Source organism: Monodelphis domestica, chromosome 2 (assembly GCF_027887165.1).
Source record: "Monodelphis domestica isolate mMonDom1 chromosome 2, mMonDom1.pri, whole genome shotgun sequence".
In the NCBI taxonomy this organism is placed as follows: domain Eukaryota; kingdom Metazoa; phylum Chordata; class Mammalia; order Didelphimorphia; family Didelphidae; genus Monodelphis; species Monodelphis domestica.
Genome location: NC_077228.1, coordinates 506,617,711 through 506,761,366, shown reverse-complemented (window position 1 = coordinate 506,761,366; position 143,656 = coordinate 506,617,711). Strand labels below are relative to the sequence as shown.

Genomic DNA, 143,656 nt, shown 5'->3' with positions numbered 1-143,656 from the left:
TGACTATTCTTCACTGCACTACCCAGAAATCTCTCACAACTCCTGTAACTTCCCTGGGCCTCAGTTTCCTCATCTGTAAAATGAGGAGGCTGGACTAGAGGGTCTCTGAGGTCTTTTCTAGTTCTGCATTAATGATCCAAATAAATTTAGGGTTTTGTCCACTCTACTCAACTCAGAACAACAAATGTTGCTGACATTCCAATGACTAAAGCCTAAGCCTCACCCTAAGAGTCTCAAGAGCCTTTGGGTCCTGGGAGTACTTGGCAGATATTGGTTGTCCATCTGTCCACTGGAATGTGTGTGCCTGGGGAAGTGGAGTAGAAATCTTTTCTTTAGGATGCCTTTCCTTAGGAGGTGAAGCTCCTCTCTCACTCTCTACCAGGCCATCTCCTTTTGGCCCCATTTGGAACTCCTGGCTCTGCCAGGCACTCTAGAGGAATTTAGTGAGGTGATGGGGTGGTTATGTTTAAGGATGCCCATTCATTTTGTGAATGGCAGATCACTTCCTCTTTCTGGAAGCCTCCAGGCTGGGCTTTCCCCTACCTGAATCTTTTAATCCTGCCAAATGCCAGTAACCTGGGCAAACAGAAATGGGTGTGGGGAGCACAAGGCAGGCTGTTGGAAGAGTCACTAAGTGATCTCTCAGTTCTATTCCAGCTTTAATAGTCTGTGATCTAATTTGGGACAGATGATAAAACAGTAAAGATCGAGGAATAATTAACTGTTCCCACACTCCCAACCTCCATGGACTTGGGCGAAATGAGAACTAGTTTTCAATTCTATCTTTAAAACTTATTTTTTCAATTTTTTTGATTAATAAATATTAAATTTTTTCTCTTCCATCTTCCCCCTCTTTTCTCAAAAGGCAAAACAACTCCCTTGTAAGGGATGAGCAGAGTCAAGCAAAGCAAATCCCCATATTAGCTACATCCAGAAAACGTGTTTCATTTGGTGTGTGGAGTCCACCATGTTCTCCGTGGGGAGGTGGATTACGTGCTTTGCCTTGAGTCCATTGGAATTGATCATTCAATTCAGTTTTAATTAATGGAGTCTTTGTTAAGTGCCTATGAAATGCATGGCTCTGATAGGTGCTGTACATACAAAGATAACATGGGGGAAATCCTCATCTTACATTCTACTGAGAGGACACAATGTCTACACAGATGCAGAATATAAGAGAATTGGAAGGGCAGAAGGCACTAACAACCAGGAGAATCCAGAAAGGCTCTAAGCTATTCTGAAGGCTTTCCATAAAAGGGGGCACTCTTGAGTTGGAGGAAAGCTTAGGATTCTAAGGGGCAGGTCTTGGTCTTCTGCATTGGAACCAATAATTAGTATCTATTCTAAGACAAAAGGTAAGGGCTAAAAGGAAAAAAGGATAAAAAGAGAGATGATGTGAAGTTGAACCAACACCCAGAGGTAAGGAGGAAAAAAATTCTAGTTGTAGAAGACAGTTTAGGCAAAGGTGTGGGGATTGAGTTTGGGAAAAAAGCAAGTAAGCTAATGTCGTTGAATCTGAAAGAGGATGAAGGAGAATAATGTGAAATAAGTCTGAAAAGGTAGGCTGTTGATTGGTTCTGAAAGGCTGTAAATGCCACACTAAAGACTTTTAATTTTATCCTGGCAGTACTAGGGAGTGACTGAAGACTCTGGAGCTCCTGTTTATAATGGTGCTTTAGTGTTGAGGTCCTTTGTCACAGTTGGGGAATGGGGCTAGGGACCTCCACTCTTCTCCCAATTCCACAATTCCAGTTCCCTTTGTGGAGATTGAAGATACCCTATAAAAAAGGGAAATAAAATCAAGGGATGGGTAGAATGACTTTTAGGAAAGATGGTCCTAGAAAAATAGTCATTTTTTTAGTCATGACCTCCTTTGAGATTTTCTCAGCAAAGATACTGGAGTAATTTGACATTTCCTTCTCTAGCTTAATTTATAGATGAGGAAACTAAGGCAAACAGGGTTAAATCATTTATCCATAGTCACATAGCTAATAAGTGTCTGAGACTGGATTTGAACTCATGAAGATTAGCCTTCCTCATTCTAGTGTCCTATCCACTGTGTCACCTAGATGGCCTCTAGAAAAATAGAGGGAGAGCTAATGGAGTTAAGGATACCTTCAGATTACTAGGCATGGAATGGACTAGATTTCCAAAGAAAAGGAAGGATCAGGATCTCAAGTGCCATCTTATATGAAAGTATCCTAGACTCTTAGAACATCATGCTGGCTTCCAGATATCTTATTTTAGGGGAATTGATGAGGCAGAGTTTGTCTATGGGTCGACAATTAGAGTGAAGAATAATAGATTGAGCACTAAAAGGATCATTAAAAGTTATCCATCAAATATTCATAGCTGCGCTCTTTGTGGTGGCCAAAAACTGGAAAGCGAGGGGATGCCCATCAATTGGGGAATGGCTGAGCAAATTGTGGTATATGTTGGTGATGGAATACTATTGTGCTAAAAGGAATAATAAAGTGGAGGAGTTCCATGGAGACTGGAACAACCTCCAGGAAGTGATGCAGAGCGAGAGGAGCAGAACCAGGAGAACATTGTACACAGAGACTGATACACTGTGGTATAATCAAATGTAATGGACTTCTCCATTAGGGGCGGTGTAATGGCCCGGAACAATCTGCAGGGATCTAGGAGAAAAAACACTATGCATAAGCAAAGGATAAACTATGGGAGTGGAAACACCGAGGAAAAGCAACTGCCTGAATACAGAGGTTGAGGGGACATGACAGAGGAGAGACTCTAAACGAAACTCTAATGCAAATATTGACAACATAGAAATGGGTTCGAATCAAGAACACATGTGACACCCAGTGGAATCATGCGTCGGCTATGGGGGGTGGGGGGGAGGAAAAGAAAATGATCTTTGTCTTTAATGAATAATGCTTGGAAATGATCAAATAAAATATTATTAAAAAAAAAGTTAAAAAAAGTTATCCATCCCCTCATTTGGCAAAGGAGGAAACAGACCTAGAAAAGTAACTTTTCATGGTCACAATAGAAAGCAAATAGTAGATCTGGGATTTGAACTCAGGTCCTTTCACCCTCCAGTCCAGTAACTTTTACATCCCATATTGTTTCCCATGTCTCATGAAGAATGATTAATGCAGTGGGGAGGAGTAGTTAATTACTGGGATGACAAATTTGGGATCCCAAAGGATCTTGATAGGCTAGGTGGTGAGCCTGAAATTGACATGGTGAATTAGGAATAAATGGAACATCCATCATTTAGGCTAAATGAATAAAACCCATAATTCCACTATGAAGGAGATCATCTCAAAGGTCATCTGAAAAAGAGCTAAGAAAATGTCTAAAATGGCAATCCATTGATCCCACTGACAGCCATTTACTGAAGGGTGTCAAAGAGGCAGGATGGGCCACTCTTGGAGCCAGGAAAATTTGAGCTTAACTTCTGCCTCTGACTATATGACCCTAGGCTAATTTCTAAGCCTCTTGGTGCCCTAGAAAACTCTTAAGTCATAAATTGCCCAAGTTGCCTCAGAAGAGTTATCCAGCTGCATTGAAAGACATTGACAAAGGGACTTTCCTCACCAGGGTGTTAGTACACTAGTAAAATCATAGGTCTAGAGAGAAGAAAGAGGGGAAGAAAGAGAAAGAAGAGGAAGAAGAAGTGAGGAGGAGGAGGAGAAGGAGGAGGCAAAGTAGAAACAAAGGAGATGCCTTTGGATTGGGAAATGATACTTCAATTTGGTAGTGCATCTGGATGGCACAGTGGTTAGAGGGCAGGAACTGGAGTCAGGAAGACCTGAGTTCTGTTATGATTAAAATTATTTTGAAAGAATGCTTTTGGGTAAGAAAATCAGTTTATTGATTAGTCTAGCATTTTAACCAATAAAGTGATGTGTCACTAGCCCTCTTGATGACCCAATCCTGATGGACCTCAAGGAAGATTTATAAATATTTCTCTTTTTGTCTATATTATATAATAAAACATCATATAACATACATTTGTATAAATAAAATTTTACAAATAAAACTTTAAGGGATCATTATTCAACCTCTCCCTTGAACATCCCAAGATATCTCTAATTGGTAAATAGCTAATTAAGAGGTATTCTGTCAAACTTTGAGCCCTTCCCCAAATAGGCAGGTATTTGTTATGTTTTCATGTAAGCAAGAAGAGACTCCTCATCTCTCTTTTCTATTAAGCAAAGTTAAAAGGGAAGACATTTCTTGGGATTCCTAAGGACAAAGAAAATGCAAAAAGCAAAAGACTGGATAGAATTTTTAATACAGAATCCAGACACAGAAATTCTTACTGATGCTTAAATAGAGATTAATATAGTATGCAAAATATACATTCTCAAAGTTCAAATCTTGTCTTAGAAACTTACCAGCTGTTTGACCCAGGGCAAGTCATTTAACCCTGTTTGCCTCAATTTCTTCATATATAAAATGAACTGGAAAGGAAATGGCAACCAAATGGAGTCATGAAGAGTTGGACATAACCAAAATGACTGAACAACAACAACTTAAACGTAATAGAATACTATTGGTCTTGTGAGAAGTGATGGACATAAAAAGTCCAGAGAATCATAAGAAAACTTATATGAACTGATTCAAAGAGAAGTAAACAGAAATATAATATACATATTGAGACAGGTGGCATAGTAGATTGGGAACTCAAGGAGGTATCAGGAAGACCTGAATTGAAATCCTGCCACAGTTATGTAACCTTGGGCAAATTGTTCAATTTTTCTAAGCCTGTTTCCTCTGCTGTAAAGATGATCATAATAATATCTACCTTGAAGGGTTGTTGGGATAATCTAATAAGTTAATATTATGAAAAATACTTTGCAAACTTTGTTATAAAATATGCATTATATGAATGTTAGCCATTGTTACGACAAAGTAAATTGATTAAACAGAAAAAGGAAGCTGAATCCATTGTACTTATATCCAAACTTGCCTTGGAAAAGAAGATGAGAAAATATGTCCTATTCTCTTCTTCACAATGGGGGCGGCCTACAGGGGGTCTACAGGAGTAGAACATTGTACATGTTGTTGGACTCAGTTGATATGTGGACTAATTTTGCTGAAATGGTTTTGTTTATTTCTTCTTATTCTTTGTTACAAGGGATTGTTTGTTGGGTAGGGAAGGTAGGAGAAATTTATTCAGAAATGAAATGATATAAAAGAAAAGATACCAATAAAATTAATATACTGTTAAAAAGGGAGAGAAAAAGGTCATACAGGGTTAAAAAAATCTTTACTTTCTGTATTGGAATCATTACTGTATATTGGCTCTATGGAAGAAGAGCAATAAGGAGGACTGGACAATGGGGGTTAAGTGACTTGCCCAGGGTCACACAGCTAGAAAGTGTCTGAGGCCAGATTTGAATCTAGGATCTCCCATCTCTAGGCCTGACTCTCAAACTACCGAGCCACCTAGCTACCCCCAATTTAGGGTTTTTTAATGGATTATCTCCTGTGGGTCAGGATGAGAAGAAATTTAAATGTGAAATAGATCCTAGAGTCATTCAATAAGCATTATTAGATACCTACTATGTGCTGGGCATTGTGCTAAGCACTGATGATACATAGAAAGGGGAAAAAAGCAATCCTTCACCTTAAGAAGCTTAAAATCTAAGCGGGGAGATAGTATTTGGACAACTATGGGAAGAGATCACAAGTTCTCAGGTAAATTAATATGTGAAGATAGGATTAATTCTCCCCTTGTCTATTTTTTAGCTAATCAGGTCAAGAACTTAAAGTACCCCTACTTACCATTAACTATGAGAGTTCACAAGTCATTTACTAGAGTAAGCTCACACCTCCAAAGGCCACTGCTCACCCCCTTGGGCAGTGCTAGGCAAATTGAAAGACTGCCATTGTTTTTTGTGAAGAAGGGGGTGTGATAGGAAGTGACATGGAAAAAGAAGCATAAAAGAAGAGACCAGCATGGTCTAGCATTTATTCCCTTCCTGGCATTTGGAGAGAGTGGTTCAAGAGATTCCTTTCCTGGCTTGAAGGAGACTTTTTCCCTGGATCCTGTGTTGGCTTGCTGGGTGAGTAACTGACTTTGGAGGAGGCTGCATTGGTGGAATCCTGACTGAAGACACCACTAAGACTTCTGGCTGAGGATTACCAGGAAATCCATGTGGAGCCAAAGTCTTGGGGAAGCCCGCCAGGGCTGAGCTGAACTTCATAGGAGAAAGGATGGTAGGCTTGTTATGAATCTATCTCTTTATCTACATTTACACTTTCACTCTTCCCTCCTCTTTGTAAATAAAAACTGCTAAAAGTAATTTTTTACTTAAGCTCTAATATTTTAAAATCAGCAGCCACAATATTACTTTATAACTCTCATATTGAGCATAAATCCTAAATTTAAACCTAACAAATACAAGATATATGTTTAAAATACTCCATAGTTTGGTGGAATGGGACACTAAAAATGAGGGAAACAAGTGAAGACTTCTAAAATAAGGTGGCACTTGAGCTGAGTCTTGAAATGAGCTAGTTTCAAGAGGCAGAAATGAGGAGAGAGGAGTGCTCCAGATAATGATATATAGCTTATGTAAAGGTATGGAAACTAGAGATGGAATATCTCAAACAGAATAGCAAGAAAGCCAGTTTGGCTGGGGTTTAGAATTCAAGAGGAGTGATGTGTAATCAGCTTGGAAACAGATTGAAGCTAGATTGTGAAGGATTTTAAATGCCAAGCAGAGAAGTTTACATTTGTTTCTAGAGACAATAAGGAGCCAGTGAAGGTTTTAGAACAAAGGAGTGATATCATCAGATCCTCACTTTATGAGTAATATTTGGGCAGCTATGTGGAGATTGGACTGGAGAGGAGAATGACTGACTACAGGGAGACCAAGAAAGCAAATGGCTCAGATTACAACTGAATTAATAATTAGAACTGCCATGAAGATGGAATGGAAAATGAATTCCTTATCCTTGGAGGTGTCAAAAGTGAGGATTCATTCATTCAGTTGGGAGCTGGACTAGATAATCTGTAAATTTCATTCAATTCAATTTCATTCATTCCATGGAACATTTATTAAGCTCCTATTATGTGCAGGGCTCTGACCTTTGATGTTGGGCCCTAAAGATGCAAAGATAGTGCCTGTCTTCAGGGAGCTTACATTCTATAATATACAGAGATAAGTAAATATAAGACAATTTGAGGAGAGAGAAAGAACTATAATATAACTATAATAAAGGGGTTCAGAGAAGGCTTCTTAGGAAGTGATACTTGAGGAAGACCCAGAATATGAGAGGCAGCTGTGGGCAGGGAGGACATTTCAAGTGCAGAGAACACTGTGTGCACAGTTTAGGGCTAGACTAGCTTAGCTGGAGGGCAGAATGTGTAAGGAGGTGGCGGGGAATAATGAGAAATAAGACTAGGAAAAAAAGGGTTAGAGTGAAGTGGTGAAAGAACTTAAATATCAAGCTACAGACTTTGGTCATTTTTAGTTCTGTGATGTTATCACTGACAATGGGAGTGTTTAGCAAGAAGTGGGGCTGGGGATCAAAGGAAGAATTACAAAAACCAGTCTTCCAGTATGTGAATGGTTGGCATAGACAAGTTCTACTTATTTCCTTAAGTTACCAATGATCTCTCTTTAAAGTTGTTTTCTTTTTTTTATTTACATGTAAAAACAAATGTTAACACAAAATCAAATGACTCTTAATGGTTAAATCCATGATCTTTTCTTAATCTTTATTCTTCTTTACTTTTTGGTAGCCTTTGACACCCTTGACCACCCCCTTTTCCTGAATTCTCTCTCTTATCTGTGTTTTGGGATGTGACTCTTACTTGGTTCTCCTATTACCTGCTGGATCCCTCTTTCTCAGTCTCCTTCCTTGGACCAACATTCATGTCTATATGGGTATCTCCTGGGCCTTCTTCTCTTCTTTCTCTTTACTCTTTTTTTTTTTTTTGAATCCTTTCAATGCTTACAGCCTCAGTAATCATCTTTATGTAGATGTCTTCCAGAGCTATATATCAAACCCTCATCTTCCAGATGGTGACACACAGTCGGATGAGTCGCTTATTGAGCTTGTCTATTAGTGTGTGGTGTCTGTCTATCTTTCAATCTATTTATGTTTTTCTATATCTCTATATCTCTAACTGATTTCATACTCTATTATTTCTATCATCTGTATCTATCTAGTTATTTCTGTCTATATCTCTATATCTGATTTCATAATCTATTATCTATATCATCTATCTAGATATTTCTATATATCCATATCTGATTTCATATCTTTTATATCCTGTGTCATCTATATCTGCCTTTTTTTACTGACCAACTACCTACCTATCTATCCATCTACCATCTATCTATCTATCTATCGAGCTATTGAGCTATCTATCGAGCTATCTATCTAGCCATCATCTATTAATCATCTGTCTCTTTCTGTCTATATCTTTACCTGACTTTATGTATCTCTATATTATCTATTTATATCTATTTGCCTATCTGTCTGTCTAACTAATCATTGTATGTATCTGTCATCTAGTTATCTTTTTCTATATCTATATATCTCTACCTGACTTTATATCTCTTAGCTTTTCCTATCATCTATATATTTCCTGTTTATCTCTATTTATCTGTTTCTTTCTCTATTTTTATTTGACTTTATATATCTATTTATAGCTATCCATGTGCCTATATATGTATGTGTGTATATATATATATATATATATATATATATATCTTTCTATCTTTGGGGAAGTATATGGTTAGGTAGATCAGATTGGGATATGTTAAAAATAAGGAATTATGCAGGAGAATGAGGCTATAGCAGTGATGGTGAACCTTTGGCATGCATGCCAAAAATGGCACTTAGTGCTTTCTCTGTGGGCATATATATTACCCTCCACCCCTGCCCAGTTTCAATACTAGAAAGGCAGAGGAACTTGGGCAGAATTGCCCCCTTCCCCTTCTCCATCATGCCTGATATGATTTTTTCACATCACTTGTTCCTCTGCCCACCAGCCCAATGGGAGCTCTTTCTCCCTCCCATGTGTGGAGTAAGAAAGGGGGTGGGGTGTGTTTGGCACTCAGTGGAGGCTCAGGGCAAGGCATGGGGTCTCTAAAATGTTTGCCATTACTACTCTAGATGATGTCACCAAAAGTTGGCTCCATAAAGAAGATGGGCCATGCACATAATAATAGTGACAGGCAACCAAAGAAGGATAATAATAGTTAACATTTTATAACACTTTAAGGTTTTCAAAGTGCTTTACCTTTGTTTTCTCATTTGATCCAAACAACAATCCTATGAGATAGGTACTATTATTATGCCCAATTTACAGATTAGGGACCTGAGGCACAGAGACATTAAGTAACTTGGCCAAAGTCACATAGCTAGTCAATGTCTAAAGTAAAATTAAAACTCAGGTAGGTCTTTCTCATTCCAAATTTAGCACTCAGGTTACCAGGCCACTTAACTGCCTCATGAAAGTCAGTTCTGATGTGCCATTAATATCCTTTGCTGTTAGGAGAATGGAAGAAAATCCCTTCCCGTACTGAATGACCTTGCTGTGGGGAGACTATGAGAGGTCATGAGCAACATTCAGAAAGGATAGGAACCAACAGGAATACATAGTTTGTGATCTATTCTGTTGGAGGGAACTCTCATGCTAAGGAGATCACAGCTCACCCGGAACACTGGCATATTTTTCTTGAACTCTGGTCCTTTATCACCAACCATCTTTTGGGTCTCTTCAACTGGATGACTCATAATTATAGGTTATTCAGTAGAGTTGGCAGAATTGAAGAGTTGGAAGGGACCCCAGAAGCCATTGAGTGTAATTCCCTCATATGTATAAATGGAGATATTGAACCCTAGACTTCAATCCCCAGAAGTCCTTGGTATTTCCCAGAATTCCCTATAATCTCACCTGAGTCTCCATGTAGGTGAGATCACAATTGCTATTTAACTGGCAGTAACACCTACCACGATCTCTTCTCTTTCATTGCAATGATGTAGCAAGTGTTGTGTGTTGTGGTAAGCTAAGTGCTAGGATTCTGAATGGGCTAATCAGCCATGGACATGTGGTTTTTATTTTGTATCCTTGATTTCTAATAATCCTTAATAAACCTTAAAAAATATAATATTTTTATTAGTAGAAATATAAATTAATTTTTACACATTTTACAAATGAAAACATTGAAGGACGGAGAAATGAAGTGACTTGCCCAGGGGCATGTGCTAGTAAATGTCTAAAGTGGGATTTGACTCCAAGTCCAATGCCATATGCACCCAGCTAGGATACCTTTGGGCAGGTCTCCTCAGACACAACATATATAAATAGAACTCATGATCCTCACCACTCCCCTTCCTTCACCCTTCAATTAAACTTTCTGTTTTCTATTGAGGAAATAATATTCTTCCAGTAATCTGTTTTTGTAACCTCAAATTATCCTTGGTTCTTCCCTTTCCCTCATATCCTCTAGCTCAGCCTGTGCCAATTCGTATCAATTCTGTTTCTCCAACATCTCTTGCATCTCTCCTTTTCTTTCCACTTATGCAACCATCACCCTAGCTCAGGCTCTCATTGCTTCTCACCTGGACTATGACAAGAATCTCCTGATTAGACGCTCAGATTCTTGTCTCTTCCTTCTCTAACCCATTCTTCACAGGAGACATATTAGATTTCTAAAGGATCAGTTTAATTATTTCACTCCTTACAAATTTCTCAGCTTGGTATTTAAAGGCCTCCAGGGTATTTTCTCCAGGCTTAATGCCTTCACTCATTCTCCATTTCAGGCAAACTGGTCTACTCACTTTTCTCAAATCTCAGCATTCCATCTCCTATCTTTTTGGCTTTGCACAAGTTGTATCCCAGAATGACAGGCCCTGCTTGTGAAGTCACATTCTGCCTGAGTGGAGGGAGCTATGGCTCCTCATTGACTGAGACCTAGCTGAACTAAGTGAGATGCTGTGAAGACACTTTAGAGAAGGAGGTAGAAAGGGGCAGTTGGGAGGAGCATTGTGGACTTTTCAATGGCTGCGGGAGATCTTCCTAGAGATGCAGACTTGTGGGGAGGCTGCCCTCTACCCCCCACCAACATGTCCCTTGCCTTCTCATGTTGTCCTCCTTCATTCTCCTTCCTCTAATCTTACAAATGTATCTCATTCTCAGCCAAAGGACTCCTTTAGCAATCAATCAACATTTGTGAAGCCCTTACTGTATGCCAGGCACTGGGCTAAGAGATAAAAAAGAGAGACAAAAGATAGTTCTTGCAAACAAGTATGCCCAAAGCAGGCCATAGACAGGATACATGGGAAATCATAAATTGAGGGAAGACATCAGAAGTAAGAAGAGTTGGGGATTCACTCATTTACTCATTCTTCTCTTTTAATCTTTCTACTTTTCTCATTTCCATTCACTACTTGCTTGAATAAAAAGATTTTCATTAGCTCTTCTTGATTTTCTTTTGTTTAACCAGCATCTGGTGGGAAGGAGCTAAGCTGGTGGCAGTAAGCTAAGTGTTAGCCTTCACTAACCCTAACCACTAGACTATAGGTATGGGAGATGCATAGAATTAGATCCTGATGGAGATATTTTTCTCCCTTTTTATCTCTTGGAGATTGAAGGGATCATCTAGCCATGGTGGTCATCCTGGACCCTGCTTGTTCCCTCCTTGCTAGGCTATTGGCAGAGTAGGCATGACCACCTCCTTACTCCTCTCAAAAGCAGAAATCAAAAGCCTCCCTTTGAGAAGGAATGGCTGTAGATCCAAATGAGACATGTCCCACATGGGCCTCCCATGTATTTACATCATCCAGTGGCCAACCACCCACACTCTGCATATACTTCTCTGTTTAAAAGTTGGATCTCACCAGTAGAATATAAGCTCTTTGAGGGTAGATACTCTTTCATCTTCATCCCTTTATTCCAAGAACCTAGCATGGGGCCTGGCACAGAGGACATGCTTAATAAATTGTTATTGAATTATATTGGAAAGGACCATTAAAACTATCTAGTTTAACTCCCTCACTTGATGGAAAACAAACAAAACAAACAAACAAAACTGACGTCAGAATGGGACCATGCTTTTTGTTCAGTATCAATCAGCTAGCAAGCAACAGTGTCTGGACTTTTGATGTTTTTCTGGCCATAGAAAGCATTTCCTTTTGTGAGAGCAACCTATCTATTTGCCCAAAAGATTTCCTACTGACAGGTTATAAACCGGAACCTCTTAGAACACATCCTTCTCTGACTTCAGGGGGAGAAATGTATTACTAATCATTTCAGTAATGAGGTTGGCCTTTGTGGTCACACGACTGGAGCAGAGAAAAGTAACCGAGGATTTCAGAGAGGCTGAGAAGGAGGACCTTTAAACCTAGAAGGGAGGATGAGTTGCCAAAAGACCCTTCCCTCATTGTTGATGACAACCAGGATGTTAACAGACTTTTCTCCCCTTGAATGATCAAAGTAACCTGGGTCAGGAACAATGGGAACTCAGGAGACACCAAGTGGCACTGCCAGGGTGTTATGCTCCCTTTCTCTAGTTTTAATCCCTACCCCATCCCACTTCTAACCTATCATTCACACAACCACCAGCAAAAGTCCTCTAAAAGCTCAGCTCTGATTATGTCCCTTTCCTGCTCAAAACCACCTTCTTTTGCTCCCCAAAACTTACGGATGAAAAATGGGAAGCAGGCAAAGCTTTCCACCACAGAGGGCTAGCTGTCTTCTGACTCTTATCTCTCATTATTCCTTCTAGTGGACTTACGTCAAGGTGGGACTCTAGCCACTTTAATAGAGATTGTGCCACTTAAGGGATGACAGGATTTAGAATGAGAAGGGACCTTAAGAAAGCAGCTAGTCCAGGGGCTCTTAATATTTTGTGTGTGTCTTGGCAGTGAGATAAAGCTCATGGACTCCTTTTCTGAGCCATGTTTTTAAATACATAAAATGAACAGGATTAAGGAGGAAACAGATTGGGTTGAAATGCAATTATTCAGGGTAGCTAGGTAGCACAGTAAATAGAAAGAGTGATATGGGAGTTGGAAGGACCTAGATTCAATTCTGGCCTCAGATCCTGCCTAGCCCTTGTCTCTCTTCTGTCTTAGAATGGATACTAATATAAAAAGTTAAGGGTTAAAAAGAAAAAGGAAGTGCAATTATTCAGGTTTTTTTGTCTGTGGGTCCCACATTAAGAACTCTCCTATCCTTTGTAAAAATTAAAATTAGATCTCAATAATGAAAATATTATATTTTAAGGGCTTTATTAATGATCATTAGAAATCAAGGAATAAAGAGTATAAAAAATAAAGACCATGTGCCCATGGCTAATCAGCCATTTCAAAACCCCTCCATGATTACCATCCTTGCCTTCAAGCCCAAGAGGCAGGACCCTCCCTGTCCGGGCCTAATACAGTTCCTTTTTAGGAAAACAGATTTCCAATTATACTACCCCCCCCCCCAAGATCCGGTGGAAGACTGGTCTCTCCAATGGATCTTGTAAACATAACCAACTTTGAAATTACAATAATTTGAGGATAAGAGGAAAAGAGAACAAAACCAATGATTGCTAGGTGCATTGAAAAAAGCCAGTTTGGGGGCAGTCCCCTTTGGCATAAGAATATACATACAAAACAAATGCATCCAATCCAACACAGTTCAAATCACCACGTCCCAAAGTTCACTCTGGATCTTCTGGTGCAGTGTGTGGTCTGTGGAGGTATCTTCATGGCACCTTCTCCAAACAGTTCACTTTCTGGATTTGAAAAGGGAGTATGTTTCTTATCCTAAAATTACTCTCAAAAGAATTTAAACTTTGCAATTAATAATAATAATAATAATACATTCCCTCCTGAAGAAGGTGCTGAAAAACACAGGGATCATTTAGGAATGCATGGCTGAGTTATGCGGTATGTGAATCAATTGGCAAGAGAAATCAAAAACATCAAAAAAATCCAAATAAAAGAGAAAATAATTTGTGGTTGAAATATAGACCATCAAAGTCTTCTGTGTAAAAATTCTAAGTAAAGGAAAAACAAACCTACAGCAGGTCCTTGAATCAGGGTCCAATTAAAGTGATTTAATCAATTATGCATTTACCTAACCAACAGCCAGGACTACAGAAAGTTTTACCACACAATGAAAGGCAGAATAGGAACTAGATTATAAGAACCAAGTAGGAGCCAAATTTGAGATACTTGGTAGAATGTGGGACAAGGAAGACCTGCCTTTGACATATGTCAAAACAGCCATAACCTCAAACCCCAAACAAGTCCAAGTCCTCTTGTCTTGGCTCAAAATTCCATCAATCCCATTGGAATTTGTTGGTCTCTTTGACCTTGTGCTTGATTGGCACTATCCTCTTTCTGTATTTCCTTCTCCTGGAATCAGGCAAAATCATTAAGGAAAGTCCTGTAATTTTTTTAAACAATCAATGGCATCATTGTTATACTCTAAAGCTTTTTGGGTATTCATTAATATTAACAAATGTATTTTAAACTTATATTATTGCAACATTAAAAAAAATTAAAGAAAAATCTTCTCAATACTGTTGACATGTGTTTCAAATACAAAAAGGAGAGAAAGAAATAAAACTCAGATACTATATTGCACATGCAAGGAAAAACAATAATTAAAAAGAGTTTTAAAAATAAAAAATAAATAGCTTACAATCAGTGATACACTGTGTCAGTCAAGGAGAGGTAGAATACAAAGGTTTCTCACCAAAAAATGAGATCCATTTCCTTTTTAACTTAACCGTTGTGTGAGTACAAATGATTTTCAGAATAAAACAGTAATATAGTAGGTAATGCACAGTCAAAGAAGTACCAAAGTCCCCAAAATTCACAATAGCCCAGTTAATTACAATAGCAAACAAACCCACTATCATATTTCATATAAGTTGCCGTATGACAAAAAAAAAACCAAAAAACAAAACAAAACTATGAACTGATGGATATTTGTCACAATTTTTACAGGTGTAACAAATCTTTCAACCTTGGCAAATATATTTTTAAACAAAGTAAAACTTATTTGGGTCTAGTACACCACCAAGAAATCTAGATTGTTCTGGTGGAAGTAAATTAAACTGAAGAGTTTTGCAGGAGCTCTTTTTGCCTTCCTGCTTCATAGAAACATTTGGTAGGAACATTTCTTTGTTTCTCTACCTTTAATACAACATTCTTTATAATATAAATATTTTAAAAAGTCATCCATTCAGAAACCACTAATTAAAATTATTTCTAAAGATCCCTTAGAATTATCATTTAAATTCTTAGCTCATTAAATTTTTCAAAGGTTGTTAGCCAGGTTGAGTCCATCCATCATCTATATGACAATTAACAAATGCAAAATGGAAAAAAAAAGCTGTTTATGGGCTTTTATGATATTTTCTTCAGTAGTCATAGGGGAAAGGTAACAATATATCTAATACTTAAAACACAGTAGTTAAACTGATTCAGTGTAACAGAATAGTATTGAATACATTAATATATGAACTTAAATAACAAAATTAAATCTTAAAGCAGATAATTAACAAAATACAATAAAATACAGAGACTTTCATAAAACAATGGAGTCTGAAAAGGCTTAAAATTTTGACCTCCAGTATCTTAAAAGTTCCTTTATCTGTTCAGATTCCTTTTGTCAGAACTGTGGTATTTCCCATAGTGAGGGAGAACATGGGGTTGAGGAATCTCAGACTGAATGAATCTTAGAGACTGGGCAGACCCAAATGGCAAAGAGTTGTAGGGAGATGAATTTCTCCCCTGAATCTCAGGCAAGATAAATAAAAGGATCAGTGCACTCATGAATGGTAGAAGCTGTTTGAAATAGGCACAGTTCTGGTCTTTCAAAGAGTACACCATACTTGTAATTAATTTTCTGTTTGGAAGAGTAACTTCCTCCCTTTCCCTTCTCTCCTGAGGTAAAACTCTAGGGAGCAGTTTGTTTCCCCTGCCACATGGACAGGGAGTTAGGAGTCTAATTGTTGCCTAAGGAAAATACACCCTGGTTTTTACCAGCTGTGCAGAGAGCAGCTCCAAGTTTGTGAGTTCTGAAGATACAGTGACAGCTACCAGCATGGCGGGTGGGGCTGGGGAGCTGGAGCAGGAGGATGAGCGATCAGGATCAAGAAAATCAGGAGTAGGAGCAGGAGCAGCAGGAGCAGGAGCAGCAGGAGCAGGAGCAGCAGCAGCAGCAATGCCAGAGGCAGCATCGAGGAACTGAGGAACATGGACTAAAGCAGATGGGTGAGAGAAGTGGCTAATCTCTTCTCAGCCAAGAATCCCCTGGCTAAAAATAGCACAGCCAGTAGGGAGGGCAACCAGAGAAAAGGTGGGGACAGCAGAAGTAAAGTAGCAGCTCTAAAAAGAGTTTGGAGTTCTCTTGGGGTTTGCAAGGGTGGGGTGGGTAAAAAGCTTTGGCAGGAGAAACATGGCTTAAAATTTTATCTGGGCTATCTTGAAAAGATTGAGAGGTTCTTTTCCAACTAGTGGTTACCATTAATGTAAAAATTAAAATTAGATCTCAATAATGAAAATATATTTTAAGGGATTTATTAATGATCATTAGAAATCAAGGAATAAAGAGGATAAAAAATAAAGACCATGTGCCCATGGCTAATCAGCCATTTCAACCCCAACCACAATTGCCATCCTTGCCTTCAAGTCCAAGAGGTGGGACCCTCCACATCCCAGCCTAATATCCCCTGTCTACAGGAAGTATGTAACAACAGGAAGTCAATGGGATCCTGGGAAATGTAGTTCTTTTTTTTAGGGTAAGATTTTCAATTATACATTTGGAGTTTGCAAGGGGTGGGGGTGGGGTGTGAAAAACAAAGCATTGGTTTTACTTTCTCTCTCTTCTATTTCCCTCTTATCTCTAACTATTATAGTTTCCTCTTAGAAGGTGAAATATTGTATACCCCTGTAGTTAGAAAATTTTGGGGGGTACAAGATGACTGTTAAATGATCAATGGGGAGACTGGTCTCCCAATGATCATCAGGGGGGATTTTGAAGAGTAAAATTATACACCTTTCAATTAATATCAATCAATAAACATTTATTAAGCATTGTTAACATTAAAATTCTCTAGAGACTGTCTTAATTTATATGCATTTATTAAATAATTTCATTTTATTTGTTTTTTTTAAACCCTTACCTTCCACCTTAGAATCAATATTGGTTCCAAGGCAGAAGAGTGGTAAGGGCTTGGTAATGGGGGTTAAATGTCTTGCCCACACAGCTAGCAAATGTCTGAGGCCAGATTTGAACCTAGTACCTCCCATCTCTAGGTCTGGCTCTCAGTCCACTGAGCTATCCAGCTACCCCTATTAAATAATTTTAAAAAGCAGGTCAGAGAAAGAAAAGACACCAGCTACATGTGACTGGCTGTTCCCTTTGCAAGCTTCTTCCCCTACCCAAAGCTTGCCCATACTGGCATTCTCCTAGTCATACTATGGGCATGCCAGTGCTCTCTTAGCCACCTCCTCTCTCTGTGATTCTGAGACCAAAGAGCCTACTTCATTTCCCTAGTCCAATTTGATTGTCCTTGTGATGTCATTTTTCTGAGCCCCTCTGGTTTGGTGGACTCTGACCTCAGTCTGGATCAGAGGCAGGTCATCTGGGTGTCTAAGGGATGCCAAGGAGTCACATGTCCCTCCCTCCAGAGTCTGTGAACAAGTCTCTCACTAAAAAAGGGTGCAGAGGGGCAGCTGGGTGGCTCAGTGGATTGAGAGCAGGCTTGAAGATGGGAGGTCCTGGGTTCAAATTTGGCCTCAGACACTTGCTAGCTATGTGACCCTGGACAAGTCACTTAGCCCCTATTGCCCAGCCTGTACTGCTCTTCTGCCTTGGAGCCAAGACACAGTATTAATTCTAAGATGGAAGGTAAGGATTAAAAAAAAATAGAGGCCACAGCACCTACTATGTTCCAGGCACTATGTTAAGTGCTTCAGATTCAGAAAGAGGGAAACCCTCCCTGCCCTTAAAGATATCACACAGTTGTAATTCAACACAAATGTATTATAGAGGACTAGGACCACTGGGATGAGGGCTACTCATCCACCTTTCACCTGGCCCTTCCCTATGGTTCCAAGAATGTGTAGCATGCACTGGGGCCATGTTCTCTCAGTAGCCAGACTAAACCAAGTTGAAGATAACCAATAGGCAAGTTGGGGGGGGTCTACCCCAAGCATGTCAAGACTTTGCCTAGCAGAACAGTCAGATGAGAACAATATGTTCCGATGGCCATTATGCAGGCACTGGGGAGAGCTTAGAGGCTGGTTAGACATCAAAGACCAAAGCCATCCATGGCATCCTGGGGGCCATCTCCAGTTATCCTGACTTTGGTCCTTCCACTGAACTTGGAGGACTCTGGAGGAGAGGGGCCAAAGACTTTGTGCAGCTCTGCCTCACCTTAAATCGAACTCATGCATCAATCAAGACATGACCCTGTGAGGCCACCAATTCTCTTCAGAGATGTGGGAGGTACAGTAACAACAACAGAAACCAGAGGTCACCATTAGATGTTGGAGGAGATACAAAGTTCAAATAAATTCATAAATGCTACCCAAGACTCAAGGAAGTGAAGAAAGTCATTGTCAGGTGGGGGTGAGAGGCAAAGTTTGGTGGAAGAGGGGACAGTTGAGTTAAGCCTCAAAGGATGGGGAGAAACTTAGCAGGTGGCTTAGTGGAATGGAGCCTTAGTGGATGATGGAATGCTGGACTGGGAGTCAGGAAATTCCACCAGAAACATTTTCTAGCTCACCTCTCAACCTCATGCATAAAATAAAGGATTAGGAGCAAGATCTAACTTTTTTATTATATTTTCTTGCATGTGCAATATACTATTTCAGTTTTTTATTTTTTCTCTCCTTTTTATATTTGAAGCACATGTCACCAGTATTAAGTTTTCTTTAACTTTTTGATTTTGCAGTAATATAAGTTTAAAATATATTTACTATAATGTCAATGCATGCTCCAAAAGCTTGAGACTACAAAAATGATGCCACTAATTGTTTTAAACAATTATGGGACTTTGCTTAATGATTCTGTCTGATTCCAGGACAAGATATACAAAAGAGCCATTGCACAGGGCCAAAGATAAACCAATCCAAGACGGATTGATGCACTTCTAAGCCAATACAAAGGACTTGAACCTAGTGTGAAGACTCAAGGTTTCAATGATTAACATATGTTAAGACATAGGCCTTCCTTGTATCCACACTCACTCTGAAAATACTTACAGACGAGTATCCCAAACTTGGATCCAAACTTGGCTTCTATAATCTAGTCCCTTTTCTGTCTTTCATAGTGTGGCAACTTTCTATAGTCCTGGCTACTGACTGGGTAAATGCATCATTGCTTAGATCATTTTAATTGGGACCTGATTCAAGGACCTGTTATAGATTTATTTTTCCATTACTTGGAATTTTTACACGTAAGACTTTGATAGTCTATATTTTCATCCAGAAATTTTCTTTTTTATTTGGATTTTTCTGATGTCTTTTTAATTTCTCTTGCCAATTGATTCATATACCTCATAACTCAGCCATGCATCCCTAAGTGATCCTGTGTTTTTCAATTACCCTCTTCATGGGGAAATGTAAAAAATATTACTATTTTAAATTGCAAAGTTTAAATTTCTTTTAAGAAGAATTTTAGGTTAAGAAAGATGCTACCTCTCCAAATCCAGAAACTGAATTGTTTGGAGAAGACACCATGAAGATGCCTCCAGACCATAAACTGCATGAGAAAGATCAAGAATGAACTTTGGGTGTGGAGTTTGAAAGCAATTATTTTATATGTATACTCTTATACCAAAGGAGACTTTCCCCTAACTGGCTTTTTGTCAATGCATCTAGCAATTATTGGTTTTGTTCTTTTTTCCTCTTATCCTCAAATTATTGTAATCTTTAAGTTGATTATGTTTTCATGATCCTTTTGGGGAAACTTTTCCCAAAGGATCAAATGGAGAAATGTAAAAATGGAGATTTGAACCCCCAGACTTCAATCCCCAGAAGTCCTTGCTAGTTCCCAGATTGCTCTCTAATCTCCCTGAATCTCACCTGAGTGCGAGAATACAATTTGTATTTAAACTGACTCTGCCTACTTGCTCTCTCTCTTGGCTTCAGCTTCTAGGGACAGGCGGCTCTCTACCTAGCTGGCAAAATGTAGGCTGCACGTGCTTTCTTATTCTGTATTTTCTTTATTTCTTAATCTTTAATAAGTCTCATAAAAATATAATACTGTTAGCAGAGAAACTAAATTTTAATCATAACAGGAGGGAGGAGGGAAGAGAAGAATATAAATCATGTGACCATGGTAAAATAATCTTAATTAATTAAAATAAATAATCTTTAAGACAGGGAAATAAATAAACAAACAAATAAATAAATAAATATATCATGGGAAAAAAAACCTAAGCATGCATATAAATCGATAAATAAGTAGATAGTTTGATAAATAGATATATAAATATAGATAAATATATAAATAGATTAATATGTATATATACATATATGTTATCTATCTAAGAACTGTATAGGACTGAGCGACTTAACAATACCAACAAGTAGTCTGGAGAGACTATAATGTAGATTGTAGAGATGGGTGGTATATCCTTTATAAAAATTCCTTATACCCAGCCAAGAAGCAGATAAATATCACTCAGACATTTTCAAGCAGCCAACAAGCACTTATTAAAAGCTCAATAGTGCCAGAGTTAATGCTGGGAATTTAAAGAAAGACCAACACTGTCTCTATCCTTAGGAACTCACATTCTTTACATTCATACAGAGGCTTTTGTTGTTGTTTAGTCGATTCAATCCTGTCTCCTTGGGATCCCAATTTGGATTTTTCTTGGCAAAAAATACTGAAGTGGAGTATTTTTTGCCATTTCCTTCTCCAGTTCATTTTACAGATGGGGAAACTGAGGCAAACAGGAATTAAGTGACTTGTCAAGGGTTGCACAGCTAGTTTATAAGGACAGATCCAGGCCCTGCATTCTCTCCCCTGTGCCATCTGTAATGGGTGAGATAGGGTTAAATAAATAGCCAAGCATAAGATGCCTACGTTTTGATTAGCAATGGAGAGACTGTCATCTTCCCTTTTCCCAGGGAATGAGGGGGCCTGGACAGAACTTTGGTGGAGTCGCTCTGGTGGTCTCTTCATCATATACAAATGAGAAGTCACATTTGTAAGTATGGCTATTTACTAATGAACCTGAAAACTCCTTTGGGGTTAAGACTAAGCAAGAATGCCATAAACCTTTGGCCAGGAACACTCTTACCCCAAACCACCAATCCAAAGTCCTGCAAGGATGTGAAACTATAGTCCAGTCTACCAGGAAGCTGGTGGCACTGTGGATGGAGCCCTGGGCCTGCTGTCAATCATTCAGTCAATAAATATTTATTAAGTGGCTACTACTATGTGCCAGGCAGTGTGTAAGGGATACAAAAGAAAATCAAAAGACTGGCCTTTCTCTCAGGAGCTCCTAATCTAATGAAGAGGCAACATGTAAAGGAGCTGTATAGAGGATAAATAGGAAATAATGAACAGAGGTAGGCATTAGAATTAAGAGGGATTGTAGATTATGAAATTTTAGGTGGGATCCAAAAGAAGATGGGAAAAAATTGAAAAGGGGGGAAAAAAGGAAGGTGGGAGGCAGGGATTAGGTGGGAGATCATAGAGGATCGGCTGGGTTGTATGAAGTATAGGGAGACTGCACGAGTAGAGGGGAGCTAAGTTATGAAGGAAGGGCTTTGAATACCAAACAGAAGGTTTTGCATTTGATCTTGGAGGTGATAGGGAGCCATTGGTAATCAGGTTTGATATTCAGGTTTGGAATGGAATTTTATAGGTAGGGAAAAGCAAATTAAGTAGCTAGGTGAGCACAATGGAAAGTTCTGAGCCTGGAATCAGAAAGACTCATCTTCCTGAGTTCAGATCTGGCCTTTGACACTAACTAGCTGTGTGACCCTGGCCAAGTCACCTAAACCTCTTTGCCTCAGTTTCCTCCTCCATAAAATGAGCTGGAGAAGGAAATGGTGAACCCCTCCAGTATCTCTGCCAAGAAAAGCCCAAAAGGGGCCGTGAAGAGTCAGACATAAGACAACAACAAAAAACAGAGAGAAGAAAGTGGGATATGCGTACACTTATGGGGTAAAACTTGAATGACTAGTCTGAATTAACAAAATTTTTTAAAAAGTTATTGTTAGTGGAGGACAGCTAAATGACTCAGTGATTTGAATGCCAGTCCTAGAGAAGGGAGGTCTTGGATTCAAATGTGGCCTCAGAGTTGAGTTATGTGATCCTGGGCAAGTCACTTAGCCCCAGTCACCTAGTACTTAACTGCTCTTCTGCCTTGGAACTGATATGCAGTATTGATTCCAAGATGAAAGATAAAGGTTTAAGAAAAAGTTGTTAGTAATCAGCTAAGAATGATGAAATATACCTTCCTTTATGCAGACCAGAATCTTACATAATTGTCAGGTGACATCACTGGATTAGATGCGTGTTTTTAATGAAATGTTTTCTTCCTCAGGAAAGGTGTGATGGTGGAAAGTGTGTCCAGGGTGAAATGCCAGTGATGAAAAGACAAAAGGCAGCAGTACAACATCTATCTTTTTGATGAATGGGGCAGGACACAATAAGCTTATTTCCTTTTCTTTACTTCCTTGTCCTGATGTGAAAGCCTACAATATTTAACTAGTCTCCATACCCTTTTTTTTTTTAACCCTTATACTGATTCCAAGGCAGAAGAGCTAGGCAATGGAGATTAAGTGACATAGCAATTTGAAGTATCTGCGGTCTTACTTGAACCCAAGACCTCCCATCTGTAGCCTGACTTTCAATACACTGAGCCACCTTGCTGCCTCCTAGTCTCCACACTTTTGGTCATGTTTTACCTTGACCCTTTCCCTGTTGTAACCTTCTTCCCACAATCCCTTTAACTTTTAAGTTGGGGAGGGATGCCTGCCCAGCATCTGTCCTTTCTACTGCAGGCTCTGGGCCAGGTAATCAAATTAACATTCTCATTGTTTTTTGAAAGAGCCATTTTGGAGTCAAGCTCCATTCATCATTCCTGAGACGTCCCAGAACAAAATTCCCTTCTCTATAGGCTGAGGGGTGAAGGAAATGGTAAATCGCTCCAATATCTCCACCAGGAAAAACTCAGATGGGATCACAGACAGGACACAACTGAGATGACTGAAAACTACAACAATATTCTGCATCTTCCTAAGGTAAGTTCCTCAAAAATGGTTCACTTTTGTCTTTTTACCCCCAATGTTTAGGCCAATTTTGGTCCCATAGAAAGCATTTGATATATACATTTTCATTTGTTCAGGAATTCCTTTTTTTTTTAAATTTGAAAATGTTTAATTAATTAATTAATTTAGAATATTTTCCCCATGATTACATGATTCATGTTCTTTCCCTTCCCTCCTCTCACCCCACTCCCATAGCCAATATGCAATTCCACTGGGTTTTACATGTATCATTGATCAAGACCTATTTCCATATTATTGATATTGGCACTAGGGTAATCATTTAGAGTCTACATCCCCAATCATATCCCCATCAACACGTGTGATCAAGCAGGTGTTTTTCTTCTGTGTTTCTGCTCCCACAGTTCTTCCTCTGAATACGGATGATGTTCTTTCTCATAAGTCCCTGAGAATTGTCCTTTTGCATTGTTGCTAGTAGAGAAGTCCATTACATTTGATTGTGCCACAGTGTATCCGTCTCTGTGTATGTTGTTCTCCTGGTTCTGCTTCTTTCACTCTGCATCCATTCCTGGAGGTCGTTCCAGTTCACATGGAATTCCTCCAGTTCATTATGTGACAGAGGGTTTGCACTTTAGGAAGAGTGCCAGGCTGAAGAGTTGGTGGAGCTGCTCACCTCGATGGGGGAGGGGTCCCAGGAGGTCTGGAATGTTGAGAAACCAGAAGATTCTGGCTGGGATTTTCAGTTAGATCTCTCTCAACCTTGAGAAACCTAGGAGGAGGTCTGATCAAACCTTTCTCCTGGGGATTATTCACCTTCCCTTTCCTGGTGACTGGACATTCCCCCCCCCCCACCCCCCTCCCCATCAATTCCCAACTGAAGAGACATCTGAAGAAGAGATTTGAACCTCTTTCAAAACTTTACCTCACAGCTCCTGGTGCCCTGAGTTTGAACTGTGGCCAAGGGGCCAAAGACCAGAGCCAGTCAACCTGACTATCTCAGGGGGCCCAGGCTGCCAAGGCCTGAGTTCCCCCAAACTCCTGGAGGGAGGGAAAGGGGTAGTTAGAGAAGGGACACCTTCCTCACTTTCCTCTCCAATTCCCTTCTTGCAAGCCATTTTCTTTGGGTTACCCTAGTTGACTTAATTTATATTAAAGTTGTTATCCTTTCCCAAAGTGACTCAAGTGTGAGTGGGACAGCTTGGGGGGTGGGGTGGGGAGAATAATCTCCCTGAGAAGAAACCTTTAGGCTCTGGTAGTGGAGGAGGACAAGAGCCAGTCTGTGGGAGCAGCCATAGCTGAGGAGGGAAGACTGAAGGGGAAAATTAATCAACTCCCCTCTCATCTCTCTGAGCCAATCTTAAACATCAGTTGCCTCTCCTGGATCCTGCTTTCAAGGGAAATATCTATTCCTCCTTTATCTTCTTTACCACCAACCAATCCCTCCATTACAATTATTCCTTTGAGCACAATAGTACTCCATCACCAACAGATACCACAATTTGTTCATCCATTCCCCAATTGAAGGGCATCCCCTCATTTTCCAATTTTTTGCCTCCTCAAAGAGCGCAGCTATGAATATTCTTGTACAAGTCTTTAGGAATTCCTTTTTTGAGAGGGAGGATCAGAGAATATTGTATGTGTCCAGTTTATCTAGATCTAAGCAAACAATTTGATAAGGTATTTCAGGCTCTTGTGGAAACAAAATAATATGGATGCCACAAAAGAATAGTAGGTAGGGTCAGAAATGGCCAAATGTCGGAACCCCAAGTCTAGTCAGTCATTAGGAGTCCAATGTCAACTTGGAGGGAAGTCTCTAATGAATTGCTCAGGGCCCCATCCTTGTACCCTTGCTGCCCAACATTTTTACCAATGACTTGGAACAAGCACTAGATGACATTCTTGATCCAATTAGCACCAGAGGGGCAGCTAGGCTGCACAATGGATATAGCCAAGCCTGGAGTTTGGAGGACCTGGGTTTGGGTCTGCCCTTGCTTTGTGACCCAGGATAAGTCACTTATTAACCCTGATTGCCTAGCTGATGGTAAAATTAAAATTTGCTGTAGACTATATCTTAATTTATAATTATTTATTAAATAATAAAAAGCAGGCCAGAGAAAGAAAAGGCATGAACCACATGTGGCTGGCTGTGGTGTCATCACCTCCTCAGCTAGATCTCAGGTGTATGGGGAGCTTTCCTAGGCCCTGTTGGGGTTCCTCTAGTCAGTAGTTATCTCCCCTTGAGCCAGGGGCATGGTCACACTATGGGTGTGCCAGCTCTCTCCTAGCCACCTTCTCTCACAATCCCTTTAACTTTTAAGTTGGGGAGGGATGCCTGCCCAGCATCTGTCCTTTCTACTGCAGGCTCTGGGCCAGGTAATCAAATTAACATTCTCATTGCTTCTTGAAAGAGCCATTTTGGAGTCAAGCTCCATTTTCAGGGAAAAGAGCAGCTCTTCTTTTAGAGCCTTGTCCCTCTTTGGCTCCTCATGATGTCACTTTTCTGATCTGGCAGACTGTGACCTCAGTCTGGGTCAGGGGCTGGTCTTTCAGATGCCAGAGGTCACCACATGGTCCTTAGAATTGCCACATAGCATGAGTACAGCATCTCCCAGAATTGCAGGGAGAATTCCACCCATCACCTCAGAGAGATATGGTCCAAAGGTTCAGAAGGAAGACCCCTTGCTTTAAAATCCAAAGTTGTGTGCTACTAATAGTAATCAATGCATTGACCCAGGACAATTCGGAGAGACTCGTGAGAAAGAATGCTATGCACATTCAGAGAAAGAACTGTGGGAGCGGATAGTCAGAAGGAAACACGTGACTTATCACTTGTTTATATGAGTATGTGATTTGGGGTTTGGGTTTTAAAGGTTATTCTATTACAAAAATGAATAATAAGGAAGTAGATTTTGAATGATAATACATGTATAGCCCAGGGGAAATGCTTGTCAGCTACAAGAGGGGAGGAGGGAAAAGGGGAGGGAGACAATATCAATCTTGTAGCCATGGAAAAATATTTCTTAAAAATGTATATCAAAGTAAAAAATAAAATAAAATCCAAAGTTGTCTTGACAGACTAGTGTTAAAATTTTACTCTCCTCTTCTGTCTTAGAATTGATACTAAGCAGAAGGTAAGGGTTTAAACAAAATGGACACAAAGCAGAGAGGAAGAACTAATGTGTTGGATGACACAGCCAAGATCTCAAAACACCTTGACAAGCTAGAGCCATGTTGGTGAACCTATGGCTCACATGCTGGAGGGTGGCTCCCCTCCCCCTCTCCATGCATGCCTGAGGACATTTCTCATTTCACCCATTCACCCCCACTGGGGTAAGGTGGGGGGCTCACATCCAATGTGAGGGTTGAAGTTTGGGTGCTTGGTCTCTAAAAGGTTCACCATCATTGAGCCAGAACATTGACCTGAGTCTAATCTAACAGAATTTAAGAGGGGTAAATGTCAAGTCTTGAACTGAGGTTTAAAAAGCCAATTTCAGGGGGCAGCTGGGTACCTCAGTGGATTGAGATCCAGGCCTAGAGACAGGAGGTCCTGGGTTAAAATCTGGCCTCAGACACTTCTCAGCTTGGTGACCCTGGGCAAGTCACTTAACCCCCATTGCCTAGCCCTTACCACTCTTCTGCCTTGGAACCAATATACAGTATTGATTCTAAGATGGAAGGTAAGGGTTTAAAAACAAAAGCCAATTTCACAAGTATAATATGGCAGAAATATGTCAACATTGTGGTTTATCTGGAAATTAAAAGGCAAATAAAGCAACCTTGAGGTTTTAATGGATTATAATGTCCTTATGAGTCAACAGAATGATGTGGCAATGAAGATGAGTCAATTTTAATAATAGTTCCTGCTTATATAGTCCTTTTAACATTTGCAATTAAGTAGTATCATTAGTAGCATCTAATTTATAAGTAGAATCTCATTAGATTCTCACAACAACCCTGAGTGCTATTATTATCCTCATTTTACAGATCTGGAAACCAAGGCAGAGGGAGATAAGCGTCTTGCCTAGGGCCATAAAACTAGCATATCTCTACTAAGGCACTTGATCACTGCTCCTTAGCTGCCCATCTTTTGGGGACTGCACTGAGAGGCAGAGTGTCCAGAATCTGAGAAGTTAAGTGTCCTTTGGTTCAGATCAGTCTGCTCAGGTCAGAACACATCTGGGTATCCCATTTGGGGTCTGGGAGTGCTGGGGCTCACATTTTAAGGAAGAAATGAAACTAGGGAATGAAATGAGGAGGGCAACTAGAATGGGGATTGTGGGGTCCGAGGGTTGTGGTATGCAAGAATTCTTTGGAAAAAAACCTAGAAATGTTTAATCTGAAAAAGATAAGACTTAGTGGGGGAGGATAGCTCTGCAGGACTGGGGCTTATGGCTGATTGATTAAAGGCTTGTTGACTGATTGATTAAAGGCTTGTTATGTGGAAATGGATTGAGCCTTGTTTTGCAATGAGTGGAAATGGAAAAGGGGTTAATTTAGGCTTGCTATAAGGACAATCTTCTAACAATTAGAGCCATGCAGAATGGAATGGGCTGCTTGAGATAGTGCATCTCCCAGGAGAGGCTTTAGATACACTGTATGAGATACACTTATCAGGTTTCTTATAGATGAAATTTCTTTGAGTAATAGGAAGAGATGTAACTAGGGTGGAGAAATTGGGACTTTGACTCAAGGTATTAAAATTTAGAGAGTTTTAATATCCTGGAAACAAGCTTAGCACTGGCTTCAGTTATTTTTCAGTTGTGTCTGACTTTTGATGACCCTATTTGGGGTTTTCTTGGCAGATATTGGAGTGATTTGCCATTTCCTCTTACAGCTCATTTTACAGATGAGAAAACTGAGGCAAATATGGTTAAGTGGCTTGCTTAGGGTCAATAGTAGTAGCAATAGTAGCAGTCGTCTCTCAGTAGCCGAGGATGACATAACTAGTAAATGTCTGAGGCCAGATTTGAACTCAGAAAGTTGGGTATTCCATTCTATCTACTGTACTACCTAGTACCTGCACACTAGGAATAATTAATAAAAATGGAAAACTACTTTCTCCCCCCATCTCAGTTGTATCCCAGGTAGCTTTACTTCCTACCTCTGCATCTCTGCCTCCGTCATCCTCTCTGTCAGTGTCCCTCTCCTCCCTTATTTCTGTTTGTCTGAGTTCTACTCATCCTTCAAAGTTGAAAACAAATTCCACCCATTTCTTCAGGAAGACTTTCTTGATTATTCTGGCTCTGGGAAATGTCTTCCTTTCTTTGACTTCCTGTCTGCCTCAGTCAGTCTTTTATTCTCTCTTTCCTTCCTTCAGCAAAGACTTATCTATTAGCACCAGCTGGGTTCAAAGGATACTAAGAGAAACAGAGCTTGCTTGACTTGACAAGAAACTTGTTTCTTGCCCTTAAGGACTTCAGGATCCAATATAGGAGATAAGATATGTATTCAGTTAATGATGGTACAAAGTAGAATGTCTTTAGTGATAGAGGAGCTCCTAGCCAAGTGTCCTCAGGGTTCAGATGATGGAGAAATGATCATTCCATCTCGGAGAACAGGGGGAAGCTTCAAAAGGAGCTGGTTTTGCAGTTGGACCTCTGAATCCAGGAACAACACTGTCATTGACATTTCTGCCCACCTTTAATGTATGCAGAACATACAGAACATTTTTTAAAAAATCCTTACCTTTTCTCTCAGAACTGATACTAAATATGGGCAGAAGAAGGCAATGGGGGTCAAGTGACTTGCCCAGGGTCACACAGATAAGAAGTGTCTGAATCCAAATTTGAACCCAGTATCTCCCATCTCTGGGTCTGGCTCTCAAACCAGTGAGCCACCCAGTTGCCCCCTAATCTCTATTTTTAAAAAATGCATAATTATAGGCATTAGCCTCCTAACTTACTTCCCAGACATGCTGGTACACCTGGACATGCATAGACCACCTGGGGATGGATGAATTAACCTCTTCCCTTCCCACAACACCAAGTTGGGACTGCTGAGAGCAAGAAAGCTGTGATGCAGACCTGGGGTAGCATAGGGTAACTGGGCCTCAGCTGTGGTTCCTTTGATCATACAGAGAATATAAAAGCAGATTTGAGGACTTTGGCAGAGAGCTCATGATACTCCAGGGAACCTCTTTCTTGGCTAACTGCTTTTAATTTCCTTTTCCTACACTTTTCTCTGAACTGTTTTTAACCACCTAAGTCAGGAGGATCTGAGTTCAAATCCTGTATGACCTTGGGTAAATCATTTATTTGCCTACATGTGTGCCTCACTGCCAGCATACATTTTATGTATTATGATACTGTATGCATTTTTTGGAGAATGAGTTCCAGATATATAAGGAAAGGGAAGAAGGATTAAAAAAAATGGATACTGTTACTTAGGCTATCTAAGTAAATGCCTTTGCTTTGAGCTAATTATGTCTCCTGGATAATTATTAAAGGTAAGTTCACTGGTAGGGGCTTGTGAGCTATGGTTTAAGAAGGACAGATCCATAAAATACATTTGTATCTGTATTCGGTCTGCTACCCATGATTCATGGGTAAACTGCAATGTAAATGAGATGCTAATGACATGTTACACACCCCCAGGGAACCCCAGGTGACTTTTGCTCTTTTCTGCACAGTCTCTAAGGAGGGCAGTGAGTGTAAAAATGGAGCATTGTTTGAACCTAGTCCTGTGGGACTGGGAACCCAAACTCCCTTGACCAAGGACTTGGGTTATGTGATATAAGGAATTTTCTCATAATTGTAAATCTAAGCAAACCAAATTTATTATCTGAAAGGTGGCCCCGTACTAAGCAGTTAGTTATTGTTTCCATGTCCTTTTGATTGTTTGCAGCTACTTGGCAGGGTCTGAGGGACATTTCAGTCCACGACTAGACTACTAGCAAACTCTGCCATGGACTCCAGTGCTTGGACCCTGGTCGTCTCCCAGTCTTTCCAAAGTGACAAGGTCATAGCCTCATCTGTTCCAACATTCATTCTTCTCTAGGCTCCACTCCTGACATTCCTCCTACATTTTATAACTCCACAGAAACTATCCTGGGTTCAAATGTGGCATCAATCACTTCCTAGCTGTGCAAGTCACTTAACCTCCAGTTGCCTGACTCTTACCACTCTTCTGCCTTGAAACCAATTACTTAGCATTAATTCTAAAACAGAAAATAAGGGTTTAAAAAAGTATTAATGACAGCAGATACAAGAGGAGCTGGATTAAAATCTGAGCTCAGACACATCTTAGCTGTGTGACCCTGGGCAAGTCACTTAATCCCCACTGCCTAGCCTTCATCATTTAAAGCAGAATCCATAGCTCCATTCATATTTAATTTCCTTTTTTTTCAACTAAGCTAAATGTATAAGGGACTTGCAGTTTCAGTTATGTGCATCCTCTTTTACTTTGTATATGGAAATACCTATTTTATTTGGTTTTATAACATTTGGAATAAAAAAGTTAATAAAAATTTTAATCCCTTCCCAACTCCTTTATTGTGATTACATTTTAAACTGATTAAAATTTTTAAAAAGGCTTACCTTAACCAGGAGAATATTGTACACAGAGACGGATACACTGTGGCACAATCGAATGTAATAGACTTCTCTACTAGCAGCAATGCAATGATCCAGGACAATTCTGAGGGACTTATGAGGAAGAGCACTATCCACATCCAAAGAAAGAACTGGGGAAGCGGAAATGCAGAAGAAAAACAACTGCTTGATCACATGGATCGATGGGGATATGATCACCCTAGTGCCAATATCAATAATATGGAAATAGGTCTTGATCAATGACACATGTAAAACCTAGTGGAATTGCTCATTGGCTAGAGGGGAGGAGAGGGGAAGAGGGGAGGGAAAAAACATAAATCATGGAACCATGGAAAAATGTTCTTAATTAATTAAATAAAATTTTAAAAATGCTTACCTTCCATCTTATAATCAATATTCTGTATTGGTTCTGAGGTAGAAGAATGGTAAGGGCTAGACAATGGGGGTTAAGTGACTTACCCAGGGTCACTCAGCTAGGAAGTATCTGAGCTAGGAAGTATCAGATTTGAACTCAGAGCCTCCCATCTCTAGGGCTGGCTTTCTATCCACTGAACCACCCAGCTGCCACCAACCAGTTCATTTTTGTCTGTATCTTTGGTGCTTAGCCCAGTGCCTAACACATAGAAAATACTTAATAAATCCTTATTAAAGCTGAATCTTTTAAAGAAAGTCTCAATTAAAATACAGTCATTTATAGGAAGCCTCTCCCAATGCCTCTTAATTCTATTGCTTTTTCTCTACTAATTATTTCATTTTTATTTTATCTATAGATTGTGTGTGTGTTTGTGAGAAAATGCTTTATCTTCTTAGAACTTATACTAAGCATCAGTTCCAAGGCAGAAGAGCAATGAGGGCTAGACAGTTAGGGTTATGTGACTTTCCCAAGGTCACACAGCTAGGAAGTGTGTGAGACCATATTTGAACCCAGGATCTCCCAATTCCAGGCTGGCACTCTACTCAATGAGCCACCTAGCTGCTCCCACTCCCTCACTACTTCATAGAACTGGGAGCCATTCATTTTGCTGACCTGCCCGTTTTCTTCTCTCTTTCTGTTCTTATGACTCTTTGAGTAGAAAGACATTAATTAAAAAAAAATAATGCCTGCCGACTTAAAGTCATGATTCCAAATCTGGTGCTTCTATCTCGTTTCATGTCTTGAAGTTTGGGTAAAGATTTGGCCAGGCAGAGGGAATAGCAAAGTACATTTCAGTCAGATAGAATGGCATGAGAAAGGACAAAACCTAAAATGATTGCCCAGTAGTTCAGCATAAAGTTCATGCTGCAAAGTATTATTTTGGCACAAAAGAGACAGCCAGTGTGGTCCACTGAACAATGGGCACATGCATGCAAAGAATGTGGTCTAGGTGTGCTCGCACATCTCTGCATGCATTATCATTGTGCCTTAAGAAAGGGAAAGACATGGGGGCAGCTGGGTAGCTCAGTGGATTGAGAGCCAGACCTAGAGACGGGAGGTCCTGGGTTCAAATTTGGACTCAGACACTTCCCAGCTGTGTGACCCTGGGCAAGTCACTTCACCCGCATTGCCTATCCTTTATCACTCTTCTGCCTTGGAACCAATAAACAGTACTGATTCCAAGATGGAAGGTGAGGGTTGTTGTTGTTTTTTAAGAAGGGAATAAATCAATAGAAACACAACCCCAAGAAAAATGCTGCCATATTAGCTCTACGTTCTGTGTATCCCTATGCCTAGGAGACTCTTGTCTGAACATGGGTTCAGATCCTGGTTCTGTCATTGAATTATGTGACCTTTTCCTCACTTTTCCTCTTTGGCTCTCAGTTTCCATATCTGTAAAATGAGAAGGTTTAGAAGACTGCCCCCAGCTCTAAGCCCTGGCTGATGCTGTCTTGCACTTTTATTTATTTTTCTGGATAAACGTTGTCTCCCCAACTTGATCGGAAATATTTTCAGTGCAGGGTTCGAACCTTCTACCTTCCTTACTAAGCCTGCTCCCACTGGCATGTCACTTTTTCACTCTCTCCTCCTCATACAATCTACATAAACTGTCAAAATAATCTGCTGCACAGATTTGGTCATATCAGTTCTCTGGAAGTGTTTAATGATGTATAAGATCATAGCTCAAGAGCTGGAAGGAATTTAGAGTCCATCTAGTCCAATAGCCTTGCTTTTCAGATAAGAATATTTTGAGGTGCAGAGAAATGAAATAATTTGCCCAATGTTACAGAAGTGATAAGCAACAGAATCAGGATTTGAACCCAGGTCTTTTGACTCCAAATCCATCCTGCTTTCCATTGTACCATCTAGCATTTATCCAGACTGCTCTGATATTTTGAATAATCTATGATAAATATTAATATTGAGAATGAATATGCTGAAAATGAGAATGAATAATCTATGATGAATATGAATAATGAGAGTCTTCCCTGCAAGGTGCATTTGGCAACCCATCCATCCATAAGTCTTCTACATATGGTTTCTTTCCCCAAATTTTCTGAAGAGTTTTCTCTAGAGCTCTTAAGATTTCATGGTTTTGGAGAAGCTAGGTGCTTAATGGTTAGAGAACCAGACCTGGGGATGGTAGGTCCTGGGTTAAAATCTGACTTCCTAGCTGTGAGACCCTGGGCAAGTCACTTAACTCCAATTGCCTAGTCCTTACTGCTTTTTGGCCTTGGATCTGATTGATACTTAGTATTGATTCTAAGACAGAAGGTAAGAGATTTTAATTAAGGGGGGAAAAAAAGATTTTATGGGCCCCAATGGAGCTGTCTTGTTATATGATCAAACTTTTCTGGTCATACCTCTCTCTCATTTTTTTTTTAAACCCTCACCTTCCATCTCAGAATCAATCCTGTATATTGGTTCCAAGGCAGAAGAGTGGTAAGGGCTAGGCAATGGGGGTCAAGTGACTTGCCCAGGGTCACACAGCTGGGAAGTGTCTGAGGCCAGATTTGAATCCAGGAAATCCCCTCTACAGACCGTTCCCTCCTGTGCAATCTTTTATGACACTTCTCTCATATAGATTTATTTTTTTAAAAAAAGTCTAATTTGTATTACTAATATATTATTCACATTTTTTCTTTAAGAATTTTTTCCAGATTATATCAATATAATTTTTAATAATTACTTTCTGATGTTTTCTGATCCATGTTCTTTCCCTCTTTCCCACCCCTTCCCCTCCCCAAGATGGCAGGTAGCATGACATAGGTTGTACATGTGTTATCATATGATACATATTTCCATGTTTGTCATGTTGTGAGACAAGACATATATCATTTACACTAGAGAAAAATTCATGAAGGGGATCAAGTGAAGAATGGCATGCTTCAATCTGCCTTCAGACTCTGTCAGTTTCTTCTATGGCAGTGGAGAGTCTTTTTCATGGTAGGTCCCTTAGAGCTGTCCTGGATCCTGGCATGGTTGATAATAGTTAAGTACCCCATGCAGACCTTTACTGGTAATATATTCTATTTCCGTCTATTCCCACCCATCATGAGCTTCTCCATTGTCCTTGGGATGATTTGCAACTTTTAATTCTTCAGAGACCATGGTATCCCATTACTTGTATCCATATAACAGGAGTGGAGGAATCTTGATGTTAAAAAGATGACCCTTCGATCAGGGAGCAGTTTGGGCTCATCCCCTCTTTAGATCTGACTCTCAATCCACAGAGCCACTCAGCTGCTCTCTAATTAATTTTTAAGAGAATATAATCATGGTGGTTTCAATGTCACTGTTATTGATCTTTACAGATACTTTCTATTTCTTGTCTGTATTCATTCCAATTTCATCCTTAAGTGCCTTTGGAATGACCTGATTTAGTTGGATATCTTGCCACCCTCTTTATTAAATTGCTTTTCCATTCCTTCTTCCTATTTTATGAAATGATACTTCTCATAATCTTCCACCATTCTCCTCCATAAGATCAATAAACAAGATTATATTCTATGTTGCTTATGATCTTGGGTGCGATTTCTTTTGGTGTGCAAGGAGATAAAGTGTTTGATGACTTGGGTAGCTACTAGACTCTCTAGTCTACTGGGGTATAATGACTGGAAAACCTCTTCTAATAAGGACTGACTGACAAGTCCTGTCATAGTTACCCCATCTAGTCAACAACAACAATAGTAATAGTCAGCGTTTATGCAGTGCTTTAAGATATACAGAGCTCTTTACAAATTTCACCTCATTTGATCCTCTCAACAACACTTTGAGGTAGATGCAATTATTATTCCTGTTTTATAGTTGAGCAACCTGAAACAAATAGAGGTGAAGTGACTTTCCCAGGGCCATCCAGCTAGTAAGTTTCTGAGACTGGATTTGGACTCAGGTCTTCCTAATTCCAGCTTCAGACCTTTATCCATTGTATCACTTAACTGTCAAATTAAAATTTCTCAGAGCATGCTAGACTAAGTTTCTTCTAATTTTAATGTCTATAACAGTTTATAAGATTCCAGTCCTTTGTCCCAGACAACTCTCTGACTTAGGGTTGGAAATTCACAAGATCAGCCTATCTAGTTTTCTCTTTGAAAATGAATTTTACACAGAGTAAGAGCTTAGAATAAGAGGGAAGTTCATTGTACCTTTGTAAAAAAATTTAACTTTTACCAGTTAAAAATATTGTCTACTACTCCTCCACTGAAGAAAGAAAAAGAACAAAACCTTTATTAAAAATATGTAGAGTCAAGTAAAACACATTCTCACATTGAAGACTATTGTTCCTTACCCACCTGGCCTTATTAGGTAAATCTATCAGGATCAAAATCTCCCAGCTTTGGACCTCTCTTTCTCTCTTTTTTTTTTTGGCTAATGGAACATCTTACTGTCTCCCTACAGATAAATGGGTCTGAAGCTTTTGTATAGCTTTTAATAAATCTCCAATTTCTCATTTCTGAATAATATACATATATATATATATATATATACATATATATATATTTTAAACCCTTACCTTCCATCTTGGAGTTAATACTGTGTATTGGTTCCAAGGCAGAAGAGTGGTAAGGGCTAGGCAACGGGGGTCAAGTGACTTGCCCAGGGTCACACAGTCACACAGGTCACACAGGGAAGTGTCTGAGGCCAGATTTGAACCTAGGACCTCCCATCTCTAGGCTTGGCTCTCAACCCACTGAGCTACCCAGCTGCCCCCATAATGTCTTCTTTTTGTAAAAAAAAAAAATATTTTTTTAAACCCTTACCTGTTGTTTTAGAATTAATACTGTGTATTGGTTCTAAGGCAGAAGAGCAGTAAGGGCTGTAAAGATTAAAATTTAGGGGAGACTGAGGCAGGTAGAAATTAGTTTCTCTCTGCAAGGAGTATTATATTTTTTAGAGGTTTATTAAAGGTTAAAGATCAAAGAAAATACAGAATAAGAAAAAACACGTGCCTAGGCCAGAGGCCTAGGCAAGATAACCTCACATCATGGAAGAGATGCGTCTGCTCCAAAACGGAAGTCCAAAAGAGAGCTCAAAAGCCTTTGCAATCAGGTTAAATCCCTTCTTGATCTTGGCCCAGGTGAGATTACAAGGCATTCTGGGGAAGTGGAGCAAAGGCTTGTGGGATTGAAGTCCTGGATTCCAATCCATTTTTACATCCCCCATTTGATCGTTGTTGGGGGGCAAAATTTCCCCAAAAAGGATCATGAGAACATAATCAATTTAAACATTACAGTAAATTGAGGATAAGAAGAAAAAAAAAGAATAAAACCAATAATTGCTGAACACATTGACAAAAAGCCAGTTAGGGGGCAGTCCCCTTTGGCATGAAAGTATACATACAAATAAATGTTCAATCAACCACACCCAAAGTTCAATTTTTGTGCAACTTGTGGTCTGGAGGCTTCTTCATGGTGGCTTCTCCAACAGTTTAGTTTCTGGATTCAGAGAGGTGGCATCTTCTTTACCTAAAATTCTTCTCAAAAGGAATTTAAACTTTACAATTTAAATGATATTTTTTACATTCCCCCTTTAAAAGGGTGATTGACAAATACAGGATCACTTAGGGATGCATGGCTGAGGTATGAGGTATATGAATCAATTGGCAAGAGATATTAAAAGGATATCAGAAAAATCCAAATAAAAAAAGAAAAAACTCTGGATGAAAATATAGACTATCAAAGTCTTATGTGTAAAAATTCCAAGTAAAGAAAAATAAATCTATAACAGGTCCTTCAATCAGGGTCCAATCAAAATGATCTAAGCAATGATGCATTTACCCAGTCAGTAGCCAGGACTACAGAAAGGTACCACACTATGAGAGGCAGAAAAGAAAGGGACCAGATTATAGAAGCCAAGTAGGAGCCAAGTTTGCGGATACTCGTCTGTGAGTATCTTCAGAGTGAGTGTGGACACAAGGAAGGCCTACATCTTAACATAAGTCAAGTGTCGCAACCCCAAGTCTCACACTAGGTTCAAAACCTTTGTATTGGCCTAGAAGAGCATCAATCCATCCTGGATTGGCTTTTCTTTGGCTCTGTGCAATGGCTCTTGTGTGTATCTCTTGTCCTGGAATCAGACAGAATCATTAAGCAAAGTCCCATAATTTATTTAAATAATTAGTGGCATCATTTTTATAGTCACAAGCTTTTTAGGGCATGCATTAGCAAATGTATCTTAAACTTGTAGTACTGAAAAATCAAAAGGTTAAAGAAAATCTTAATGCTGGTGACATGTCCTTCAAATATAAAAAAGAGAGAAAAAAATAAAAAAAACTGAAAAAGTATATTGCACATGCAAGAAAAATATAATAATAAAAGAGCTTTAAAATTCAAAAATATAGCTTATAATCATTGACACTCTGTGTCAGCTAAGAAAATATAGAATACAAGGCTTTCTCACCAAAAATGAGATCCATTCCCTCTTAATATCTGGCCATGCTCACTGTGAGTAGAAGGCAAATGAATTGAACAAGGTTAACAATTTTTTCATCTTTAAAAATACAGTAGTACAAATATGTAGATATCACAATCCCCAAAATTCTCAATAGCCCAATTAATTACAATAGCAAACAAACACACTTTCATATTTCACAGAAGTTGCTGTATGACATTTTTAAAACCTATGAATTGATGGACATTTGTCACAATTTTTACAAACATAGCAATTCTTCAACCTTGGTATTTAAACATATTTTTAAACAAAGTAAAACTCATCTTGGGTTAAGAACATAATCAAGAAATCTATATATCATTCTGGTGCAAGTAAAGTAGTGAGCTGAAGAGTATAAATAAAGGGGTGCTCCTTTTTTTGGGAGGCTTATAGGGGTACAAATGTCCTGAGATTAACTGCCCAACTTCCAGTCACATGGGGGAAGGTTGGGGGTTATAAAATGTATTTCACTCCAGCTAATGGGCCTTACCTCGTGGTAGAGGCAGGCAAAAATAACCAGAGATTGTTAAAAAAAATTCCAAAAATCATATTTAAAAAACCCTTAAAATCAGTTGAGATATTTAGCACATTAATTTTCCAAAGGTTGTTCTACAATTATAACCAGTCCTGAAGTCCATCTATGTGATAATTTACAAAGTCAAGATAGAAAGGCTGTTTTTTTTTTCATATGGGCTTAATTACAATAATATTTGTTCAGCACAGTTATAGGGGAAAAACAACAGAATTTCAAAACTCAGTACATTCAATGAACAGTATAGCAGAATAATATTGAATCCAGTAATATATGAACTTAAAATCACAAAGTTATATCTTAAACAAAACAATCAGGAAAAATGCAATAGAGTCAGAGATTTTTATAACCATTGGAGTCTGAAACGCCTTAAAAATCATAACCTCCAGTCTTTAAAGTTCCTTGGGCTTTTTTTTGTTTGTTTTGTTTTTATCCATTTAAATGTCTATTGTCTGAAGGCAGAGTGGTAAGGGCTAGGCAATGGGGTTCAAGGGACCAGTCCAGGGCCCCACAGCTGGGAAGTATCTGAGGCCAGATTTTAACCCAGGACCACATGTCTTCAGGTATGGCTCCCAGTTCGTTGAGCCACCCATTTGCCCCTTCAAAGTTAAAGTTGAATCTTTGGGCTGAATCTTCTCCCTGACAGGCAGGTGAAGTCAATGAAATTACCAGAAGAGTCAAAAGGTATCCTTTTAAATAGTCCATTGCTATTAAGTTTCTGTTTGAAAAAATCTGTTTCTTCTCCTCTCCTTTTCTCTCTCCTCTGCTATGATCCCTCCTCCTGCCCCAGTCCACATGGAGCTCAGGCCGCCCATGTGGAGCCAATACCCCCGTTTTGTTACCAGCTGATAGAAATGAGTCCCAAGCATCTGCTCCAAGGAACTGGGTTTGTTGGGCAGGCAGGTCACCAGGTGATTGCAATCTTGGTTGAATCAGGTGGGCCAGGTGAGTGAGAGAAAGACCAAGGGGGTGGGCAGGGCCGGGAGCCGGAGTGCAGACAAACAGGGCCAGGAGCTCATGCACCAGGTGAGAGGCCAGGAGCAGAAGCAGGAGCCGGAGAGGGCCGCAGGCAGGAGTTGATCAAGATGGTTTTCTAAAAAGCATCTTGGAGAAACGTGGCTTAAAAAAATCATTGTCTTGGCTAAAAAATTTGAGAAGTTCTCATCCAATCTAGTGGTCGCCAACTGTAAAGATTAAAATTTAGGGGAGACTGAGGCAGGTAGAAATTAGTTCTCTCTGCAAGGAGCATTATATTTTTTAGAGGTTTATTAAAGGTTAAAGATAAAAGAAAATACAGAATAAGAAAAAACATGTGCCTAGGCCAGAGGCCTAGGCAAGATAACCTCACATCACGGAAGAGACGTGTCTGCTCCAAAACGGAAATCCAAAAGAGAGCTCAAAAGCCTTTGCAATCAGGTTAAATCCCTTCTGGATCTTGGCCCAGGTGAGATTACAAGGCATTCTGGGGAAGTGGAGCAAAGGCTTGTGGGGATTGAAGTCCTGGATTCCAATCCATTTTTACAGGGCGAGGCAATGGGGGTTAAGTGACTTGCCTAGGGTCACACAGCTATGAAGTGTCTGAGGTCAGATTTGAATCTAGGACCCCCCCCCCATCTCTAGGCCTGGCTCTCAATCCACTGAGCTTCCAAGCTGGCCCCCTGAACAATATTTTCCAACATTGTTTTTGCTCTCCAGTCTTGTGCTCCCATTTGCATGGAAACCACCCTATATTAAACCATATGTTAATTTAGTTTGGAAGGTCTTGTCAAGGGCTCTGAGGAATTCTTCTCCCTCTTCCACAACAGATGATGGCACATATACTACAACTACCTTCATGATGGTCTTTTGGCAAACATTCCCCATCAGCTTCACACTATAGAATGACCTTGTGTGCCAGGAAATGATGTTCTTGTTGCCTTTTGGGTGCATAATAATGTCAACCCTGCCAGCTCCTTTATTTGTCTCTTCAAAGTGAACTTGGGAGCTAACCTTCCAATTAGCAGTGACTTTTTGCTTAATTCTGGCTTTATTTACAATGAGAGCGCCACAATAGAAATTGTTCGTGCCTTCTGGTGGCATGACCACTCACTCACTGGTCACTTACACCTTCGACTTAGAACACTGACAATTAGGGTTGTGTTTGTCTATAAACAACATCTAAAACAAAACAAAAAAAATTAAACCCCGCTCCCCTGAATTGGAACATCTAAAAAGGTGTGATTCTCAGTAGCACCCTCTTCCTCCATTTCTCTTTATTTGTTTGTTTGTTTATTTTCTCTGTCTCCATTTCTATCACCGTTGGGTATTTCTCCATTTCATGGATTGCCATAGACAAATGGGAGAGCTCTCCTTCACATGTCCCACCTCAAGAGCGAGCCTTCTATCTCCTGAGTAAAGTTCAAACCATTAACCAGGAATTTGATGCCCTCCATAACCTGGCACCATCCTATCTTTCCAGCCTTCCCACACTCTACGTTCCAAACAAACTGGATGACTCCGTGTCCCTTAAACTCAAACTCTCTTGCCCTTAAACATATTTGTGCTTTCTCTTCTCCATGTGTTTGCTCACACCATTCCCTATGCTTGGAATACCCTCCTTCCCCTTTTTTGGTTATTGAATTCCAGCCATTCTGTAAAGTTCAAGTGAAGCTCTACCTCTCCTAGGAAGCCTTCCTTGATTGCTCCTATTGGTAGTGATCCTCCCTGTCACACACATCTGACACAGCACGGTGTTTTGTGTCGAATACACGTGCCTTGTAATTATTTATGAATGTATAACCATTTAATAAATAACTCGAGTGAGAGTAAAAATTGATAAGCGTCTAAACCAAGTACAGAGAGAACTGGAAGAGGCCTGACTCAGGAAATTATCTGTTGTACCTGAAGATGCCACTGATAATGCTTCGTGCTTCTTTGGAAAGGTACCATAAAGCCGCTATCGGAATCTGAGGCATTATATTCTTTTATTGAGTCCAAGTATCTCTCCTTTGCTTCCTTCACTAACTCTGGCTTTTGTAGTGTGTAGTCACTAATGAGGAGGAAGGGGAACCATTGGAGTAGCAGATAGTATTCTGGATTTGAAGTTAGAGGCTGTTGTTTCAGTTGTGTCTGACTCTTTCTGACCTCTTTTGGGATTTTCTTAGCAAAGATACTGGAATGGTTTGCCATTTCTCTTCTCCAGCTTGTTTTTTTTCTTTTTTAATTGAATTTTCTTTCTTCTTTTTCTTTTTTTAAACCCTCACCTTCCGCCTTAGAATCAATGCTGTGTATTGGTTCCAAGGCAGAAGAGCGGTAAGGGCTAGGCAATGGGGGTTAAGTGACTTGCCCAGGGTCACACAGCTGGGAAGTGTCTGAGTCCAGATTGGAATCTTGAACCGGATCCTGTCTCTAGGCCTGGCTCTTAGTCCACTGAGCTACCCAGCTGCCCTCAGAATTTTCTTTTTACAATTACATATAGAAACAATGTTGGACAATTATTTTCTGATGTTTTGCAATTCTGAATCCTCTCCCTCCTTCCTTTTCCTCACTCCCTGGGGTGGTAAATTGTCTGCTATAGATTATATGAGTTCTGCAATTCATTTTACAGATAAGGAAACTGAGGCCAACAGAGTTAAGTGACTTGCCACGCCTAGCAAACTTCTGAAGTTAAATTTGAATTCAGGTCTTACTGACTCCAGACCCAATACTCTATCTACTGTGCCACCTAGCTGCACTTAATAATTGCTGTGGCCCTTCTGCAGGTCTTTGGCTCACCCAGCAGGTAGCAGAGGAGAGAAGAGGTTCTTTTCATTTTTAGTTGCTGGGAATATCCTTCAGCCCAATGGTTCACTGGGAATTCAGAGTCCCCTAGTGTGGAAATGCAGGCAGAGAGGCCACTTCTTCTATCTCTTTGCCCTTAGGTAGGACTTTGGTTATTTCATCAGAGATTGGCAGGCAGTTTTCTTTCCCCTCCCTCTTTAAAGCCTTCCTGCAATCTTCTCATTGTCTAATAGCATTCTTTGGCCAAAGACTGAGCAAGTTCTTATGGGTCTTTTTAAAGGCTTCACTCGTGTTCCATCTGGGTCCCCTTCCTGTCCTGAGTGAGGATGGTGACCTCTGCAGAATGGCTACAGACATCCAGAACGTAATTTAGTGGGGAAGGGAACGAGCATTTGTGAAGCACTTTTTATAGGTGCTGAAAACAACTCATCTGTTTGGGGACAGGACCTGTGATTTCATTCCCAGAATTCCCTTCAGCAATGCCAATTGATTCTGGTTATTAATCCCAAGGCAGAAGACCAGAGTCACATAGCTAGGAAGTGTCTGAGGGCAGATTTGAACACAGAACCCCCTTTCTCTAGGCCTATCTCTCTCTCCATTGAGCCACTCAGCTGCCCCTTGTGATATTGAACCTTTGGCGACAAGGACTATTCTTTTCTGCTGTCTAACATCACGCCTTGTCCTTAGCTGTGATTAATGAATATTTGTTTAACTCAGTTGAGCTTCAAATGGTTCCCAATTTGAAATGGAAATAATTTAATAAATAATAATAAATAAAAATGGAAAAAAACCAAATGTTTCCCAAGAAATGCCAAACTTGTCATCGCTTAGCTTGGAAGAGCCTTGATGAGCAGGGTTGACAGATTCAGACGAAGACAGTAGGTCAAAAACTTTATTTTGTACAAAGGGAGAAAGCTGGTTCAAAGCAGCATTGGTTGAACTTGGATGGAAGGGTCTTCAAAGATAAATATCCTTCTAAAAGTGTAATAATAAGGGGCCCCCATTTAGGAACAACTAAGGCTTTTCCCAGAATTCTATTCTTTACCCAAGAGGCCACAGAAGTATTTCTATGAACCTGACCTTGCAGAAAGCCTGGAAAGAGCTGAAATCATAAAAAGTTTGTTTTAGAGGAAAATAATGACCTTAAAATCTAGTTAGCCAACACCCTCATTTTATAGTAAGGAAAGCAAGGGTCAGAAGAGCTGAGTAATTTGCCAACAGTTACACAAGTAGTGGCAAAAGTAAGATTTGAAGTCAAGCTTTGCCTAAGGACAAGTCCAGCAGCTAGGTGGCACAATGGATAACCTAAGACTCAAATCCAGCTTTCGACACTTAGTAGCCCTGGGACCCTAGTCAAATCCCTGAACCACCCTGCCTCAGTTTCCCTACCTGTAAAAGAGGGATAATAATATCACCTGGGAGAGACCACAGAGTTTATCTTGCCTAGAAAAATGCTCCAGTCTCTCACAGGATAACCCCAGGAGGAGATATAGCCAGCCTCACTCCAGGAGAATGAAGCAAGAGCTGAGCAGAACAAAAGTGACTTCCCACAAAAGTGACATCTGGGGGGCAGTTGAGTGGCTTAGTAGATCAAGAACCAGCTCTAGAGATAGAAGGTGCTGGGTTCAAATCTAGCCTTAGACACTTTCTAGCTGTGTGACTGTGAGCCAGTCACTTAACCCCCCATTGTCTAGCCTTTTATTGTTCTTCTGCCTCAGTATTGATTCTAAGACAGAAGGCAAGGGTTTAAAAAAAAGCCCCAAAGTGACATATAGAATCTATTATATATATATATATATATATATATATATATATGTATTTAAATTAAAGAAATAGAGATTCATGATTTCATATAAAATTTTTTTTGTGAAATGCTTTTTTTGGTGATTAAATTCAGAAAAAAATTGTTCAAGAAGGAAACAATTAAAAAATAAAAAGAATTGATGTGTTATTGAAGAAAAAGAGACCTTTTTGTATTTAGTAGAAGAGTTACGTGATCAGATATGCCCTAAGGAAGATTAATTTGACAGCCTTGTGAAAGATGAATTAGAAATTAAGAGAGTATTTAAGAAGTTTCTGCAGTAGTGTAGACTTTTGGAAAGGGGGTTCTGTCTAGAGTGGTAGCAGTGAGAATAAAGAGGAGTGGAGGGTTTGGAGAAAGACTCTGGAGTGAGCATTAACAGGACTTTTTGGTTATTTGTATAGGAAACTTCTCTTTTATTATTTCTTTTCCCTGGGTAGACCTACCCAACTAGAAGGCTCAGTGTCAATGATCTGCATTTCCCGTCCTGACCTGTGATCTCATCCACATTGGGAACTCCAGATATGGGAAACTCCCTCCTCTGAGATACATTTTTACCTTGAAAGCAAAAAGGAGGTTCTAGATAAAGTCCAGATCCTGGATGAAGGGTGTGCCTGACAGCAATCTTATAGATTTCTCTTATTGCTTGTTCTTTGTTTTTGAAGACCAGCGACATTTAGGGGGGGGGGGGGAAGAGGGCACTGAGAGAGAGGTTAAGTAAACCATACAATTAGTATGAGTCAGAGGCAGAACCTAAAGCCCATTTCGCTGAGATCCTAAGGTTCTAGTTCTTTTGGTTCTCGCTACTATACCACCCTCTCTCTCTCTAGATAGTTTGGCTTATTGCTTTAGGAATTATACTTTTGGGAGTTTGCTTAGCATGAATTATTTCCCATGGGTCTTCAATACTTCTGGGTGGGCCTGGAAAAGTTGGGCAGCTGATTCCAGGGCTGAGGTGATCCCACCATGACAGGAGCACCCCAGGTCAGAAAGGAACCTATTTAAGGACTATACTGTCTAATTACTCAAATTTATAAAGAGCTAAACCAATTGTACAAAAAATCAAGCCATTCTCTAATGGATAAACGGGCAAGGGACATGAATAGACAATTTTCAGTAAAAGAAATCAAAACTATTAACAAGCACATGAAAAAGTGTTTTAAATCTCTCATAATCAGAGAGCTGCAAATCAAAACAACTCTGAGGTACCACCTCACACCTAGCAGATTGGCTAACATGACAGCAAAGGAAAGTAATGAATGCTGGAGGGGATGTGGCAAAGTTGGCACATTAATGCACTGCTGGTGGAGTTGTGAATTGATCCAACCATTTTGGAGGGCAATTTGGAACTATGCCCAAAGGACACTAAAAGACTGTCTGCCCTTTGATCCAGCCATAGCACTGCTGGGTTTGTACCCCAAAGAGATAATAAGGAAAAAGACTTGTACAAGAATATTCATAGCTGCGCTCTTTGTGGTGGCCAAAAATTGGAAAATGAGGGGATGCCCTTCAATTGGGGAATGGCTGAACAAATTGTGATATCTGTTGGTGATGGAGTACTACTGTGCCCTTTCCAACAACTTAAGAGTCATAAGAGTTGTTTAGAGAATTGAGAGCTCAGTCACTTGTTTCAGGTCACATAGACTATATATGCCAGTGGTAAGACTTGAACTTAGGTCCTCCTGTCTTCTAAGTTAGCTCTTTGCCCCTCTCTGTTAATCCATAAGATAGTCCATCCAGAAGCCCATTTAGTATGGAAGAATTAACTTTATTACAGAGACCAGAGCCAGAGGCAGGAGCTGGGGAAGGCCTGACAGTAGCTTTTGGTAGGGGCTTTCAGGCTGAGTGGACCAACTCCTTCTCCCAGGGACTGGAAATATTTTTCTGGTGGTTTCTGAGCAGTAATTGCAGTGGCAAGAAGGCCTGGGGGAGAGGCTGGATGGAATTTTAAGCCTGAGCAGGGTTAATCAACCTGCATTTATTGCCAGGTAATAAATACCAATTAATAATCTGGCAATATTGATTGGTACTGAAGATAGGAAGAAAGACAGAAACAAAGTCCTTGCCTTCAGGGAAGGTGGAGACAACATTCAAAATAAGTTTGTATATACAAGATAAAGAGGTCTAAACAGAAGGTGATCTCAGCTGGAGGCAGGGGAGTAGTTAGGTGGGGAAAGGGGAGCCCTCCTCCTCCTCCTCCTCCTCCTCCTCCTCCTCCTCCTCCTCCTCCTCCTCCTCCTCCTCCTCCTCCTCTGGAAGGTAGGATTTGAATAGAGTCTGGTAGGAAATCAAGAGGTGGGATGCAAAGGGAGAGCATTCTAGGCATGGGTCAGCCCATATGGGCAGACAGAGTTGGAGAGTTAGATTCAAAGACTCAAATTCTTTGAATCTATGGGGATCAGCTACAAATGTAGCAGGAATTCAATGGCAAGAAATTCAGTCACTGCCTCTTGGAGAAAGCTCTTAGTTGTTCATGCTGCTACCTTCTTCCTCAAATGGTTTTGTATAGAGATCTCTGGTTCAAGACCTGTTTTGAATGCTTGCTACCTTTATAACCTTTTGGGCCCAACCGATTGAGAGCCAGGCCTACAGATGAGAGGTCCTGGGTTCAAATGTGAGCTCAGATTCTTCCTAGTTGTGTGATCCTGGGCAAGTCACTTAACCCTCATTGTCTCTGCTTTGGAACTAATGCTTAGTATTGATTCCAAGATGGAAGGCAAGGGTTTAAAAAATAACACAACAAAGCATCTCTTAAAAAAAGGAAGAACCAAGGGAGCAGCTGAGTGGCTTAGTAGACTGAGAGCCAAGCCCAGAGATGAGTTCAAATCTGGCCTCAGACACTTCCAAGCTATGTGACCCTGGACAAGTCACTTAGCCCCCACTGCCTAGCCATTACCACTCTTCTGCCTTAGCACCAATACCCAGTATTGATTCCAAGATGAAAGGTAAGAGTTTAAAAAAAAAAAGGAATCACACACCCCTTTGTGCATTCATTTGGTCTCTGGGAGAGTGGGCTCAAACTTAAAGGACACACTTCCTAGCTATGTGACCCCAGGTAAGCCACTTAACTCCAACTGCCTGGTCCTTAGTATTCTTCTGCCTTGTGTGTGGAGTAAAAATGAGTAATTAGTAGTGTATTGTTCACAATGATGGTGCGCATTAGGATTAATAATAGTCGTGATAATTTCTTTTACTTTTTAAGTTTATTTATTTAATTAGTTAATTTAGAATATTTTTCCATGCTTACATGAGTATTCTTTCCCTCCCCTCCTCCTACCCCCTCCCGTAGACAATGAGCAATTCCACTGGGTTTTATAGTGGTGATCATTTCTGATCAATTATGCCAGTAACTCTGCTATATAGATAAGCTCAGCTAAGCCCTTCAGGGACCCTTCCCCTCTCCAAACCCCCTCCTGATTATTGGTACTCCTTTAAAAGTGGCCAGACAAGCACGTTCCTTTCTTTTAGTATTAATTCTCAATTGACTTGCAATCAGCATGTCAAGGGTTAAGAGAGGGAAGTCCCATGGAAAATCATAGGGCAAAGAGTCTCAGGAGGAGGCCATGGAGCCTAGAAGATAAAGACTGTAGCCCTGGCCTTGTACATTCCTGAATTAGGACCCAAACTGTGTGTTCATTGGAGAAATACTCCCATGATTCAAAGAGAGCTGGGAAAACTCTAGGAGGGTAAGATAAGATAAAAAGAATATAAACTACTTCGACATTATGTCACACACAGGCATTGGGTAACTTAAGGCACCGCTGTATTAATTTCCTATAAATTCTGAATTCACTGGTTCCCCTAAAAACACTGGTGCTGGGAGACCACTCAATGCTGCAGTGCTCCCTGACCTCTCCCCCTTCCCCAACTGTCTGCTGTTTCCCCCTTTTCTTAAATAAAGCCGCAATCTCCAGCATCTTATCAAGTCTCCTGTCTGCTTATTAGAGTGATTTCTTGGGGATACAAGCTCACCCCCACCCCCCAATTCCACTCCATACACTTGGAACCAATATTTAGTATCAATTCTTAGATAGAAAATAAAAGTTAAAGAAAAAACCAAACCCTAAAAGGACAAAGCCTCTGAGGCCGCCTGTGGGGAATCCATGCGGATGAGAAGTACCTTCCACTTCTTGACCATGGGATTCCTTCACTCCAGCAGGGAGCCCTCATCAAGTTTAGGATGCTGCTTCAGAGAGGGGCAAATTGGTCCCTCACTCAGCTGGACTAACCCTTTGTAGGATTCAGTGTCTCTTTGGAGAGGACAAGTCACTTCTGTGTGTAGCCAAGAAGGCTACTGCTCAGGGCAGAACTCAGTTACTATTGGATACCACCTCTGGATGCTGAGAGAATCTCTGGTGACTTTGCAGGTGTTTTGAGGCTCACCAGGTGGTAATATGGTCCATTCTGTCTCCGCATGCTTGTTGGCCTGTGATCAAGAAAGAATAAACACAGAAGAGACAAAATCATCCGAGATACCACGTGTTCACAGCCACATGGTAGATGTGTGGGAGAGAGGGACAGTTGCCTCTCCTCCACTCCTGGATTCACAGAAATGCTCCTCACTCAGAGGAAAAGAGTGAGTCATCCTCTGGATCCATTCAAATAAAGAACTCCTCTGTTTGGTGTTTAAAACCCTTCATAGTCCGGCTCTGATCTATCTTTCTCTATTGGTTTTCCATTCCTTTTCTTTAGTCTCTCTCTATTTTTTCTGGGCTCCTTTCCCAACATTCATCTCTGCCCTCTGCACCTCCCTCCTGTAGTTTTTAGGGTAACAGATGCTTTATGCCTTATGCTTCTCATCTCTACCCCTGAGGCCTGCTGGTTTAATTTGGGATCTGACTCCTGATTTCCCCCAGTTGTTTTTACATCCTCCTGCAGTAGACTGGGACACCTTGGAGAGTGGGGACTATTTTCATTTTCATTCCTCTCTCCCCCATGCCCAGTGCTCTGCCCAGTACCTAGTTCAAGGGTACACTGATTAAATTGAATCAAAGGGTTTCTGTCTGCCCAACTCCTCTACTACATTCTAGGTTCCATGAGGTCAGTGATTGTGTAGAAAAAATCTAGGTGCCACAGTGGATAGCAAGTTGGACCTGAAGCTAAAAAGATCTGAATTCAGGTCCAGCCTCAGACACTTCCTAACTGTTGTGACTGCGAAAATGTGGGTTCAAGACTGTGAATTGCCAAAACTGTAAAAATAATTTTAGTGTCTTGATTTTATATCAAAAATAAGTGGTCGCCATGGGAAAAATTCCCAACTATGAAATACCCAAGTCAGCTGGGTTTTATGGAGATTTTAATTAATACAAATGAAGGAATTAAGGGAAGGGAGAGAGACAGAGTAAGAGGAAATAGTAGGAAAAGGCCTAGGGCCTTCTCTTTAAGAGAGAAAACTAAGTCAGTCTTTTATCCACTCACCACAAGATTTTTGTCCCAAGCAAAACTCCAACTAAGTTCAGAGGCCCAGCTATTCCAACTAGTCTGAGATCCAACTACCTCCAAACTCTCACTAGTCTGAACTCTCCCTAAGTTGAGAGAGCCAGCTCCTTTTAAAGAGAAATATCTCCTATGTCACCTCCCCTAAATTTTCACATTTTCACAATCACAGTAGACGTTTTCCACAGGACTGACCATTCTTAATTCACATCTTCTTTTGTTAATCACCTTCCCTGAGTAGACTAAAACTTCACACCTCTTGCTAAGCTTGCCCTTTGTAAGTTGTTTGACCTTTTAGTGATTAGTTTAACCTTTATAGATACTTAGCACTCTTTTGTATTAGATCTAAAAATAGACCTAGCTTAAGGTTTTGGCCTCACTATAAGTATGAGTTAGGGACTTTTTCATTGTTCAGTAAGGAGTTTTACAACTTTATCTTCCCCTAAGGTATGCCTAAGTATGGGTGGAGTAATGTTAAAATTCCCAATACATTCCTGATCAAGTACCTCCGTTATTTAAATGCCTTAACCAAATGTTCTAAGGTAGAGTCTGAGTAGTTTTAAGATTCACACTGTGTGACCCTTGGCAAGTCACATAACTTTTATCTGTCTCAGTTTCCTCACCTGTAATATAGGGATAATAATAGCACTCGCCTTCTGTTGTGGGGTACTAAAGTTGAACCCCTGGGGTTTGGGAAGGATACCTTTTGCAAGAATGCAAGACTCTGAAACTTAGCTTAAAAATTAAAAAGAGAAATTTATTAATTTAGAAAGTAATGTTGAGAATGGTCAGGAGGATAGCAAGATGGAACAACAAGATAGAAGGTGCTTCCAGAATCCATCAATTCTGGGGATTGTATACTTTTTACAACAGTGACGACATGATGTTGTGTCATGGTGAGGACATGATTCTAGAGTGGTAAACCCTGAGGCATTTGGTGGGGGGTTTGGTCATCTGACAGGGTCTGCCTGAAGACCCTCATAGTTTAGGGGACAGATGAATATCTGAGATGCAGTCTGATGGTATCAAGGTGCACCTGGAGGTGCATCTCTATGTCCATCTCAAATCTAAAGGACAGTTCAAGGATAATAATAATCTCAGGATATTATAGAAGTTGTCAAATGTTCTTGGGTTAGGAGTCACAAGGACAGAAGAGAACAAAGGAATTTCCCTGCTTACAGTTTGCCTGAGTTTGGGGGAATGATGCCCATGCCACTCCCAGAGAGGATGTGAGGATCAAATGACATAATAGCCATAAAGTACTTTGTACAGTGCCTGGCATATAGTAAGAGCTTAATAAATGTTTATTTCCTCCCTTCTTTCTCAATCAATAAGCATTAAAAACTTTTTTTTAAATCTTTATCTTCTGTCTTAGAATCAATACTGTGTATTGGTTCCAAGGCAGAAGAGTGGTAAGGGCTAGGCAATGGGGGTTAAGTGACTTGTCCAGGGTCTCACAGCTGGGAAGTATCCAATTCTAGATTTGAACTCAGGACCTCCTGTCTCTGGACCTGGCTCTCAATCCACTGAACCGCCCAGCTACCCCCACAGTAAGCATTTATTAACTATTCACTATGGGCCACCCCTTATACTGAATCACTGGGAAAATAAAGAAAAATAAATCTAAACTTTGTATCATTCCCAGGTTCTTAAATTCAGTTTTGTCCATAGTGGGTGTTTAATGTCTCTTTTAAAAAGCCTTATTTCTTGTCTTAGTATGAACTCTAAAACAGAAAGCAATGGGGGTTAAGTGACCTGCCTAGGGTGTTACCCTAGCCAAGATTATTCTTTTTTTTCTTTTTTAACCCTTACCTTCCATCTTGAAGTCAATACTGTGTATTGGCTCCAAGGCAGAAGACTGGTAAGGGCTAGGCAATGGGGGTCAAGTGACTTGCCCAGGGTCACACAGCTAGGAAGTGTCTGAGGCCACATTTGAATCTGGGTCCTCCTGACTCTGGGCCTGGCTCTATCCACTGTGCTACCCAGCTGCCCATATTTAATAATTCTTTGCTGAATAGGCTTGAAATGAGCTAGAAACCTAACTTAGGACCCTTGACTTCTAAGCAACAAAGTTTCTGACTAATATGTTGTCACTTTGAAAGCAGTTCTCTTGGGAATTTTAAAATGTATACTAAATAGATTGCCATTACTTTAATATCTGGTGGGCCTTTGAGAGCTGTTGAATGGTAGTCATTTTTTTTAGTCTTCATAGCCACAGAGCAAGGGCAGCTAGGTGGCACAGTGGATAGAGTTCTAGGCCTGGAGTCAAGAAGACTCATCTCTTGAGTTTAAATCTGGCCTCAGACATTTACTAGCACAGTGACCTCGACTAAGTAACTTTACCCTGTTTACCTCAGTTTCCTCATCTGTCAAATAAGCTGAGAAAAGGAAATGGCCAGCCACTCTAGTATTTTTGCCAAGAAAATCCCAGATGGGGTCTCAAAGAGTCTGACAGGACTGAAAAGTAAGAATCAAAAGCCCTAGGGTAGAATGCAATTATTTGTATACAGTAAACACTTAATAAATCTTTGTTCAAAGAAACAGCATATTCTTTGTAAGTTCTGGTGGTGGCCAGTCTTTAGCCTTTAAGGCCAGATTTATTTTTTGGTAAAAGCCAACAATCATTCCAAGTTAAGTCTGTGGTAGAAAGTAGATGATTAATCTGGGTAATTGCATTTCTGGTCAGACAGGAGGTGTGATCACAGTCTTTAAAATGGCAAGCAGATCACATTTTTTTACAAGCCCATAATGTTGTTGGTGGGGCTTGGGACAAGCCGGCCCACTTCTGTACTCACGGTGGCAAGGCTAATTGGTACAATTCTATCCGGCCGGACATGTGGCCTGCCCATGGACCCAGTGATGTCAGGGGAAGTTTGTCCTAATGTGGCAATTCAAAAGAAGAAGAAGGAAAAAAGAACAACATGTACAAAGATATTTATAGCTGCGTTATCTATGATAATGATTGAAAACAAAACTGGAATGAACCCAATTGCTCCACGGCTAAAGAAGGACTCACCATATTATGGTGTGTAAAGCCACTAGACTTTATCCCCTATGAAGAGTGGTGAATTAGGAGGCACTTTAGAAATATGTAAAATTCGATCGGAAAGAATGTAAAAGGTAGCTCAGTGGATAGAGAGCCAGGCTTGGGTCCTCAATTGCCCAGTCCTTACTCAGGGCAGTAAGTCACTTTACCCTGTTTACCTCAATTTCCTCATCTGTCAAATAAGCTGGGAAAAGGAAATGGCTAAGCACTCTAGTATCTTTGTCAAGGAAACCCCTAGGTTTTCCAGGAGGCAAAAGTTAAAAAAAGAAAGAATATAAAAGGAAATGCAGAACTAGGAGCACTAAAGACAATGACTGCTGCTTTAAAAATGCATCGATAAAATCCTAGTCTTGCCTCTTGTTACTGTTAACTTGAAAAAACCCAGAACCACCAGAGCAGTTACAAAAGAATAAGAACAATGGAGGGCCAAGCTCTTATGGCCACCACGAAGAGTCATACACACACCACACAGAGCCGAGCTCTGGGACTCTGGGAACAATGTCTCTGAGAAAAAGACCAGGAATGGAATTTCCACTGAACAGTAGAACTCAGGGTTTTACATATACTATCAAGAGGACATGAAAGGACATGAGAAGACATGAAAGGACAACTGGCTGGCTTACATGGAGGCTAGAGAATGAGGATGCAGCCAAAGGCTAGAGTACCTGGGAGCAGCCTGGATATAAGAGAAAATAAGAAGACAAAATGGATACTTCAGATGTGATTATATCCGCTAATCCTATCTAGGGTGATCAATGAGTACTGGAAGGCTTTCTGTTCAGTCTAGGACAAATCTCCTAATCCTTTCTAGGGTGATCCAGCAGGCATAAGGATTTTATAAAACTAGATTGTCATTATCTTTGTGATTTTGGAGTAATTGACCTCTCCAGGCCTTGGTTTTCCCATGGTTAAAGCAAGGGGCTTGGACTAGATGGTTTCTGAAAGCTGTGGTATCATTGACTTATAAATTAGAGTCAGTAAGTATTTATTAAACTCTTATTACATACCAAGGTGAAGTGATTAGAGCTTTGGGCCTGGAGTCAGGAAGACTCTTCTTCCCAAGTTCAAATCCAGCCTCGGATACTTACTAAGCTGTGTGATTCTGGGCAAGTCACTTAACCCTGTTTGCCTTAGTTTCTTCATCTGTAAAAATGAGCTGGAGAAGGAAAAGGCCAACTACTCTAGGGCCTTTGCCAAGAAAACCCTAAAAAAATTTATAAAGAGTCAGATATGACAGAAAAAAATGATTAAACAACATGTACCAGGCAGGTACTGCCAATAAAAAGACAAAATTTAAATCCCTACCCTCAAGAAGCTCCCATTCTATTGTATTAGGAGTATTGTATCTAAGTATTAGTTCCACACAAGGCTTCCTCTGATACCTCCCCTTGACCAGGAGGTGATCCAGGGCAATCTCTCAATGATGGTTGATTGTTGGAATGATTATTGGCTATTTGCAAAAAATAAATCTATTCTCAAAGGGTAAAGACTTGCCACCACTAGAGCTTCCAAAGAATGTGCTATTTATCTGATCAAACATTAATCAATCCTTGTCTATATATCACTGTACTCCACCTGGAGGTGAGTCTGAGCTGATTTCTCTAAGAAGAAACTGACTCTAGCAGGTCCTCTCAGTCCAAAAGCACTTTGAGTACAAACTCAAGTGTTTGCTGCCTGAGGACCAATCTAGCCAAGTGTGAAGAAACCTATCACCAGAAGAGCCCAAGAGGGATGAATTTTTCAATCCTACGAACCCTTAAAGAACCAGGTACACCCAAAGAGATAATAAGGAAAAAGACATGTACAAGAATATTCATAGCTACTCTCTTTGTGTTGGCAAGAAATTGGAAAACGAGGGGATGCCCTTCAATTGGGGAATGGCTGAACAAGTTGTTATATCTGTTGGTGATGGAATACTATTGTACTAAAAGGAATAATAAAGTGGAGGAATTCCATGGGAACTGGAACAACCTCCAGGAATTGATGCAGAGTGAAAGGAGCAAAACCAGGAGAACATTAAAGACAGAGACTGATATACTGTGACACAATCGAATGTAAGAATGTAAGAGCAGCAATGCAATGACTCAGGACAATTCTGAGGGACTTATGACAAAGAATGCTATCCACATTCAGAGGAAGAACTGTGGGAGAGGAAACACCGAAGAAAAACAACTGCTTGAATACGTGGATTGAAGGGATATGGTTGGGGATGTAGACTCTAAATGAACATCCTAGTGCAAACAACATCATTGAAATAGGTTCTGATCAAGGACACAAGTAATACCCAATGAAATTGCGCTTTGGTTGCGGGAAGGGTGGGCGGAGGGGAGGGAGGGGAATAATGTGATTATTGTAACCAAGGAATAATGTTCTAAATTGACTAAATAAAATGAATAAATAAATAATAAATAAAAGTGGTTCCAGATAAACTGAGGCCCAGAGATGATAACTGACTTAATAGTGTTCATATAGTTGGTGAGTAGCTGAGATGGGAATAAAACCAAGTCTTCTGATTCCAAATATTATTTTTGGTCAGAATGTGAGTTCTTTGATATGAGGAGCTCCCTCTATCAAGGCAGGTCAGCAACTATTTTGTCATTAAAGAGTTTTTCAGAGTTGTTTGGGGGCATTAAGAGGTTGAGTGATTTGCCCAGGGTCATACAACAAATATATGTCAGAGGCAGGTTTTGAACTCAGGTCTTCTCAGCACCAAGGACTGCCCTGTCTCTCTTATGCCACCTTGTGCCTTCCAAAACACTTGAGGAAGTAATTATTGCTATTTCATATGTTGCCATGGGCAAGAAATCCTAAAGTGCTCCCCGAAATGAAATAAAATGAAACAAACACCCTAAGCTTTTAAATTCCAATAATTCAATCTAGCAAGCATTAATTAAATGCCTATTATGTACTGTGCTCAGTGCTGAGGGTACAAAGAAAAATGAAATAGTTCTCAAAGAGCTTACATTCTGCCATGACTTTAAATCACAGACTATCATACACATTGTCTGCTCAATCATTTTTCAGTCACATTTGACTCTTTGTGACCCCATTTGAGGTTTTTGGCAAAGATATTGGAGTGGTTTGCCATTCTCCAGATGAGGAAACTGAGGTAAACAGGGTTAAATGACTTGTCCAAGTTCACACAGCTAGTAAGTGCCTGAGGCTAGATTTGGCCTTAGGTCTTCCTGACTCTAGATGGGGAGTAGTTCTATCTGATGTGCCACTAGCTGCCCATTATAAGCTCATTAGAATGAAAGTTCCAAGTAGCCCAAAGGGCAACGGAAGAACTTCATATGGGTGAGAATAATTTCAATCAGATTACCAATGGGTAACTTTCATGTAAGAAGCAAGCTGTTGTAATGTCACAGATTTAGAGCTGGATCTAGCCCCCTCCTTTGGTTTATAACTGAAACAACCAAATCTCAGAAAGGTTAAGGGATTTGTCCAAGGTCACATGGGGATGGGTATCAAACCTAGCTCATTTGACTCCGAAACCACTGCCCTTTCTATTTGCTGCTTCGAGAGAGCCAGGGGATGTATGATTGGAAAAGGAGATGGGCCTGGCATGTAGCAAGAGGGAGAGCTCCCATATGGGGATGCCCAGTGCTATCCTGTTACCCTCATAGAATTTTTTTTTCTATTCTTTTTTTTTTAAACCCTTACCTTCCGTCTTGGAGTCAATACTGTGTATTGGCTCCAAGGCAGAAGAGTGGTAAGGGCTAGGCAATGGGGGTGAAGTGACTTGCCCAGGGTCACACAGCTAGGAAGTGGCTGAGGCCAGATTTGAACCTAGGACCTCCCGTCTCTAGGCCTGGTTCTCAATCCGCTGAGCTACCCGGCTGCCCCCCTTTTTTTCTATTCTTACCTTGTGTATTAGTATCAATTTTTTCTTCTTCTTTAAACTCTCACCTTCCATCTTAGAATCAATACTGTGTATTGGTTCCAAGAAGAGTGGTAAGGACCAGGCAAAGGGGGTTAAGTGACTGGCACACAGCTGAATTGTCTGAGGTCAAATTTGAATACAGGACCTCCCATCTCTAGGCCTGCCTCTTAATCCACTCAGCCACCAAGTTGTCCCCTAGTATCAATATTAAGACAGAAGAATGTTAAGGGATAGGCAATTGGGATTAAGTGATTTGCCCAAAGTTACACAGCCAGGAAGTACCTGAAGTCATATTTGAAACCAGTTCTTCCTGACTCCAGGCTTGGTTCTATTCACTGAGCCACCTAGCTGCTCCAACCCCATAGAATGTTAAAAGAACTAGGCTAGAGAATGACCTTTAGGTCCCTGGGTGGACCCCTGTTCTAGGTCTGTGGGGCTAATTCTAAGACTAGGGAGGTGATTCAGCTCATTTGCCCAATACCCAACATTTAGCAACAAATGCTTTATAAATGAATAATTATGTAGTAAAGTCAATTAGGGCAACTAGATGGCACAGTGGATAGAGTAAGACCTAAAATCAGGAAGACTCTATCCACTGGATAAGATTAATCCACTGTTCCCAAGTTCAAATTTGGCCTCAGATACTTATTGTGTGACCTCGGGCAAGTCACTTCACCTTGTTTGCCTCAGTTTCCTTACCTGTAAAATGAGCTGGAGAAGGAAATGGCAAACCATTTCAGTAGCTCTGCCAAGAAAACCTCAAATGGGCCCCAAAGAGCCGGACATGACTCAACAACAACAAAAAGTCAATAAGCATTTATTGAGGACTTGTGTGTCAGGCACTGGATTAACATTACCCATTAAAGGGTGAAAGTGTCAGATGATCAGGGCACACAGATTTACCATGTGGGCAGTCTTTTCCACATTTACAATTGACCTCAAGCCTTGGCACACTGGCACTTGTCAGTCCACAAGCATTTGTTAAACACTGAATATGTGCCAAGCATTGTTTTAGGATAAACAAAGAAAGATTAAAAAAAAAAAAACTGTGTTCTCAATGAGCTCACATTCTATTGGGGGAGACAATGTGCAAACAATCATGTAGGTACAAGATATGGGGCAGGATAAATCAGGAGTGATCTCCTAAGAAAGGCATCAATATTGACAGGGACTAAAAAAGACTTCTTGCCGAAGATGAGATTTTAGCTGAGACCTGAAGGAAGTCAGAAGAGTCAAAGATGAGGAGGGAGAGCATTGCAGGCATGGGTGATAGTCAGTGTAAAGGCAGTCAGGAGATGGAATGTCAGGCAAGGGGCAGCAAGGAGGTTAGCAGGGGCAAATGATAAAATCTTTATGAACTTATCCATGAATAATTTGCATCTATCTCCAGGTCTCAAACTTTTCATGATCTCTTGCTTTTGGTTCTCATCTTTGTCTATGCCTATGTCTATGTCTGCATCTATGTCAATATCTACACCTATGTCTACATCTACATTTTTGTTTCTGTCTACATCTATATCTGTGTCTATATCTATGTGTTTATGCCTATGTCTCTATACATAATATGTCTGTGAATTTGTGTTTATGTTTATGACTACACTTGTCTATGTCTATATTGCTTTTTTATGTCTATGTCTATATCCACATCTATCTTTGTTTCTGTCTATATCTCTATCTACATCTATATCTATTTCTGTCTCTGTCTATCTGAATCTATGTCTGTGACCACATCTATGTCTATTTCTATGTTTATGTCTATGTCTATTTCCATGTCCGTCTATATCTGCATCTCTGTGTCTACATTGATATCTATATCCACATATATGTCTATTTCCATGTCTGTTTCTGGCTAGATCTCTATCGACATCTATATCTATTTCTGTGCATCTGTCTATATCTATCTGGATCTGTCTGTGTCTAAGTCTATATCTATGTTTATGTCTCAATGTTTATTTCTATGTCTGTCTATATATCTGCACTCTGTGTCTATGTTAATGTCTATATCCACATCTATGTCTGTTTCCATGTCTATGTTTATGTCTTCTTCTAGATCTATGTCTATTTCTCTCTCTGACTACATCTATCTGAATCTATGTCTATGTCCACATCTATGTCTATGTGTTTATGTCTATTTCTGTGTCTGTGTCTACGTTGACATCCACATGTCTCTAACTCTATGCCTATGTTTGTCTATCTATATGTCAATGTTTATGTCTAGATCAATATCTACATCTATTTCTCTGTCTACATCCATGTCTATGTTTATATCCAGGTCTATATCTACATCTATGTCTATTTCTATGTCTCTGTCTATGTCTGTGTTTATGCCTCTTTCTGTGTCTGTGTCTACATCTATATGTATATCTCTAGCTCTGTCCGCATCTATATGTCTATATTTATTGCTACATCTATTTCCATAGCTTTGTCTCTGTTCATGTCTATGTCTACCTCTACGAGATATATGTATATACATACATACGTATGCATATATGCTAATAGCAGCATATATCTTTAGAAATTTGTTATAATAACCTCAAAATCCTAGAAAAATTATTGGATTTCTTAGATTTTTTTAGATATAAATAGTGAAGAAAATTTTCTGTTTTCTTAGAATCAATATTCACTCCTTGATTACAGTAATAACAGCCAATGTTTGTAGAGTGCCTACTAAGTGCCAGGCACTTTCCTAAGAGCTTTAAAAGTATCTCATTTGATCCTCAAAATAGCCTTGGGAAGTAAGTGTTATTATGATCCCCATTTTACAAATGAGAAAACTGAGTCAAACATAGGTGATGTGACTCATTCGGGGCCACACAGCTAATAAATGTCTGAGGCTAGATTAGAATTTGAGTCTTTCCAAACTCCAGCCTCTGTTTACTTTATCAGTTGTCTTAAATACTACATGAAGCTTAGATCCTGTATGATCTTCAGATTTAAGAGAGGTTTGTGTTCAAACTGGGAAAATCCAGCTGGACAAATGAAAGCTGTGTTTTCCTTTGTCATAGGAATCTAATAATGACCATTGAATAAATTCTACCCTAAAAACCACTATCTGCCTAACAAGCAATCCAGAGTATCTTGAATTATTATTATTATTATTATTTAAACTGTGTGCTTTACAGTTGATACTAAGTATAGGTTCTAAGGCAGAAAAGCAGGAAACAGCTAAGCAATTGGGTCTAAGTCACTTGCCCAGTATGACACAAGGGTGTATTTGAGGTTGGATTTGAATCTGGTACCTCCCATCTCTGGGCCTAGATTTCAGTCAAGTGAACCACTTGACTACCCCCTCAAAAACAAATTTGATAAAATTGATTTTGAGTTCCAAATTCTTTCCCTCCCTCTCTCTCCCATTGAGAAGACACGAAATAGCCACATCCTTTATATATTTATGTATTATGAAAACATGCCAAACAAATTTCCCCATTATCCATGTTGCCAAAAGTAAAAAGGTCTCAATCTGCACTTAGAGCCCATCAGATGTCTCTGGAGGTGAAAAGCTTTTTTCATTATGAGTCCTTTGGAATTGTCATGGATAATTATATTGATCAGAATAGCTGTCTTTCACAGTTCATCATTGTTACAATATTGTTGTTCCTGTGGACAATACTCTCCCAGTTCTGCTCAATTCATTTTCTATCAGCTCAATTAAGTCTTTTCAGGTTTTTAAAAATAGTACAGTAGAAAAAGAAATTGAAGGCATCAAAATAGGCAAGGAGGAGACCAAGTTATTGCTCTTTGCAGATGACATGATGGTCTACTTAAAGAATCCTAGCAATTCAACCAAAAAGCTAATTGAAATAATCAACAACTTTAGCAAAGTTGCAGGATACAAAATAAACTCACATAAGTCATCAGCATTTCTATATATCTCCAACACAGCTCAGCAGCAAAAACTAGAAAGAGAAATCCCATTCAAAATCACCTTAGACAAAATAAAATACCTAGGAATCTATCTCCTGAGACAAACACAGGAACTATATGAACACAACTACAAAACACTCGCCACACAACTAAAACTAGACTTGAGCAATTGGAAAAACATTAACTGCTCATGGATAGGATGAGCCAATATAATAAAAATGACCATCCTACCCAAACTTATTTATCTATTTAGTGCCATACCCATTGAACTCCCAAAATATTTCTTTACTGATTTAGAAAAAACCATAACAAAGTTCATTTGGAATAACAAAAGATCAAGGATATCCAGGGAAATAATAAAAAAAAAAACACACACAAATGATGGGGGCCTTGCAGTCCCAGACCTTAAACTATTACAAAGCAGCAGTCATCAAAACAATTTGATACTGGCTAAGAGACAGAAAGGAGGATCAGTGGAATAGACTGGGGGAAAGTGACCTCAGCAAGACAGTATACGATAAACCCAAAGATCCCAGCTTTTGGGACAAAAATCCACTATTCGATAAAAACTGCTGGGAAAATTGGAAGACAGTGTGGGAGAGATTAGGAATTGATCAACTCCTCACACCCTACACCAAGATAAATTCAAAATGGGTGAATGACTTAAACATAAAGAAGGAAACCATAAGTAAATTGGGTAAACACAGAATAGTATACATGTCAGACCTTTGGGAGGGGAAAGACTTTAAAACCAAGCAAGACATAGAAAGAGCCACAAAATGTAAAATAAATAATTTCGACTACATCAAATTAAAAAGCTTTTGTACAAACAAAACCAATGTAACTAAAATCAGAAGGGAAACAACAAATTGGGAAAAAATCTTCATAGAAACCTCTGACAAAGGGTTAATTACTCAAATTTATAAAGAGCTAAATCAATTGTTCAAAAATCCAAGCCATTCTCCAATTGATAAAAGGGCAAGGGACATGAATAGGCAATTTTCAGTCAAAGAAATAAAAACTATCAATAAGCACATGAAAAAGTGTTTTAAATCTCTTATAATCAGAGAGATGCAAATTAAAACAACTCTGAGGTATCACCTCACACCTAGCAGATTGGCCAACATGATAGCAAAGGAAAGTAATGAATGCTGGAGGGGATGTGGCAAAGTAGGGACATTAATTCATTGCTGGTGGAGTTGTGAACTGATCCAACCATTCTGGAGGGCAATTTGGAACTATGCCCAAAGGGTGCTAAAAGACTGTCTGCCCTTTGATCCAGCCATAGCACTGCTGGGTCTGTACCCCAAAGAGATAATGGAGAAAAAGACATGTACAAGAATATTCATAGCTGCACTCTTTGTGGTGGCCAAAAATTGGAAAACGAGGGGATGCCCTTCAATTGGGGAATGGCTGAACAAATTGTGGTATATGTTGGTGACGGAATACTATTGTGCAAAAAGGAATAATAAAGTGGAGGAATTCCATGGAGACTGGAACGACCTCCAGGAAGTGATGCAGAGCGAGAGGAGCAGAACTGGGAGAACATTGTACACAGAGACTAATACACTGTGGTATAATCGAATGTAATGGACTTCTCCATTAGTAGTGGTGTAATGTCCCTGAACAATCTGCAGGGATCTAGGAGAAAAAACACTATCCACAAGCAGAGGACAAACTGTGGGAGTAGAAACACTGAGGAAAAGCAATTGCCCAACTACAGCGGTTGAGGGGACATGACAGAGGAGAGACTCTAAACGAACACTCTAATGCAAATACTAACAACATGACAATGGGTTCGAATCAAGAACACATGTGATACCCAGTGGAATCACTCGTTGGTTATGGGGGGTGGGGGGGAGGAAAAGAAAATGATCTTTGTCTTTAATGAATAATGCTTGGAAACGATCAAATAAAATATTATAAAATTTTAAAAAAATAGTACAGTAGTTCTTGTAACCAAGGAATAATGTCCTAAATTGACTAAATAAATAAAATAGTACAGTAGTATTTTTATGGCACAGTAGCATTTCATTATTATATTCTTATTTTTTTAAACCCTTTCCTTCTGTCTTAGTACCAATTCTAAGACAGAAGAGCAGCAAGGACTGGACAACCCTAGTTAAGTGACTTGCCCAGGACCACAAAGCTAGGAAGTGACTGAGGTTAGATTTGAATCCAGGATGCTCAAACTCCAGTCCTGGTGCTCTGTCCACTGTGCTACTTAGCTGCCTCCATTATAGTATTCTTATAGCATAATAGTATTCCATCACCATTGTGTACCACAACTTATTCATCCATTCCCTTACCTGATAGGCATCCCTTCAAATTTTATTTCTTTGCCAACAAAGGAAGAGCTAATGTGTATATATATGTATATATACACACATATATATACATATACACATATCTATATCTGTATCTATAATATGGGTCCATTTCTTTTTTCTTTGGTCTCTGGGATTCAGACCTTATAGTGATATTGCTAGGTCAAAGAGTATACAGTTTTATAGCCCTTTGGGCATACTTTCAAATTGTTCTCCAGAATGGTTGCACCAGTTCACAGCTCCACCAACAGTACACCAGTGTCCTGATTTTTCCACATCCCCTCTAGCATTTATCATTTTTCTTTTCTAGAAGCTTAGCTAATCCGCTAAGTATGCGGTGATATTTTAGGGTTGTTTTCATTTGCATTTCTCTAACTATTAGTGATTTAGAGTACTTTTATATGACTATTGGCTATTTGATTTCCTCTTTTGAAAACTGTTCATCTGGAGGAATTCCATGTGAACTGGAACGACCTCTAGGAATTGATGCAGAGTGAAGGGAGAAGAACCAGGGGAACATTGTACACAGATGGATACACTGTGGCACAATCAAATGTAATGGACTTCTCTACCAGCAGCAATGCAATGATCCAAGACAATTCTGAGGGACTTATGAGAAGGGATGCTATCCACCTCCAGAGAAAGAACTGTGGGAGTGGAAACACAGAAGAAAAACAACTGCTTGATCACATGGGTCGATGGGGAGATGTAGACTCTAAGTCATCACCCTAGTGTAAATATCAATAATAGGGAAATAGGTCTTGATCAGTGACACATGTAAAACCCAGTGGAATTGTGTGTTGGCTATGGGAAGGGGTTTGGGGGGAGGGGAGGGAAAGAACATGAATCATGTAACCATGGAAAATGTTTCTTAATTAATCAATTAAATAAAATTTAAAAATAAATTAAAAAAAAGAAAACTGTTCATATCCTGACTATTTTCAAGATCAGCTCCTAAGTATAAAGTTTTTCTGTTTTCATGATAACTATTACCAGTTATTGCTTTTTTTCTGTAATCTGCTCAGGCCTGAATGAATGGCCAAAGTATACATATATCAGGTTATATCAGGTCCAAGACTTTGGTTTACAATATCTTGTCATTACTTTAAATGAACTGAAATTGGTTCCAGCTAATGTTCATATTCCAAAAACAGTTTAGTTGGTACCTCTGACTTTTTTTTTAGTATTGTAGTGTCTGCCTTCTTGGTGACACTCATAATTTTGTAGGAAACTTCAAGGTTACTTTGTTGTATCCTGTATATATGTACTTTGTTAATGAATTATCCAAATTAGAATACTTTCTTTTTAAACTCTTGCCTTTTCACTTTGAACCAATACTAAGTAACCAAAGACAAAAGAGTGGTAAGGGATAGTTTTGGGGTCCAAATAGATTAAAGTAATAAGCAACTGAAGATGAACTCATTTCATTGTTTTCTGCATAGAAGGCCTCTATCCTCATCTCCATCTTTGTTTCCCCATGTAGTTGGTGGCACAGTGGATAGAGTACTGGGTCCAGAGTCACAAAGACCTGAATTCAAATGTCACCTCACATATTTACTTGTTGCTTAATGTCTGTTTGCTTCAGTTTTCTCAGGTGTAAAACAGAGATCATAATAGCACCTGCCTCACAGGGTTGTTGCAAGGATTGAATGAGATGATATCTGTAAAAGTGCTTAGCATAGGCTTGACATGTATTAGGTAATATATAAATGTATATTTCCTCTTTTCTTATGCCAGCTCTCTAGAAGTTTGTCTCTCAGAGGCAGCTAAGTGGCTGAGTGGATAGAGAACCAGGCTTGGAGATGGGAGGTACTGGGTTCAAGTGTGACATAAGATACTTCCTAGGCACTGTGAAGATTGGATCAGGCTCTCTCCTGATTATAACAATGAAGGTACTTAGCTCTTCCTTAATTGTGAAGATTAAATTGTAATCCCCTGTCTATTTTTAGATTTTAATCCCCATAAATGTAAACACGGTACTTAAAAGTTGAGTATGGAGATCAACCCATTTTTGGATTTAACCAAAAAGGGTAGGAACACTCATCTCACACACTGAGTGGGAGGTCTGTGACCCACATATGAAAGAGTGGGTGACAAATCAGAATTGACTGACTGCCTTCTGGGCGGTCCTAGAGCAGAGTGTCAGCTGTGATTGGTAGACGTAAAGATTAAGTAAAGTGACACAAGAAAAAAAAGGTCTTTAAAAGAGAGTGACTAGGGAGCTGAAAAAGTTCCTCTGGACGTTCCACTTCTGCTGGAGTTCTACTGGCCATTCTACTGGAGTGGAGAATAATTCTTCATTCAGAAGAGTGCTGACTGGACCTATTTTCCCAGTGACCCTGTTCCTTTGAACTGACATGTGGTGAGTATAAAGGCTGACTCCCTTTCCCTTGGCCTTTCTGGAGGCACCAGCCTCTGGAGAGGCCTATCATCTTGAGACACCTTTCCCTTGGCTGGGGCCTCTGAACTCCTGCTTGGCTCAGAGGAGGCCTGAGCAGCTCTGTCTCTCTTTTTCTTCTCTTTCTCTCTTCCTTAATATCTTCCCTCTTTATTGTAAAATAAACTACCATAAATTCCATTCTGACTTTAGTAATTCACTTGGGATTTAGAAATTAAATCCCTGGCAACCAACTAAAATATTATTCATTCCAAGCATAAATTTAACAGCACCTAGTTGCCCTTAATACTTAATTTTAATTCTAAGACAAAGGTAACGGTATTAAAAAAAATCAGTCTCTCCACATGCCAACTTTGCATTTCTCTTTTGTGGACATTCATTGTTCATGTGTTCATCTAGCAATAGTTTTGACAGAAAAGAATTCTGCTTTTTCACATGTACTGTGCTGGTAATGATTTTGCATCACTCTGAGAGCACCTCTGCTTTCTTGGCCTTTCAACTTCGCAAATAAGATGATTTTTGTCCATGACTCCAACTTTTGACAAGTTCTTCATGAACTTTTGTCTTTGAATCTGTATCTCTGGGACTCTATTGCTATGATTCATTAGCTCATTCACAAGAAAATGTTTTGGAATAACTTAAAATTTAATTTATGGGGGCAGTTGTGTAGCTCAGTGGATTGAGAGCCAGGCCTAGAGATGGGAGGTCCTAGGTTCAAATCTGGCCTCAGACACTTCCTAGCTGTGTGACCCTGGGCAAGTCACTTCACCCCCCATTGCCTAGCCCTTACCACTCTTCTGCCTTGAAACCAATAAATAGTATTGACTCCAAGATGGAAGATAAGGGTTTTTAAAAAAAATTAATTTATGGATTTTAGCTAGTTGGTCAATTTCTAAAATTTTTTACTCTATTGTTTTTTTTAGTAATATTTCCTTTCTCTGATTTAAGAATCCTTTTTGTTTTACTACTGGCAAATTTCTGAGCATGACATCTTCCAGTTTTTAAATGAACTTCTCCTTCACCTCAGAGGGTAGTTTAGAGATCAATAGTAGATACTATCACCAACTATTACTTCATCAAGAATTTTGAATGATTAACTGGGTTTGGAATTGACTGGGTAGTTTTTCCTAGTTTTATCCTGCCAAATATCAACTTATGTTTCTCCAACTCTTTTTTTTTTAACCCTCACCTTCCATTTTGGAATCAATATTGAGTATTGGTTCTAAGGCAGAAGAGAGGCAAGGGCTAGGCAATGGGGGTTAAGTGACTTGCCCAGGGTCACACAGCTAAGACTTGTCTGAGACCAGTTTTGAACCTCGGACCTCCCATCTCTGGGCCTGGCTCTCAATCCACTGAGCCACCCAACTGCCCCCCTCCAAGTCTTAGTTCTATTTTTAATTCTAGAAAGACTAAGTATGTCATTGATTACATCAATTGGTCCCAAAATTTTAAGACAAAACTTTTTGTGATTTTATTATAATTTCCCCAACTATACAAATGTACTTCAAATACAAATAATAACAAGCAGATATTATGTTTTTTATTTTGAGATAAAGATTGTCATCCTACCATTGGTTACTGTGTTGGTTGATACAACCCGGTTCTTCGAGCTATTCTCAAATCCCAGTCTTTCTCAACATGATCTTACAATGATTTTTGCTCAGAATTTACTCCTAAGATCAAAAGGCCTCTGCATGTGTTTGTATTCATTTACTCATGATACTTATTACATTTGTCAAACTCTATTTTTTCAAGTACTTGTAAAAATGGTTATCAAATTATTACCGTTAAAGCAATGAAACATGCAACATGCAGTAATAAGTAATTGAAAATAGTTATATGCAATTAATGTAAATCAAATAAAAAATATGTTATTAATCATTACAACAGTATAGTGTCAGGCATTTTGCATCTGTGAGTTACAGAGGGTTTATAACAAGAGAGAAGATACCTTTGGGAAAGAAAAACAATTCAGAAGCCCCAAACATAAAATCCCACATCTAATAGGTATTAGAACGATAATCCCAAGGATTTAATATTCCAAAACCTTAGGTCATAACTCCTCTCCAACTGTTGTTACTGGCTCGTTTCCATATTAAATCTCCCAGGTCCTAAGGCAATAGAGGTATGTTCTGATATTTCCTCACGAATTAATAGAAATATACAATTTCTCATTAATTGAGTACCTCTCATCCCAGTTTAGTAAATAAAACTGTGAAATCTCATTTTTACTCATAAGCTTTCATTCATATCTTTCTCAGTATCAAATTTCCTAGTCTCATAAACTTGCCTAAATGTCAGTGTTACTGGCTATACAACTTATTAACAGGAAAACAAACAAAGCAAGAACCTCCTCAAATATTTTGACAAAGTATCATCTGTGAGAAAGATTAGAACAGAGATGTCTCTGACTATCATTTGCAACCATGGACTTCTCAGGAAGGCAAAGAAAATGTTTCAGTAAGTTTATTTTAACCCTTACATTGTGTCTTAGAATCAATCACTCTGCATTGGTACCAAGGCAGAAGAATGGTAAGGGCTAGGCAGTGGGTGTTAAGTGACTTGCCCAGGGTCACTCAGCTAGGAAGTTTCTGAGGCCAGATTTGAATCTGAGACCTCTGTTCTTCAGGCCTGGCTCTCAAACCATTGAACAACCTACCTGCCCTCTAAGTAATTCTTTAATTGGCATCTTCTCCATAATACATGTTCTTCAAAGTATGAGTTGAATTCAGCTCTTTCAGGAAATATTTCTTCACACATTTTCTCTGATAATAATGTAAACTTTGTGTTTCAGGGAAGTTCTATTAGTCCTTTCTCTCAGCTCCTCACTCAAGACTTTCTCAAAGATTCTATTCCTTTTTTTTAAACCCTTACCTTCCATCTTAGAATCAATACTATGTATGGGTCCCAAGGCAGAAGAATGGTAAGGGCCATTGCTTAAGGTTGCACATGTAGGAAGTGTCTGAGGTCACATTTGAACCCAGGACTTCCCATCTCCAGGCCTGGCTCTCAATCCACTGAGCCACCTACCTGCCCCCTATTCTAGTCCTTCTTAACAATAGAGTTAACATTATCCATAGTCTCTGTGAGAATATCTGTTGAAGCTAGGACTACACATTCATGAAAACCTGCTTCTCTCCAGAAGACAACTTACCACTGCCTATCTTCTCTGACCATTCCTCCTCTCATGTATCCTGATCCCATTGGCCATATCTACCACTCTCTCTCTCTTTTTTTTTAAACCCTTACATTCTGTCTTGGAGTCAATACTGTGTATTGGCTCCAAGGCAGAAGAGCGGTAAGGGCTAGGCAATGGGGGTCAAGTGACTTGCCCAGGGTCACACAGCTGGGAAGTGTCTGAGGCCAGATTTGAACCTAGGACCTCCCATCTCTAGGCCTGACTCTCAATCCACTGAGCTACCCAGCTGCCCCCAACACACTCTTTTTTTTTTAAATGAAAATTTTAATTTCATTAATGTAGAATATTTTTCCATGGTTACATGATTCATGTTCTTCACCCCCACCATAGCCCATGCGCAATTCTTCTGGGTTTTACATGTGTCATTGATCCAAACTTCTTTCCCTATTATTGATATTCGCAGTAGGGTGATTGCTTAGAGTCTACATCCCCAATCATATCCCCATTCACCCAAGTGATCAAGCAGTTACCACTCTCTTTAATGTCAATTGGTCCAGTTCCTTGTTAGAGATTTCTATTGGTCTCTAGAACACTGGAGAATACCCTCTTCTTTCTTAAAGAGTCATGTAGCTGACTCTCAATGTTCCCTTTCAATCCTATCCCTGCCTTATACGGGAACATTTCAGTCTATGACTGTGACTGGAAGAATATAGGTAGGGATAGAAAAATAGGAGGTCGTGGTGTATATGAAGAATAAGAGTTCAAGAATGAAGGAAAATGGAAGGATAGAGAATTTCAAAAATCATAGAAGTGGCCCAGGTGGTGATGATAATAAATACTGTTGAAATGATCTGCAATCCTGTGTCATAAACTGTCTGCTTGGAATCTCTGCCAGGATGTCCTGCAGTCATCTGAAACTCTACAGGTTGAAAACAAAACTAATTCTCTTCCTGCGTAAATATACCTTTCCTCCACTTAGTCAATCAGTCAACTAGTAATTTATTAAGCACTTGATAGGTAGATGCCAAAGGTGGATGAACAGTCCTGAAAGAGCTCAGCAAGTCCTCACACACAAGAAGTGCTAGTCTTTCCTGCTCACTGCAAATACTGTGGCTCCAAGAGACTGTAGCATACACAGTGGCCATAGCCTGGTAAAACCTTCTTGGCAGATGTACTAAACCAGACTGAAGGTAACTAAACCAAACAAACTGACCACAAATCCATTGGTGACTTGGGGGGTGTCTACCCCAAGCATGTTTAGACTTCCCCCAGTGGAATAGGCAAATGAGGACAATTTATTTCAAGAACCATGAAGGTGGCTGAAGCAGGTGCTGTAGAATGCCTGGATATTTTTTATTTTATTTTTTAAGGTTTATTTGGTTATTTATTTATTTGTAACAATTACACATAATAACAAATTTCCACATCAGTTTGCCAAAGTTATATGTCTCCCTCCTTTCTTCCCTCCCTCCTCCTGGAGCTGGCAAGAAATTCAGTCTGGGTTATACATGTATTATCACACAAAGCATATTTCCATGTCATTCATTTTTGTAAGTGATTAATCTTATAAAGTTCAAACCCTCAAACATACACCCAAATGAACAAGTGAAAAAGCATATGGTTTTCTTTGGATTCCTTTTCCAACAGTTCTTTCTCTGGAGGTGGGTAACAATCTTCTTCAAAAGTCCCTCAGAAGTGATCTGGATCATTGTATTGCTGAGTAACAAAGTCTTTCACATTTGATCATTCCACAATAATGCTGTTTCTGTGTACAAAGGTCTCCTGGTTCTGCTTATTTCACTCTGCATCCGTTCATATAGGTTTTTCTAGCTCTTTCTGAAATCATCCTATTCAACATTCCTTACAGCACAATGATATTCCATCACCATCATCTATCACAATTTAGAATGTCTAGATCTTGGTCACACACTGAAGATGCCAAAGTCATCCACTGCATCCCAAGCCATTACCAGTCATCTTGACTTTTGACGTGCTACTGAACTTGGAAGACTCTGGAAGAGAGAGAGGCCCATGACTTTGTGCAACTCTGCCTCACCTTAATCCAATTCAAGTGCAAGTCAAGACATCACCCCATGATATGATTGGGTCTTCTTCAAAACAAGAATAAACAACATTAAGCACCTACTATGTGTCAGACATTTTGCTAAATACTTGATATAAAAGTCCCAAACACCCCTACTTTGTCCTTACCAAACTTCCTTATTTCTCTATTTCTATATCTCTATTTCTCTTCCTTATTTCTCTATTCTTTTATTCTTCTTCTAGGCCTCCACTCAATCTTGTCAACCTTGACTCTTCATGTTTTTAAACCCTCCTGTCTTAGAATCAATACATAATATTGATTGTAAAGCAGAAATGCAGTAAGGGATTGATGATAGGGCTTACTTAAGTGACTTATCCACAGTCACACAGCTAGGAAATATCTGAGAAGTATTAGATTTGAACCCAGGACCTCCCATCTCTGGGCCTGGCTCTCTATCTACTAAGCGCACCTACCTGCCCCCTTCCTAATTCTTTTTCACCTCACCCCAACCCTATAAGCAATCAGTTGCCAAGTTTTAATGACTCCATCTATACAACATCTCTTTCATTTCTCCCTTTCTTTTAATTATACAAGTGTCAACCTGAAAAAACACAGAACCACCAAAGCAATTACAAAAGAACAGGTTTTTAATTCCAACCTGGGAGACAATAATCTTATGGCCGGCCATCACCCAGCAGCAACATACACCACACAGAGTTGTCCAGCTCCAACACTCTGGGAATATCCTCTGGGAAAAACATCAAGGATGGGAATTTCTGTCGAACTAAAGAACTTTGGGCTACATTTAGATGTTGGTATATATGAAATGAAGGATAACTGACTAGTTACATAGAGGCTTGGAAAAGAAGTTAGTCTGGGGCTAGAGTACCTGGGAGAAGACTAAATGAAATAAGAGAAACCAGGAAGTCAAAAAGTTTCCTTTTTTTAACATTTGAGTATATCCACCACTCCTAACTAGGGTGCTTATTGGCTTATTCTTCAGTCTGGGACAAGTGTTAGCCAGGAAGTTTCTTGAAGGCAAGTTCCCATGGGTCAAGGGTACATTTGGCATTTCCAAAAACAAGATTGTCACAGGTATGACTAGGAGCCCATCTTTTCTTTGCTAAATTACTATAGTTGACTTTTTTTTTTAACCTTTACCTTCTATCTTAAAATCCATACTATGTATTGGTTCCAAGGCAGAGGAGAGATAGGGCTAGAAGATCTGGGTTAGGTGACTTGCTCAGGGTCACACAGCTGGTGTCTGAAGCTAGACTGTAACTCAGCCTTGGCTCTCAATCCATTGAATCACTTACCTACACCTAGCAGACTCCTTGCTTTCCATTTCTCCCTTCTCAGAGCTATTCTCTACAAAGTTGCCTAAATAATCTTGCTAAGACCCAGGTCTGACCATGTTGCTCCCTTGCTCAGAAACCTGAGGTGGCTCACTAACACTTCTAAGATAAGAAAGGACCATTTTATTTATTATTTTTGTTTTGGAAATGTTTATTTTAAAATATTTTTCCATGTTTCCATAATTCATTTTCTTTCCCTCCCCTCTTCCCTCCCCCCCTCTCAGAGCTGACAAGCAATTCCACTGGCTTGTACAAATGTTATCACCTGATACCTATTTCCTTATTATTCATTTTTGCTATAGAGTGATCTTTTAAAGCCAAAACCCCAAATCATATACCCAAGTATATAAGTGATAAGTCAGATGCTTTTCTTTTGCATTTCTACTCCCATAGTTCTTTCTCTCAATGTGGTTCGCATTCTTTCCCATAATCCTTCAGGAGTGTCCTGGTTTGTTGCATTGCTACTTAAGTAACAAAGGAATAGGATCATTTCAGCCTGTCTTTTGAAGCCCTTAACCAGAATCTACCTTTCCTGTCTTTCATATATATTCTTTCCTGAGCTTCACATTCTGGCAAAGTGAGAACAATGGTTTCCCAATGTGCCTAGCCTGGACTCCAACTGCCTATTAGAAATTTCCCTAATTGGTCCATAAACATCTCAAATTGAACTTATCTGCCCTATCAAATCCACCTTTTCTCCTAACTTCCCTGTTCTCTTGAGGGTACCACCATTCCCCCATGTCCTCAGGTCTGCAGTCTAGAAGCCAATCATTCGAGAAGTTTGGGGGACTGACAACCTTGTTTTGTGAAACCTTCATGCACCCTGGATCACCCTAGATAGAATTAGTAGGTTTGTCCTAGACTGAACAAAAAACCTACAGGTATCCATGGATCACCCTAGATAAGATTAGCAGATATAATAAATTTTGAGGTACTTTTTGCCCTTAGTTTCTCTTACTGTATCCAGGCCTGCTCCCAGGTGTTCTATCCTCTGGCTAGAATCCTCTTTCCCTAACCTCCTTATAAGTCAATCAATTGTCCTTCCTTTCCTATATTTCCCTAAAATATCTATAAGACCCCAAGTTCTTTACTTCAATGGAAATTCTCATCCTTGGTGTCTTCCCTGGTGATAACATTCCCAGAGTCTCAGAGCTGCCTGGGTCTGTATGGTGTCTGTGTTGACTCTGTTGCCCATAAGAGCATTGTCTCCCTTCTCCTGTTTTCTTTTGGACTTGCTTTGCTGGTTCTATGTTTTTTTCAGGTTGACATATTTGGAGGTCCCATCGAGATTCTAAGTTGTTGCTGCTTGAGCCACCTGCTAAAGTGACTCCTAAGCTGTGGTACTCACAGGAACCCATTGTTTCCAGTATGAACTTAACTTGGCAGGTTGATTAGTTGAATGAAACTCTCCATGAAGAACTCTGGTGCATTTGGGAAATTGAAACACTCTTTAAATCAAGAATTTGTTGAACTATGGGTGATTGTAGAGATGTGTCTGCCCCAGCAAATCCCTTGGAGGAGACTGCTGCCAGATATGTCCTCATGTTGTGGACCTGGTATCCATAAGTGTTTAGAGAACTGGCAAAAGTTAACTAAATCTGACCCTACGCACTTTTTTGCCAAATTGGGGTTGGTTGAGCTAGAGTGTTAGAATTCTAAGTTATTAAACTCCAATGTGTTTAATCTAAGTTGGGTAATTGCTTTGGACCAATTAAAATGAAAGAAAATTCCGCATGGTATAAAATGCTATAACTGAAGTTGTTTTTCTTCATGATGATGAATTTTTTTAAAGCTTCTTATAGAAGCTTAAGAACTTAAGCTCTGAATTTTGTCTATATTGTGTTTCTTAGATGGAGGTTTTTCTACAGTAACCTCAAATGCTTGCAGTTTAAATGTTAGCAGTAGTGTTTGAAATTGTACTGACTGTTGATTCCCCCAAAGCTGAGAATATAGAACTTGTGATCTGGGAATCAGAATCTCCAGCAGAAGCCAAAGGAAAGGCCTAGGATTCATAACTTTATTTCTTAGTGTTTTCCTTATATCTTCTGGCATGGTGAATAATGTATAGAGTGCTGTTGATTTTTAAAAAATGATATCAGTAATGCAATATATTTTTAATGTAGGTATTAATTCTTTTGATTTGAATTCTATTATTTCAAAAAACTTAAGCTTTTACTTATTTTGCTTAGAGAATGTAGATTTTTTTTTTGTTAACATGTATATGTTCTGGAGTATAAGAAAATTAATTTGGGTTTGGTAAACTGCAGGCCTGAATGGTTATGGCAAATGGACAAGAAATATTTGGGGAAATTTTTTTTATTTGTAAAGATATTTTACCAATTATGCATAACAATTTTCTGCACAAGTTTTCTTTTTAAAAATAATTTTAATGTTTATTTTATTTATAATTAATTATATTACATTATAATATTACATGTTTATATTATTTATGTTTGTTTATTGTATTTAGACATTTTTATCTTTATTCCAATAACAAATTTAGCCATGAGTTTTCCAAAGTTACATGATTAATTTTGTTTCCCTCCCCCTCTCCTAGAGTTGGCAAGCAATTCCACTGTGTTATACATGTATTATCACTCAAAACATACTTTCATTATTATTCATTTCTGTAAGAGAATAATCTTATAAAACCAAACCCCCAAAGCATACCCAAATAAACAAGTGATGAATCCCATGTTTTCTTCTGCATTCTTGCTCTAACAGTTCTTTCTCTGGAGGTGGAGAGCATCCTAAGCCCCTCAGAAATGTTCTGGATCAGGATAATTCTGAGGGACTTATGAGAAAGAACACTATCTGCATCCAGAGGAAGAACTGCAGGAGCAGAAAAACAGAAGAAAAACAACTGCCTGATCACATGGGTTAATGGGGATATGATTGGGGATGTAGACTCCAAGCGATCACTCTAGTGCACACATCAACAATATGGAAAGAGATCTTGATCAAGGACACATGTAAAACTCAATGGAATTGCTCCTTGGCTATGGGAGGGGGTGGGAGGAAGGGAGGGAAAGAACATGATTCTTGTAACCAAGGAAAAATATTCCAAATTAATTAATTAAATAAAAATTTCCAAAAATCTAAAAAAAGAAAAGAAAAAAGAAATATCCTGGATCATTGTGTTTCTGTTAGTAGCAACGTCTATCACATTTGATTGTCCTACAATATTTCAGTCACTGTGTACAATATTGTTCTGGTTCTTCTGCATAAGTTTTCTGAAGTTATAGGATCCAAATTGTCTCCCTCCCTCCTTTCTGTCCCTCCTCCCAGAGCTGGCAAGCAATTTGATCTGGGTTATACATGCATTATCACGCAAAACATATTGGGGAAAATATTTTGATTAATGGTAAAGACCCTGAGTGTTTTCATTGAAAGGCTCAAGTTCCCCTTGCAAGCAGCTTCTGCCCAAGATCAATGATTTACATCTGGGTTGAAGCTGAAACAAATATAATCTTTTCTTGGAGTCACAGGTAAGAGTGGAGTAAAAAGATAAGAAACAGGGATAGACAACTCTGAGGGAGGTCTGGAACATCAAATTAGAGGCTCTGAATTCCCAACATGATTCCCCTTAGAGGAAATGAGGGAAGGATTAAAGGTTAGAAAGATAAACAGAAAAAGTATGGGAAACTTAGTCTTTAAACTGAGCTAAGTGAACACTTGTGAGATTTTGCACAGTGACAGTAAAAAAAAAAAACAACAGTTTTAATTCAGGTGAAATATGTTCTAAATTTATGTCCAAATATTATTTCTTTCTTTTTTTTGTATTGCAGTTTTGTTTATTTTATTAATCATTTTCCAACTACATTTTAATCCGTTTCAGTCTCATGGGGGCTGGCAGGGAATTTAAAAAAAATTAATTCATTTTTATTTAATTTTTTCATTTTTTATTTAGTTAATTTAGAAGATTTTTCTATGGTTACATGATTCATGTTCTTTCCCTCCCCTCCTCTTTCCCTCTTCCCATAGAAATTCTACTGGGTTTTACATGTATCATTGATCAAGACCTATTTCCATATTATTAATGTTTGCACTAGGTTGATTGTTTAGAGTCTACATCCCCAATCATATCCCCATTGAACCATGTGATCAATCAGTTGCTTTTCTTCTGTGTTTCTACTCCCACAGTTCTTCTGAATGTGGATCATGTTCTTTCTCTTAAGTCCCTCAGAATTGTCCTGGATCATTGCATTGCTGCTAGTAGAGAAGTCCATTACGTTCAATTGTGCCACAGTGTATCCGTCTCTGTATACAATGTTCTCCTGGTTCTGCTCCTTTCACTCTGCATCAATTCCTGGAGGTGAGGTCATTCCAGTTCACATGGAATCCCTCCAATTCATTCTTTCTTTGAGCACAATAGTACAGAATGCGATTTCAAAGAGGTCCCTCAAATAATAATAAAAATTAAAATAAGCGGGAGTATAAAAGTAAAGGAGCATCCCTTCAAAAGAACTGACAATTGTAACATCTTACAAAGTGCTTGAAATGCTTTATAAAGAATAAAACTGAATATCTGAAAATTACAAGATAGCTTTAAAATATATGATATTAAAGTCTTTAGTCTTCTGATTTATACAGAGAGTAAAAATGTTTAATTTGATAACCATAATTCACCTAGATTTCTTTTAAGTTAAGAGAATACTGTCAGTAAAGCATTGGAAATTAAGATTTTTACTGTAATTTTGATTTTTTTTAATTGTCCAAAAGGCACAGAAACATGTATTTGTGGTCATAAAGATCTAACATAGAATGCAGTTAGTTCAACGTAAGACTCAGAAGGACCAAAACTTTTTGAGAGCACAGACTTCATTTTATGCTCTTCATTTCATTCTTTTTCTATTATTCCCCCCATGAAAAACTAAACTATAAATCATCTTTTGTTCTCTCTCTCTCTCTCTCTCTCTCTCTCTCTCTCTCTCTCTCTCTCTCTCTCTCTCTCTCTCTCTCATATATATATATGTATGGTTATAATTCATCGGCATTTTTTCATTTTAAGATAAATTAGACTTAATTTATTATAATTAATTGATCATTTGGACATATTTGCTTAATTTGGGGGAATAATAATTTGCTCTAATTTATATTTGGGATGTGTGGAGGAACTGTGGGGAGTCCATTGACTGGTAATGTCCTGGGACCCAGGGTTTCCCTCTGGGCACCCCAAACTCCAGAAATGTTCTAGGTCAAAGGGGACATAAGCAATTCCTTTTTTCTTCCTAAAAGGAGCATCACCTCTTCCTCAACCTTTCCCCTAGATCTTCAAATAACATAAATATGCACCTTCCAGTTCCACTCTGATAAGCATTGGGTGGTACCTAATCTATTCATCCTTTGAGTTCTACTGATCATCCCTCAATCAATTACCTCATTCCTGATTCACTCTAACCCCCCTTCCTTATCCTGTAACCCCTGTAGTCAAAAGGGTATAAAAACCTCAAACCCCATCTCCTCAAGGAGGCAACATTCCACCTGCATGCTGTCTCCTGGTCTTTCAAAATGGCTTCCAAATTTCTCCTTTTTTTATTTTTTAAACCCTTACCTTCGGTCTTATACAATACAATACTGTGTATTGGCTCCAAGGCAGAAGAGTGGTAAGGGCTAGGCAATGGGGGTCAAGTGACTTGCCCAGGGTCACACAGCTGGGAAGTGTCTGAGGCCAGATTTGAACCTAGGACCTCCTGTCTCTAGGCCTGTCTCTCAATCCACTGAGCTACCCAGCTGCCCCCTCTCCTTTTTATTTTTAAACTAAGTTTTGGAGTCTTGCATTTTTCCAAAGGGCAACCTGTCCCGGACCTGGGGTTTCATCTCAAAGCTTTCCCTCAATTGTACTATTAACCCTAAAGTGTTCCTTAGTTACTATCAACTTTCCATCATAGACCTGAAGGTTATAAGAGAGGTTTCCATTTTGGGGTTTGGGGGTTTTGAAAGCTTAGCTGATTATTAGCTTGTTGCAAATGAAGTTAGAGGGGACTGTGATATCAATGCAATATAAATGCTCTCCATCATAATTTAAATCTTCTCTTCTGACTTAAGAGGTGATCTTAAGCTTTTCCTTAATAATCTTAAGTCTTTGTGTTTTGTGGGAATTCTTAAGAATTTTGCTTTTCTAAGAAAAGGCCACACTCTACAACCTAATTTTTGGGAGTTTCTAATGTAATTTTCAAGAATACAATCATTCCACAGAAACATACTTTTCTTTTTAAGGGTTATAAAACCCTGATGACTGCTTTTTTTTTTAATAGTAGATTTGGCTTTATTCTTTTCTCTTTAAGTCTAGAAGATTTATTTTATTCACCTTCCACCTTTGGGTAGTATTTTTCTCTGATGAATGGATAGAGCCACTGCCCAGATTGTTGGAAAGACTTTTCTCACCTGGGAATTCCCTAGTGACATCCTGTACTTCCCACCCCCAGTCCTCTAGTGTGGTAGAAGTTATGAAAATTTATTAAGTTCAAAACTTGCTAGATTTCTTATTGATCTTTATTTTGTTCTGTTGCAGAGAATTCATTCAGAACCCTTGGAGCCCTAACTATTCCATGCCCCAGCCATTTCCAAGGGAGCCAAAACCTAGACAAGGTTCTCCTACAGCCTGAACCTAAAGAAGGAGTCAATCTAAGAAATCTGGACACCTTATAGCCAAATGGGAAGGACTTCCCCAAATCTCAGAAGATTACTAATATGGCTAAGTATCCTCTTTGCTCTCCCTTCCATGGCCCATTACTGTTCTTTCAACCCATATTAGGGGCCAGATAATAGAATTTGGCCTTGTTGTTTTCCCCTGGGAATTTTAGTGATACCTACCCTGAGCAAAGCCTCTTTTAAAAGTGGCAATTAGATGCAGTGAGAGGAGCAGAACCTTATACACAGAGACTGATACACTGTGGCACAATAGAATGTAATAGACTTCTTTACTAGCAGCAATGCAATGATCCAGGACAATTCTGAGGGACTTATAAGAAAGAACACTATCCACATCCAGAGAAAGAACTGTGGGAGTGGAAACACAGAAGAAAAACAACTGCTTGATCACACAACAACTGCTTGGGTCGATGGGGATATGATTGGGGATGTAGACTCTAAATGATCATCTTAGTGCAAATATCAATAATATGGAAATAGGTCTTGATCAATGACACATGTAAAAGCCAATGGAATTGTGCATTGGTTATGAGGGGGGGGATGAAGGAAGGGAGGGAAAGAACATGAATCATGTAACTATGGAAAAATAATCTAAATAAATAAATTAATTAATTAAATTAATTTTTAAAAAAAGATTGGCAATTACTTTAATTTGAGGACTAGAAAAGTTAGAAAAAATTAGCTTACTAAAGTAGGAAAGTTCAACTCAGTTCTTTTATTTTGTTTTGAGGTTTAATATAACAACTGTTAATTTGGAGATTTACACTAATTTGTCCAGAGTGCTTCATCTGATGTCAGAATTTAGGAAAGATTGGGCAGCTGGGTAGCTCAGTGGATTGAGAGCCAGGCCTAGAGATGGGAGGTCTTAGGTTCAAATCTGACCTCTGACACTTCCCAGCTGTGTGACCCTGGGAAAGTCACTTAATAACCCCCATTGTCTAGCCCCTACCACTCTTCAAAAAAAGAATCTAGGAAAGAATAGTGGAGCTTGATAATTTTAGGGATATAGTTGTAACAACATCAAGATGTTATATTCAACTCTAAATATGATTGGAGAGAACTGCCATTTGAGGTTAAAATTGTATGGGAATGCAATTAACAGAAATGCTATGAAAAACAAATTGGTCAGTGATGAAAGCAGCCCAGTGGGGTATCTTCTAATAATTGCATCATGGGAAAACTGAGTGCTCAGTTGTCTTCCCTAGAATGAAATTTCAGTTTTATGCCTGGTAAGTTTTATACTTGGCTGTTGTCAACTCACTATCTTCCCAAGGGTCTGACCCCACTAGGCAGGAGTCAAACTGAGTGAAAGACACTAGAAACTAAGGAAGAAGCAAAGGGCATTTTAATGTATTCTTTTCAGTAGAATGAGATACATGTGGGAATCCCTCTCCTAAGGAGGGGAGCACCCTTAGTTATAGAAATCAACCAGCTTTCATTGTTTGAAAGATAAAGAAAAACAACCCCAAGATTGTCGCTTGAGGGACCGTGGGCAGCAGCAATTTCTTTTTTTTAACCTCATGGGTTTTATTTAGTCATGATAGTCCATATAATCTATACAGAAACCATTTTTTTGGTGGGGAAATGATATGGGATTGTAATTTAAAGAGTATTCCATTAAACTGAGATTATTTTCCTAAATTATTAATGTTTGTTTTGGATGAGGACACTGTTGAATTTGCATGAAAGCTAACTGTATCAAGCAAGATTCCATTAAGTTTGTCAAAGATCATTATTTAATATTGGACATAAAGAGATGCAATCCTTTGGAAATTTTATCAGGTGTGCTTGAACCAGATTAAAATATAATTGAGAAATATTTAACAAAATAAGTAAAAAATATAATAGAACACAGATAAAATGAATATGTAGTTTTTCGAGTCATTGGGCAGCCAGCAGAGATTCTTACAAATTGTTGAACAATACCGCTGCCATAAATGATCAGTGTATATTAACAATCAGAACAGATTTCTAAATAAACAAATACAGATACAGTACATATGTACATAGAGTACATAAAATGTTTAAAGCACAGAGCTAAATATGTCATACAGGTCATCTTTAGACTATAACAATAATGATAAAACAATATAACAATTCTGGAGCGGAAGTAAACATAGTTTCATTTAATATTAAATTAGAACTTATGTTGAATAAATGAATTGAATGTTTCCTCTATTTTAATAAAGTCAAATAAAAGAATGTATGATTGCTTCAAACCATGAGCCCACTAAAGGTACCATTGCAATATAGCCTACTGCATGAAACACAAATATTGGAAGCAAAGATAACTGTTAGAAAATCCAATGTATGGGGGCAGCTGGGTGGCTCAGTGGAATTAAGAGCCAGGCCTAGAGACTGGAGGTCCTAGGCTCAAATCTGGCCTCAGACACTTCCCAGCTGTATGACCCTGGGCAAGTCACTTAACCCCCATTGCCTAGCCCTTACCACTCTTCTGCCTTGGAACCAATACACAGTATTGACTCCAAGATGGAAGGTAAGGGTTAAGAAAGAAAGAAAGAAAGAAAGAAAGAAAGAAAGAAAGAAAGAAAGAAAGAAAGAAAGAAAGAAAGAAAGAAAGAAAGAAAGAAAGAAAGAAAGAAAGAAAATCCAATGTAAAAGTTCCTCCTTTTTTCTCTTTTCTTTTCTGTTGCAAGATCTTCAACTCAGTCATTACAGCCACCCTTTTATGCACCCATGTAATCACAATGATCATAGCATTTAACAGCAATGGAACTGAAAAAAACCCCATGGAAATAAACATTCCTCTTGAATTAAAATATTGTTTAGAAAAGGACCTTCAATTCATAGCAGTAGCTCATTAATGTATTCAGCAGAATAAGCTAAAATCACCAAACACAGGAAATGCTCAATCTGAAGTCAATATCATTGGAAAGTAAGGTAAGTGAGCAACAGGCAAAGTATGTGGAAGAATAAAAGTCCCAGTAACCATGGCTCAGACAAGTCAATGTGTGATCACCATGTGGAATCCCATAGGTATAAGGCTGTGTTGGCAAAGTTATGGCACAGGTGCCAGGGCAGCAGGGAGGGGGCTGCTCATTCTCCACAGCATCTCCACAGCATCTAAGGATATTTTTTTCATGCCCCATCCCTCTGTCCAGCTGCTCAATTTGAGCATTTCCTCTCTCTGCTGTCTGGGATAATGCAAGGGGCTCACAGGTAGCTTGAAATTGCACTTCAGGTTGGGGATCTTGAAAACATTCACCAACACTGGTATAGGGTTTAGACTGGGACTGTGGCTGCATCTTCTCAGTTAAGAACAGCAAATTCTTGGGAGTAGCTGGGTAGTTCAGTGGCCTGAGAGCCAGGCCTAGAGATAGGAAATCCTAGGTTCAAATCTGGCCTCAGACGCTTCCCAGCTTTGTGACCCTGGGCAAGTCACTTAACCCCTATTGCCTAGCCCTTACCACTCTTCTGCCTGTATTGATTCCAAGATGGAAGGTAAGGTTTTAAAAAAAAAGTAGCAAATTCTTGACAGAGACTCCTTAAGAAGGAGGTAAGCTGATAACAATTATCTACTCTGGAAAACTCTGCAATCCCTCCCAATGTGATCATTATCATTCCTAACATTGTTCTCAGTCCTGGCCCTTTTGGGGCAGTTAGGGCAGGGTTCTGTTGGTGGGTTCCCATTTCTCAAGCTTAGTATATAGTCCCAAAGGATTGTTATTATATATCAGACACTCCTGGAAAAATAGAGGTTGAGCAAATCAAGCTAATTGCCAGTATTCTTTTTACTTTCTCATTGTGCATCATTGCCAACTTCTACCTGGCATTAATATTCCAAATTAGGGGAGTCTTCCTCTTTTATTTTAGTTATATCTTTCCCCCCTGTTTTGGCAAGTTCTCTATAATCGTGAAAGGTAGTATAGACATAGATAGGTTAATATTGAAACATATAGGAATTGGAAGATGTAGGTTTGTAGAATTTTTAGTCATTTAAACAATCAAATGGATAAATATTGAATTTATCATATACCTGGGATTCATTATGAGGGCTTTGGAAATATGTGGTTATAGAATAATTGGAAAATGTGGCATGGTAGTTTGTAAAACAAAGGTATAGATCTGTTTAGTGAGACTAGTGAGGTTTAAGTTTGGTTAAGTTAACTAATAAATGCTAGAGAAGGATGTTCTATGACAGTGATGGAGAACTTTTTAGAGGAGCTGGTAATGTGAAGAATATCCTCGGGTGTTCATGGAGAGGGGGAGGGGAGTAGCCAGGCCCCACATCCCTCTGGCTTTCTCATAATGAACTCTGGAGAACTCTGTGTTGTGGAAAAATGTATTTGCCCACAGAGAGGGCTCTTAGTGGCCCCTCTGGCATGTGTGCCATCGGTTTGCCAACATGGACCTATGATCTTGCACTTGAATGCAGAGTTTTAATTGGGGATTACTGAACATGGATAGAAAGTATATCCTAAAAGTATACAAGAATTCAAAGGATCAGAAATAAATTTAAAGAAAAAAAATAGTGGTTAATGTGAGTAAACTGTCCAAATCATTTGAGCATGGTTATGGTTGTTAAAAAAGCAGTTAAAATGAATTGAAGAATGTTGTTTTTAGATTCTCAGCATCTCATTCTCCAGGAGGGAGAAATGAGAATGTTGAATTAGTATCCCATTTTCCACAAGAGGAAGTGAGAAGTTTGGACTTAAATTTTTAATTTTTGAATTTAATTTTAAAATGTTTTTGAAACTGAAATTGTCACCATTGGCAATGGTGATCTGATATGTGAATGGTAAGGCTTTTAAAATATATTATTTTAGTTCTATGATAAGATACCCAATTAGAATAAAAAAAAGTATTAGCTCTTTCCCCCTATTGTTCTAAGCACCAATATTAATGGCTAATTACTGAATTTAGGACTGATTGAAATGTTCTGCTGGTCTTAAAACATTAACTTTGGCTTATAGCATAATTTAGTCCTATATATACTCATGAGCAAATATCCAAAGAGTCAATCAGTTCCAGTTTGATAATTTGGTTACAGATTTCTCATATTTCCTTTTCCAGTGATGAAACTGTGCAAGAACCTCTCGTCAAGGAGACGTCTACAAAAGAAGACAAAGGCCACTGAAGTCTACCTTGAACCCCCCAAGATTTGAAGGTCATGATAAACTGGGAAATGGGATAGCTTATTCTGTTGTAAGATGTTGTTGAAGCCAAGTGCCTGTCTTCTTAGTAACTATCAATGTGTCTTTTGCTGATAGAGAAGTCCCCCAATAGCCAATTGTCAATGTATGAACGCTTGTGTTCCTTCCAGCCTTGGTAACCAGAGGCCACTCTGGGAAACATGACCCTTGTTCCTTGTTATAGCCAATGTCTGAATCCCTATGACCAGAAGGGGAAATATGACAACCTTGTTTTATGAAGCCCTCATGCATCCTGGATCTCCTTAGTTAGGATTAGCAGATATAATCCAATCTTGAGTACCCTTTTTGTGTTCTTAGTTTCTCTTATTGTATCTAGGCCTACTCCCATGTATTGGCTAGAAACCTCTTTCCCTGGTCTCCATTTAAGCCAATCACTTGTCCTTCCTTTCCTATGGTCCCTAAAGGATTTGTAAGAGCCCAAGTTCATTAGTTTATTGGGAATTCCCATTCTTGTTTTTCTGTGTGGCATATGTGGTGGCCAGCCATAAGAGCATTGTCTCCCTTGTCCTGATTAAAGACCTTTTCTTTTGTAACTGCTTTGGAGGTTCTTTTTTTTTTTTCAGGTTGACAGGACCCTCCTCCCACAGAGATTTTTTTTCTGTCCCTTCTCACCATTTACACAACCACTCTGACTCAGGCCTTTGTCACCTCTTTCGTAGACTAATGAGTCCTCCACCCAACTATCAAATTGATAAGATTTGGCAGCTTTTTGCCCCTAGGATGAGTGAAATACCAATAAGTATTTATTGAGCACTATAAGAACTAAAGAAAGGCAAAAGCAGTCATCAAATAAAACAGTAGGGGGATGGCTGACAAGGTCAGACTGGGCTTAAGGAGGATCATTTTAGCAAATGAATGGAGGGTGATCTGGGATGGAGAGAAACCAACCATAAGCAGGTTTGAGGATATGAAGACTAGTGGGGTGGCAGTGTTAAATAAGAGAAAAGGACACAGAACTTGGCAGAGTGGCCTGTACACAGTAGATGCTTGCCAAATGTTTATTGACGGAAATATTTGTTATTGATATACAGGAGAGTTGTTGTAGAGGTGAAAAAGATGGTACCTGACAGCAGAGAGTGAAGAATTAAGGATGACAGCTAGGTTTCAAGGAGGAATTGATGGTACCTTGACAGTAATAGAGAAACTAGGAATAGGGGAGGGTTTAGGGAGAAAGAGAATGAATTCAGTTTTGGACATGTTATATTTGAGAGGTCACAAAGCCAGCCAAGTTCAAGATGTCTCTGTTGCCTTCTCATCTCTTTTCTCTGGGGTCAAACTGGATTGTTAGATTTTTTTCCTCATTGTTACTGTTTTCATTTACAAGATTGCAGTCACTGTTTCTATGTATCAGTTCATACAAATTTCCCCATGCTTCTCTGTATCCTTCAGTCATTTTTTACATACAATAATTCTCTTACATTTGTGCATTACTATTTTTTCAGCCATTCTGTAACTGATGCTTACCTTACCAAGAAGAGTCTGAAAGAGTGGTGCTTAATGTTTGTTGATCTTTATTGAAGGGATGCGTCCAGGGTTTAGATATTCACTAGCAAAGTCAGAATTAGAACCCCATCTCTTGCTTCCTAATCCAGATTCTTTGCACAATCAATAGATCTAAGTCTTGCTGCCTCAATGAACTAACTACCTCATAGTCCTGTCGGGAGAAAAATGCTTTGTAAGCCTTTAAAAGATTACATAAATATAATTATTATGATAAAACCTGGACTAGAGGAGCTCAAATCTCCTGTGGTCATGTTATCATTCTACTTTGTTTATCCACGTCCTTTAAGATCATAGGGCCATAGAATGTTAATCGATTAGAGGGACTTAGGTCATCCAATCTGTCTTTATGTTAGAGGAGAGGAAATGGTGGCTCAGATAGGCAAAGGATGTTGTTCAAAGTCACACTGAACAGTCAGTGGCTAAGTAAGGAGGACCCTAGATCATGTGACTGCCACTTAAGTAGCCTTTCTAGATGTTTTGATTTGGTTTCCATCTCTCTCTATTTTTAATCCTTAACTTCCATCTTAGAATTACTACTATTTTTGGTTCCAAGGCAGAAAAGCTATAAGAGCTGGGCAATATGGATTAAATGACTTACCCAAGATCACAGAGCTAGGAAGTGTCTGAGATCAGATTTGGACCCAGAACCTCCTATCTCTAGGCCTGTCTCTCCATCCTTGGAGCCATGCAGCTGCCCCTTCAATGCTGTCTCTTTGAGAGGATTCTCTGGCTTTCCTTGCTACTAAGCCACCATCTTGGCTCCACCCCCAATGCTGTCTCTTTGAGAAAGCATTTTCTATATATTATCTCATTTGGTTCTCATACCAACCTTGCTATTATCTCCATTTTAGAAAAGAAGAAACTAAGGCAGTGGGAAAGGATATCTGAGGGGAGATTTGAACTCAGAATAGCCAGGTGGCAAAGTGAATAGAGCTCTAGGTCTAGAGGCTGGAGGACTCACTTATCTTTCTAAAATCTGGCACTTACTAGCTGTGTGACTCTGGGCAAGTCACCTAACTCTGCCTCAGTTTCCTTATCTGTCAAATGAGTTGGAGAAGGAAATGGTAAACCACTCCAGTGTCTTTGCCAAGAAAATCCTAAATGGGGTCCCAAAGAGTTGGACACAACTGAACAAAACAAGAACCTCCAGACTCAGGGTCTAACTAGTGGGCTGATAGACCTTAGTCAGAATTCTCCCATTTTTTTGAGATTTCTATGCTTCCCAGCTGCTTCAGTAGTTATAAGAGCATAGTTTTAGAGCTGGAAGGGACCTCAGACTTTATCTAGTCCAATTCCTTCATTTTACAGATGAGGAAATTGAGGCCCAGAGAGGTTAAGACTCCTGCCTTCCACCACATAGGTATTAAACATCACGGGTAAAATTTGAGTCCTTAGATTCCAGTCCGATTTTTTTCCCTTTCCCTTCAAGAAGGCTTCTTTCCCAATCTTTAATGTATTTTTAAGCTCAAAATCCTATGGGGGAAGTTGGAAGGGGTATGGGTTAGGGATAACATCCCCACCACCAAAATGAGAAGAGAACATAAGATGAACCAGAAGCAATCCCAGGCATGGGGCAGCTTTGAAACTTTTTGTTAAATTGTTGAATTCATTCTATACTTTAAAAAAAGCAATCTGCAGTTTCATGTACAATTGCCACTTAATCTACAAAGCACATGGAAATGCTCTTTTTTTTTAAGTTCAGAATTTTAAAAGGTCAAAAAATGAAGTGGAAATCTAGAGCCAGAGTTGGAAGTTATCCCCTATTTATTTTCAATCCATACCTTCCTTCTTTGAATGGATACTTTTCTGGTTCTAAGGCAGAAGAGCGATAAGGAGCGACTTGCTGGTTCGAAATAGGAAGTATCTGAGGCTACATTTGAACCCAGAACCTCCCGTCTCCAGGTCTGGATCTCTAGCCACTGAGACACCGGGATGTGCCCATAAAGGAACAAGCAAACAAGGTTAAGTGATCTGCCCAGGGTTGCACGGCTAGGAAGTGTCTGGGGGCGGATTTGACATCAGGGCTTTCTGACTCCACTTAAATCACCTAGCTGCTCTCCTTCTTTAGCAGATAAGGAAACTGAGGCCCGGAGAGAGGGAATGACTGATCTTAGGATCACACTGGTGAGGCAGGGGCAGGATTCGCATTTCGGCTCTGGGCCTTCTGGAGTTCGTAGGGCTATTCTGCACTGTGGGCAAGCAAACTGCACAGCTTTCCTGAGGTTCCGCTCCTTATCGAAGTGGTGCGAAAAAACTTCTCTGGTGGGTGGAGGCCGGGGTCTGGCGGGCCCCGCCCCCAGAAACATGCGCAAAGGTGCGCGGGCCTGGGGCTTTAAGGGGACTGGACGCGCAGCTCACTCTTCTCGCGGTGCCCGAGCTCGCGCACCACAGTCTCGAAGCAGCTGCGCGGGCGCAGGAGCATCATGGACGCGCCTAGCCCCGGGGAGCCTGGGGCGCTCGCCCCCGCGGAGGAGGCCCCGCGGAGTGAGATCGCGGGCCGGTCCCGAGTCTGGCGGGGCTATGGTCCCGTGGAGCCGATCATCTTCTTGGCCAGCTTCTCCTTGGTGCTGCAGGGACCACTCACCACCCAGTATCTGTGGCACCGCCTGGGCGCAGAAGTGGGCTACAACGGCACTAGTCGGGGGGGCGGCTGCAACCACACCTTGGACCCCAAGCAGCAGGTACCGCTCGTAGGGTAGCTGGGTACCCCAGGGGCGGGGCATGAAGGGCGGGACCAGAGCTTGAAAATATAGGTTGGGGGGCGGGGTCTAAACTGGTGATTGGTGGAAAGTGATCCATGGAGGGGGAAGAGGGCGGGGTCTGAGCAGGAAAGTGACAGAGAGCGAGGTCTGAGAGGGACAAACTTGATGGAGAGAGGGGAAGAGCTATTGAGGGGGCTAGGATTGAGCCAGGAGATCGACCAAGGCACGGGGCTTGATCCAGGAATCAGTCAGTCAATTAATAAACGTTTATTAAGGGCCTACTGTGTGACAGGCATTATGTTAAGCTCTAGGGATCAAAATAAGGCAAAAAACAATCTCTGCCCTCGAGAGGCTCACAGTTGAGTAGAGAAGATAACATATGAACAAACAAGCAACAATATATGATAGGATAAATAGGAAACAACAGAGGGAAGGCACGAGATTAAGAGGGGGTTGGGAAAGCTTACTATAGAAGATAGGACTTCAGTTGGGGTTTGAGGGAAGCCAGAGAAAATGCTCACAGCCAAGAGATGTAATATCTTAAGCTAGCAATAGCAAGGAAACCAGTGTGTCTGGACGGAAGAGTAAGGGATGGAGGGGATAAGGTGTAAGACACCCCACTCCCTCCACCTTACTTGTGTTTTTACACCAGGGTATCTGAAGAGGAACCTAGATTTGATGAACTGTGGATGAGTGTAGTTTTGAGAAAAGTCATCAGAAGAAAAACTTGAGAATGGTGGGTGTAGTCTTAGAAGGGACGATGGGAGATGAGTCTGAGCCAGTCTTAAGTTTTCAATAAGATGTGGTGTCTTGAAGTGAGTTTTGCAGGGTATATGATTGGGGACTGAGCCTGAGGGGAGAAAATGACTTAGTGGGTGTGGTTAGAGGGCAGAGTCAGGACTTAGATCTATAGAAACACTGTGAAAAGGAGAGTGGGCTCAAATTCAGAACTGGAAGGTCCCTTAAAGCCATCTACTCTAACCATCTCATTTTACAATTAAAGAAACTGAGGCCCAGAGAGAGAGAGAGATAAGGTGACTTAACCTTTAGCCAAGTAGCAAGTAAATGACTACCAGTCTTTGAACCCCTATCCTCAGACTCCAAACCTATTGTGCTTTCCATTGTACTATGTGGCTGTATTTGGAGTCAGGAGACCTGGATTCTGATCCTGCCTCTGATACTTACTAGTTATTTAACCATGAAAGACTTCATATCTTTGAATTTTTTGCCTTTTTCTTATTTGTAAAATGAGGTTGATAGAACCAAGAAGAATCTGGAAAGAAGGTCTGCTTTGAATACCTACCTGTGTGACCTTGAGCAAATTTCTTTTCTGGACTGCATTTTCACAGTGACAAAATTTGAGAGTTAGAAGGGACCTGCCTAACTTAGCAGACATCTATTCCAACCCACATATAGAAATGACTCTCCCCCATGAAATAAGCAATAAATGGTTGTCTGAGCTCTACTATAATTATAATAATAAGTAACATTTATGTAGCATTGTGACTCCTACAATTACCCTGGGAGGTAGTTACTATTATTACTGACATTTTACATTTGAGGAAACTGAGGCATTCAGAGATTAAATGACTTGACTGTGGTCACACAGCTAGTAAATGCCTGAGGCTGAATTTGAATCCATCTCCTTGACTCCCAACACATTTACTGAATCTCTTAGCTGCCCCCCCTATGCATATTCTTCCTTTAAAAAAAAAATCTTTTACCTTCCATCTCAGAATTAATATTGTGTGTTGGTTCCAAGTGTAAAAGATTGCATTGCTGGATCTGATTTTTTCTCTCTTACACAAGGCAAAAGAGCAGTAAGGGCTGGGCAATGGGGGTTAAGTGAATTGTCCAGGATCACACAGCTAGGAAGTGTCTTGAGGCTAGAGTTGAACCCAGGACCTCCATTTTCCAGACCTGGCTATCCACTGAGCTCCCTAGCTGCCCCACATTCAAATAACTCTTGGGAATTCTGGCCATTGGGCATGGGCGGATAGTTGGTTGGGCAGAGAGTCTACAGAAGTTCAGGATTGGGGCAAATACTTTTAGAGAATTATTGGGGAATATGCCTGGGGGTGGGGACTGGGAAGAAGGAGGGCTCAGAGGCAGAGCCGTGGTAGCACTAGCTTTAGAGTTGAGATTTGAAGGGTATGAAGGGTATCAGTCATATAAAGTAGGGAGATAGGGAGCAGCTAAAAGGAGGATTGAGGAGGAAGACCTTGCTTCTCTCTCTCTCTCTCTCTCTCTCTCTCTCTCTCTCTCTCTCTCTCTCTCTCTTCTCTCTCTCTCTCTGTCTGTCTGTCTGTCTCTGTCTCCTTGCTTCTCTTTTCTACCTGTATGATCCCAGGTAAGTTGATTTTCCTATCTGGACCTCAATTTCTTCCTCTATAAAATGGAGGGATGGGGCTGGTGATATATGAAGGGCCTTCCCACCCTCCAGCTGATAAACGTCTCCCTCCCAGTGCCCTATTGATTCCTTTTTTTAAAAACCTTTACCTCCTGTCTTGGAATTAATACTGGGTATTGGTAGAGTGGTAAGAGGCTAAACAATGGGGGTCAAGTGACTTACCCAGGGTCATACAGTTGGGAAGTGCCTGAGGCCAAATTTGAATCTAGGACCTCCCCTCTCTGGGCCTGGCTCTCCATCCACTGAGCTACCCAGCTGCCCCCTGTTGATTCCTTCTTAACTGGGAAGCTTTCACCCATTAACCTTCGCAGCCTTTGGTCTCCTGGGTAGGTGTATTTGGGGGGTAGGAGGGATGTGGTTACTGGACTGAGGGAACCTGTGTTTGTGCAGGAAGTAGAGACGCTCACCTCCCACTGGAGTCTCTACAGCAATCTGAGTGGCTTCTTCGTGGGGCTCTTTTCGGCCACCTTGCTGGGCCCATGGAGTGACTCTGTTGGAAGACGCCCGCTGCTGGTGCTGGCCTCTCTCGGCCTCCTCCTTCAGGTCATTTTGAACATCCTGGTGGTATCCCTGGACCTCCATGTGGGCTTCCTTGTCCTGGGCCGCGTGCTCTGCGCCCTCTTTGGGGACTATGGCTCCCTGCTAGGCTCTGGCTTCGCCTCTGTGGCCGACGTCAGCACCACCAGCACTCGGACCTTTCGCATGGCCGTGCTGGAGGCCTGCCTAGGGATATCCGGTATGTTGGCTGGCATCTTGGGGGGCCACTGGATCAAGGCTCAGGGCTACCAAAACCCCTTCTGGCTGGCGCTGGCCACGCTGATCATCACCACACTCTACGCAGCCTTGGTGTACCAAGAGTCAGTGCCCAGCCCGCAGAGAGTGCCTCTCTTCACCCTCCATCACTACCGCTCTGTGTTCCACCTCTTCACGGCCCCTGCCCCAGGGAAATCCAGGAAGCACTTGGCTCTCTACCTGCTCGCTCTCTTCCTAGTGCTCACCATCCATTCTGGCACCTGGGACATCATCGTCCTGTATGAGCTCAGCTGGCCCCTGTGCTGGGGCTCCAATCTGATTGGCTACGGCTCGGCAGCCCAGCATCTGTCCTACCTTGTCAGTGTGGCACAGGTGTGGCTCTTCCAGCTTTGCCTCCGTGACAGTTGGGTGGCCGAGGTCAGCCTCGCCTTCAACATTGCCGGAATGGTGGTGTTTTCGGTGGCCAAGACTACGACGCTGATGTTTATAGGTGAGCCCGTTTGGACTGTGGGGGCTATGCAGGCTGGGGGGCTTGTCTTTGGGGTCCCGCCCAGGCCTTTAATCCCCTCCACCAAGAGAACTTGGGCAGTTTTATTGGCCAGCCTATCTAGGCCCTGTAACAGAGAGCTTGGCTGCCAGGAACTTCCTGGGAATGAGGAGATGGAGGAGAGGGACTGTTGCTCTAGGGAAGTTCTGAAGGAGGAAACTCCTACTTACTTCACTTATGTCTGACTCTTGGTGACACTATTTGGGATTTCTTGGCAGATGTCCTGGAGTGGTTGGCCATTTCCTCCTCCAGCTCATTTGACATATGAGGAAACTGAGACAGGCAGAGAGAAGTGACTGCCCCAGGGCTACACCATTAAGATCCTGGAATGGTTGGCCATTTCCTCCTCCAGCTCATTTGACAGATAAGGAAATAAAGATTAATAGGTAGGGTTAAGTGATTTGTCCAGAGTCACACAGCTCTGCCCACTATGCCACCTTGCTGCCCCACCATTGGCAAGTAGAAACACTTTATCAATAACTTACACTCTACAGAAGTTGTCCAGAGTACAGAGAAGTAGGTGTATGAGAATGGGTCAGAGGGAAGACTTGAACCACCTTTCTATATATATGTATATATAGAAAGTTTTTAAACTCTTACCTTCCATCTTAGAATCACTACTTTGTATTGGTTCCAAGGTAGAAGCTCAGTAAGGGCTTGGTGATAAGAATTAAGTGACTTGTCAGGGTCACCCAGCTAGGAAGTCTCTGAGCCAGTTTTGAACCCAGGATGTCCCCTCTCTGGACTTGGCACTATCCACTGTGCTACCTAGCGCGTCTCCCTACCTCAGTCTTCCTGGTGGATGTGCGGAAGTGAGGCCGTGATGAAATGTTCATTTCCCCACAGGGTATGGGATCCTTTCTTTCTCGTTGGTGATTACCCCCGTGATCCGAGCCAAGCTCTCCAGGCTGGTGGACAGATCTGAACAGGGTAAGTAGGCTGCCCTCATCCTGGCTCTGACGGGCCCCGCAGCCTGCTGGGAGCTGGACGGGGGCTCTGCCTATCCCCTCCCACAGCAGTAGGAAATCAGAGCCTAGAACAGGTTCTTGACTTGGGGGTCTGTGGATAGATTTCAGGGAGAGAAAAAACAACATTTCTCCTTTCACTAAGTAAGCTTTCGCTAACCTTTTTGAATCTCGTGTATTTGATTTTATGCATTGATAAATGAGAAAGGGTCCCTGGGCTTCACCAGGCTGGCCTGGTTTCTGCTCGCTCTTTGTGCCTGGAGGAAGATGCTTCACTGGCTTCCTCACTCCCCGTGGTCCAGTGAAAGGGGGCAGCGAGGGGGCTCTGGATCCAGTGCCAGCCCTTACTGCTCTTCTGACAAGGCACAGTATGGATTCTAAGAAGGAAGTTAAGGGTTGTTTAAAAAGAAAAAAGGGTGGGATTGGGACCAGGGGACGACATTAGAAAAGCTCAGATTTGAGCTTGACAAAGAAAAGGCTCAGTAAGTAGCAGAGCTGACCAGTAAAGAAGGGGCTGCCCCCAAGGGGAGTGAGCTCCCTGCTGCTGGAAGGGTTCGAATAGAAGCCAGGAGTCCATCTGTCAGGAATAGTATAGAAGGATTCTTACACGAAGACACCCCCCTCCCCGGTCTTTTGGCTCTAATTCTCTAATTCTTCTCCTCCAGGTGCTCTGTTCTCATGCATTGCCTGTGTGAGTGGAATCGCCATGATGGTAGCCACAGGGATCTTCAATTCCCTCTATCCGGCCACATTGAACTTCATGAAGGGCTTCCCCTTCCTCCTGGGAGCTTTCGTTCTTCTCATCCCAGCCATTCTGATTGGGTAAAGCAGTTTTCCCAGTAATGAACCCATTCTGTGGATTTGACTGGTGTCAAGGGACCTTTCTTATTGCCTAACTCCATCGTCTCAGCCGGAACAGGAAATCTACATGGCATGAATCCATCAAACCAGAGTCCCTTCGGGCTAAAAACAAAGCAATACCCAAAACAAGCAGTTATTAGATAATTATGCTTCTCATTTCCTAGCTTGAGATTAGACCACTGGCCAAAATCAGTGTTTTCCTACCATAGGGCCTCTCTGAGGCCCCAGAGCACTGGACTTTCAGTCTATTAGACTTGAGTTCAAATCCTCTCCAGGCACGTTAATTTTTCTGTGGGCCTCCATGTCCTTATCTGTAAAATGGGGTGTCTTGTTGGTTTCATCTGAATGTTTGATCCTGTGATCTAGACTTTTCTCCAGGCTCCTTCTCTCTGCCAAAGAGGCAATGGGACTGGGATTTTGACTCCCTTATCCAACAATTCTGGAATTTTTATCCAAATGATAGTTGTACCTGTTGTGATTTTCTCACTCAAGATTGCTTTAAGCTCTGGTAGCTCTCTGGCTACAGAATTTTCTGCTAGAAGAGGTCACCCTATGCCTCTTCCCTGGCCAGTTTAGGCTGCATATTTCTCTTCTCTTGGCTCTACTTATTTTGCTTTTCATCATTTCATGGAGGTCTTTCTACTTTTTTTTTTTAACCCTGAATATTGGTTCCAAGACAGAAGCGCGGTAAGGGCACTTGGGGTTAAGTGACTTGCCCAGGGTCACACATCTAGGACATATGTAAGGCCCAATTTGAATGCAGGCCCTCCCATCTCTGTATGCACTGAGCCACCCAGCTACCCCTCTTTCCATGTCTTTAAGGAATTAAGTAGCTCATCATTTATTACAGGACAGCCGTATCCCTCACAACCACGCCACCCCTTGTCCCTCCGTTGATGGGCGTCCCCTCCATGTGCTTGGGTTCTTCCCCTCCTCTCTCCCTCACCAGCTACTCCCCCCTTTGGCAGCTCGCTGGGCATCCAGAAGACCCGCCGGAGGAATTCGGGGATTCAGAGGCTCGAAGACGCCCTTCCCTGCCCCGCTGGCCCTCTGGCCCTCGAGCCCTGTTTTCCAGAGTCCCAGCTGCGGTCTTTCAAGCCTGGCTCAGGGCCGGGGCCTCTGGGCGCTGCTCCGTCCGGAGGGGGCGGCCCCTAGGCAGGGCCGCCCCAGCGTTGTGTAACTTCTCCCAGAGGGCGGTTCTGGTTGTCCCCATCAGGCCTGACCGCTTCCTTCTCTTTCACAGGCTGCTGGAAAAATCTGACCCTCGACCTGAATACCAGAAGTCACTTCACTGAAGCCCCCTGACCCACCCTATGGGACCAGCGGGAGAAAGGTGGGACCTCTGACCGCTGCTTCAGCAAACAGAGCAGGGCCCCACGCTGCTTGGCAGCCGGGCAGGGGTGGACTTCCACCCCAGATCGCCGCTTCTACCCCAGGCCTCTCTGTTCTCAGAAGAGGAGGAGCCAGACGAGTGACCTCGAGCCACACCGGGAGGGGAAATTCTCCTTTTGAGCACATTTGGGACTATTGAGAAATAACATTTCTTTGACCTCAAAATTCTCTCCAGGCGCCTCCCTTTAGGGAAGTGGCTACAACAAAACCCTTCTTTGGGACGTGGAGAAGATCTCGGCCCGTTCTTATCCCTGCACAGATAAGCCTCACCCCGGGAAGTGCCTTCTGTGCCCCTGAAAGAAGAGACCCTCTTCCTCCTGAAAAGATGCTCAGGGGGAGAGCCATCAATCCCTCGAAGGGGCAGGCCAAAGGGGCCATAAGCCTGAAAAGTTGACTCTTTTATCCAACAGTTCTGGAATTTTTACACCAACTCTATTTGTACTCTTGTGATTTTTTCTACTTCAAGATTGCTTTAAATGTTTCTTGAAATCATTTGGGGGTAGAGCTGTGCCCGAGGGCACGGGAGACTGAGCCAGTTTGAGCGTCGTTCTCTCCTAGCAAGAAATGTTTGGATGTGAGATTAAGGTTAGATGAAATAAAATTTTTCTAACAGGATTGAGGCTGGCATGCAAGCGTTTAACAACAAACACTTCTTCTCTTTCCCTGGCCTCTCCTCTTGTTTTGTTTTGCTTTTTCAAACCCTCACCTTCTGGCTTGGAATCGGTACTGTGTATTGGTTCCAAGGCAGCAAGAATGGTAAGGGCTAGACCATGGGGGTTAAGTGACTTACTCAGGGTCACACAGCTGGGAAGTGTCTGAGGCCAGATTTGAAGCCAGGACCTCCCATCTCTGAGCCTGGCTCTCAGGCCACTGAGCCACCTAGCTGCCCCCATCATAACTGCATGATGAGAAAAAGAACACCATGCATTGATCCTTGGAATAGTTTTTTTAACCTCTTCTGCTTTAGCATTCATATTTTGTATTGGTTCTAAGACAGAGTAGTGAGAGCAAGGCAATTAGGAGTTAAGTGATTTACCCAAGAGTCCCACAACTAGGCAGTATCTGAGGCCAGATTTGAATCCAGGACCTCCCATCTCTAGATGTGATTCTCAACCACAAAATTGCCTAGCTACCCCTATCCTTGGAATATTAATATGAAGTGAAGCATAGAACAGGGAGATAGGCTCCACAAAATTTTCTGCCCATCACCCAAAAGCCCAAGTCCTGTTTTGTAAACATTTGTACAATGCCAAGATGCTAGGAATCATGGGATTCTCCACTCAGAATAACCAGCAGGTTCAACCTTGAAGGTGAACCAAAAGTTATTGGGGGGAGGGGGTGGGCCAGGGAGAGAAGTGGGGAGAGGGAGATGAATAGGCCAGACGTCTACCAATGATGAATCAATGGATATTTTTATTTGTAATTACTTGTAGGCAAGGACTTGTATAACATACGATCCATGAAATGTGTGATTGGGAAAGGAGCTGTGGCAAGAGAGATGATAGAAGAGTCCCAAGGCTTCACTGGTACCCGTAGATTATGGCTAGCCCTAGTGGAAGGCCACTGGCATGTTGGTAGACTATTTTTGTAAATCTTCATCTTCTGTCTTAGAATCAGTACTATGTATTGGTTCCAAGGCAGATTTGGTAAGGCTAGGCAATGAGGGTTAAGTACTTTGAGAAGGGTCATATGGCTAGGAAATATCTGAGGCTAGATTTGAACCCAGGATCTTCCATTTCCAAGCCTGGCTCTCTAGCCACTGAATCACTTGGTTGCCTTCATATCAGTAGATCTATGGGAGGATTTGGATGAGAGACATGGAGGATGAATGTGGATGGGTTGCAATATTCACCACCAGGGGGGGGTGCCCTCAAGATCAGAGATCCATGGAAGGATAAGCAGGATGGGGGCTCAGTGCGGCTTGGTGGAAAGATCACTAAAGTGGGGTCAGGAGCCTCAGGCTCTAATCCTTGCCCCTGCCCTTTGGCTCCTTAGCCCTAGTGCTTGGCACGTAGCTTTTAACAGATGCTTTTCTGTCATTGACTGTGACAGTGATTAGGGGAGATGTTTGGGGCTAGCTTGGCTTTCAATGCCCATCGAATCGTGCCCTTTGGAGTAGCTGGAAGTGCCCTTTGATTCTTTGGTGGCTTTTTGATATTTTACTGCACCTTTCTGGGATTCCTTGACCCCAGAGAAGTTGAAGGAAAGGAAACAAGGGGAAGAACCTTCAGGAATGCTAAGGCTGGCTGCCTCCTTGGAATTCAGAAATCTCGTTTCTTTATGCCATTGGTTTTGTTGACCTCTCAATAGGCAGAGACCATGTCTAACCAGGACCCTGTCTAGCCCATCTGCTCAGTCCAGGGCCATGTAGTCTGTGGGCATTCAGCCAATGTTTAATACTGAGATGGAGACCAGTTGGACACAGAATGAGATTTGGGTGGGTGGGTGGAAATAGTGACCTCGGATGGAGAACAAAAGTCTGAATTGATGCCTGATTCTTAGATGTGCCCTTTGGGCATTCAGGGCTTTGCATCATCCCAGCTAATCAATAAAATGTTGATCATCTCAGCCAGAGATCTCTCCAGTGACCGGACATAAATGCACCCTTACCATTCCAGAATGGGACCCCTGATGATGGGTGCCCAGGCACTGAAAAGAGCTCTTCAGAGATCAGAGGGGAGCAGCTGATAGGGAAAACGTGAACCCGAGTCCCCCACAGGAGGGATGGTGGTACCATAAATTGACCCTATTTCCTTCCAACTCCCTCTCCTGTCTCATGGACATCTTAGGATTGCTGTTGAGGCTCTCCTCCATTTGATGTCTCTGTAAACAGCATATAACACCCCAGATGTGTGGTCTTCTGGTCCCTGCTCCAAGACCTCTCCAATGAGGGAGGCCCTCTTTTGGTGCAGAAAGATTGAAATCATTTCACTCTTATATCCTTATATCATTCTTTGGGGGCATTGTAAAGATCTAGTCCTTTGAATAACTATGGATCATGGATGGGCATATATCCACCTGGCTAGAATTAATTTCAAAAGAGACACCGAACCTTCTACCCCTCTTTTCTCTATGGCTATTGGAAGTCTTGGTTTAGCAGTGGGCTAAGTATGGCTTAGGCCTGGGAGGTATATAGGATCATTAAATGGAGAGCTAAAAGGGACCTTCGAGATTGTCAAATTCTATTTCACAGATGAGGAGACTGAGGCCAAGAGATGAAGTGACTTGTTTAGGGTCACATAGCTGGCAAATATCAGAGGCATGACTTGAACTCAAAATTCCTGACTCCAGGACCAACACCCTATCTTCTGCTTCATGCCTTCCCTCACTTTCTCAAGGGAGGCAAGAGCCTGAGTTTCCTTGCTTTCTCTGAGACTTAATTTGACCTCTTAGAAAAGCACCTCTACTTCTTCATAGCTTGTGAAAGAGTTATCAAAGACCTTGAGAGACCTGAGAATCAATGCCCTACTGATTGAATATTATTTTAAACCCTTTCTTTCTGTCTTAAAATAGCTCCAAGACAGATGAGAAGGGCTAGGCAAATGGGGTTAAGTGACTTTTCCAGGGTCACACTGCTAGGACATGTCTGAGGCAAGATTTAATCAGGCCCTTTTGACTCTAGACCTATCCACAGTGCCACCTAGCTGCCTTAATGCTTTCATTTTAAAGAGAAGAAGACCAAGGATGAGTGAAGCAAAATGACATATAGAATCCTAGATCTAAAACTGGAAGGGACCACAGTGGCCATCTAGCCAAACTCCCTCATTCTTTAGTCATTTTTCAGACATGTGACTGCATTTGGAATTTTCTTGGCAAAGATACTGGAGGAGTTTGCCATTTCCTTCTGACACTGGGAAACTGAGGCAAGCGGGGTTAAGTGATTTGCCCTGGGTCACTAGTAAGTGTCTAAGTCCAGATTTGAACTTTGTTCTTCCTGTCTCAGGTCTGGTGCTCTATCCACTGCCCAATCTAGCTACCCCATTCTTTAGTCTCCATTTAGTCTGAGGATCATTCTGAAGCCTGTTGACAAGACCCAACACAGATGAGCTCTCCTCCCTCTACTATATATATATTTTTCTGTTCTGTCCTTTCTGGCCCTCTAAGAGTCTGAGAGATGGGGTCATTCTAGACTAGACAGAGTCAAGGACTTTGGTTGACTAATCCATTAGCTTGCTCTTGGGAAGGCTAGAGAAAGGATAGGTAGATAGGTGGGAGCTCATTGGGCTCCCTGCTATTTTTCTTCAGTTCGCTCTTGATCTCCAAGGGATGCTGACTCATAACCCAGAGTTAGGGTTGCCATGGTGATCTAAGATTCCCACCAATGTCACTCGAGCACAGATCCAACGCCCAAACCCAGATACTTGGGGCTTATGAAGAGAGTAAAGGCCAGTTCGTGAGCCCTGTCTCTCAGGGACAGATGCATCCCATGCTGGTCTCTGGTCCAAAGGTGAGCAGATCAAAGTTCCCTCCCTGGCAGCAACAGTGGCCAAGATCAGCAGTTTACCCCCAGCAGGGGTTGGGGTCGGGTAAGAAGGACCAGTTCACTGGCTTCACCTATTTCAAATGGATCCAGCCAGGTCCAGCTTGTGGACTTGAGTCTATCTTTCATTCTCTCCAAAGAAGTTCACTTGGCCCTCGGTGGACTAGTTAACTTTACCTAGACCCTGGTTTTCTAGAGAAAGAACTCAGGCGGTGGGAAACTGAGGCCCAAGGATGAGAGGATAATCTGGACAGTAGTCAAAGCAACTTGAGCAGAAGAAGTGAATATTGAAGGGGCTGCAGATTAGAATAACAGCATTGTCAAGAAGGGATAATAAAAACATTTTGAGAGTTTTTTTTCATTAGTGGAAAGGGGTAGAGGTCTGTGTAAAAGCTACAAGATTGGGGTTATGGTGTAATCATGTTTGCAATCCTCCAGTCTTGGAGGGAGGATCGGCTTTCTTTGGGGTCTCTTTGGCCAGAGGGAATTCCTCCCCAGGATTCATTTTAAGACCCCAAGTTACTAGGGTAGGCATGGTAAGCATTGGGTCTTCTGTTGGTCTGTCATAGCTAAAACCTAGAGTGATGATCCTAATATTCTTGGCCCAGGCCAGAGGCTAAGAATATTCCTGATCAGATGAAGAAATTAAGACAATCTCAGCAAGCTACCAGAGTGCTTGCTGCAGAGGGTTCAATTCAAGTGTTTGTTTATGGTCTCCTAGTTCTAAGTGCACATATCACCTACCAGCACCACACTGTTAGGCCTGTGCCACAAGAACTTTTATAGAAATCTGTAGAGTAGCAACCCACAAACTCTAATGCTGTTGAGATCTTATTTCCTCCTCAAGTGAACCAGTTTTCCCCACTTTCTTTGGTTGTTGTTTTTTTAAAAAAAGATTTTTAGGATGGAGGAGAGGAGACTGAAGATATCAACCGCCTTCTGGCAAGTAGCTATTCATAATTGGCAAGGCAAGGGCCATAATAGCTCTCAGGAGCCAGAATTGTTAAAATTAAATATTAACATATGAAAGCCAACTGTCTCTTATTGGTTATGAGAAATCATAGCCCATCCCACCTGAGGCCCATCTCATACACACCCATTCCTAGCTTTAAGTCCCTGCTCTTGACCAAGAATGAGGCACTGGCTCTTCCCAGCAACCGCAGGAGGTTCGAGGCTAGTTGCTGCTGGGAAGACTTCTTTCCCCTTCTTGGTACAGATGGGCAGATATGGTCTGAAGGGACATAGTAGGAAGGGAGTGGGTGAGAGAGGAAAGGAGGCTCAGGGTAGCCTGGGTTATTAGGTCAAATATGGAGAAACAATGTTGCCTGGGGTAATGGCTATCAAGAGTCCAGATGTCTTGGGGGCAGCTGGGGAGCTCAGTGGATTGAGAGTCAGGCCTAGAGATGGGAGATCTTAGGTTCAAATCTGACCTCAGACACTTCCCAGCTGTGTGACCCTGGGCAAGTCACTTCACCCCCATTGTCTAGCCCTTACCACTCTTTCTGCCTTGGAACCAATACACAGTATTGATTCCAAGCTGGAAGGTAAGGGTTAAAAAAAAAGTCCAGATGTCCAAAGCTGGAAGTGTCAGGATGGTTCAATGGAAAGAGCCGGGGGATTTGGGGTCAGCTGGGGAACAGGCATTAATTAAGTGCTTACTATGTTCTAGGCACTAGGCCAAACAATGAGGCTACAAAGAAAGGCAAAAAACAGACCCAGCCTTCCAGGTTCAGCCACTTACTAAATATGTGATCTTACACTAGTCACTTCCCTCTCTTTAGGGTCCAGTTTTCTCATCTATAAAATGAAGGGGATTTAAGAATTTCTTTCACTTGATTGTGTAGATTTGCTTTGTTTTTCCAGTGGAGATGGGGGAGTATGGAGAAAATAAAACTAATTCTTGATAATGAAAACAATTCAATAAATTTAAGGGCTGGACTGGATCTTTTAGGATTCTTCTAGCCCAATCAGCTTATGACCCATTATGGGGAGAAGCAGCCAGAGGTCTCTTAAGCTTCTTGAAGTCAAGAAAAGTTTCACTTTTTGTCTTTGTATTTAGAATATCTAGCAGAGCACACAGCAGCCATTCAAAAAATGCTTGTTGATGAATTGGCTTAGAGCTGGCCTCTCCAAGCAAAGAGAGCCTAATAAACACCGTAGCCCCTGGCTTTGGGCTCTCCTTTGCTCGCTGTACCTTGCCCTCACCTGAAGCTACTCTGCCCATCGTGGTGCTGGGGTCCCTCTTCCAAACTCCCCTTCCTGAGAACTGAAATTAAGGCCGAGTCAAGGAGTAGCCTCACATACCCCAGCCTGATGCTCGGACACTAAGATATCCAGCAGGGAATGGACTAGGCACCCAGAAGGTTGCTGGGGGGTGGAGCATTAAGAGCACAGAGTGGTTTAAAGGAAGGCCACAGGATAGTGGGGCGAGGGGCCCATTACAGTACTAGAAGATGGAAGCAATGGGGAGGAAGCATCAGAAACAGGGTGGGGGCAAGTGGGGGAAGAGAAGTTACTGAGACCCATTCAAGGGGGTCCTTTTAGGTTTGGGACAGAAGAAAGTCCTGGATTTGGAGTCAAAGAAGCTTAAGCATGATTAATTCCCAGCTTTGCCATATTCTGAATTATATTTTCCTCCCTTAAAAAAAAGGTGTCCCACCTATCTCACTTGGTGGTTATTGAATTGTTTCTGACTCTGTGACTTTTGGAGTTTTCTTGTCAAAGATACCATTTCCTTCTCTAAGCCCACCTGACAGATGAGTAAACGGAGGCAAACATGGTTAAGTGACTTACCCAAGGTCACGTAGCTAGTAAGTGTCTGAGGCTGGATTTGAACTTGGGTCTTTCTAACTCCAGGGCCCAGCATGCTATCCACTATGGTGCCACCTGGCTGCCAGATCTTCCAAGCAATGGTACAGAGCTATATAAATAAATAAATAAACCAGGAGGTTTAGCTGCCTTTCTTCACTCTCCCGTTAGAGGGCACCAGAACCTACCTGGTGAGATCCCATGGGTACCAAGAGCTTCGTGCCTGCTGGTTCCCCTGGAGATGCCCTGAGGCAGGGTGGGGTGATGGCTTCAGATGAAGCCCCATGTTCCTACATGAATCTTGAGCTGAGCCAAGCCTTTTGGGCCCCAAGAACAGAAAGCTCACCTGGGAGCCATGAAGGCCCTCCCAGCCCTTTTCCCCCTGAGGTGGTAAGGTCTGTTGTCACCAACTCATGGAGAGCCCATATATCTCTTCCCCATTCCACTTCCATTCCCTCAGTTGTGGAAGGAGGGGACTTCAGCCTCATCTTCCCCCCTCCTTTCCGGTTGGCTTCTCCCCATCTTGAGGTCACTGTTAAAGAGAGCATGAAGGGGTAGGAGAAGAGTAGCCGTCAGTCCCCCTCTCCAAGGTGGCTCCATTACTGGCGCCATTACATACACCCCAAGAGTCAAGGTGGAGCTGCCTTTGCTTCAAATGGGAGAGGGGGGAAGAGTTGGGAGAAACCAGGGACTAGTGGAAGTCAAGGGGTGATAGGAACAAGGCCAAGGGGAAGGAGGAGTCTAAGTCTGGCCCAATGGGATGGCGCACTCTAGGCTGTTGTCAGAGCCAGCGGAGGAATCCCGGGATGAGCGGCCCTGCAGGAAGCGGATGATCTTCTCGATGGTGGCCTCCTGGTATTCGTGGGACCACCTGTGGACAGAGCAAAGCTCAGGGTCAAGGTTGTCCTCAGAGCTTCTCTGTGGGGACCAAGAAACCAGGCTGAAGCTTCCTGGGAATGGCGGTGGTTGACCAGTTGAGTTCAGAGGGCTCTGGGAGGAGGGTGGAGCTCGGGCTACTTGGGGTTTTCTTGGGGCATGTCAGTTCTGCATAATGGGGGCAAGGACAAGGACAGCTCTCCCAGGAATTCCCATGATGCTCCCTGCTTCCCCTCACCCCCCCCAATCCCTTTCCTCACATGATGCCATTGAATTTGAGCACCGCCTGCATGTCCTCTGGCAATGACTGAGGCTCAGGCCACACGAAGCCATCCATCACGGGCACAATATTCTTCCCACAGTTTAGGGCAGTCACAATCTCCTGGAGGCCAGAGAGAGGAGAGAGTGTGAGCCCCCACCGGAGTGGCCCAAACTCTTGGCCGAGTGGACTCCATTCCCATCCAGGAGAAAGAGACTTCATGCAATCACAGGACTTCAAGCTGACATGGCTCTTGCATTCCAAACCCCTTTTGCAGTGGAGGAAATGGAGGCTCAGAGAGGTTATTGGTGGGGGTACTAGGGTGGTAGGCAGCTAAGTGGTTCAGTGGATTGAAAGCCAGGCCTAGAGGCATGAGGTCCTGGGTTCAAGTTTGACCTCAGACATTTCCTAGCTGTGAGATCCTGGGCAAGTCACTTAATCCCCATTGCCTACCCTTTACTACTCTTCTGTCCTGGAACCAATATACAGTATTGAGTCTATAGTCAGTTCTGCAGAATGGGGGCAAGGACAAGGACAGCTAGTCTATAAAAAGGATTAAAAAAACAAAGAGAGGTTATAGGGTCATAGAACACCCAGAGGCCATTTAAAATTCAACCTCATCATTTTACAGAGGGGGAAACTGAGGCTCAAAACAAGTAAATAATTGCCCCCAAGGTCAGGTAGTAAGTAGCAGACCTGGGAGTCAGGGAACCACGTTGCCTTAGATTGAGTGCTTTCTGATGGAAAGGAAGATTTCAGAGATCAATCATTATCACTACTCATGTGGTCACTGAGGTGTGTCTGACTCTTTGGGACCATATTTGGAATTTTCTTGGCAAAGATACTGGAGTGGTTTGCACTTCCTCTTCCAGCTCATTTTACAAATGAGGAAACTGAGGCAAACAAGGTTAAATCACGTCCCCAAGGCCACACAGCTAGTAAGTCTCTGTGGCTGAATTTGAACTCAGGTCTTCTTGATTCCAGATCCAGTACTTTATCCACTGTAGCTGTCCAATACAGAGGTAGCATTTAATAGTGACAAGGTTTTCATGTTGTCTCATTTGACTCACACAACAATCCTGTGAGGTTGGTGCTATTATTATTCCCATTTTATGGATGAGGGAATAGACTGGGAGGTTTAGTGAGTTACTCACCCAGAGTAACACAGCTCTGAGGCCAGATCTGAACTCAGGTCTTCCTGACTGAGTGGTCCAGCACTCCATACCTGTGACATCTAACTGCCTTGGGTGATTCAGCCCAATGTTCTCATTTTATAGGGAAGGAAACGGAGGCCCTTAGAAATGAAATGAGTTGCTCCAAAGTCACACAAAAAGTCAATGGCTGGACCAGGATTCGAATGCAGATTCTCTGACTAGAGTTAGCATTCTTTCCTGTGTTGTGTTGTCTGTTCATCTTAGGTTTGAGGCAGAGCCAAGTCAGATGATCCACTAAGCACCAATCATGTGTCAGGCAAATACAAGGCAATAGAACATTTCTCCTGGAGTGTTCTAGAGCTTTCCTTAGCCTCCAGGAAGCCACTGCACTGTATCAGACCCAAATGTCCCCATATGTAAAATGGGTTGGACTCCTTGGCCTCTTAGGTCTGCTCCATACTACCTACCTTTATAGTATGCTTATGTAGGTGGCACAGAATGCTAGACTTGCAATCTTATTGCCACTTATTGACTGTGTGACTCTGGGGCGAGGGACTTAATGGCTCACTGCCTCAGTTTCCTCATCTGTAAAATGGGATGCTCATACTACTCCCGAGGCCGCTGTGAGGATGAAATGAAACCCCGCCAGTAAAACAAGAGTTGTTATGGCTCTGTATATGTTGGAGCTCCCTGTACCGTCGGCTTCTCTCCCGCACCCTCAGGGAGAATGGAAACTCCCCTGTGGGCAGCGATGGTTTTTCCTCTGAGCTCCTTACACACAGTGGGCACTTTATAAACCTCTGCTGAATCGAACTAAGTGGAAATACAGGTCCAGCCGAGGTTTCTCTCCGGGGCCAGTCATCTGCCCTCCCCCGGGGCTGGCGGCGCGCAGGCGCATCTGGGGCTTTAGCCGAAGCCCCTTTAAACCGGGAAGCTCAAGAACGGCCGGAGCAGGGGAGCCCCCGGCGGCCGCAGCCAGGACCGCTCACTGACCCGCCGCCATCCCAGTGAGACTGTCGTGTCTTTACCCGACACCGAGGCGCTGGCCGGGGCCAAGACGGAAAGACAAGAGCGAGGAAAGGGGGAGGAGAGCGCCGGGACGAAGAAAGAGACAGACAGGGAGAGTCACAGAAAGGAGAGGCAAGGAGCGGGCAGCAAGCTCCGCTGCTCCTATTCTCCAGCCGCCTGGATGTCTCACATGGAGAGCAAGCTAGACTAGAATCCAGGCTGCCGAATTCCCAGGCCAGATCTCTGTTCATTCCGCTACAGTAAAAGAGGGGACAGGCGCGCGATAAGTGCGCAATAACATCTCATTTGAGCCTCACAATGACCCCGGGAGGCAGATGCTATTATTAGCCTTATTTTGCAAATAAGGAAGCTGAGGCAGAGAGTAAGGTGACTTGCCCAGGATCATACGGCTAGTCAGTGTCTGAGGCGGGATTTGAATTTAGGACTACCTGGCATCCTGTGCCTGGAACAGAGCAGGCTTGTCGATTTGACGGCTAAGACTTGAGATACGAAGACCCAGACCGAGTCCTGCCAGGATTGTACCCGCAGGCTTGTGGGGGCCGGGGAAGGGGCGAGCGCTCACCTTATGGACCCAGTCCTTGCAGTCGTGATCCTGCATGCACTTGTCCAGCGCCCCGGAGGACAGCACCAGCACAAAATTCCGGGCGCCCATGACGCTCTGGATCAGCTTGTCCTCAAACTTGCCGGCCTCCAGCTTTTCCACATCAATGAAGACACTGAAGCCGTGTAGCTGGAGGTGCACCTTCAGGAGACTGGGGAGAGGGGGCCTCGTCTCCACGTGCTCAGCCCTCCCCCACGGCCCGGCGGGGGCCTCCCTCCTCCCTGCCTCCGCCTGCCCCCCTCACCTAGCAAGCTGGGAGCCTGAGCTCCGGCGGTAGCTGATAAAGACGTCGGGGTTCTCGCAGCTGGGCTTGCAGCCACTGCAGGGCAGGGGCGAGTGCAGCATCTCTGAGGAGGCCGGAGGGCAAAGAAGGAGGGCCAGGAAAGGACAGTGAGGGCAGGCGCACCCCTCGCCCCTTTCTCCCTCCCACCCAGGAGGCCCCGCTGTTTCTGCCATCTCTGGCTCCTGTCATTTCCCTTCCATGGAATTTCCAAGCCACACAGAAGCCTGACGAGATAATGTTGCAAGGAGGTTGGTAGAGGCGCTAAGCATCTTCTCTCCCACACCGGTGGAAAAAGGAAGATCTCTGTGCCAAGATCCCTGTGTATGAGCACACACACGTGCACACACACAGCTGACTGGAGGAAAATCAAGAGCGACACAGAGAAGGGGGAGCTAGTTGGCTCAGGGGATAGAGAGCCCAGTCTGGAGATGGGAGGTCCTTGGTTCAAATCAGGCCTCAGATACTGCTTAGCTGTGTGACCCTGGTCAAGTCACTTAACCCCAATTATCTAGACCTTACCATTCTTCTGCCTTGGAACCAATATGTGGTATTGATGCCAAGATGGAAAACAAGGGTTTAAAGAAAAAATCGAGAGGCAGAGACAGAGATAGAGAGAAAGAGAAAGAGGAGAGAGACAGAGACAGAAACAGCAGAGGCAGAGAGAGAGATAGAAAGAGAAAGAGGAGAGACAGAGACAGCAGAATCAGAGAGACACAGACAGACAGAGAGAGAGAGGGAAAGAAAGAGAGAAAGAGAGAGAGAGAGAAAGGGAGGGAGAGATAGAAAGAGAAAGAGGAGAGAGACAGACAGAGGCAGAGACAGAGACAGAGACAGGAGAGAGACAGAGACAGAAAGAGAAAGAGGAGAGAGAGAGAGTTGGAGAGACACAGAGAAAGACAGCAGAGAAACAGAAACAGAGAGGCAGAGAGACAGAGAGAGAAAGAGGAGAGACAAAGACAGAAGCAGAGAGACCGAGAGAGAGAGAGAGAGAGAGAGAGAGAGAGAGAGAGAGAGAGAGAGAGAGAGAGAGAGAGAGTGCACCAGGATGAGAGAGCTGCATACCTGGAAGGGATAAGAGACCTTTAGATCATTTCAATTAACCCCTTTATGCTAAGCTGGGGAAGTGTTGCCCTAGAAAGGGGAGGTGACTTGCTCTAGGCCACATTGCAAGTTAGGGAGAGAATCAAGCATAGAATTCTTTTTTTTTTTTTTTAAACTCTTACCTTCTGTCTTTGAATCAATACTACATATTGAGTCCAAGGGTGGTAAGGGCTAGGCAATGGGGGTTGAGTGACTTGCCCAGGGCACATAGCTAGGAAATATCTGAGGTCAAATTTGAACCCAGAACCCTCTCACCTCTGGACCGGGCTGTCAATACACTGAGCCACCCAGCTGCCCCTCTCTCTAACTCTTTAAGTGAAAATTGCATTAGACTCAAACAAGTCTGAAGAATCCTGAGCTGAAATCCCACCTCCATAGCTCAGGAGCTGTGTGACGGTACTCCTGGGAGACCTCTCTGAACTGGTTTCGTTATGTGAAAAGGGGGAAAAATTGTACCTGGAGTATTGACTTTACAGCATTATTATAAAGATCAAATGAGGGTAAGAATGCACAGGGTTTTGGAAACTGGCAAATGCCAGCTTGGATGATAATGATGACTAATAGCTGGCACTTATGTAGCATATGTGTAAGCTGCACGTAAGGGCTACTATCATCCCCATTGCACAGAGGAGAAAACTGAGGAGTAGAAAAGGCATGTGACTTGTCCAGGATCACACAGCTAAAACATGCCTGAGTCAAGATTTGTTCTTGGCTCTGCCTGATTCTTCTAGTACTCTGTCCTTTGTTACACTCAGCCTTTGAGAAGGGGGGGGGGGTGTCACAAATAAATGTTTGCTGAACCAAAAAATAGGACAGGAGGAATAATTGTAAAAATATACCCTGGGGTGGGGGGGGGGGAAGAAGGGTCCATTCAGACCCAGGAGGCAGAGGACAAAGAAAGAACTTTACAACATAGAATGTTACGACCCAAAGACCTTAGGGATCACTTAGTTTTAACTCCCTCATTTTATAGATGGTAAAACTGAGACCCACAGAAGGAGAGTGACTTGCCAAAATCATATGAAATGACCACTTTGGGGGGTTTCTTGCCAAATATACTGGAATTGTTTGCCATTTCCTCTCCAGCTCATTTTACAGATGAGGAAACTGAGGCACACAGGGTTAAGTGACTTGCCCAAGGTCACATAACTAGGAAGGGTTGAGACCAGATTTGATCTTAGGAAGATGAGTCTTACTGACTCAGTGCTCAGGACTCTCTACCTTTTGTACTACCTATCTGCCTCAATAAAGCCACTAAAGTTTCAGATGAAAAAAAAAATTCCTATGAAAAATGGTGGCTGAACTGGGACTAGTATCTTTTCCTCCTCAGTCCCAGCCTCATGCACAGTCTATCACGGCCTGACCTCATAGGTAGTGAGCTCCCCATAACTGGAGGTATTTAAGTAGAGTCTAGATGATCCTATGCAGAGGGGGGACAGGTTAGGCTAACTCTTTGGTGTCCCTATCCACTCTGAGACTCTCTGATCTGAGGGAGAGTTGGAAAGGGACTTCTCACCACGGGCAGCATTGAGGATTCGAACCCGGTGGAAACCGATGCGGATGCCGCAGTCTTCCTGGAGCTGCTGCTCAGAAACCCGGTGCAGCAGTGTGCGGTCCACGCCACAGCTCACCAGCCCATAGGTATACTGGCGGAATCGGGGGTCCAGGCTCCCCAGCCAGTCTGCGAGGTTGCTGCGGTCACATGTCGCATAGTTCGCAAAGGTCTTCAGCTCTGTGAGTTCCCGGGTGAATCTATGAACCCCAAGAGGCTGAGGGTCAAAGCTGGGCAGGGGCCAGTGAGCCCTGAGGCCAGGAATAGCCCAAGAATAGATCAGGAAGGGAGATGATAGGGGTTAGGGGTGGACTGGGCAATTAGGCCAGAATGGGCAGAAAGGGGCTCCAAATGTATGGAAAAGCCCTGCCTGGCAGGAGGCAGAGGGGGCATCAAAGGGGGCAGCCAGATGGAGCTGGAAGGGGTAGCGTGTCCCCTGCCATCTCCATACCTCTTGCGGGTGATGGCAGATTCCATTCCCAGGTCATTCCGAAGCTCTTCCTCTGTCAGACGCAGCAACAGGTCTCCATCTATCTGTTGCTCCTGGGGATGGGCAAGAGGGACGGGGCAGGGATGGAAGGTGTGTAAGTGTTAGAGGTGGAAGTGGGTGCTCCCAGGCTCTTCCCCACCCTTGGGACTGGCTTCTCCACTTCCTGATGTGCTCCCCTTTCTTAGCCCACCCTAGTCACTCTTGGGCACCAAAACTGTGAGGGAGAAGGCAAGTTCTTCAGGATGTATGTTGAGGTGTTTGGGGAAGTCCCCTAGGAGGGGAGTGGATGGGGGTAGAGATGACTCTTTAGGTGGATAAAATGACTTTAATTTTGATCCTAAAGCCACCCTCTGTCCACCTTCCAGACGCCTGAATTCCCACCATTAGAGTCGCTACATTGGGTTGAGGCATCATACTTCCAGAAGGTCAGACTGATGGTCCCCAGAAGGCCCTGCCCCAATGTGGAGCCTTGGGTGGGCAGTCAGAAGAGCCATGAAGCACATGAAGGGCCCAGTGGTTTTGTGTGGGTTAGGTGGAGGTAGGGAGGTGCTTACCCAGAAGCGCTCACAGTACTTGGAGAAGCCAATCTGCTGTAGCCAAGTCTGAACCTCAGTCTCCTTCCAACTAGGTACACAAGGCAGGATACGCCGGGGTACCTCCTCACCCACCAGACGCAGCGTCCGCTTGGCCAGAGCTGATGTCGTACCATTGGTTGAATAGGAAACCAGCCGCTTCAGGCTTTGTGTGGCTCCAATTTCATTAAACACCTGGAGGAGGGACACCAGAAGATGATACTACCTGGGAAGGGGATCGAAGAAGGGCACCCCAGCCCAGAATACCCCAAATCCTTGATGTGCCCCAAAGCACTTGATACTATGACTTCTTCAAGCATGATTTTCCTCTGAGAGGTCTAGAAGGTCTTCTTTTGGCCTAATCAAGAGCAGAGAAGGCAGAAGCAGAGAAGAAATGAGGACAAAAACCAGGAAACCCAAAGTTCTAGGGACCAGGGCCATTCAGGTTGCCAAATGTCTTGGCTTTTACATCAATATTCTGACCATATACTTTTTCTACATTATTTCTTTTTTTTTTTTAAACCCTTACCTTCTGTCTTGGAGTCAATACTGTGTATTGGCTCCAAGGCAGAAGAGTGGTAAGGGCTAGGCAATGGGGGTCAAGGGACTTGCCCAGGGCCACCCAGCTGGGAAGTGTCGGAGGCCACATTTGAACCTAGGACCTCCCGTTTCTAGGACTGGCTTTCAATTCACTGAGCTACCCAGCTGCCCCCCCCCCCCACATTATTTCTTGCCATGTTCTGCCTCTTGTCTTGATTTCATATGGACTTTGTTGCAATTGAGATTAAGGTAAACGGAGGAACAAAGTTCCAAATACCTTCAGTGTATCAATAAGGCTAGCAGTTACCAATATATGGAGTCTCTCGACTCCTCAGTCAGTCAGAAATCCACCAGGTAAAGTCATTAGCCTTCATATAGATTTGAGAAGTAGAAGAGACAAAGAGGAGCAATATGACTGGTCAAAAAGCCTGAAATATCATAGATGATGGAAAGCAATATGACTGGTTGGAAGTCAGGAGTGCGGGACTAACAACAGTCCCTCCTTCCAACTATGTTTCTCTTGTCTGCCTCCTTGACTTGATCAGAGTCAGGGGAAAGAGAGGGGCTTGGGAGAGGGAGGGAGGGAGGAAAGAAAGGAGGGAGGGAGACAAACAGATAGAGAAGGAGAGAGAGAGAGAGAGAGAGAGAGAGAGAGAGAGAGAGAGAGAGAGAGAGAGAGAGAGAGAGAGAGAGAGAGAGAAAGAAAGAGAAAGAGAGAGAGAGAGAGAGAGAGAGAGAGAGAGAGAGAGAGAGAGAGAGAAGAGGCAGAGAAAGAGAGAGAGAGAAGAGGCAGAGAAAGAGAGAAAAAGAGATTCATTCTTTCTGAAGGAAAAAAAATTCAGCTAACCAAGCCCCAGGAAAAAGTTACTTTGCCTAAGAAACATAGAAAACATGACAAAAGATACACAATAATATTAAGTAAAATGAAAGTGAGCAAAGGAAGTCTTTAAGTCTTCATGCATCTTACTGACCATTCATGAATAAGGAGATGCTATCTCCATAACAAGCCTTGAAAGATGCAGGTGGGTGCCAGAAAGTCTGTTATCTCTGCAACAAGGCTGCCCTTTAAGAAAGTCTGGACTATCATCCATGCAGGTGGACACACCAATGAGATTTGCATAGCAACAAGATGGAAGGAGGAGCTGTTGTTAGTCCCACACTACTGACTTTCATCCAATTATGTTGTTTTCCATCATCTATGATACTTCAGACTTTGTGACCAATCATATTGTTTGATGCTTCCTGCTCTTTGCTCTCTTGTACTTTCCAAAGTTATATGAAGGCTAGTAAGGCTTATTGGTGGTCTTTTGATTGACTGAGGAGTAGAGAGACCCTCTTTATTGGTAACTGTTGTCTTACGAATAAATTGAATTGCTTGGAACTTTGGGCCTTGGTTTACCCTATTTTCAAACTGGCAACACTCTTCTCACTCTCATTATCCTTACTCTTTACTTCTTCCCACTATCTCACTCCTCCTTTAGATTTTAGCATCTCCTATTTATTCCACCAATGTTATCCACTCATACAATCCCATTAATCCTCTCCTCCCTCAGTCTCCCATCAATTCCATTGTCTCTCCCCCACTTTTTCTCTTCTTCTTCCATTCCACTATAATTCTTTGTCTCTATCCCGGATCATTCTTACTTCCCAACCATTTCTTAATTTCCTTCCTTCTTTCTCTATCCCCATCATTTCCTTTCTCCATCTCCATGCTCCATCCACCCCTGCCCCCATCTCCATCTTCTCATCACTCTCCTCCTTATTGTCCATTGAACTATCATTCCTCCATCCCCCATCATTCCCCTCCCCCTTCCCATTCCTTGTCACTTCCCTCTTTCCCATGTGGTACAAGGTAAGCACTTAATAAACACTCCATCCATCCATCCATCCATCCATCCTCCGCCTCCCTGTGAGCTCCCGACATCCTCTCTTCATCCTTTCCATTCTCCTCCGCCCCTCCTCCCTTTCTTTTTCTTTCCTCCTGGGCTCCTCCTCTCACCTCCACCCTGATGTCTTCACTGGCCGCCCCCAACCCTTCACACCTTACTCCTGCCCTGTAGGCTCTTTATGGCCGCCTCAGCGCAGAGGTAGAAGGCTCCTATGCACTGCGCCTCCAAGCGCGAGGAGTCCAGCAGGGGCACGAGGCGCTGCAGGTCATCAGCTGCCCAACCTTGGCTCGTGTCGCTGGCGTCCACCAGGCAGCGGGCAAAGCGCCCGGGATCCAGGGAGGCCACGAGGGGTTCCACGAGGGCCAGAGTGCCGGAGCGCTCCACCTCGCGCTCGATCTCCTTGTTGGTGGCCAGTACGGCCACAGCCAGGCAGGCGTGCAGCTGGAGCAGCTCGTCCTCCTTGGAGAAGGCCAGCGGGAAGAGCCACTCGGCGGCTCGCTTTTCCACCATGCGCCTCTGGGCCGCCTGGCCGCCATGCAGGGCACAGTTGGCCAGCGCCAGGGCACAGTGGCGCAGGAGCGCAGAGTCTGTGCGGCGGCACCAGAAGAGCACAGCGTCCAGGCCACCAGACGAGATCAGCCGCTGGCACGTCTCCTCCGAGTGCTTGAACATATGCTCCAAAATGCCGGCAGTGCTGCGGGCCAGCTCCAGCGGCTCCCGCTCCTTGGCCAGGTTCAGGATGACACCTAGCCCGATGCGGGCCACCCGGTCCCTGAAGAGAGATTTGGTAGGGAGTGTTAGAAGAGGGTGTTGGGTCACCAAGAGGCAGGCAGATGACCTCCAGAGCTCAGTCACTGGGCATGACCTTAGCAAGCCTAGCGGGAACATGAGCTGAGCTGAAATCAAAAAGACTGAAGAGGTTCAAACCCTAGTTCAGCCTTACTAGCTGCTCTACCTTCTTTTATCTGTAAAATCAAGAAGTTAGTTCTTGTTGCTTGTTGACTGACTGACTGACTGACGGACTGGTTCGGAGATCTAAAGTTGTAAAGAACCTCGGAGGAGTCATTTTACACATGAAGAAACTGAAGCCTAAATGAGGTGAAGTGAAATCTAAGATCACAGATCTAATAAGAATTTATTTGGCACTAAGGTTACACTCCATTCCATTGAAATTGTCAAATCTGAGGGGAAGAAAAGATGGTAACTGTTTGTCTATGCTGGAGGGACTGTGGGATAGCAGGCACAGTTGATTAATACATTAGTGGGGCTGGGAAGTGGCCCAACCATTCAGGATAATTATGCAAGAAAAGTGAGTAATCTCCCTACACTTTTTGACCACTGATTCCACTTCTGGGTGGGTAGCCTAAAGGAAATCAAAGGCAAAAACAATGGGCCAATATAGTTCTTAAAAATTGCTATAAGTTCCCCAATCAACAAATGGTCAAGGAACATGAATAGGCAGTTTTCACATGATGAAATCAAAGCTATCAATAAGCACATGAAAAACTGTTCTAAATCCCTCCTGATTAGAGAAATGCAAATTAGAACAACTCTGAGGTACCACCTCACACCTAGCAGATTGGCCAATATGACAGCAAAGGAAAGTGGTAAATGTTGGAGGGGATGTGGCAAAAATGAGACACTCCACTGCTGGTGGAGTTGTGAATTGGTCCAAGCATTCTGGAGAGCAATTGGTATTATGTGCATAGGGCTTTAAAAGAATGCATACCCTTTGATCCAGCAATACCACTGCTGAATTCATACCCCAAAGAAATAATGGGGGAAAAGATCTGTACAAGAATATTCAAAGCTGTGCTCTTTGTGGTGGCAAAAAATTGGAAAATGAGGGGCTGCCCTTTGATTGGGGAATGGCTGAACAAATTGTGGTATCTGCTGGTGATGGAATGTGCTGAAATGAATAATGAACTGGAGGGATTCCATGTGAACTGGAACGACCTCCAGGAATTGATGCAGAGTGAGAGGAGCAGAACCAGGAGAACATTGTACACAGAGACTGATACACTGTGGCACAATGGAATGTAATAGATTTTTTCTACCAGTAGCAATGCAATGACTCAGGGCAATCCAGAGGAACTTGTTTAAGGGTTTTGTTGTTGTTGTTGTTGTTGTTGTTTTGTTGTTGTTTTGTTTTCTGTTTGTTTATTTTCCAGAGAAAGAACTGTGGACCCAGAAATGCATTTTTAAAATATATGCTCAATCACATAGTGCAATAGGTGTGTGATTAGGGTTTTGATGTCAAAGGATCACTCTATTGCAAATAAGAATAACATAGAAATAGTACAACAGAACAATGGTACATGTATAGCCCAGTGGAACTGCTTGTCAGCTTTGGGAAGGGGTAAGAGAGAGTGGGGGAGGGGAGATTATGAATCATTTAACTATGGAAAAATATTCTAAATAAAAATTTTTAAATTTTTAAAAATTTTAATTGCTTTCAGCACTTTGTGTGGTAGTAGTGAACTAGAAATAAAGTGGGTACCCATACATTTTAGAATGATTAAAAACCCCTATGAAATGATAAGAGGAATTCAGAGAAACACAGAAAGATTTGTATAGACTGATGCAAATTAAATAGGCAAGAATGGAGAGAACTATAGATTTTCAATACCTACAACAACATAAGCAAAAAGATCACTAGGTTAAATTGTGAATAGCAGAAAACAAATAACCCCAAAGAAAAGGTACACAAACATATCTTCTTCCACCCTCCTTGTAGCAGAAGTTGGAGAACAGGACAGAATACTGTGCTGATAGTTTCTTTAGTGGGTGTTTTTCCTTCATTGCTCAAAACTACCTTTCCCTCTATCCTATTTGCCTCAGTTCCTCATCTGTTGAATGAGCTAGGGAAGGAAATGGCAAACCATCCTAGTACCTTTGCCAAGAGAAGAGTTGGGCATGAGTGAATAACAAACTTTCTTTTGAAACTTGCTCTCTATCCAATTCCACTCTATTTCTTATGTACCTACTACAGGCCAGGCATTGGGCTAGGTACTGAGAATACAAAGGAAAAAAATGGGAATGGGCCATGCCTTCAAAGAGCTTACATTCTTTCAGGACAGACAGCAGGCACACATAGAAGTAGGAAGCTTAATACAATAGAAAGAACTCTGGATTAGGAGTCGAGGGGCTGGGTTAAAATTCTGATTTTTCTACTTGGTACCTTTGTGATCTAGAGCAAGTCACAATCTATTTGGCAGTTTTCTCCACTGTAAAATGAAGGGATTAGACTAGATAATCTCAAGTTTCTTCTATCAATAAATCTGGTTCTATGTACAAAATAGTCACAAAGTACTAATATAGATGGAAATTCAAAACTTGTCTCAGGTGGGAGCCCTGGGAGATCCAGTGACTTGCCCCATCATCATACAGCTAGCATGAACCTTCAGGTCTTTTTAATGTCAAGGCTAGCTGTTTATCCATGATCTCATAAACACCAAGCTCAGTACCAGACTTATTGGAGATTCAGAAAGATTGCCATAACAAAGTTGGGACATTAATGCATTGCTTGTAGAGTTGTGAATTGATCCAACCATTCTGGATGGCAATTTGGAACTATGCCCAAAGGGTGCTAAAAGACTGTCTGCCCTTTGATCCAGCCATAGTACTGCTAGGTTTGTACCTCAAAGAGATAATAAGGAAAAAGCCTTATACAAAAATATTTATAGCTGCGCTCTTTGTGGTAGCAAAAAATTGGAAAATGAAGGGATGCCCTTCGATTGGGGAATGGCTGAAAAAATTGTGGTATATGTTGGTGATGGAATACTATTGTGCTGGAAGGAATAATAACTGGAGGAATTCCATGGAGACTGGAACTATCTCCAGGAAGTGATGCAGAGCGAGAGGAGCAGAACCAGGAGAACATTGTACACAGAGACTGATACACTGTGGTACAATCGAATGTAATGGAGGGCTCCATTAGTGGCAGTGCAGTGATCCTGAACAGCTTGGAGGGATCTACGAGAAAGAACACTCCACTTTCAGAGGAAAAACTGTGGGAGTAGAAACACAGAAGAAAAGCAACTGCTTGCTCACATGGTTTGATGGGGATATGTTTGGGGATGTAGACCCTAAACTAGGGGTCTCCAAATTTTTTACACGGGGAACCAGTTCACTGTCCCTCAGACCATTCGAGGGCCAGACTATAAAAGAAACTATGAATAAATCTGTATACCACTGTCTGGGATAGTGGAGGCTGCAGTGCTGGCTGTAATGGGCCTGTCACACCTTGCACAGGCCCATCACCACCACCACTATACTGGGCAGCAGTATGCACAGTGAGGAATCCCCTCCCCCAGATCACTGCTTACCATGCTGATGTCTTCCATTGTGTAGCCACATAATTCTTTGCATGTGGCGCCTTGTTCTCCTTCAGTTACTCTCAGAACAAGGCACCACGCAAAGGATTATGTCACCGGAAGTAGTACTGTATGTGAGCAATACCATGCTTTGTGCCGCCACATATAGTACTCCCGGAGTACAGAATGCATCTCACTGACCAGCAATGAAAGAGGTGCCCCCTCTGGAAATGTGGTGGGGGCTGGATAAATGGTCTCAGGGGGTCACATGTGGCCCATGGGCAGTAGTTTGGGGATCCCTGATGAAGATCCTAAGTGATCACTCTAGTGTAAATATCAAGAATATGGAAATAGGTCTTGATCAATGACACATGTAAAACCCAGTGGATTTCCACATCAGCTAGGGCAGAGGGGAGGGAAAGAACATGAATCATATAAAAATATTCTAAATCAATTAAATAAAAAATTTCAATTAAAAAAAAAGATTGCCATAAGAGATAGCAGTCATACTATACTTTTCGGGAAGCTGTTGAGGAAAGGAGAGAGCGTATACCAGGAATGTGTAACAGCCAGTGCAAAGGCAAAAGCATTACAAACACAGCTCCTTCCACCCTCTAATAGCAGAAGCTGGAGAGCTGGAGACTTAATAGGACAGAATATTTGTGTTAATTGTCAGGTTCTTATTTTGTAATGGTATCATCTGAGTGTGTGTCATGCCCTTCTATGAGACTGGAAGCTTCATGAGAACTGAGGTCATTTCTTAGCCAAACTCTATCTCACCTATTGCCTATGGCACAGAGTAGGTTCTTCACACATTTTAGACTTGGTTTTCTTTGCATAAAGTGACCCACATCAGAATCAGAGGATTATAGATAAAGAGCTGAAGAGTCCCTCAGATTATCTAGTCCAATTCTCTTATTTTACAGATGAGTAAACTGAGGCTCAAAGATGTTAAATAATTTACCCAGTCTTTCAGACAGTAATTGGCAGAGTCAGGATTTGAATCCAGTTGTTCTGACTCCAGATCCAGGGCTCTTAATGATAAAATAGTTATGGAATTTGGGATTTCCAAAGTGTCCCCAGAGGACTCGATATTCTGGTCTGAGACCCCTGGGCCAGAGCAACCTACAATGTGGGGAGGGAGAAGGGAATGTCATTTGCCTGTAAGCAGATTCCTGTAGTATAAAGAGGGAAGGAGGTCCAGGAGAGGGAGATGAAGCGATATTATATGACCTGGGACCCAGTTCTCCAGGTCAGCTCATCTGGGATGCTTTGACTCTGGTTTCTGAGGGGAAACTGGAAAACAGAAACAGAGGAGCCTCCAACCTGAGTGGACCTTCTTCAATTGCCCCCCCCCTTTATTCAACTTTATGCCTCAGGCTCTCCCTACTCCCCATCCCCCACAGTCTGCTCAGAATCTTCCATCCCCAGCACCAAGAGGCAGGATGAGATAATGTCTATATAAGGATCAGAACTCTGAGGAGGAGCCTGGAGAATGAGGGGAGTTAGAGGAGAGGGTAGGGAAGGAAAGTGTTCTCCAGGGCACAGCTAGTGCTACAGCTGGGACATAAGTTCTCCTCTGGGGTCTGCCTCTGCCGACTTTGGCATGGGATCCAGAAAGAACCAGGTTTCCATGGTGATGTCAGGACCCCCCCCCCTCCTCTGCACCCCTCTCACCCCCTTAGCTCCAGGGCATCAATACTAGGGCACAGATGGATGAAGGAGGACCATCTAGAGGAGGGTGAAAGGGAAAGTTGGTTTAAGGAGGGGGAAGAGGATGGGTTAGTGTAATTTTGATATCTTATATGGGTCTCCTTTGCCAAGAGGATCAATGCCTTTTCCCCAGGCAGCTTGCCTCTGACTCCACTCCCAAGACCCTCTCTCTGCTCCTCTGCCTCCCTTCCCAGTCACTAGAGAGCCTCAGGTCCTTCTCCTTCCATTCAGAGGTCTAGATCTGGCTCTGTTTGGAGCTCCCAAACCCTCTTATTCCCCTACCCCTATGGCCAGTGAAAATGATCCTAAGAGTTGGAGCTGGACTCAGTTGTCTATGAGGTTATTGTGATTCAGGAAGGTAGTCGGACATGTGTGTATGAAGGTATTTCCTTCCACTCCCCGCCAAAAGACACAAGTCCTTGGGTACACAGGGATGAGAGTAAGGGATTCAGGCACATATGCCTAACTACAGGAGGATAAGAGGGAATTTATCCCTGTTTCCTCTAGTCTGCTTTACCGTTACAAGTCTATAGAATTTGGAGCTGGACCTTGGAGATCACTTAAAGCAATGCCCTCCTTTTACAGATAGGGAAAGTGAGGCCAAGAAATGTCCCAGGAACTATGCCACCCTCAGTTCCTGCATTGCCATGGGAAGTTTAACTCTGCAAAGTTTTCCATATTTTTTTCTAGCCCCGTAGCCCCATCAATGATTTATGTGGATGTGCTTGCCATTTAGGATTTTTGCTGCTGGGTATGCCATCCTCCCTTCTTGGAGATAGATGAGTTGATAATACTTACTGAGAACATTTACATGCATAGGTCACTATGTTGGTAAATCGAGGCAGTTTTCATAATGTTAATAATAGAATCCTGGATTCATATGAAGAATCCAAGGGGGTGAGAAATGTGTGTGGTGGATGGATTGTGACTCCTTGGAGCAAAGGAGCCATTGCACTCCATTGAGATGAATTCCCAAACCTCCCACTTTACAACTGGGGAAACTGTGGCTAAGACTCTGGTCTCTGCCCAATAGCTAGCAATCCCAGTTCCCCTGTACTATTCCCCTTAAAATTCCAAGTGCCTCCCATGGACCTCTGGGACCCCTTACCTATTTTCAGACACCAAGATCTGTTCCAGTAGCTGAGCCGCCAGGACTCGGGTGTCCAGCTCCGATGCCTGCAGCAGCTGTAGCAGGAGGTCGAGGCCACCCTCCAGGCGTATGGTGTCACACAATCCCTTGGCCACCTCACGTCCCACGGTGGGCATGACCCATGCCTCTTCCACCAGCTGGAACACTTCGGACAGGCCAATACCCACCGCATCCGGGCTGCCCGCTTGTTTGAGCCCGGACAGCGCCTGCTGCAGCTCAGGCAGCACCCGCTCCAGGGCGCCCTGCACCTCTATGTTGGTCCCCGGGGATACCTCTCGGGCAATCCCACCACCTACTGCCCACCAGCTGCCTCCTGTGCTATTGGGTACCGGCACTGAGAGCCGATCTGGGCCCGACATGGTGAAGAAGCGGCAGAGTTTGTAGGCAGAGAAGAGCAGCGTCAGGACCATAGAGGCCAAGTGGTCAGGGGAGCATCTCTGGGGGGCAGGACCCCGAGGGGTGCTCTCGGAGGGTTGGGAATAGGAGGGATGCAGGATGGAGTCGGAAATGGCACGGGGAAGGGGCGGAAGCAGACAGATAGAAGTTGGGGGAAGAGAGGAAGGAGGTGGAAGAGGGAGGAGAAGTGAGAACGGAAAGGAGGACGTGAAGGGCTGGTGGGGGACTAGGGAAGGAGATGGAGGAACCGAGATGGGCCAGCCCAGCTGTAGGGGAAAGTCAGCGAGGCCGGGAATGGAGAGAGGAGGGGGTGGGGAGAGGTTTGCAGAAGCAGTCCGGGAAGGTGATGAGAGTCCCTAAGACGGGAGAAAGGGCTTTGGGGGCAGGGATGGAGGATGCGGAGATGCAGAGCGGGAGGGGAAAAGACAAGAGGAGGGAGGTGCCCAAGGGGGAGGCGCTGTGACCTCAGGCTGCGGATCGAGCTGGCGGCCGGCTCGGCCCGGATCCGGAATGTTCGGCTGGGCTTGGTTCTGACTCCGATGCTCGCCAGGCCGAGGCAGGGCTCAAAGGAGACCGAACAAAGCTACTCAAGCTCCGCAAAGACCCCGCCTCGGCCACCTAGGGACCGTGGGAGAACGGATAACGCCCCCAGCCTGGGCCCAGTTTAGCTCCGCCCCTCCTCTCCTTGGCCTAAGGTCTAGAGGCGGAGCTGCTTCCTGCTGGTCCGCCTCCAGGAGCGTTCTCCAGGGCAGAAAGGGCATCTCTCCTTGGGGCGCTTCTGGAAGATGTCTGGTGGCTCCCCATGAACTCCAGGCCTCTCTTAGCTATTCATAAAAGATTTACATATATATATGTATATGTATATATGTCTCTATATATAATCACATATGTTTCACATCGCAAAAGAAGGATGAATTTATTGAATTTTAGGACTTTCCAAGTGAATTCTATCACAGGTTTAAAGGTTAGTTAAGCCATAGGCTACAAAAAATGCTGAATATTGGAGAAAAAAAAGATACCCTACCATAGTCTTTTCATGAGATAATTACGGTCCTACTACCCAAACCAGTAAGGGATATAACAGAAAAAGTATATAGACTAATCTCACTAGTAACTGCTAATGAAAAATTTAAACAAAATATCAATGAAAAGACTGCCACAATATATAAAATATTATTATCTATGACCAAGTTGGATTCATATCAGGAATATAGGTATGGTTCAAAATTAGGGGGGATGGAATTGGCATAATTAATAACTTACTACCTTGGACCTTTTGTAAATCATTTACTCTCTATAGGGTTCAGTTTTCACATCTATAAAATGAAGGGGTTGGGCTAGATGACCCCTAAGGTCCCTTCCTGGCCCAAGTCTATTATCTTATTATTATACAGAAAACAAAAGCCATAGGAAGTGTCTGAGGCTAGATTTGAACCCAATACCTCCAATCTCTAGGCCTGGCTTTCAATCCACTGAGCTACCCAACCAACCCTATGATTTTACTCTTGAATAAAAAGTTTCCTCTACCACTGAAGGTCTATACCTTCTCTATAACTGTCTGAGAGAGTTGTCTAGAATTCTGAAAGGTTAAGTGACTTATCCAGAGTCATAAGGCCAGTATTGTGAAAGATTTGATTTTAAGTCTTCCTGATTCTTTAGCCAACTGCCTATCTTCTATACTAGGCTTCTCTCAATTATATCAGTACATGGAAAAAAAAAAGCCTGGAGCAAAATTCAGCATTCATTTACATTAACACTTACTTGCCTACTTCCAAAAACCAAAGGATATACATTTATGCATCTGTAAATTTTAAAAATTAATATCCAATACTCCAAGTATTAAGTTTACCAGATTTATTAATAAACTTGAAGCAAAAGAAAATAAAAGACTTGAGAAACACAGAGAGCTCACTAGCCTCACACATGCAAAAGAGAATGAGGGAAGCATTTCCCACAGCCTAAAAACCATAATGTAAAGGATTCACACAAACAGAAAGGAAAAAAGGATTCTTGGGATGAAGGAAGAATTCTGGGAGATGAAGTCCAAAGGATAAAAAATTTCCACTTATACACATACAAACATACATATGTGCACACATACATATATGTATCTTAACCAAGAGCAAGTATTATCACAATGGAAATATTGTAAACATTCTCATTAAATAGAGGGGTAAAGCAATGGCATCCCTTCTGTCTTCTTTTATTTGACCAAATACTAGAAATACCAGCAATATCTTATGTTAAGAAAAGGTGATTAACAACTATAAACAAGTTATAGACTGCAAAAAATCTCTAGAAGTCATCAAAATAGGAAGAAATTATAAATAGAAATAATTCTATTCAGAAAATTACAAAATATCAGAGATTTAAGTTACTTATTTTAAACCTATTTAATTTATTATTATTCAAAACTTAACAAGCACCATAGAATTCAAGGGATTCGATATTAGCTGACATTTATATTATGTTCTTTCAGTTAAGTAACTTGCCCAGGACCACAGAGCTAGTAAGGTTCTGAGGTTCCCAGAACTAGTAAGGTGAATTTAAATATTCAAAAAGGTATTCACTGTTCAAGGTTAGAAGAGAAGCATAACATCTGATTGATACTGGTTAAAATATATAAAAGTAGATCCTCTCCATTCTCCTCCTCCCCAGGTTCCTGTGGTCCTTGCATTAATCACAGCCTCTCCCAAATCAGCCAAGGAAATAGCTATGGAAGAAGTACTGAAGATGGGTAAGAAACTCTATGATATCAAAACAAAAGAAATCTATGAATTGTTGGATAATCCTGGAAAAACCCTCTTGCAGTCTAAAGACCAGATTACTGAAGGCAATGTAATTAAAAACAAAAAACCAAAAACAGACACTTGGAAGGCAAAGCTGCAATCTCAAACAGAATTACCTGCACTATTTCTGAGCAGTTCCAGGAAGCAGGTATCAAAAATGCTTTCACCAAAAAATGTGGTGAGACAGCTTTTATTGAACCTCAGTGTGAAATTATTCCAATTGAATGGATATGTAGAAGAATTGCAACTGGTTCTTTTCTCAGAAGAAATCCTAGTATCAAAGAAGAATACATTTGAGAGCCAGATCTACGGACGGGAGGTCCTGGGTTCAAATATGACCTCAGACACTTCCTAGCTGTGTTACCCTGGACAAGTCACTTCATCTCCATTGCCTAGTCCTTATCGCTCTTCTGTCTTGGAACCAATATACAGTATTGATTCTAAGTCAGAGGGTAAGGGTTTACAACAACAACAAAAAAAGGATACAAGTTCTTTTTTTTTTTTTTAACCCTTACCTTCTGTTTTGGAGTTAATCCTGTGTATTGGCTCCAAGGCAGAAGAGTGGTAAGGGCTAGGCAAAGGAGGTTAAGTGACTTGCCCAGGGTCACACAGCTGGGAAATGTCTGAGGCCAGATTTGAACCCAGGACCTCCCGTCTCTAGGCCTGGCTCTCAATCCACTGAGCTACCCAACTGCCCCCAGGATACAAGTTCTAACCACCTAAAGTAGAGTAGTTTTTCAAGGATGACACCAACAATGATCCAAAATGGTCTGAAGAACAGCTTATTGCTGCAGAATGGTGCTTTGCTAGACTTAGCAGGGGTCAGACAAAAGGGGATATCATGAGTCATTCCACAAGGCTATTTTTGAAATACTGGGAAAGTCCTGCTTACCCCAGAAATGTACACTGGTGGCCATGAAGATTGAATTTGGTGTTGCTGGAGCTACAAAAGAAATTGTGCTTGCTGATGTTATTGATAGATTCCTGGGGGCTCTGACCATCTGGTGATGGAGCCCAACAGAAAGCCAAGCAGTCATACCAGGATCTTAAGGAAGTGAATCCGGAAGGCCTCAAGATGGTGAAGAAACACTTTGAATGAGTTGCATAGAGTGAAGGTCTTCAGAAAGTAGAAAGTTCAAGCAGAGGTATGGTGTTGATGGGCTCTACTCCTGACCTTGGTCATTGGGAGGTCATAAGAAGACTCATGGAAACTATGGAACTCTCTGTGAATTTCAAGTAACATCTGCCCATAAAGGACCAGATGAAACTCTAAAGACAAAGCAGAGTATGAGGGAGATGGTGCTCCATCTGTATTTGTGGCAGTAACTGGCAGAAGCAAGGGTTTGGGACCAGAGATGTCTGGCAGCATTGCATATCCAGTCGTCAATAGTCTTCCCCTTACACCTGATGAGGGAGAGCAGGATGTCTGATCCTCACTTCAAATGCCTGGTGGTATTGGCTATTCCACTATAATGTCACCTAAGGGAGCAGCTCAGTTTGTAGCTCCGATACTCGGATTAGATAACCATTTGGAAGGGGCTATATTTCAAGGAAGCACACTAAATACATGGATTTCTTGAAACAAGCAGAGAAGAAAATCAGAGAATGCAGTTTATAAGAAAAATGCAATGTATTTTAAAGAGTGGAAAACAAAAAGATTCTAATTTAGCTACAAGGAAAATGACAGATCAGCCAAGAGAAAAGATGATTCTAAACTAATCACAGAAAAATACTAATACATTTTCTCACTTGGTTTTATACCTTTAAAAATATATGCATATATATGTATATACATATACATATAAGCAGATTAATAAAACAGACTTAGCAAGCAGGAGTTAGAAACAAATAAGCAAAGGGCTCCTAGGTAGTATAGTGGATAGAATGGACCCAGGAAGACTTGAGTTCAAATCTAGCCTCAGACATTTCCTAGCAGTGCCATCCTGGGCAACTTAACCCCAATTACTTAGCCCTTGCTACTCTTCTGCTTTAGAATTCATACTAAGACTGAAAGTAAGGGAGAAAAAGAAAGGAAGGAAGGGAGGAAGGAAGAAAGAAAGAAAGAAAGAAAGAAAGAAAGAAAGAAAGAAAGAAAGGGAGAAAGGGAGAAAGAAAGAAAGAAAGGGAGGGAGGGAGGAACGAAGGAAGAAAGAAAGAAAGAAAGAAAGAAAGAAAGAAAGAAAGAAAGAAAGAAAGAAAGAAAGGGAGAAAGGGAGAAAGAAAGAAAGGGAGGGAGGGAGGAACGAAGGAAGAAAGAAAGAAAGAAAGAAAGAAAGAAAGAAAGAAAGAAAGAAAGAAAGGGAGAAAGGGAGAAAGAAAGAAAGAAAGGGAGGGAGGGAGGAACGAAGGGAGAAAGAAAGTAAGAAAGAAAGTAAGAAAGAAAGAAAGAAAGAAAGAAAGGGAGAAAGAAAGGGAGAAAGAAAGTAAGAAAGAAAGTAAGAAAGAAAGAAAGAAAGAAAGAAAGAAAGAAAGGGAGAAAGAAAGGGAGAAAGAAAGAAAGGGAGAAAGAAAGAAAGAGAGAGAGAAAGAAAAGAAAGAAAGAAAGGATGGAAGGAAGGAAGAAAGAAAGAAGAAAGAAAGAAAGAAAGAAAGAAAGAAAGAAAGAAAGAAAGAAAGAAAGAAAGAAAGAAAGAAAGAAAGAAAGAAAGAGAGGGAGGAAGGAAGAAAGGAAGGAAGGAAAAGGAAGGAAGGAATGAAGAAAGGAAGGAAGGGGAAGGAAGAAAGAAAAAGAAAGGAAGGAAGAAAGAAAGGAAAGAAGGAAGGAATAGAGAAAGAAGGAAGGAAAAGACAGAGAGAGAGAGAGAGAGAGGAAGGGAGGGAGAGAGAGGGAGGAAGGGACAGATGGAGGAAGAAGCACAATAAATCTGAGTTTAATAAATCCAAGGACAAAAACTACTGGGGAAAGAACCTGCACTTCATCAAGAACTGTTGGGAAACCTGGACAATATTTGGGTTTAAAATTAGTTTAGATCAGCATCTTACTCCATGTACCACAATAAGCTCCAAATAGATAAGCAACCTCAATGCAAAAGAGTACCAAATATCAAAAATTAGAGGCAAGTGGAAGAACCCCCAGAACTATGGTTAGATAGAGAGTTTATTACCAAACAAGGGACAGGGGAGGTCAATAAAACCAAATGCAGCAATTCTATTACATTCACCTTCTATTGCTTGTTAAGCCACTTTCCACCATGATCCATGAACTCTCTCCATTTTTTTTTCTACCACTAAAGTGCTGTGAATATTTTTTAGAAATGGGGGATGTCATCCAGTAGCAGAATCACTGAGTCAAAGGTTATAAAGAAACTCACAGCAGAGAAGAGGAGTACAGACAAGTAGGGCAGTTTTGAATTTATGATATACTTTCATATTTTATTTTAGACATTTTTGGTCAATTTCAAACATTATTCCTTGGTTACAAAAATCATTTTCTATTCCTCCCTCCCCTCCCCCACAGCCGATGTGCAATTCCACTGGGTATTGCATGTGTCCTTGATATGATATACTTTCAAAGAAAAGTAAACTGCAGAGAACAGGTAGTTTCATGCACAATTCATTGGCTGGTCACTAGGTGGTGGAGTAGATAGAACTGCTGTTAGTAAGAAGGAAACAAAGTGTTCCTGACTTGGCTTGGGGGGATACGCGTTGCCACATGGGAATGTAACAAAATTATCACCTTATAAGAAACGAGAATAGGAGGAATTTAGGGAAATGTGGTTAAGACTCCTATGAAGTGGGGCAAATCAAAAAAAGTCAAACTAGGAAAATAATATACACAATGACTACAGCAACAAAAGAAAACAGTGCTAAGAGGCAGTCAAGCTGGGATTTTTTGTTATTTCCAAATTTAGAACCAACAAAAAAAGGAGACACGTGTTTCCACTTGGTAGAGAATTGGGAAGTTGTGGCTACACAGAGTTGTATACACTGTAAGAGTTAGTTTCTGTGTTGCTTAATTGTTTGTCTCTGTCCCATGGTAGGGTTCTCTAGTTAGAGAGGGAATGTCAGGAAGGGAAGTGTGGCATGAGAATAAAAATGCATCAAGAAAGCATTTTTTAAGAAGTCTCATGGAGGTGTAGAAAAGAATCCCCAGGTTTGGACTCAAAAGATCTGGGTTCAAGTATTAGCCCTGTTTCATATTTACTTTGGGCAAGTAACTTATCCTATCTAGGTCTCAGTTTTCCCAATTGTAAAATTAGAGATCTGGATAAGGTGACCTGAAAGGTTCCATCCTTAGAATTAAAAACAAAAACAAAAACAAAATTCTACCCTCCCCCCCCCAATCAGTGATATTTGGCTCTTGGGCCCTGAGCTCCATCTCCTTATCCCTATCTTTTGTCTTCCCATGGGTACTGTCTATGGTGTCCTGCTTCTACTTTCTTTTACCCCCTTGAATTCAAACCTGCTCTCTCTGTGGGGGCCTTAAATGGGGGCGGGGAGGCATTAGTCTGCTTCAAGCTTTATTGCCCTTCCCTCTTCTTTTTTTTTTTAACCCTCACCTTCCATCTTGGAATCAATAGTGTATTGGTTCCAAGGCAGAAGAGTGGTAAGGGCTAGGCAATGGGGGTTAAGTGACTTGCCCAGGGTCACACAGCTGGGAAGTATCCGAGGAGTCTCTAAGCCTGGCTCTCAATCCACTGAGCTACACAGATGTTGCCCCCCCCCCATCCTTCCCTCTTCTGAGTGATTTAGTGGAAAGAGTGCTGGCTTGGAATCAGAGGCTCTTCTACCTACTAGATGTGCTCCCTTTGGTGAAAGAGTTCCCTTCTCTGTGGCCTGGATGTTGGCGGGCTTTATTTTCCTGTAAAATGTACATTGAGCTACAACTTCTCTACATCCTCTGATCTCATGGTCCCTGGGGTCAGGATAGCACTCAAGGCATGAAGTTTCTCTCTCAACTCTATTGCAATGAGGATCCCCTAAGAAGGGGCAGAATAAGTGCCCCTGAAGTCAGGGAAGAGGAGGACAGAACTAGATCAAAAGGCCTCTCATTCTCCCCTATCTCTGCCTCTTCTCCAGGTCATTCTATCAGAGGAGGAACATTTTGCTCTTCCCTACCCCCTCACTCTGTCAGATCCCAGAGGTCTGTTAACCAATAACCAACAGGAAAGGGGTGAAAGATCAGGGCTGAAATTCAGCTGTGCCCCTGATTTGTTCAGGATCCCTCCTCCCCCAGGGGCTTTCCTTCTTTACCACCTACTTCAATCAGAATCAGGGAGGGCAACTCAAAACTGCCATTTGAGGAAAAGAGGAATTGTTGAAGGAACATCGCTTATCTTGAAGAAGACATGAGGGTTGTCTTTAAATATCAGAAGAAGTGGAAGTGGGGACAGCTAGATGGCTAAGGGGATTGAAAGCCAGGTTCAGAGATGGTCCTGGGTTCAAATATGACCCCAGACACTTCCCAGCTGTGTGACCTTGGGCAAGTCACTTAACCCCCACTGCCCAGCCCTTGCTGTTCTTCTACCTTAGAACCAATACATAGTATTAATTCTAAGATGGACTGTAAGGGTTAAAAAAAAGGTAGAAGAGAGATTAGACTCATTTTATATCTTTCCAGAGAGCAAAACTTGGTAGCACCCAGGGCAGCAAGGAGTTAGATTTCTTTTTCATATCAGGAAGAAATTAATGGTCAGAGGGGTCCAGCAACGGAAGTTGGTGAGCTCCCCTCCTTGGAAGTAATGCAAAGAGAGTCTGAATCCTTTATAGGTAATTTCTTCATGGGATAGGTTAAGATAATAATGATTACAGATCACATTTCTATAATTCTTTAAAGTTTGCAAAGCATTTTATATACACAGAGAAATTTGAGCCTCACAACAACCCCCTGGGTTAGGTATTTATTTATTTTTAGAATGGTAAGGGATAGGCAATTGGAATTAAGGGGCCTGCCCAGAGTCACACTACTAGAAAGTGTCTGAGGCCAGACCTGAACCCAGGTCCTCCTACATTTAGGACTGTCTCTATCCACTGAGCCACCCAGTTGCTCATAGGTACTTAATTTTTAACCCCATTTTACAGCCGAGTAAACTGGCCTAGAAAAAGTTAAGTGGCTTGCCCAGTTTCACACAATGTTTGAGGCAGAATTTGAACCTAGGTCTTCCTGACTCCTAGTCCAATTCTCTATCTACTATGTAACATTATCAATGAAAGTTTCCATCCCATTTGGAGTCTACAGTTACTGAATATTCCAAATGTGATGTTTTTATGGTGAAATTTAATGAATGTGACCTCAGCTTTCAAATACTCTTAAAACATATATCACATTAGATACCCTTTGATCCAGCCGTACCATGACTGGGTTTGCACCCCAAAGAGATAATAAGGAAAAAGATTTGTATAAGAATATTCATAGCCACACTGTGGTAGCAAAAAACTGGAAAATAAGGGGATGCCCTTCAATTGGGGAATGGCTGAACACATTGTAGCATTTGTTGGTGATGGAATATTATTGTGCTCAAAGGAATAATGAACTGGAGGGAGTCCATGTGAACTGGAAGAACCTCCAACAACTGATGCAGAGTGAAATGAGCAGAACCAAGAGAACATTGTACACAGAAAGTGAAACATTGTGGACTTTGCCACTAGGACATTCCCAAGGGACTTATGGGAAAGAATGCTATCCACATTGAGAGAAAGGAGTATGGGAGTAGAAATGCAGAAGAAAAACACATGACTGATCACTTATCACATGGATTTATGGGTACATGATTTGGGGTTTAGGTTTTTAAAGATTGCACTGTTGCAAAAATGAATAATATAGAAATAGGTATCAAGTAATAACATTTGTACAACCCAGTGGAATTGCTTGTTGGCTCTGGGGGAGGGAGGGAAGAGAGGAGGGAAAGAAAATAAGTCATGTAAACATGGAAAAATATTTTCTAAAAATAAAAATCTTTAATGAAAAATAAAGAAAATAAGCATCACACACAATTCCATTTTCTTCCCAATGCCCCCGTAGCCTTAGTGCTTGCAGAATTTCTTACGAGGAAGAATAGTAGTATTCCTTCCCAGCTAGGACATCTCTTGCAGATGGCTTCGACCTTCTGGTCATAGGGCAGGCAGGTAGGGGAGAGGTTGGGCAAACAGAGTGAGGACACCTCCTCCTTTCTTCCCTCCCCCTTTCCTTTCTCAGTTTATCCCTCCCTCACTCAGAGCTCAGAGTTCAGCACCAGCCTGAGTCCCAAGAAGGAGGGACATGTCCCCTCTCTCTCTCCTAGTGATCCTCCTTGTCTGTGCTGCTTCAGCTGATCAAGGTAACAAGTCCTAGAGAGGGTTGGGGATGGGCACCAACCTTAGCATGGCAAGAGGAAGGAATGTATCCTGGGCACCAACTCATATATATTCACTTCTCTGCCCAGGGGCAGACATAGGCAGAAAGCCTTTGGGTGCTGGGGCATGGCTGCCTAGCAGTAAGACCAGCTGAGAAAGGACTGATCCCCTCCTCTCTCTTGTTCCCCCGACCTACCCAATCCAGAGTCATGCCAAGGCCGCTGCCTAGAAGGATTCAATTCCAAGAAGAAGTGCCAGTGTGATGAACTCTGCTCCTACTATAAAAGCTGTTGTATAGATTATGCTGAAGTCTGTAGACCCCAAGGTATGGTGCCCACCTCCTTGTCCCAACGGATAATCTGGGGTCCCTGTTTAGGGTGGGACGTGGATCATCTCTTGAGCCGTCTTGGCAAGTTACTAGCTGTGTGATCATGGATAAGTCATCTGACCTCTCTAAAGCTGTTTTCTTCATCTGTGAAATAAGGATGATCATGCACGATATATCCCAGCTCTTCTAGGAGTCTCAGGATAATACAGTGAGTGCTTTGCAAACCTTACAAAGGCATAAAAACGTCCATTATTTTTATTACTATTATTGTGAGTTGTAGTAGTAACCAATAAATTATTACTTTTTAAAAACTCTTTTATCTTTTGTCTTAGAATTCATACTAAGTATCTGTTTCAAGGCAGAAGAGCAGTAAGGGCTAAGCAATTGTGATTAAGTGACTTACCCAGGGTCACACAGCTAAGAAGTGCCTGAGGCCAGATTTCAACTCAGGACTGGCTGGCTCTCTATTCATCTAGCCACCTAGCTGCTCCCATAGTCAAAAAATTAATCAACAACAAATAAACAACAAGTATTTATTAAGTGCCGTCTAAATGCTAGGCATTGTTCAAATTATTAAGGGATAGAAAGAAAGATAAAACGAGTCTCTTCCTTAAGAAGCTTACATGTTAACGGAGGAGAATAGTAGTATTTCTTCCCAGCTAGGACCAATGAATGGAGGAGATCCGTCTTTCCTCCCCTCAGATCTCCAGGCATGTGTCTCTCCTACAACTTCCTTTCCTCCAGAGAGAGTGCTGGAAGTTCAGCTTCTTTCTTTCCTTAGTGACCCGTGGAGATGTGTTTGCCCTGCCTGAGGATGAGTACTCCTACTTTGATCATGACTTGGGAACCTTGAATCCTCTCATTGACACCAGCACCACCACCACTTCTAGCAGTGTCCAGGTTACCACCCAAGCTTCCTTTCAACCCATGGATCAGGAAGTCACCCAGAACACTGATTTCAATTTCGACTCAGTTCTGGACACTACTTTTAGTACCCCTTCTATAACACTTGAAGAAGAAGAAGAAGTGTGCAGTGGGAAACCTTTTGATGCCTTCACTGACCTCAAAAATGGCTCTCTTTTTGCTTTCCGAGGTACCCAGGGTGGAGGGCAGAGATGCAAGGGTGCACTGAGCCAAAGGAGTTGGAGGGAATGGAGGTGGGGTAAATGGAGGAGAGGGAAGTACTGGGCTTGGGGAAACCATCTACTCAGGATCTGTCCTCCTTTTCTCCATCGTGGAAATTTTAGGGAGGTATTGCTATGAGTTGGATGAAACAAGTGTTCTTCCTGGGTACCCCAAGCTGATACGAGATATCTGGGGCATTGAAGGACCCATTGATGCTGCCTTTACCCGGATCAACTGCCAGGGGAAAACCTATCTCTTCAAGGTGGGAGTAATAATAGGATGGTCTGGTGAGAGAAGATCCCAGGGGAAGGAGTTGCTGGGAGTCACCTCAGGAGGGGAGAGGCACTAAACATTCCTTTTGAGAAATGCCATGTACAAGAGATATGTAAAGGAAGATGGGTTGATTTGGAACACTGGGTCCCTTGACGTCAACTCTAAGGCTGAGGGTACTATTGGAGCTCCAAGGGTAGGGGATGGGCTGTCTTTAGGGGGTGGGGAGAGGCTTTTTCCTTGAGAGTCAGTGTGATATAGAGGAAAAAGCATCAGATTTGAAGTGAAAGGACTTGGGTTTGAATTCTGATTGCTACTTCCTACCTGTGTGACTTTGGGTAAGCCCCTTCATGTCTTTAAGGTCTCAGTTTTCTCATCTACAAAATGAAAAGATTAGACTAGATGACCTCTGAGTACCTTTCCAGATACATCTGTGATCCCGACCTTCCTCCCCACAGGGCAGTTTGTATTGGCGCTTTGAGGATGGTATCCTGGACTCAGGTTACCCAAGGAACATCTCAGATGGCTTCAAGAACATTCCAGACAATATCGATGCTGCTGTGGCCCTTCCTGCCCACAGTTACAGTGGCCAGGAGCGTGCCTATTTCTTCAAAGGTTTGGGGATGTAGTGAGGAAGGAAGGAAAAGGAGAGAATGGGATGGAGGCCATGTTATCAGCATCCCTAACCCCCAGCATGGTTATCCAGCATGACCTCAGGAGTATACTTGTTTCATGTTCTAGGCCTGACTCCATTTATGCCAGGGATCCTCTGTTTATGCATAAAGCCTCTGCTTGCATCACCAGGCTAGGACAGTCTTGAAAATCAGAAACATTTTTTTCTGTTCCATCCCATACCCCAGTGGCATTCATCAGAAGCAAAAGGAACAGCAGAGAGGTGGCTTGGCAAGAATATTGTATCTGAAGGAAGGAAGACCTGGGTTAGAATACCATCACCAGACTTATTAGAAGCCTCCATTGGATCAAACAAGAGATTAGATACAAAGTGTTTGGCAAACTCTACTGAAATCTTGTACTTATTATCAGAGATCCTAAAAATTATATAGTTCAAGCCTTTTTTCCTTAGGGGAAAAGTAAGGCATTGACTTAGAAAAATGGGACTAGAATCTGCCTGGAACCCCAGACCAGTGCTCTTTCTGTTTCAGGAAGACCTAAATTCACCTAACTCTGTACCTCAGACTCAATCTCTTTCCAGGCTAAGGGAAGGGAACATACCTTAATTAACCCCCTACTATATGTTAAGTAGCTAGGTGCTCAGTGGATAGAGCACTGGGCCTAGAGTCAGGAAGGCCTGAGTCTAAATGCAGCCTCAGACACTTACTCTCTGTGTGACCTTAGGCAAGTCACTTACCTTTTATTTGCCTTATTCTACCCGAGGAGAAAATGGCAAAGCAATCCAATATCTTTGTCTAGAGAACCCTATGGATAGCGCTGGTGTGCTATGGTCCAAAGGGTCATGGAGAGTCAGACACAATTGAAAAAATGTGCCAGGTATCCTGCTAAGTACTTTACAGCATAGTATCTCATTTGATTCTCATAATAATCCTGAAGTAAGTGCTAGTATGATCCCTGTGAAGAAACTGAGGCAGACAGAGGTGAAGTGATATGCCCAAAGTTGCACAGCTAAAACATTTCTGATTTGGATTTAAATTTACATCTTCTTAGTTGAGGTCAAGAAAGTTTTACTAGTTTGGTCAAGATCACAGATTTTATTAGTGAGAGAATTGAAACTAGATGGGGAGCTCCTTGGGAGCAGGAACTTTTTTGCTTGCTTATTTTGGAATTTGGGGGGACTTTCTTTGATTCCCTAATACTAACATGTAGAGTAGCATATTCAGTGGCAGAGAAGCATGAGTAATTACTCTCACACGTATCTATCAGTTGTCTGTTTCCAATTCATCTTTGTTTCCAAACCTCTTTGGAAAAAAACAATAATAAAATAAATCCATTTTCTTGGAGAGGCAAAATAAAATTTAAAAATTTGTATCTTCCTGACTCCAGGCCCAGGCTCTTTCCACTGTGCCACTTCATTAAATGAATAAGGCTATTGAGAGTTCTCTATTTCAAACCCATAATCCTGCTCTTTATAGGATTCTGGAAGTATAATTGGTAGAAACCTTAGAGATTAGCCAGGCCAAGGCTTTCACTCTACAGAGGAGGAAACTGATGCTTAGGGAATGGAAGTGACTCGGGCAAGATCATGGGGTCAGGGAAGGAAATGGGCAAGATCCGAGAGTCACTTCCATTCCATTATTCTCCATTCCTTAGGAAATCAGTACTGGGAGTATGAGTTCAAGCAACAGCCCAGCCAGGAGGAGTGTGATGGGAGTGAGATGTCCACAGTGTTTGAACACTTCGCAATCCTGCAGCAAGATTCCTGGCAGAGTATCTTTGAACTCCTCTTCTGGAATAGTGAATCAGGTATCCCATGGCCTCTCTGTTTCCAGGACAGATGCCCCCAAAGCACTTATTAAGCACTTGCCATGTGCCAGGCACAGTCCTAGGCCCTGGAGAATCAAAAAGGCAATGCCTGACCTCAAGGAGATTACATTCTAAGGGGGGAACAGCAGGCCCCAGAGGGTGTTCCCTCCCTCTCCTTCACCTGAGCCCCCAGCCCTGGGCTTGGTTGACTCCTCCCTTCCTCTCCCTGCCCCCATTTTGGGGTGGGTTGTGGCTGGGATCCTGATGGGGTATAGGAGGATTTGGGGGTGTAAAGGACCTAAATGGAGCCCCCAGAATTTATGGCCTTACAATCTCTATTTGCTTAGCCCTAGACTTTGCTTCTGTTGACCCAAGCTCCAAGTTGGCTCAGTTCAGACCCCACACTTTGGACTTTGTCTGACCTGGCCCAGGAGGCACAGTCTAGAGAGGGTAGGAGCCAGCGCTAGAAAGGGGGGAGGCTCAGAAAATTGGAATAGGGAGATTCCCTGCCTTCACACCCTAAGTTGGAGGGATGAGGGAAGGTCTTCTGGAGAATGAGGCAAAAAGCAATAGAGTGAATGGTGTGGTGGAAGGAACAATAGATCGAGGGTCAGGAGGGCACATTCTATCCCTAACTTGTGGTATAGTAGAAAACATTAATGGATTTAGGGCTGGACGAATTGGATCCAGATTTCAGCACAGCCATCTGTAGGATTTGGGGCAAGACTTTTAATTTCTCTGGGCTTTGGTTTCCTCACCTGTAAATTGAAGGGGTTGGACTGGATGACTTGGAAGGCCCCTTCCAACTCTATATCTGTAATCCTATGATCCAATTCCCACTTTTGAGAAGTCCTTTCCCTTCTCTGACCCTCTGTTGTTCTCCAACCCAAATAAATGGTTCTAAGTGCCTTTCCACCTTGGGCATCTGATATTTGATGAAAGGGGATGGCTATGAGTGCCAGGGTATGGTTCTATGGGCTATCTCTTGCAATGACCCATTCTTTGTTCAGACTCTCAACAGGGGACAAGTGGCCCTTGGTTCATCAGCCAGGACTGGCATGGGGTGCCTAATAGGGTAGATGCCGCGATGGCTGGTCGCATCTACTTATCCTCCTCATCTCTTCCCCGCTCGGATTGGGCTAAGAAGCGCAAGGCTAAGGCCAAGTCCAGGCAACGGAACCGCAAACGCTACCGGACCAGGAAGAGCCGTCAGCGCCATTCCCGCCGCTCCAGGGGCCTCTGGAGTTGGTTCAGTTCAGAAGAAGATGGTGTAGACTATGACCTGGAACTCAGCCTTGACTGGTTCCAACCATCCAACTGCGAGCCCATCCAGAGCATCTATTTCTTTGTAGGAGGTATGCTTTCTTCCCCCTTCCCCTTCTCTATTCTTCCTCTCTTTTCCCTCCCCACCCTTCTCTTCTATTCTTCTTCTCTCCTCCCTCTCCTCTCTTTCTCTTCCTCCCCCAGTCCTGAAAGCCCAGCCAGTAGCCATCTCCAAGGCTGTGGGAACGCTGGTCATAGCTGAAGCTTCTCCTGTCACTCTCCCTCCAAAGCTCAAACAGGAAGGAGCAGAAAACCAACATCCCTGCAGATGGGCTGGGAGAAGGCTCTGGTGGCTAGCTGGGGCCCAGGATGAGGTCTGGGCTGGAGAGAGGAGTCGAAGTCTCACTGCATGCATTCCCCATTCTCTTTTTCAGACAAGTATTACCGGGTTAACCTTCGAACCAAGAAGGTGGATTTTGTGGATCCTCCGTACCCTCGTCCCATCGCCCCGTACTGGCTGGGCTGTCCACCTCTGAGGGCTATTGAATAAACGAACCGAGCCACCACAGCCCCAGTGCCTCTGGGCTTCTCCTCAAATCCAGGCCAACCCAACAAGGATTTAGAAAGGGAATTCTCTATTCAAGGAATTGTGTTAGTCATACAAAGACCAAAGGAGAAATTGTTCCTATTATGGCGTCCTTTTGGTCCATATGGTATTATTATTGTTATTTTAAAAAATAAATTCTTACCTTCTGTCTTAGAATCAAAGCTTAGTGTTGTATAGAAGGCTGTTAAGGGCTAGGCAATGGGGGTTAAGTGACTTGCCTAGGGTGACACAAATAGGAAGTATCTGAGATCATATCTGAACCCAAGACCTCCCGTTTCCAAGCCTGGCTCTCTAGCCACTGAGCAACCCAGCTGCCCTCTTCCCCATGTGGCATTTTAAAAATTTGTCACTGATAATAGATTCAGAGCTGAAAAGCAACCTTTGAGGCCATTGAGCCCAACCCTTTCCCCCATCTTGCAGATGAGAAACATGAGGTACAGATAGGTTAAATGATTTGCCAACTAATAAGTGTCTGTCTGAAACAAGATTTGAATTCAGAACTTTTTGGTTCTAAGGTCAGTGCTCTAGTCCCAGAATCACACAGCTGTTATTACATTGGACTTGAGATCAGAAGGACCCATGTTCAAATTCTGCCTCATTCATCGACTTAGGTGTGTGACCTTGGGCAAGTTACTTAACAATCTCTTTCAGCCTCAGTTTCCTTATCTGTAAAATGAGGATAATAATAACATCTCCTCTACTGGGTCCTTGTGGTCATCCAATGTGGTAACATATGGAAAGCACTTATCAAAATGCTAACTTATTATCATACCACTTTGTGATACCTGTATATATCTGTGTGCGTAGGGAGAGAGGATGAACCCCCTGTGTGGACAGGGACTCACATTTGGCAAAGTCTGTCACATGACTCCAAAGGAGGCAGCACAAACTGTCTAGCCTCTTCTCCTCCCACCCTTCTCCAAGGGAGATTTTCATTCATTCATTCATTCATTCATTCATTCATTCATTCTTTCCAACAGGAAGTTGGGACCAGAGGCTTCTGTCCACAGATAGAGGCGAGAGGCAAGGGGCAGTACCAAGCTAGAAGTCCATATCTCCGTGCCTTTAAAGATTATTAGTCTGGGGAAATAACTGAAGAACGGAGGGCCTTGCTTTCTTCCTTTATAAAATGATGGATTTGGACTAGGACATCTCTAGGGATGGCTTTCTTGTGGAAGGGAGGGGAGGACCTTATTAGGAAGACGGAATCTGACCAAATTACCTTTGACATTAAATGATATTTCTTTAGTGATTAAAAAAAACAAAAACAAACCCTTACCTTCCATCTAAGAACCAACATTGATTCTAAGGTGGAAGAGTAGTAAGAGTGAGGCAATGGAGGTTAAGTGACTTACCCAGGGTCACACAGCTAGGAAGTGCCCAGGGTTAGATCTGAACCCAGGACCTCTCATTTCTAGGTTTGGCTCTCAAACCACTGAGCCACCTAGCTGTCCTCTCTATAATACTTTAAGGTTGGTGAACACTTAATGGATCTCATTTGCTCATTATGACAACCCTGAAAAGTATGAGTTACATCCTTGGAGGGTGCCAGGATAGATAGATGTCCAGTATGTGGGAATCTAGGAGAAGAGTCCTGCCTAGAGTTAGTGTTGGCTTATCTAAGCCACATACTGGCCCTGGCAGTGTCCCTCACTTTTCACTCTTTATTTAATAGAAACCTGAGGCTGAGAGTGATTAAATGACTTACTCAAGGTCACACAGCTAGCAACTAACTTATAGGAGGCAGAATTGAAATTCAAGATGTCCTGATATTAAGTCCAATACCCTATGCCACCTCAATTATCTCATTTGGCCATTGTTGTTATTCAGTCATTTAAGTTGTGTCCAACTCTTTGTGACCTCATTTGAGGTTTTTTTCAGCAAAGATACTAGAATGGTTTGCCATTTCCTTTTCCAGCTCATTTGACAGATGGGGAAACTGAGGCAACAAGTGACTCACCCAGGAGTCATGAAGCTAGTATGTGTTTGAGGCCAGATATGAACTCATGAAGATGATTTTTCTTGACTTCTGGCTCTTATTCCTGACTTTGTTTGACCTGAAGTTCTACAAACTCAGGGACTTCTTCACGATATAAATGATGTTGGATTGGATCACGAAGAATGGCAAAGGTTTTGCAGGTTTTTATGTGGCACAAAATGAGAGATTGGCTTTGATAACTTCTAAGATCCCTTTCAGCTCCAAATCTGTGAGATGATTCATGAGGCTGGGTTGCAAAGACACTTGAGAGACTAGAGAGTAAGGATTTTTCTGCAGGAAACTGACCAGATCTGAGAATTAGAGTTGGAGAAGATCGTAGAAACAAAGTCCAATCCCCCACTTTATTTTATTTTTAAAAACCCTTACCTTCTGATTTAAAATGGACACAAAGAATCAGCTCCAAGGCAGAAGGGCGGTAAGGGCTGGGCTACTGGGGTTGTGTGACTCGCCCAGAGTCACACAGCTAGGAAGTGTCTGAGGCCAAATTTCAACTTCGGTCCTCCAGACATAGTACTCTATTCACAATGGTAACCAGTGGCCCCATAAATATTCTTCTCTTATTTTTATTTCTAAAAAAAAATTACCTTCTGTCTTAGAATTGATATTAAGTATGGATTCCATGGTAGAAGAGCATTATGGGCTAGGCAACTGGGATTAAGTGATTTGTCCAGGGTCACATAGCTAGGAAGTGTCTGAAGCCAGATTTGATCCCAGGACCTCCCATCTCCAGCTTTGGCTCTCTGTCCATGGAGCCACCCAGCTGCCCCCAATTCCCTTATTTTAAAGGTGAGGAAACTGAGGCTCACAAAAATGGGATGATGTGCTTAATGTAGTTAATGAAAAGGTGGGATTTATACTGAGGTCTTCTGACTCCAAAGCAAGGGCTCTGTCCACTGTGCAGCTGGGTGAACCTATTGGATGGCAAGGATAGAGGCTATGTGCCATAGTGGAAAGTGCATTGGATTTGTGGTTAGAAGAGCTGAGTTCAAATCCTATCTCTGATATTAACTTTGTGATCTAGGGCTTCCCCTCTCTGGGTCTCATCTTCTTCCTTTGTGAAATGAGATGGTTGGAGTAGATGATCTCTAAGGTCCTTTTCAAATATAAGTTTATATCCCATTATATAATGAGGACACTACTACTACAGTTAAGTCATCAAATCCTTATTAAAGATCTTATTGTATTCTATAGACCAGGAAAAAAAGTAGAAAACAGCCTATGAATGGAAAGAGTATTGAACTTTAAATTCTCTTTTTTATCATCATCATCATCTTCTTCTTTTTCTTCTTTTACTCCTCCTCCTTCCTTCTTCCTCTTCCTCTCCTCCTCCTTTTCTTCTATTATTATATTTTCCTTTTTCTTTTCTTTCTTTTCTATGAATATTTTTCTTCTATTATTATAGTCTTCTTAGAACAGCATGCAAGTGGGAACTCCTCTACTGAGAAAAGGAACCAACCAGTTACAGAGCTTGCTTACTTTTTATTGCTTCAAAATCAGCTAAGCTCAGGGGGATGGGTAGAACCTTGAGTTCCTGGAGTAGGTCTGGGGACTGCCAGGGAATGGTTGTTTTATCTGGAAAATGCCTGAGGAACATTCCTGCTCCTGGTCCATACAAGGATTGCTTTATCTGCAAAAGTCGCTAAGGCTCCTCCAGTCCAGGTTCACTTGGAAGTCAAGAAGTTTACCAATTGGTGGGTTTCTCAAGCTTGGCTTCTAATCGCAAAGCATTATTGTTATGTCAAAGTTCTGTGGGATGGAAGCTCTTTTCATTTTCATAGAATTAAAGAGGACTCTACTGGTTTGAGCTGGGTGACAGGAAAGATATCGTGGAGAGAAATAAGTCAGTTTATTTCTAACAGGATAAAGGAGCTCAGAAATATTACTTGGAGGGGCAGCTGAGTGGCTCAGTGGATTGAGAGCCAGGTCTAGAGACGAAGGTCCTGGGTTCAAATCTAGCCTCAAACACTTCCCAGCTGTGGGCTTGACCCTGGGCAAGTCACTTGACCTCCATTGCCCAGCCCTGACCACTCTTCTGCCTTGGAACCAATACTTAGTATTGAATTTAAGGCGGAAGGTGAGGGTTTAAAAATATTGCTTGGGTTGATATGGATTTGGGAGCACTGGATAGAGCCAGGAGAATCATTAACTGTCACGTAGGTGTTGAGTTATGGGATGGCAGGAGACCAAAGATGAGTGGATGGTGAGAGAGGAGAGGAGAGGAGAGGAAAGGACTGCACCAACCCAGTGAAACGCTTAGGTTAAGGGGTCTGTGGGGAAAGGAGACGTGGAAGAAGAGAGAGGAGGAGCAGTGAGGGAAGGGGGTGGAGAAGCAGAAGGGAGCAGGGGCATGGAAATCAAGGGGGGAGAAAAGGCTGGAGAGTGCTAAAGCGCAATTTCAGCAGCGTCCCAGGAAGCCAGACTGTAGCTGGCGGGGCTCGGTTGGCGAGTCGGTCGATAAACATTTATCTGTAAAATAGAGATCACAAAGCACCTCCTTCAAAGGGTGATGGAACAAATGAGCCGCCTTCTCCTCCCGCCCCAACACGTACAGCTCTGCGAACTTCAGAGCCCTCTTCTAAGTGCTCTCTGTTAAGCAGCCAGGCACTGGGCGTTGGGCTGGGAGTCTGGAAGATGAGTTTAGAGCCCGCCTCAGTTCCTTTGTCCCTTGGCTCTGGGACCCCAGCACAGCATCTGCAGAACGAGGACGAAAAGGGCGCCTCAGGGCACGGGATGCTGTGAGGATCACGTGGGAGACTTTCCCGCAAGTGCTCTGCAAACTTAGAGTGCTCTGGAAGCGCAGCTGTTATTGCTGAAGGGAGAGGGGGGGCGGAGAGGCCGTCGGGTTGGCGGTGCAAGGTAGAGGAGGGAGAGGGAGTCCCACTGCCCTCCGAGCTCCTTCCTCACCTCTGACTCCATCCCCCTAGCCAATGCCCTTCCACGCCTCCCAGCTCCAGCCTTTGGAGTGAGGACCCCGGGCGGGGTCTCCCTCTCATTTGAGGTCTCTGCCTGGATCCCAGCCATTGCCACCCTTCCCGTTCCAGAGGCGGGGCAGGGTGAGGCTGAGCAGGGATAAAAGCCAAGACGGGGGAGGAGGCAGCTCAGTCGCCCAAGGCTGAGGGAGAGAAGAGGAGAGAGCCTTGCTGGGGAAGAGAGGACCCCCGAAGGGAACTCAAGGCGGACCCCAGCCATGGCCAGGCTGCTCCACTCAGTGCTCGCCTCCCCAGGAGGAGAACCAATCCCTCGACCTCCCATGGATGCCTCAGAGGCAGGTAGGGCTAAGGGGAACGCAAAGAAGAGGGAGGGTGGGGTGCGTGGGGGATGAGACGGAGTAACCCCGCAAAGAAGGGCAGACATAACAAAGAGCTTTTGTGGATAAATTAAAGGAGGGAGTCAGAGAAGACTAAGCCCAGAGTTGGGAGGGGGATGAGGAATGATGGGAGGACTTTTGGAGATATGGGGGAGAGTTCAAGGAGAAAGAAGGGGGAAATTAGGGGTGGAAGAGAAGATGCGGAGAAATTGGCAAGTTGGATTGAGATGATGGGAGACTTGGGGCTTGAAGGGGAACGATAGGGAGATTCGAAGTTGCAGGAGAGGATGGCAAAGAGGTTGAGGGGTTGGAGAGGAGGGTTGGGATCCTGCGGAGAGATTCAAAGGGGAAAGGCTAAGGGAGATTGGGTTTTGGAAGATGGGATGAGAATCTGGATGGTTGGAGAGGAATGATAAGACGAGAGAAAATTGGGAGAACTTCAGGGGGAGAGTTGGGGGGAAGGAGGGAGCCAGTGGGAAAAGAAAGGAAATGGAGGGAGATGAATGCCTATGGCAGCCCTGGCCTTACCTTTCTCATTCCCTTTCCAGGTCGTGCCCCTGTGCCAAGCACCAGACGTCGGAAACGCACCACATTCAGCCGTGGTCAGCTGCTGGAACTAGAGAGAGTGTTTGCGGCTCGTCCTTACCCAGACATTGGTACCCGAGAGCGGTTGGCACGCCTCACCCGTCTTCCAGAAGCCAAAATCCAGGTGAAACCTTGTGCCCTGTCCTCTCTGCCTACCCTCCTCCAATCTCCCTCAAAGAAGCAGGACTTCTGGGCCAGATCACCCCTTCTCTGTATCTGACACCCCCCCTCCCCCCAACTCTGCTTTATGAGATTTTTCTTTTTGTCTTTCTGGAAATGCAGATAGAAGCGAGAACTGCTTCTCCTTCTTCCCCATTATCAGGTTTGGTTTCAGAACCGCCGGGCCAGAAGAATCAAGAGCAGGAAGCCTGAAGGGCTGAGCTCCTGGAACAAGGATCCCCAAGGAACTCTCCCACCTACCAATAACCCTCTTCATCCCCAGGATCCCGAGAGTTGGGGACATGCCTCACCACATGACGACCCCAAATCAGGCCGGTTGTCCTTCTGCCCAGCTCCCGGTTTGGCCCCTGGGCATAGTGGGGGAAGGGTCAAGGTATTGGGTCCTGGGGGAGTAGGTCCAGCTGGGGGGATGTCCAAGCCTCCAGGGCCACTCCACCGATGGGAACGTGGGACCACCCAGACCTCTCTAGGCAGCCTTTCTGATCTCATCTATAATGCAGCCGTTGTCACCAACCTGGAGGACAATTAACCAGGGGCCTGTGGATCTTTCTTCTTGCCCCAGTTTAGGATGAACTCTTTTTTCCTTGCCTCCATGGAAACTCTCCATATCAATAGTCAGTTTCCTGCTCAGCCCTCTCCCCTAGAAAAGTGTCTTGAGGGGAAGGTTTGGTCCTGGGTCCCCCCCCCCCTTCCCATGACCTCTGAGCCCCAGTAAGGAGAGCTGGGCTAACAGGTTGCATGGGGAGGTCCAGGGGCTAAAGATGCCTGCCTGGGTAGGTCCAGGGCTAACCCCTTAAGGATGGAAGACAGACTAGGTGATCCACATGATGTCAGCCTCCTAAATGCATTGCCTAGAGCCAGAGCACAGACTTTAGTGGAACTATGCTCCATCAGGATCACCTAGGGACCTCAGAATCTAGCAGAACCCAGACACCATGGAGAACATATGCCTATTTTCCCTGCAGCAAGACAGTTGTGGGTGAGAGATCCCTTTGGGAGGGATTGGGTGGTCTTTTCTGACACCACTTCTGTTCCCAAGTTCCTCAACTCTCCAGCCAGGTTAACCTCCCTGGGTCACTCTCCCCCATGCTTCCATGACTTCCTTCAGCTAATTTTCTCCCTCTGGAGGCAGATGTCCACTTCCCTCTCACCCCATCCCTGGCATTACTTAAAATCCAAATATAAGCAGAGAGCTAGGCAATTAGAAAGCTCCCGTCAGCCCTGGGCTTTTTAGCTGGCAGTGACAACAGCTGGTCCATTGATGCTGTGGTCCAGTTTACAGAGGGTTAATTTCCTCTACCCACCCTTCCTCCCTCACACAATAAATTAATCTGGTCCATGGCACTTCTGTGACCAGAGGGAGAAATATCATTTTTCCTGCAGAGGGAATATTATTAAAGTAATAAAGAGAAATCCGGGGCCCTGAGCTTATCTGGATTTGAATTAGAAGTGCTCTGACCCCAGCCTCCAAAGCCTACCTGATACCAGAGAATGCTGTCCATAAGGGGGTGCTGGCTGGGGAGGGCAGAGAGCTTCAGGGCATCCATCATCTGTAATACCAACTAATCTCCCAAATAAAACCAAACCCCTCTACCTTAATCTGGAGCTGTTTTGTAAATGAGTGACTGCAGCTGGGAGTCGGCTGGCTATGGTGGTGGAGTTGGGGCTTCCTGGGAGTTTTATCTCCATTGCCTAATCGCTTAATAGGACCAGGTTACAACACAGATCCCCTTGTATAGGAAGGGACTTGGAAGTTTAATCAGAGGGGCTTTGGCTCTGGTTGATGGACACTGAGGAAAAGGAGGGATTTCTTTTCCCATAACTACCATCCCTATTCATTGTGGGCCCAAGGGACACCCCATAACAAGCTGCCTCAGCTTCCCCAGTAGCTTTCTTTAGCTTAAACCAAAGGAAATGCATTCCCTGAACTCTTCCATGGAAATCTTGGACCAGGATGGTGAAACATAGGGAAGCAGTAACCAAACAAAAGGGTTTGGGGGAAATGAGGCAGAGACTGGTCCTGGTGATGTGGCTGTCCTAATTCAGTGTGACAGACCTCCCATCTTGCCTGGAATTCTTCCTTTTGGGATGAAGAACTTTTTCTGTGAAAATAAGAACCTTTAGGAGCTGGAGTGGCTTAGTAGTCAG

The 143,656-nt window shown here is 42.3% G+C and overlaps 4 protein-coding genes and 1 pseudogene across 4 annotated transcripts; 4 read left to right on the top strand and 1 right to left on the bottom strand.

Moving 5' to 3' along the window:
• Positions 1-86,581: 86,581 nt before the first annotated feature.
• Positions 86,582-94,750, top strand: SLC46A1 (solute carrier family 46 member 1). The gene is made up of 5 exons (XM_001375780.3): positions 86,582-87,186; positions 90,008-90,860; positions 91,764-91,847; positions 92,548-92,704; positions 93,987-94,750. The coding sequence occupies exons 1-5, from the start codon at positions 86,929-86,931 to the stop codon at positions 94,036-94,038; spliced, it is 1,404 nt and encodes a 467-aa protein (XP_001375817.1). The 5' UTR covers positions 86,582-86,928; the 3' UTR covers positions 94,039-94,750.
• A 778-nt stretch (positions 94,751-95,528) lies between these two features.
• On the bottom strand, positions 95,529-120,036 carry SARM1 (sterile alpha and TIR motif containing 1). The gene is made up of 9 exons (XM_001375764.3): positions 118,907-120,036; positions 111,923-112,541; positions 109,323-109,535; positions 108,730-108,821; positions 108,243-108,478; positions 105,587-105,689; positions 105,304-105,493; positions 102,560-102,681; positions 95,529-102,294 (listed from the first exon to the last, which is right to left on the bottom strand). The coding sequence occupies exons 1-9, from the start codon at positions 119,356-119,358 to the stop codon at positions 102,165-102,167; spliced, it is 2,157 nt and encodes a 718-aa protein (XP_001375801.1). The 5' UTR covers positions 119,359-120,036; the 3' UTR covers positions 95,529-102,164.
• Positions 119,740-123,563, top strand: LOC100619382 (bifunctional phosphoribosylaminoimidazole carboxylase/phosphoribosylaminoimidazole succinocarboxamide synthetase-like; annotated as a pseudogene).
• A 5,671-nt stretch (positions 123,564-129,234) lies between these two features.
• On the top strand, positions 129,235-135,598 carry VTN (vitronectin). Its single transcript, XM_007485593.3, has 8 exons — positions 129,235-129,389; positions 129,611-129,730; positions 130,515-130,826; positions 130,981-131,120; positions 131,587-131,743; positions 133,415-133,567; positions 134,578-134,922; positions 135,265-135,598. Exons 1-8 carry the CDS (start codon positions 129,332-129,334, stop codon positions 135,378-135,380), a joined length of 1,401 nt encoding a protein of 466 aa, XP_007485655.1. The 5' UTR covers positions 129,235-129,331; the 3' UTR covers positions 135,381-135,598.
• Positions 135,599-135,737: 139 nt separating this feature from the next.
• Positions 135,738-143,107, top strand: SEBOX (SEBOX homeobox). The gene is made up of 3 exons (XM_001375733.3): positions 135,738-140,705; positions 141,292-141,452; positions 141,651-143,107. Exons 1-3 carry the CDS (start codon positions 140,624-140,626, stop codon positions 142,035-142,037), a joined length of 630 nt encoding a protein of 209 aa, XP_001375770.1. The 5' UTR covers positions 135,738-140,623; the 3' UTR covers positions 142,038-143,107.
• Positions 143,108-143,656: the final 549 nt, after the last annotated feature.

What these genes read in the sequence shown, in the direction of transcription:
- SLC46A1 (XM_001375780.3), top strand. Translation starts at nt 86,929, where the DNA reads ATGGACGCGCCTAGCCCCGGGGAGCCTGGGGCGCTCGCCCCCGCGGAG. An exon ending in TACGACGCTGATGTTTATAG is followed by an intron (nt 90,861 to 91,763) that starts GTGAGCCCGTTT and finishes ATTTCCCCACAG; the next exon opens with GGTATGGGATCCTTTCTTTC. An exon ending in GGTGGACAGATCTGAACAGG is followed by an intron (nt 91,848 to 92,547) that starts GTAAGTAGGCTG and finishes CTTCTCCTCCAG; the next exon opens with GTGCTCTGTTCTCATGCATT.
- SARM1 (XM_001375764.3), bottom strand. Translation starts at nt 119,358, where the DNA reads ATGGTCCTGACGCTGCTCTTCTCTGCCTACAAACTCTGCCGCTTCTTC. An exon ending in AGTACTGTGAGCGCTTCTGG is followed by an intron (nt 108,822 to 109,322) that starts GTAAGCACCTCC and finishes GCCCATCCCCAG; the next exon opens with GAGCAACAGATAGATGGAGA. An exon ending in CTCAAATTCAATGGCATCAT is followed by an intron (nt 102,295 to 102,559) that starts GTGAGGAAAGGG and finishes CTCTGTCCACAG; the next exon opens with GTGGTCCCACGAATACCAGG.
- VTN (XM_007485593.3), top strand. Translation starts at nt 129,332, where the DNA reads ATGTCCCCTCTCTCTCTCCTAGTGATCCTCCTTGTCTGTGCTGCTTCA. An exon ending in CTCTCTTTTTGCTTTCCGAG is followed by an intron (nt 130,827 to 130,980) that starts GTACCCAGGGTG and finishes TGGAAATTTTAG; the next exon opens with GGAGGTATTGCTATGAGTTG. An exon ending in GCGTGCCTATTTCTTCAAAG is followed by an intron (nt 131,744 to 133,414) that starts GTTTGGGGATGT and finishes TCCATTCCTTAG; the next exon opens with GAAATCAGTACTGGGAGTAT.
- SEBOX (XM_001375733.3), top strand. Translation starts at nt 140,624, where the DNA reads ATGGCCAGGCTGCTCCACTCAGTGCTCGCCTCCCCAGGAGGAGAACCA. An exon ending in CATGGATGCCTCAGAGGCAG is followed by an intron (nt 140,706 to 141,291) that starts GTAGGGCTAAGG and finishes TTCCCTTTCCAG; the next exon opens with GTCGTGCCCCTGTGCCAAGC. An exon ending in TTCCAGAAGCCAAAATCCAG is followed by an intron (nt 141,453 to 141,650) that starts GTGAAACCTTGT and finishes CCCCATTATCAG; the next exon opens with GTTTGGTTTCAGAACCGCCG.